This window comes from Carassius auratus, unplaced genomic scaffold (genome assembly GCF_003368295.1).
Source record: "Carassius auratus strain Wakin unplaced genomic scaffold, ASM336829v1 scaf_tig00017073, whole genome shotgun sequence".
NCBI lineage: Eukaryota > Metazoa > Chordata > Actinopteri > Cypriniformes > Cyprinidae > Carassius > Carassius auratus.
This window is the reverse complement of record NW_020524739.1, coordinates 35,712-179,890: the sequence shown is the minus strand read 5'-3', so window position 1 is coordinate 179,890 and position 144,179 is coordinate 35,712. Positions and strand designations below refer to the sequence as shown.

Sequence of the window (144,179 nt, the reverse complement as noted above, 5' to 3'; positions counted from 1 at the left end):
GTAGGGTGAGATGCTAATGAGCCTGTGAAACACGCGGCTATAGGAGTAGTGCTGTATCTTTACAGTGAGTGGCTAAGCATAGGGAGCATGAAGAATCTCCCATAAGCTTAAAAGCAAAATGAATGCCTCTCACCTTAGTGCAACCTTTCCCTCCCTCTCCTCTTCATTTTGTTATTCATATGACTCTCACTGTCAAGTTTGGCAATAATTTGGATATTATTCTTAAATACGTTCCCAGACCCATTCCGAGAGGCACCAATGGGAATAGACAAGGGAATATTTAAAGGTGATTATTATTATTTTTATTTATTTATTTATTTTCGCAGCGACGATTGATCTTGTTTAAAATGTAAAATATAGGACTTTCAGAGACCTTCGGTCTGGTCCACATATGGCAGTCTTTGTAGGGGAAGGGCTGGAGGAAAATTTGACGTTATGATAATCATTAAACGGATATACGTACTATGAGAGCATTGCGCTCAAAGGAATATTAAATTTGCTCCAAATACATGCGTTGTGGGAAGGAGAAATAAGACTCATTGGCCTCTGCTCCTCTAATCCAGAGCTGCTTCTCACATACAGCAAAGAGCTTGATAATAAGATATTTACTTGGGGTTTGTTCTCTAAAGGTCCATATGGGGCTTACAGGTCTTGAAGCAGTCAGCTTGACACTCAATATAAACAAGCTCTGGAAGATTTCAGACTGAATCAAGCGCTGGAGATTTCTAACACTGTTCACTGTGACAACATATGCTGCGTTTGATAGCTATAGCCAGAAAACAGTGAGAGGTCTGGAATAGAAATAATGTTGGGTTTGCTCCCTTGTTACACTGGTTGATGACATAGACTATATTTTCAGTCACGGGCCTGTTTTAATAGGGCATTTTTCATGTGCAGATGTGCACTGTTATTGACGGTTACATTTTGTATCGTGTTTGTTCTCATGCATTATTAATATCTTGTTAGTCATAAATATAAACAGTTTTTGTCATGGCTGGAAAACTGTCTGTCACTGATGTTAAGGAAAATCCATTATTCCATCACCCTCGAATAATTTACTACCTGTATCATTCACTTTCTTACATGGAATGCAAAAGGAGATGTTTAGCAGAATGTCCAAGCTGCTCTTTTCCATAAAATGTAAATAAAGAGTGGCCACAAATGTCAAGCCTCCTTTCCATTATCTCCAGCATTTACATTTCAGCTACTAATAGAAGTAGCACTGAACTTTCAAACTGTCCGTAAAGGTTGAAATATATATATATATATATATATATATATATATATATATATATATATATATATATATATTATTTTACTCAAAATTATATTTTTTTACATTTTGATAACATTTCCATTTTACAGAAATGTTGTTTCAAACAAGTTTTATTTAAAAAATGTTGGTAATTATCGGCTCATGCTCTTACTTTTGATTACAGTACATGACAACCGGTCTGTCGGTAGCTTACCTATATATACTATAACTTTAATGTATGTTTCAGTTTCATATGGAAATACACATTGATAATGTTTACATGCAGCCAATAACCCATTCAAAACCGGGATATTAGCAATAACCCGGTCGCGCACGGCCATGTAAACACTGGCAAAAACCCGGATATGCTCATATCCCGGTTTTTAAAAACCTTTTCTAACCCGAATATTTGGTCTTGTAAACGCGTTTCGGCATATCCCCATTAAAATGTGTGTTCTGCGCATGTTCTATTCGCAAGGAATCTTGGTCTTTTGTGTCTTTGGATACAGGAAGAAGAATCGGAAATGACGCATATTGCGTCTTACGCCCAGACGCTAACCGTGCGTCGCTGTTTACATCGGGATATTGGCGACTGATTACACATTCCATGTATACAGGAGTAACTCTCTCTGCTCACGAATGTAAACGGGTTATCCCGAATGTTTCAGAAACCCAAATAGTGACCTTAACCCGATCATAACCCGAATTTTAACAGCATGTAAACGTAGTCACTGATGTTCATCCACTTGGCAGTTTGTTTCTTTTCAACTATATTTTGTATTTTGTAACTACTGTTAGAACGTTTTGTTGTTTTCTTTGTTTTTTGTTTTTTTTAGTGGACACACTCTTCCTTCTGTAAAATGTTGATACCTCTTAGCTCTCAGGATGTAAAGGAATATCCTCCAAAGTCGAGGCTACATCACACAGACAAAGCAAGTGCCAGGCCAGCAAAATGCAAGCACATCAATCCAAGAACATTTTCAAAATATCAGATAGTGTCTGTAATACCGCTGCCATGTGCTTAGTGTTCCAGGAGTAGAAAATCCATATTGAAAGGCCAACATGGGAATCTTTTTATGAAGTGATTTGACTGCAAACAGAATTTCCACTTTAATATTTTGTTCGGCTTGATCCCTGCGGTTTTTACCTCACCCTTTTGGTGAATCACAAACCAAAAAAAGAAAGAAAAAGAAAAATGTACAGTAGTTTACAAGTCAAGTCAGTCAAGCCCAGGAACTGTTTTACATGTTTTGTTTTGTTGTTGTTGTTGTTCTTGTTAAAGTTGTTGTTGTTGTTTTTTTTGTTTGTTTGTTTTTTTTTCTGTTCTTATCCTTGGTTGCCCTTCTCAGCTTATAAAGCCTTTTACATTATTTATTTATTTATGTATTATTATTATTTTTACTGTTTATTACTCTAGTTTTATATCATTTTATTGTGAAGATAAACCCATGACCTTGTCTTTCTCTTTTCAGCTTTATGAGTTGCAGTCTCATCTCTCTGCAGTTTTTCATAAAGACTGTGTGCAATCAAAGCACAAAATTCTCAGATAGGCCTCCCCTCGTTTGTAGTATTTAAAAGCTTCTAGACAGGCCTTTCCTGACAACCGCAATTATGTTTCTGTAGAAAAGAACTCAAATTATAAGAAAAGACCTGTTCAGAGACTAGGAAGGTCCATGAATACTTGAAATGCAGCACATGGATAACTGTTATTGAGTTAATTAGTCTGGGCTTATTAGGTTCTCCCCTTCAGTCTTTCTCTCTCGGTAAAAATTACTTAAGTCCACCATGGGTATGCATCTTTTCCCTCAGTTTGAAATCAGTCTTGACAATCAATAACCATCGCTATTAATGTTAGAGAAGGCAAAGCCGAGTCAATACCTTTAAGTGTATCAAAAGTGTAAATAAACACTTGAGAGGCTCATATGTAAAAAAGTGAGAGTCGTCGTTCCTTAAATTGGCAGCGATTAAACTTAAGCATTTATGCATTCATAAAGCTTTTTAATTACACACTTTTAGCCTTAGAGTATAAACAGACATGGATTTTATGGAAATCTGCAGTAATGCAGCAAAATACCTAGTCTGTCTAGACTTAATATGATAATATGAATATATATGTCACATCCACACAAGGAGAGGAGAAGACGGGTAAGTATTTTCGTGAAGCTTTATTAACATAGGATTTCAACAGAGCTGGTAAGTGTGGTCACAGACGGTGAATCTTCAAGCACTGATCAATAGGTGAGTTCAAGCTCAAAGCTAGGCCAGACAACAAAGAGTCACTTCCCTTAATCGTTGTATCTGACACTCCACAGAGTCACAATACGGTCCACAAGGAGCAGGCAGAAGATCCACAAAGGGCGTCCATGTAATCTTGATTTCAGCCGGTGAGTGAATGAGTGAGGTGAGTATTTAAAGGTGTGGTGATTGCTGGTGCAGGTGCAGGTAATCAGTATTCAGGTGACGGTTCACGTGAGCGGTGCATGGGAGATTGAGTGGATGGTGACTGGCAATGGTGACTGGGGCTAAGGGAACGAGCTGAGGGTGTGACACTACCCCCCGCCCCACGGGTGACTCCAGGCATCCTAGAGCGGCGACGGGGACGACCACGACCTCTGGGAGCCGGGCGGTCCGGGTGTTGTCGGTGGAAATCTTCGAGGAGAGCCGGATCCAGGATGTCATTGCGTGGTACCCACGACCTCTCCTCGGGACCGAACCCCTCCCAATCTATGAGGTATTCCAAGTGGCCGTTCCGCCGCCGGGAGTCGAGGATCTCTTGGACCTGGTAGATGTTGTCTCCGAGGATTTCGGGTTGGTCTGGAGGGGGAGGCGGTTCTGGTTCTGTGGAGGAAGGAGAAACTGGATCAGTGTGACGTTTTAGCAGTGAAACGTGAAACGTGAAACGTGGGTGAGATCCGGTAGTGTGGTGGTAGGTCCAGGCGGTAGGTGACGGGATTTATCTGAGAATGGATGGTGAACGGCCCTATGTAGCGGGGACTCAGCTTTTTGCAGGGCAGTCGGAGGCGGATATCCCGAGTGGAGAGCCAAACCTTGTCTCCAGGTAGATAGACGGGATTAGGCGATCTGCGTCGGTTAGCGGTCTCTGTATGCCTCCGAACTGCCTGTTGGAGATGGACGTGAGCTGAGTCCCACACCCTCTCGCTCTCCTGGAACCAGTGATCTACCGCGGGCACTTCAGAGACTTCTCCTGACCAGGGAAACAGCGGTGGTTGATAGCCTAAAACACATTGAAAAGGGGTTAAGCCTGTAGTGGTTTGGCGAAGGGAGTTTTGGGCATACTCAGCCCACGGCAGATACTGGCTCCAGGTATCCTGGTGTTGGGAGCAGTAAGTACGGAGGTACCGTGAGATCTCTTGAATCTTCCGCTCGGTCTGGCCGTTGGTCTGAGGGTGATATCCAGAAGATAAACTGACGGATGTTCCGAGGAGTTGGAAGAACGCTCGCCAGACCCTGGAGACAAACTGAGGTCCTCTGTCCGAGACAATGTCCTCTGGAGTGCCATAATTCCGGAACACGTTGGTGAAGAGGGCTTCGGCGGTCTCGAACGCTGTGGGAAGACCCTTTAATGGGATTAGTTTGCAGAATTTAGAAAAACGATCAACAACAACTAGAATGGTAGTGTACCCCCTTGAGGGGGGAAGGTCAGTGGCGAAATCCACCCCTAGATGGGTCCAGGGTCGGCGAGGAATGGGTAGTGGTTGTAATTTACCCACGGGAAGTTGACGAGGTGTGGTGGTAACGGCGCAGACCGAGCATCCGAGGATGTACCGGGTAACGTCACGAACCATGTTAGGCCACCAGTACTTCTGCTGGATGAGCGAGAGGGTTCGCCTGCTGCCAGGGTGTCCTGAGCCAGGTGACGTGTGCGTACTTTCCAGTAGGGGGAGTCGCTGGTTGGTGGGCACGTACATTAGACCCGTGGGTACTTCCGGAGGTGCAGGCTCCTCGAGGGTGGCGGCTCGAATTTCCTCGTCGATCTGCCAGAGGATAGGCGCGAGGAAAACGGAGGGTGGTAGAATTGAATCAGGCTTGTTGGTGTCTGGATCTGGTGAGTACATACGGGACAGGGCATCTGCTTTAGTGTTCTTGTGACCGGGTTGATACGTGATCTGGAAATTAAAGCGAGCAAAGAAGAGTGACCACCGAGCCTGACGAGCATTGAGTCTTTTGGCATTCTGCAGATATTGGAGATTTTTGTGGTCGGTGACAACAGTGAATGGGAACTGAGCCCCCTCTAGCCAGTGCCGCCACTCCTCAAGGGCGAGTTTAATGGCCAACAACTCACGGTCTCCGATTCCATAATTGCATTCGGCAGGAGAGAGTTTCTTAGAGAAGTACGCACACGGATGGAGTGAGCAAGGTTCACCAGACCTTTGAGATAGCACGGCTCCAATGCCGTGATTGGCCGCATCCACCTCTACGACGAAAGGTTTGGACGGGTCGGGATGTCGAAGAATGGGCGCTGAGGTGAAGAGGTGTTTAAGATGGCGGAAGGCCTCTCGAGCTTGGGGTGTCCAGCGCAGTCGACGTTGACCTCCTTTTAGAAGGGATGTTAGAGGAGCCGAGTGCAGGCTGTAGTTCTTGATAAAGCGCCGATAGAAATTGGCAAAGCCAAGGAAACGCTGGAGTTCTTTCACCGTTGTGGGCTCCGCCCAGTTGGCCACAGCATCTACCTTGGCTGACTCCATCTGAACTCCCTCCGCAGAGATCACGTATCCGAGGAAGGAGACGGTAGTGCAGTGAAACTCACACTTCTCCGCTTTTAGGTAGAGGTGGTGGTCTCGGAGTCGTTGTAAGACGTGGCAGACATGGGTTTGATGTTCCTCTATGTTACGGGAGTAGATCAGGATATCGTCTATGTAGACAATGACGAATTGGTGGAGATAATCACGGAATATTTCGTTCATGAAACTCTGGAAGATGGATGGACTGTTAGCAAGCCCATAGGGCATAACCTGATATTCGTAGTGCCCGGCAGGGGTGATGAAGGCAGTCTTCCACTCGTCTCCCTCTCGGATACGGATCAGATTGTAGGCACTGCGGAGGTCGAGTTTGGTGAACACCTTGGCTTCCCGCAGTTCCTCCAGAGCCGCCGGAACGAGTGGTAACGGGTAGGCGAACTTGACGGTGGCGTCATTTAGCACTCGGTAGTCGATGCATGGTCGAAGTCCGCCATCCTTTTTGGGGACGAAGAAGAAACTGGATGCAGCTGGAGATGTGGATGGCCTGATGAACCCCTGATCGAGACCCTCCTGGATGTATTCCTCCATCGCCACCTGCTCAGGACGGGAGAGTGGATATATTTTCCCATGTGGTAGCTTGGCACCTGGCAGCAGGTCGATACAACAGTCCCAGGGCCGGTGTGGTGGTAATCGGGTGGCTTGTTCCTTGCTGAACACATCGGAGTAGGAGGAGTAAAGGGCAGGTCTTCCTATGGAGGTGGAGTGCAATTGAAGGTGCGGTGGCTCGGACTGTGAACTCTGGATTGGTGAACGGTGAATGTGACTCTGGCATCCCTGATCCCATGCCTGGATCTCCCCTGTGCTCCAGTTGATTTGTGGGTTATGTTGGGCCAGCCACGGCCTACCCAGGACGACGTCAACGGTAGCGCGAGGAAGTACGAGGAGGGCCAGTTGTTCCCGGTGTCCGTGGGGCAGAACGAGTTCCAGCTCGTGTGTCCTTCTAGTTATTTTGCCTCCCCCTAACGGTGATCCTTGGATGGTAGTGATACGGTAGGTGGTCTCATTCTGGGTGATGGGTATACGGTGCTTGGTTACGAAGTGAGATGAGATGAAGTTGCTTGCGGCTCCGGAATCCACCAGGACATGGATGGAAAGATTGCGTGAGTTAATTGTTATCTGAGCTTTGATATGAGGTATGTGAGATACAGATGGGGTAATGGAAACTGTACTCACCATTGGGCGAGGCGGACGGACCGGGCAGGCGTGGATCAGGTGAGTGGCCTCGCCACAGTATAAACACAGCCGCTGCTGGATGCGGCGTCTCCGTTCTGAGGCATCTAGGCGGTAGGAGTCGGTAATCATGGGTTCCTCCTGGTTTCGTTGAGGCGAGGGCGTTCTGGCTGATGGAGAGATGGTATATGAAGCCGGGGAGGCACAAGCCGAGAGGTGCTGAGCAACATTGATAGTTTTTCTGATGAATGTTTCGAGATTGAGATTATCGTCGTAAATGACCATTTGCTTTCTGATCTGGGGCTTTAAACCTTTACGGTATGCAGCTAGCAGGGCAGTTTGGTTCCAACCACTGGTGGCGGCTAATGTCCGGAAACGGAGGGTGTAGTCGTGTATTTCCGTGGCTCCCTGGCGGAGATTTAAGAGTTCATCATGGGTTGAAAGAGGAGTTAGAGCCACCCCGAACACTTCCTGGAGGTGGGTGACGAAGGCATCGAATGAGGATAGAACCGGACTCTGGGAGTTCCAAAGAGCCTCTGCCCATTGTAGTGCTCGTCCGGTGAGGAGAGAGATCACAAAGGCGACTTTGGTGGCCTCATTGGGGAATTTACTGGTATTCGCGTTGACGAATAGTGAGCACTGCAGAATAAACCCACTGCAGCCACTCGGTTCACCCGTATAGCACGCGGGACGTGCAAGGGGCGTGTTGTTGGTGGTGGAAGCACTAGTTTCGGTGGGTGGTGAAACTGACTGTAATACTTGGCGGAGGGCAGTCACCATTTCGGTGAACGGGTCCGAAGCCGCTCCCTGAGCAGCAGCGTTAACATCCATGGGAGATCTGAAGTTCTGTTTTAGGGGCTGGAATCCTGTCACATCCACACAAGGAGAGGAGAAGACGGGTAAGTATTTTCGTGAAGCTTTATTAACATAGGATTTCAACAGAGCTGGTAAGTGTGGTCACAGACGGTGAATCTTCAAGCACTGATCAATAGGTGAGTTCAAGCTCAAAGCTAGGCCAGAAAACAAAGAGTCACTTCCCTTAATCGTTGTATCTGACACTCCACAGAGTCACAATACGGTCCACAAGGAGCAGGCAGAAGATCCACAAAGGGCGTCCATGTAATCTTGATTCCAGCCGGTGAGTGAATGAGTGAGGTGAGTATTTAAAGGTGTGGTGATTGCTGGTGCAGGTGCAGGTAATCAGTATTCAGGTGACGGTTCACGTGAGCGGTGCATGGGAGATTGAGTGGATGGTGACTGGCAATGGTGACTGGGGCTAAGGGAACGAGCTGAGGGTGTGACAATATATATATATATATAATTGTTTTTATTTATTTATTTATTTTATTTGAAGAGTAAATATTAGATATTGCGATGCCTTTAATATTTAAAATGCAAAATGTCCTGCTTTTGTTAGATGATCCATCATATGGAATCTTTTAATGAAAATGACCATCTGTATTTGCACAAAAACAAAAAAAAAGGCAAATATGACACCTGCAGGTTCGCTGCAGTTGGTCATCATATTTATGGAAACACCTAGATCCATATGGTGCCCATATGCTTAAATATGATTCAGATGAAACCTGTGTGGGGTTCCCGCTGTGTTCACAAACTTATCCAGTATCATTAATCAGTGTCACCATCAGGTGTCTTGTTTGCCGGGCTAGGCCTAAGTGACAGTGATAAGTGATCTTCCTCTTGTTCCAGCATGAGTCCTAATACAGTGGGCTTTTCACATTATCAGCCACAGACAAAGACAGTGCCACCCCGAATGAATGGAAGTGTCTAGTTGTTCAACAAGTGAACAGTCCAAACCATTAACAATCTAAATGTCATGCTGAAGACGTTAACATTGAAGGCTGATGCAGATATTAGGTCCTTACTTTTCCCATCGTCCGCCCGTCAAAGCTTAAAGCTCAAACAACCTTCCGACTATCTCTTTCCACATTGTGCTGCAATGACAGAAGCCAGGTGTTTGGTGAGAACAAAAGTAGTTTTGACCTTTGGCCTGATGAGGGATTTAAGGAAGTGTGGAGGGCAGAGGGAAGAGTTATAGACTGATGGGTAGTTAAACGTAGACTCCAAATGGTTCTTCTCATGGGTGCAAAAATATTAACTTGCCCTCAGCTGCCAAATCTCTTTCTGGCTTCTCTTGCATTTTTCCTCTCTCTATCAAAGGCAGTCTTTTTCGTTTGATAATGCCTTTACTTAATGTATAACTAAAGAATAGCATCAAAAAGTTGTTTCTTCAAAAACTAGATCCTGTTTCATCTTGACCCTTCAGACTAATGCAATCAATAAGATATAATTATTAAGTTAACTCCAACAATGTAATTGAAGATCCTTTAACTCCACCTACATTCTAGGGAGCGCTTCAGAAAATTCGCTTTGAATTTGCTTGAAAGTACATGATTGAATTTTAATGCATAATTAAATCAAGCAGTAAATCAATTCATCCCCCTCTGAAAATGAGAATTCAACTCTTCCAAGCATCAGAAGCCAATTATGATGAAGTTATTATCATAGAGTCATATAATGGCACCAAATGACTGCATTGGCACCAAATCGGCGCTCTGCGCTGCAAAATTGCAGGTACAACATTGAGTTTGTGTTGCCGCACATGCTTTCCATCTATTTCACTCAAATAAAGATGGCAGTTTACCCACACAAAACCTCTGGGGGGGACTTAGACTGCTCTCTTGATGAAGAACCAGATCAAACTGGTCTAATTTCCTAAATTAATCCTCCAGAACTATTACCAGCGAGCCCAGCCTCTGCATAATGTGATGGGCAAAGGGAACATTGATTAACTTTTTTAATTATTACTCCTCTTGGGAATTTGACATACTGTACCAATACAGGGATCCACTCCATCAGGCTCTGCACTGTTTTCCATCTCCTTTTTAATTCACCCAATTTGTCGGTGCAAATGAAACACTGAAAGGTTAGAGTGTGGAGTAATTAACAGCACAGGGCCTAATGAAATCAGGAGGGGATGGCGTGTACCGTGAGGATCAATACAGGTCTCTAAGTGTGAGTTGGGCAGGAATTGTTCTGGGAAATAAGGAGCACTTAATAGTAATAAGTTGATGAAAAGGCAACAAACCTGCATGTGTTAAATGAGAATCTGTTGGAACACAGATAGAGGTGTCACTAGAAGGTGGCAACGTATCAAACTGCGATCATGTGGCGACGTGTTGAGCTATGCTTACGTTTTCTCAGCTAATCAACAGAAATGGATGCACCGTGCCTTGGGTTTTAAACCGACGAAGAATGAAATGAAACTGTCAAAGGGCGGCGTATTTATTGATCTTCTAATATGAGACTAACATGCAAAGTATTTTTGTGTTTGTCCTGGTATTGGAGGAACAGATGCTAGATGTAAATATGTGCAGCTCTCCGCGCGTTCCTGAAGCAAGAAGAAGAATTAATCACATGAATACTTCCACTTTAAACTCCTGCTGTCTCAGACATTAATGAGCAGCGCAGGATTGATCATTCCACATCTTGCGCACCATTTTCCCATAGTGGGAGCGAAATCTGCAGTGGCGATGTGCCAAAACACACTTAACAAAACTGGGCAGAGCTGACCTTTAAAAGTGTGAGGAAAACATCTTTAAACACAATGTGAAATGATAAACGGTGGCTGGAGCTAGTTATCACTATTTTTACTTCAGTGAATATTTCTCAGGGTACATTAGAGGATATGTTCTGGAAGTCGCATTTTATGGCGTAATATAATCTATCTATCTATCTATCTATCTATCTATCTATCTAGAATATTTTTAGTGAACAAAACTCTTTTTGAATATCTTAGTCAATGCAGAGTTTTACTCACAAATTAAATATTTGTATTATTTATAGTTATAGATATTGGATATTTGCGTTAAGAGCATTTAGGTTGATCGAGTCAGGCAATTATGTAGCATGTCAAAATAGCATCTGCCTGTTAGCAGTGCAATTTATGTAAATAGAAATGGCGACGAGATTGCTGGGATTGGTGAAATGCCTTGAACTTCCTCTTCAGATGGTTTCTACATAATTGCATCTGAGGGAGAAATCATCATGTGATACCGAGTGTCAACCACTTCCCCCCATTAGTCCGCATATGCCCAATTACAGTTTATGATGTTGCTATGTTTGGAGGTGGGCATATGCTTCAACTATACGTGTCTACGCGAGTGGGCGGTTGTGCACATGCTTCAGTGGAACAAGGTGCAGTGAGATATTACACATTGAAAGCTGCGCTGTATTTCACCGAATACAGGCACATAAACAAGGCTCCCTGGGCAACTGTCTGATGGCAGGTCACGTGATTCTTTCACCTCCACTTAACAGCTGAGGTGGAGGTCCAAGGCCTGCCAGACAACTCTGCGCGGCTGAGGTACTACGACAGCTTGTGCTTGACCGTCCTGTCACTGTTTTAGCACATTACATGGCACTTCCTGCCAAGGAGTCCCCAGTCATGAGAGCAGCTATTTGAAGCATTGAATACAGCAAGAGAACACCGCTCCTCAGACTCCATCGCGGGTTAGACCGAAGACAGAAAAAGACTTCATTGAGACAGAGATGAGAATAACATACATTTACATTTTTACGTGTGTTCCGAAAACTGGTTTTAGAACAGTACATTGAGTCTAAATGAAAATGTGTTGGTTTTTATTAAATTGACTGTTATAATTCCAACATATAATTATGAGTAAAAATCAGTGTTGACAAGTATAAATGGCTGCCTCGTGTTTGAGTGTAGCCTGGCAGCTCGTGATCCAATGTAGGAAAATTGTTTATGATTATTACTTGATTATTACCAATTGTCACTATTTACTTATTTGACACATATTAATGGCTTATTCTGCATGACCATATTCTAGATCCATTAACCCGACCCAATATCTTAACTTAATAACTATTAATAAATAAACTATTATAAACTATTAACTATTAATAAGCAGCATGTTTTTTTGTTTGTGTTTTGGTGAATACTGTATGTGTTCCTTAATCTAAAATGTCACCATTATCATTATTACAGTAAATAAATTACTATTGTTGTTGTTATATTTTATATAATGTATTTATGGTCTATTTTGCAGTACAATAATACTATAGATTTATTTATTTATGGTTTTAATAATAACAAGTTCTTATACAATGCAGTCATATCGAAGGAGGGAAGAAATTATTTTCTTTCTTGCAGGATGTGTCCTTGCTGATTATGCCTGAGTAATATTTACATACTGTATATTTATGTAAAATGACTAGTTCGGTAAATGATGAATAATTTTTTTGTTTATTGAATTACAAATAGTGTTTACGGAGGTACTGTTGTTGTTTATTGTTCTGAAAGAAAAGAAAAACCTTCAACAAAGTCTTTAGACCAATTTTACCCAAATAACATCATTTTTGGAGTTTATATTTGGCGAATATTTTTTGATGATTAGTGATTATATTATTATGTTATGGGATTATATATGATGATGATACTAGATTTTTCCAGCCACCTTTCTTTTCTTTTTTTTCCCCCAGATAGGATCGATATGGAAATATTGCTGTCACGGTAATAGTAGTCCTCCATCTGCGTTTGTTCAGTCCTAAGGGCAAAACGAAGAGTTCTTTGTCTTTGCTGAGGCATGAGCTTGGCTGCAAACAAGCAATATATTTTAGCTTTATTGAAGGGGTGAGCACAGCGGAGCATCATTCTTCTAGTCCTGACAGAGCAGGGTGACTGTTGAAGAAGGTTATGCTCATCGTAGGTTTCGTCCTACATTCCAGGCCACTTTGACAAGACAGATTTCTTTTATTTATTTATGATTTTTTTTTTTTTTTTTTTTTTTTGCCAAAGCATTTGGTTTTATAAAGACATAAGCTTTAAAGCAGTGCTAGGATTTGGCCTCCCTGGGGTGTGAGCTTAGTCCAGCTATAAACAGTGCAGTTCCAGCCTGGTGGTGGGTCTGAAATTCGCCCATAATAGCACCTCAACACGCCAGATCCACTGAGACAGGTTTGGGATAGAGAGCGATTGAAGGACAACACTAAACAAGTAGTCCGCTGAGGATTGTGAGCCCAAAGTGAATGTTTCCTCCTCATCCCAGACATCACAAGAGGGCTGTGACCCCAGCAAGGACATCTTAAACAACAGCACTGCGCCACAAGGCTCAAGTGCTTAAAACACCTCAAACATATGGCTTGCTAAACGAGAACACTTGCGATGTTTATTCATGTACTGCCAGAATACTAAACGAAGAAACTGGGAGCCAAAAGGATGGTGAGTTTAGATGAATGAGCATTAATTTGAGCAGCTATTGAGCAGGATCCTTAGCCGTGAATATATTATGGCTTGTGTTTAATTTGGTATAAAGCAAAAAGGAGTAGTGCAACTGGGTACAGTTATAGCAATGGAATTACAAAATGCACAATGTTCAAAATACTTATGTTTTACTCGAGCTGATATTTTCAGTGACCCGTTTGATTGCGGGAACTCAATTTAAAGGCACTGCAAATGGACTCACAATTTGCATGATTTCCAGCAGTATGGAATTCATCTCACAAAAGACAATGTGTTTTTATGTTCCAGGTAGACACATTTCAGGGTTAATGAAGTTAAAACTAAAACCACACATATTAGGTTTATTGTTACTGTAAATAAACTAAACATTATGTGAAATAATATAAAAAGCTTTATTTTTTTATTATTATTTCAGCTAGTTGACATGGCAACATTTCTCTTTCATTTTAATGTTCTAAAATAACTGTAATTAAAATGAATACAAACTATATAGTTATAATAAAACACACACACACACACACACACACACACACACACACACATATATATATATATATATATATATATATATATATATATATAAAATAAAAAACTAATACTAATTTAAAAAAATTATGTTCTAAAATGACTCAAATAAAAATGTATACTGTATACTGTATACATTTTTATACTGTATACAAACTAAAATGTAAAAAGGAAAATGACAAAAATGCACACACACAAAAAAGGTAAAACTTTAACCAAAAATTAAACGGACACAGCAAATGTAAAAATAAAACCTAATTCAAAATATTGATAAAACTTTAATAGTATCTCAGTCATTCTAAAATAATACTGTTTCACTTATTTGTTTAGAGGAAAAGGCGACTTCAAGGTTGAAATAAATTGGGATTCTGAGATGCAACACAATAAGCCCTGGTATTTTTAATCAATTATTAATTCAATATTTTAATGATCAGAAAGATGGGGATGATCAAAGGCCTGGTTCATGCTTCTCTGCCATTGCTCACTGAGACACACTCCGTCTCTTTGAAGTGCTGCGCCAACAAATGCACTTATCTCCACATTTTCCTGTCAGGCATACATGTGGAAGCCCTGATGAAACACTGGCCTGTAGATCAACTGCGGCCAGGCCAAGGTCGTTGACTCGTCCTTTTGCCATAGATTGAAATACAACAATGTATAATGTACTCCTTTAGATCTGTGCTGGATGTTCAGCTAAGAGAAATCTGATTCATTTGAAGGTTTCTACTTTCTTTGAATCATCAAGACTACTTCTGATTAGAATTCCTTTTTTCATCATTCAGAATATGTCTTCATTCTATCATGTCTATGTTCTGCATTACTGCCAGAATACAACATGCCCTTGTACATTTAGTTTTTTCCTTTAAATATGGTCCATATTTAAACATGTTTTTTTTTTTCATTAATGGGAATTATTAGGTAAACAACAGGTAGCAGAGCACATTCTAATTGTTTCTTATCCAGCATGCAATATAAATAATGCTAAATGAAGCTTATTTAGCATGACATTTAACAAACAAGACCTTCATGTTTCCACCGTCTAACCATGGGCACTTCTCTTCGACACAATAATATAATATAAACTCTTTTATATGTCAAATATCTTTCCCTTTATTACATAACATAAAATAACACTTAATTTCTACATTTATCCTCCTCAACTCATCCTTTTCAAAGCATGCTGGGAACTAAAAACCCACTCTCCAATTTTCAGACAATTTCATTAAGTTTTCATTAAGAACAGTACCTTTTTTTAAATTAATGAATGCAGAAATTTGAGTCTAATTTACACACAGTATTAAGCTGATCAACAGAACACATTAACAATGCTTGCGACTTAAAAGGTGGGGTGTAATTAAATTAACCAATTAGATCTGTTAACTTGCAACCATTCATTTAAGCTGTGGTAATATGTCCACTGAATTTCTTTTTAGAGTGTAAATATAGTTGAAGAAAACAGCATTATGTCTAGTGCATAACAACATGTTTGTGCACATCATTTTATATCAATGGTTTAGTTGACTACAATAAAAAATAAACATGACTTCAGTATCTGAATTACAACAGCACATTTCATTCAAATATATGTCTCTGGTTTCAATCTTTTGACAATTTCCGTGCGCATTACACTCTCAATTAAATCTGAATAGTACATTTTGGTCACCCAGTGCAAGGGCAAAGCTCACATTAACTCCCAGCACATGCATCTCCCGCTAAAAAGGGCTCCCTGTAGTGAAAGCATGGTTCCATTCATGGTTTTAACCTAATGAGCTAATTAATTTGTTGATTATTATTTTCAGCCTCAAGATGGATTGGCGCACGGCAGTGTTTGTCTTCTCGAACAACCGCATGATTCAAGGGCAATAAATTCACAAGCTGAGATGTCTCAATGCCTTCTGATGAATCAATTCAATCTGTGACACGAGAAGAGATGTCTGGGAGACTTTTCCGCCACCCTGACAGCCTGTCGATGACCTGTATTTATGGACGTGTGCTGTCTGCCTTTAGCCACACTAACCGAGGCTTTCTATTGTGTTTGTCAAAGTAATTGTAAAACAAATAGGATATATTTTTCCCTGGTTCGGATAAGTCAATGTGGGCAGATACTGGCCAAGAGCACAGGTTGTTAATGTTTCCAAATAACAGCTAAAGAAATGCTCTTTGAGCATGATGTATAAATTATTCTTTGGTGACAAGATATAGGGTGAAAAAGAGCTAGGTGCTGTAACTTTGTAAGATGCATTAATATATTTTCAAAAATGATAATAGTGATGGGGTAAGACTATATAGTTTATATTGATACAGTATTTTGACATTGAGAGTGCATCTGAAAAATTGCAAAAAACAGAGTGAGCTGCAGTGGGGAAACTGCATCCTCCAAACATGAGACATGCTGTATATTAAGTGCTTTAAACTACCTTAATCGTATAGTTTAACGTGGCTTGCCATGTCAAGTACTCTGACAGATGCATGTTATGATAGAGATGCTGTTTCATGTGAGTACTCTCATCAGAAAATGATAAAAAGTCTCATGCTGTCTGTGCTTTTTTTTTTAAATGTTGAAACCCAGCCGCGAAACCTTTACAGCCTTAAGAGTCATCTGCCCTGAAATAAAATGCTTTGCAAGCATAATTTAGCCATTGTGTGAAAACAAAACTGTACATTTAGCCCACTTTGTAGAAATATCGAGATATACATTGTATGTCGCCATGCAGCCTAAAAATATCAAGATATGATTTTACGATGTTGCCCAGCCATGCTGTGAAAGCATTTAGTTATTAATCTGTTTACGGGGCTAAACACCACCAAGCAAGGCTTTCTTAGCCTACTTTCCAAATCGAATGGAACCATCTATTTAAAAACAAGAATATGCTTTTTAAGACCATATTCCAAAGCTCCATATTGTTCATCTTGACACCAAAGCTGGCTGTCCCATTTCCAGTGTGTTCTTCTCTTGGAGCTAAACTCGTGTAATGGTAGTTGGCTGAATGTGAAACTTTGTAGGAGCCGTTCCACTTATAACACTGCCAGAAGATACAACATTGTGCCTGTTGAGATCTACATCTCGTTTTAAACGGGTACACCAGAGGCCTCTGTGTAAATATTTATTTGCCTTGATGAATCTTAGTTGTTTTCCACGACAGAAGCAATTACGTCGGTGGCGTCTGAAGGGGGGCTTTTCGCCGCCATGGTCCCACGCTACTCTGTAGCCACATTGTCTGAAGCCTTGAAGACCTGACAGGCCACATCAGTCAGCCTGTCCCGTACTGCTCCGTTGCAGATACCCCTGGGCCCTCTTCTCTGTGATTTGTTGATTTGTTGACACGAATACTTGCTTTCCGTTCACAAGCAGATCAAAAGATGCAACCGTCAATCTCACATCCCGTGGTCCTCGCCATTTCTTCATCACCGTTGCTCCTGCGACATCACAATCCTGCTTTTCTTTTCAATATCAAATTGCTCATTTATTATCCTTGAAACAAAGAAAACACAATCTGTGATTAAAAATTAAACGACGTTATCTCTTCCTGAGCTATTACACAGTCCCTCGGGGGAATGCTATTTTGCTGCCTTGCAGGCGTCTTTTGTTCTCATTTTGGAGGCATGTTACTATTTATTGTTAATTTTTGATGCTTCATTCGATATGCAGTTCTCCTCGTGACATGCACGAATGTCTCATCTGAGTCAGTGACTGCCTGTGAAGTCCTGATTTGAGGTTCACATAGAGCAGAGAGCGTATTCCACCACAAGCTCTGTCAACCTTCTAATGCTGTAATCATAGCTGACTGCAGACTCACTCTGCTCCACCACCCAAATCAATACGTAATCAGACACATAGAAACAGTTTCGCAGAGGTAAATACATGTGATGTGGCTCCTCAATCAAAGGGGTCTGATTTTGGGAGCTGTGTCTCAACTCCATAAATGTAGTTCAAGGTGAAAAGTCATTGTTGAACTCTGTGATGGTCTTGTAGCCTGGTTTGGACGCGGCTGTCTAAAGCACATGTAGCTTTGTTACTGGACAATAATTGGAGCAGAGGACAACTGTCCTCATTAACAGTCTTTACCTAATCCCCTTGACCCCTCTGCCAAACTGTCTAAGCTACTGAGAAACTAAAAGGAGCCTGTCGTAAACTCGAATCTACATTCACTTTTTATTTAAGCTTAGGGCAGTGAACTTGACCTACTCTCTCACAAGTTGCACTTGTAAAAAAAAAGGTTAGGGTTAGGGTTAGTTTTTCAGAAGTTTTGCATTAAGTTGTTTAAAAGTGACCATAAAGGCATATATAATGTTACAGAATCTTTAAATGTCAATTAAATGATGTTCTTTTAAAACTTTTGAATTCAACAAAATCCTGGAAAACTTTTTTCAACACTGATAATAATGAGAAATGTTTCTTGAGCAGCAAATCAGCATATTAGAATGATTTCTGAAGGACCATGTGACACTGAAGACTGGAGTAATGATGCTGAAAAATAAAGCTTTGACATCACGTGTAGCCAATTATGGTAACCCTAATCAGAATTTGTGCTCTGCATTTCACTCAACCAAATACACACACACACACGGAAGCTTTACTGCGGCGCCCGGGGAGCATTTGAGAAAGGCTGTGATTTTTGAATGCAAATATCTCAATTTTGAGAACAATTAAATTCAGTGTATTTGGCATCAAAGCTATTAGAGATTGACTGAAAGCCACAGAATGCAATTGTATTTTCAGTACATAAAAAAGTCCTACTCTTTGGAATGGCTCACACTCATTTGTCACCTCTGGTTTGCTTAAAATTTCAGGATAGTTAGAGTGCAATTATTTCAGTGCCTTGGCCATCACATGCCTAATGAACTGACAGTTGTTTTTCATTTTTTTATCAGCTCTTGTCAGAACTACAACAGATTTAACAAGCAGTCGTCTGATTCTGCTCTTTCAAAAGCCATTTATTCTGAGCAAATGTCACTTGCAAATGCCTGGTGAATCAGGGTTCTTGATACGTGGAAGGGGCTTTCGGCAGGGTTGGAGATTGTTCTTTTTTTGTTTCTGAAGTGCTTGCCCCAGCATGGATGATCTTTTCATTATCATGAAGTGCTAACCCAGGGTCAGCGTGCACAAAGTTATGATTAGAGCGATCTGTAATCTTCGGCATTTAGTTAATTATGTTGCTCTCGAGGCGGCCATCCATGTCAACTTCAAATCCCTTGAACACTGCTGCCATGTATTTTTTTAAACATTTGAGGTGTAGTCAAAACCTGCTGTCCCTGTGAGCGGCGGTACCATCAAAGCGTTGTTCTAAGTTTAGTGTCATTACTCACATTTGTCTCAGTAACTGATATCTTTATATTTTTCTTTTAAGAACATACCCGGTTTAAAACACATGTGGTTTGGTTTAGGACCCATCTAATAACCAATTTGGTTGGTTTTGTGGTTTTGTATAACTTGGGTCAAAACAAAACGGTTAAAACAACATCTCCGCAGTCTCAAAATCAAGCATATCACTGTGTTCAGGCTTTGAATGTTCAGTTTATTTGCAGGAAGCGAGTAGAAGTGAGGAGAGGCAGCTCACGTTTCTCAGCTGAGCTTGAGCGCAGACCTGGAGAGATGGCTGTTGGTGCCTTACTGGTTCATGAGCAGCAGCAAATGAGAAAATTAACCATAATGCTATTTCACGGTACTCCACTGCTGGAGATCACCCCTGCCTGGATCTGCAGAGCTGGGATGATGGGAAGCGACTGCAACAGCTTATGGGGTCACTCCATGTGACTAAAGTGCTTTAACTATGCCGTAGAAGAACCCTTTTGTATAAATGGTTCCATAAAGCTCTTTGTGGTGAAATAAGGTTTTTCAGATTATTTAAAGGTAAGAAAAAGATGGTTCTTTAAAGAACCTTTGACTGAACATTTCTTTGTGGAAGCAAAAATGGTTCTTCTATGGCATTGCTTAACCTTTTGAAGCACCTTTATTTTTAAGAGTGTATAGTTTAATATTTAAAACAGAAAGTATTTAGAGAACTAATCTATGTATGTAAATTATATTTTTTTAGATGTTTATTAATTTATAAAAATACTGTATAAACAGTTATACTGTGGTATATTTGAATAATAATAAATAACTAGTTAGATTTTAATACTATCCTTCAGAAATTATTATGATAGCCTAATTTGGTCCCCAATAAATATTGTTTGGTTCTTATCAGATGTATTTTTATCAGATTTACTTTTTTTAAATAAAAGTCTTTACTGTCATTTTGTTCAGTTTTTATTGTATGCTTGCTATATATTATATTATATTATATTATATATTAAAATAATTGATTAATTGATTGATTAATTGATTGAATTATATTATATTATATTATATTATATTATATTATATTATATTATATTATATTATATTATATTATATTATATTATATTATATTATATTATATTATATTATATTATATTATAAGCAGAAGTAAATGTTATTATTCTACTATGTCAAACCACATATTGCGTACCCAGTATGGTGATAAATCTCTGTTCCTTCTGTAATTCACAGCACCTGAGATCTCATTTGTTAAACAATGCAGAGGGAATTAGGTTTTTCACAGCTTGTTTTTATAGCTCCTATTAACCCTCTGTATAGACGTGCAGCTTTGGCTTGTAAATCCCAAACAGCAAATGTTTGTCACACAAAAGTGTGTGGTTGGTGGTTTCTGAATAACAGTATTGTTGTGACTTTGCTTGGAAGAAAGGACATGGTGGTGCACTGATCTGTGACTTCCCTCTGGAGAAGATCCGCTGATGTTCTTCTTCCTGTTAATATAAGCACCATCTACTGTAATTCTCTCACTGAGCAATCCAGCCCCATCTGCACATTGTCTGGGTCGCCACCTGCGAGGGGCTTTGGCAGGAGTTGGCTTATTACAGAACTTGGCTTATTTCTCTTTTTTTATCTCTATGCACATACTTTTGATGGTAATGTTTTATCCTGTTGGACAGGCTTTGTTTGGTCTTGGTATCTCCTCTAGCAGCTTGTGTTTGTTTTCTGGATTTCTGGCTTGGGTCTTTAAACAAGTGATAATGTTTCACAGTGCGTGCACACCTTAACCAATATGAAGACAGGAGAGATGACATGCAGACGTTTGCATATGTTAAGACAGACTTTAAAACATAAAGTATCCAAAACGTGAATCCTTTTACGCCTACCAACATGGAACTTTTCAGTTTAATAAATGGTATGTTAATATAAATAAACAAAAATAAAACACAGGATTGTAATGGTTGCTCCATAGTGTTCCAATTGTTTTTTTTTTTTTTTTTTTTGGACATTTCAGCAGTTTCAAACCAGACATCAAGGGATTCATGAAGATTTGTGCCTCTCTAAATAAGTAAAATGGTTTGTGTTTTAGGTTTGAAGAAACTTTTTTTTTTTATTATTATTCCGAAGTATTCCGAAATGTAATGCCTTAAAGTTAATATTTAAATTTTTGTGTCTTGTTCATTTGCTTTTTGCAGTCCATTGAGACTTATAATAGAGAGTGGAGCCCTGTGGCTATAAACTCTTGTAAAATGTCCTTGACAGCTGTATTTAATCAATTATGACAGTAGATTTGGAATGAGCACAGCAATTAGAAGCATTAAAAAGATATTTGTGCACATTTCTGGACAGCTGACTGTTGTCATCTTCACATCACTAAATTGCAATGAATTTCCCTTAAGGGGCATTATGATGATTTAGATCTGATCCTGATTAAGTATTCAGTAAAAAAGAGGGAAAAGGAAATAAGAGCAGCTAAACTTGCTTTTGACTTCTCATGTACAGTTTATTCAAAATTCAAGCCAGTTGTGTATGGACGAGTGAATCCAGCTAGCCACTTCTCCCAGATGAGGATACAAGACATAAATGAGACATGCTTTCATTGGCATGTTAGCGTTTTGTGATCATATGCATGATAATTCGCATTCCTAAAGCAGCAAATATACTGTTTGAAATATGCAAATCAAGCCAACTAATGTATGGTTTGCTTTAAACATGAAAAGTTCAGCTTACGCCTTATTGCGACTGCATGGCCTCTGAATTATAGATGGCGTAATTCCCCAGTGACAATCTGTTGTTCTGTCAGCTCAGATCAGAGATGAACCACTTAACATCACACTCAGAGGTCAGACGCTGCTTTCTGCAGTGGAGCTGCAAAAGCACACTGACTAACCTCATAATTAAAGCGAGAAATTAACCTCAGATAGCTGATGACAGTATAGATACAGAACTATATAACATTTCACAGCAGCTTCAGATCATCATCTCTCTCTCTGTCATTTTAAATGCTAAATAAGCTAACTGTTAACATTAATAAGCTATGTTAAAGGGGTCATATGACGTTGCTAAAAATAATATTATTTTATGTATTTGGTGTAATGCAATGTGTTTATGTGGTTTAAGGTTCCAAAAACACATTATTTATGTCCCATAATTATGGATTATAATGACTTAATGATTGCATATCACAACACGTAAACATAAAACCATGTCTGCATTTATGATCGGCGAAACAACAAGCAACAAACGCTCCTCTGCACTGCTCAGAACTCACATTTGAATCGTTATTGGCAAATTCTTTAAATATGAAAAAGTACTTACAGGCTGTGTGTCAGAAGCACCAGATTGTCCTTGCAAAGTTGCAACTACCCCACTTTATAGAAAAAGTGCTGCAAAAATGCACTGTAAACATCTGAATATCCGATGAACTTTTCTGGAACAGTGTTGTAAATATGACTTAAAGGTACAATTTGTAAGATATTTGCAGTAAAATATCCAAAAACCACTAGGCTAGTGTTATTTATTCTGTCCAGCAGATTACTAACAATATCTCTAAGGTTTTCAACTACTTGTAATGTTCCCATTCTAAACAGTGACACGGGGCAGTGCAGTTGTCTCTCAATTATGTTAGTTACCCTTTTCTGATTGCGTCTTTGCATTGACTTTGAATGTAATTTACTCGCGCAGATCGTTGAACTCGCGTTAAATCCATGATTTATATTTTCGTCTGATTGATGGTCATCAGCGGTTGGGTAGAAGATAACAAATCCCATCATTCCACACGCCTTCTTAGCGTCATCAAACCACTCGATTGTTATTGTTTTGGTAGTGCGCCCTCTAATAGCAGGTCCTACAACCTGTACCTTTAACCACTGATTCCTAGTTGTGTCCTCTTTCGAAAGACCAAACCAAGTATTTTCGCTTTCACAATGAAACACAGCATTTCCACGACATGGTGACGACACGACATTGTGACGTCAGCAGCAACAAGACTACAGTGAGACTCAAAGTTACTTCTTCTTTCTTTGCGTGAACATTTAGGCGGTGTTATGCAAATGTTCCCACACATTGACGTAGACATGGCGGTGTATTTAAATGAGGCTTTTCAGGAGGGCATGGACAAGTCTTAACTTTTAAACGAATACCTCTTTAGGTTTGAGACTTTAGTCTTTGCAACGTTAGGGATCTCATTTATGCATGAACAGCTTGTAACACTCCAAAGTGAAAATTGCCCTTGAAATTGCATCATATGACAGCATTTTTATTATTCTTTTATTCATACAGAAAGTTTGGTGTTACTGAAGTTTTTTTAGGAGTAGTTTATATTCTGTGACTACTTTCTGTTGATTTCTCAGTTTTGAAAAATGCTTCTGAGGTGGCAGAAACACCAACTATAATGAACCTTCACAACTTTGCATTCAGCATGCCAACTGTTAGGATTTAGGTTTGTCAATCCACCAATAGCCCCACAATGAAATTGTAAGCATTATGGAGATTTTGTTTTTGGAAACACATGTTCTTTATTAGCGCAAGGAATTTTATTTTCCTATTTATTTTTACAGCAATTCTTTTTCTCAAATCACAACACAACCTTTATTTGCGTATCATAGTGACAGAAGAGAAACATTCAAAAAAGGCTGGTTTAAATTCCCTAGAGCTCTTGAGCATGTGCTCATGATTAACTTTTGATTCTTCATTTCGTTTTGCAATGCTTTAAGAATATAAGGAAATATGTTCTGTGTGTTTTTAATTTCAACTGTATTTTCTTCAAGTATTAATAGAAAGCACATGGAGCAACTGATACTGATAACGCATGGATATATCTTAGGTATTTTTCTTCCCCAGTCAAATATGAATACTCATATATATGAAATACTCAAAGCAATGAAAAAACAAACACAATCACATCAGTACCATTGCTTTTTTTTCTTCTTTGCATTGAATTTGGCATTGTGAATTCAATTGCTTTGCCTTTAATTTTGGCCATAATAATGCCACTGGCTGTTCTAGGTATAAATATGAAAAAGCAAATAAACTGGTATTGGCATATTTGAGTCTAATGTGATATTAGATAAAGAAGAAGATAAAGGTGCCCTGTTTTATAAAGACTTATAAAGAATCTTCTAAACCGCCAGCAATTTAAGAGACCGCAAAAAGGTCACCTTACATACCGATTTCAGCCCTGAAGAGACAGAGGTTCTCCTCCTATGAACAAGAAAATCTACATAGTGTTCCCAGATCTGCCTGGTTAAAGCTACTTGATCCACATCCTCCTCCGCCGTCTAAATTGGGCCAGTGGGTCGAAAGCAGTGGAGCCTTGTGAAAAAGAATCACTAGTTTGCATGACTGTGGGCAGTCTCTATCAATCAGAAACACAATGCTCGGAGGGAGAAACTGAGGCTCTGATATTCTCCTGGAGGAGCAGCCGAGTAGAACCAGTGTCTCAAGTAGTGACGGAAATGATTTTATTAAAATGGATCAAATGATACTTTGCCGTTCTTGCTGGCAGTCATCTCATAACTGAAGTTTATGTTTATGTGATTTTGTTTATTCCTTGGAATGATACTCGGCAATATAATACATTTAGCACCAGCTACACCAAAAGAAAAAAGAATATTTTTATATAATATTATAAAAATACAATATAATAACCAGCTACACTCTAGAAACCTTTTTTATTATGTTTTTTACAAACACAAGTCCAAAAAAGTTGGGACACTGTACAAATTGTGAATAAAAACAGAATGCAATGATGTGGAAGTTTCAGATGTCAATATTTTATTCAGAATACAACATAGATGACATATCAAATGTTTAAACTGAGAAAATGTATCATTTTATTTATTTGCTTTCTTATTTTGAAAACTGCCTGGTCCTCCCTACTTTATTTTATTGTATTTCTTCCTAACGTTTTTTATTGTATTTTATTTAATGATTTTGAATACTCAGAATATTTAATCAAGTTATAAAAAAATATTTCAGTAGGACTATAATCAACCTGACTATATAAGTTATTCTAACAAAAGTCTTTTCTAAGATTTAGGTCAACTATAAATAGTCACTAAACCGACTTGGTGAAATATATTTTCCTGTTCTTGCTTCATTTTTATTTTCATATTTTCTGTGACTCCATTGGTAATACCAGTGATTGAAATATTACCCACTTCAACTTTAAGATAACATTTGTGTTTCCACTTTTTGCAGTGATTAAAATAAGACATTTGAAATGTTTTTCATTTTAAAATACAGCTGCAGGTCCAGAGCTGTGACTCTGGTACACAGGAACAAATATTCTAAAATGAAGTCTCCTGTTCCTTCCTGAAAGCCTGAAGCCACTGCCTTCTCAGCTTGACTGCTGTGTGTTTTTCTTTGTGTGTATTTTAGCAGACGCAACGGCGAGTGACCTTTCACCTCCCGGACGGCTCTCAGGAGAGCTGCAGTGACAGCGGGCTCGGAGAGCAGGAGCCCAATAGCGGTGCCAGCATCACCCAGCCTCTGCCCTTGGGCTTCCCTCAGGAAGAGTACTATGAACAGACCTCACCGAACAGCCGCACTGAGGGTGACGGCAACTCTGACCCCGAGTCCAGTAAGTACTGACTGCTGTCCTTTACCAGCACATTTTCAGCAGCTGAGCAGGCAAAAGGCAGAGGGATATCAACTGTGACCGCCTCCATGCTGCCTAGGCTGAAAAATTGCTTAGCAATGTTGTTATTTTACGTATACACAGGTTTTTAATTCTTCATCTATGAAAACATTCAGATGAGTGTGTTTGACCATTGCGTCACATATTTCTCACACTTTGATATATGCATTACTGTTCAAAAGTTTGGGGTTGGTAAGATTTTTGATATTTTTTTTATGCACAATGAGGCTGCATTTATTTGACTGAAAGCTAAGTAAAAACAGTAGTATTGTGAAATGTGATTTACAATTTAAAATAACTGTTTTCTATCTGAATATATGTACAGTATTGTTCAAAATAATAGCAGTACAATGTGACTAACCAGAATAATCAAGGTTTTTCGTATATTTTTTTTATTGCTACGTGGCAAACAAGTTACCAGTAGGTTCAGTAGATTGTCAGAAAACAAATGAGACCCAGCATTCATGATATGCACGCTCTTAAGGCTGTGCAATTGGGCAATTAGTTGAAAGGGGTGTGTTCAAAAAAATAGCAGTGTGGCATTCAATCACTGAGGTCATCAATTTTGTGAAGAAACAGGTGTGAATCAGGTGGCCCCTATTTAAGGATGAAGCCAACACTTGTTGAACATGCATTTGAAAGCTGAGGAAAATGGGTCGTTCAAGCCTTTGTCAGAAGAACAGCGTACTTTGATTAAAAAGTTGATTAGAGAGGGGAAAACCTATAAAGAGGTGCAAAAAATGATAGGCTGTTCAGCTAAAATGATCTCCAATGCCTTAAAATGGAGAGCAAAACCAGAGAGACGTGGAAGAAAACGGAAGACAACCATCAAAATGGATAGAAGAATAACCAGAATGGCAAAGGCTCAGCCAATGATCACCTCCAGGATGATCAAAGACAGTCTGGAGTTACCTGTAAGTACTGTGACAGTTAGAAGACGTCTGTGTGAAGCTAATCTATTTTCAAGAATCCCCCGCAAAGTCCCTCTGTTAAAAAAAAGGCATGTGCAGAAGAGGTTACAATTTGCCAAAGAACACATCAACTGGCCTAAAGAGAAATGGAGGAACATTTTGTGGACTGATGAGAGTAAAATTGTTCTTTTTGGGTCCAAGGGCCACAGGCAGTTTGTGAGACGACCCCCAAACTCTGAATTCAAGCCACAGTACACAGTGAAGACAGTGAAGCATGGAGGTGCAAGCATCATGATATGGGCATGTTTCTCCTACTATGGTGTTGGGCCTATTTATCGCATACCAGGGATCATGGATCAGTTTGCATATGTTAAAATACTTGAAGAGGTCATGTTGCCCTATGCTGAAGAGGACATGCCCTTGAAATGGTTGTTTCAACAAGACAATGACCCAAAACACACTAGTAAACGGGCAAAGTCTTGGTTCCAAACCAACAAAATTAATGTTATGGAGTGGCCAGCCCAATCTCCAGACCTTAATCCAATTGAGAACTTGTGGGGTGATATCAAAAATGCTGTTTCTGAAGCAAAACCAAGAAATGTGAATGAATTGTGGAATGTTGTTAAAGAATCATGGAGTGGAATAACAGCTGAGAGGTGCCACAAGTTGGTTGACTCCATGCCACACAGATGTCAAGCAGTTTTAAAAAACTGTGGTCATACAACTAAATATTAGATTCACAGGATTGCTAAATCCCAGAAAAAAAAAATGTTTGTACAAAATAGTTTTGAGTTTGTACAGTCAAAGGTAGACACTGCTATTTTTTTGAACACACCCCTTTCAACTAATTCAACTAATTGCCCAATTGCACAGCCTTAAGAGCGTGCATATCATGAATGCTGGGTCTTGTTTGTTTTCTGACAATCTACTGAACCTACTGGTAACTTGTTTGCCACGTAGCAATAAAAAATATACTAAAAACCTTGATTATTCTGGTTAGTCACATTGTACTGCTATTATTTTGAACAATACTGTATATATTTCCATATGTAATCTATTAATGTGGTGGCAAAGCTGTGTATTCTTCAGCCGCCATTACTCTTCAGAGTCACATGATCTTTCTTTCTTTCTTTCTTTCTTTCTTTCTTTCTTTCTTTCATTTATTTCATTTATTTCATTTATTTCATTTTTTTATTTATTGTATCAATACTGAAATCAGTAAATATTAGTTCATATTCATAATTTTTCTAAAAACCATACTTTTTTGATGAATAGTACAAAAGAACAATGTTTATTAGGAAGTATTATGTTACATTATGAATTATAATGTAAAAAAAAAAAAAAAAAAAAACTTCCTGACTCCAGACTTTTGAAATAGCGCTGGACGCAGCATCAGAAATGCAAAGTTTATTGGGTACATTGCTGCTCAGTGAACATTATGCTACCTTCTGCAATAGTGCTTTGCAGAATAAATAATGCTTGTTTAGGGGGGGTATTTATTTGCTCAAGTTGTTATTGTTTAATGAGGCGCAAGAGCTGGTTAGTATTTACTGCTGCGATACTCTATATTGCACAGCCTTTAGTATGACCGACTGGACTTTGTGAATGTAAACTTAGTAGATCTTCTTCATCATGCTGCATAAAAGCAGTTATTGTGTTTGATTCTCACCGTGACCCAGGGAGGTAAAGCCCTTGTATCTCAAACACTGTAGGATGGTCCGGTGCGTCGGGCAGATCCTGTGATCAGCACAGATCTCTTCATCTCTTTCTGGCTTACACATCAATAATATGGCTGAAATACCATAATGCTATTCATGTTGTTTATGGCAAAACAATACTGAGAGAAAAAAAAAAGCACATGAATAAAATAAATTGGCTTGTGTACACCTTCAGATATCCAGCCAAACTATGACACTCACAGTGCTGTGTAAGAATGAATGTATTTCTTCAGCTCTACTCCCGCCAAACTATTTACACACACATGGTGGTCTTTGCTCTAGATTAGCTTTTGTTGAACTGGCCTGCTCTCTCTGATAATGCAACGTGTTATCTCAAGCTGAGCCCTATCCTATAGTGTATATGCATTTAAATCCATATTTTTATTTTTTTTACATTCATATATACTGTATGTCTGATAAACTAGACAGTATTGTTTTTTCTATGCATACAAACACCTATCTCACATATATACGCATATCTCCATATAAAATGTTTTGACACCCTATTTTTACATTATATATGTATATGTGTGTATACTGTATATATATATATATATATATATATATATATATATATATATATATATTTTATAAATGATCTGATTATGTAATTATTTTTAAATGAGCAGCATTTATCTAAAACAAAAACAATGTGAATATTGGGGTGACAGAATTTCAATAATTAAGTATTAATTTACATTAAACACTGAGCTACTGAAATGAAACCCAGAAATTACAATTCTGTCATCATTCGCTCAGCCCCGTGTCATTTCAAACCTCAAGACTTTGTAATACTGAATGCTAATTAGCAGATTTGTCATTTGTGGGTAAACTCTCTCTTAAGATAAGAGATAAGAGACAGACAAAAATAGTACCACACTGCTACTAAAATAATAATAATAATAATAATAAAAGTACTTTTAGCTAGTAACTTCCCAGCTATGGTAGCAGGTTAACAAGTAGCCATTGGCTTGCACAGTATTTACCCCCATAAATATGTAAATGGCTACTCTCAACTGTTCTTATTTTGTGTTCAACAGAAAAAGAAACTCATACAGGTTTGGTGAGGATGAGTAACTGATGACATAATTTACATTTTGGGGTGAACTATCCCTCTAAGACTGAGTAGTAGTTTTGTTGTTGTTGTTGTTTTTATGTTTTAAGCTACATGTTACAGTCATATACAGGCTTAGGGCTATGTGCAGTTTAGTATATTATATTCCTGACATGCACTGGATGGTTTGTATACCACAAACTAATAATTCCATATCTGACTTTTTGGAATTTTTTGGTGTACTATTTTTTATATTCTGAGTGATCACAACAAGCTGGATAATGGGCTGATTCTGTGCATCATCCTGTAAAAAGAAACAAACAATAACACTAGTAGTGATTTGCATATGCTAAGTGATTGCTCTGTGGCTCATTAATATTCTGCGATGGATGCATCTCAGGCTTCATAAAATCAGCCTTGTAAATGGGAGCACGACGTCCGTGTCATTTGGGAACTGGGTTAATTGGCAAAGTGGGCACCTTTTTTGGCAATCCCCCCACTACCCCCTCTATCTGGAGGCTAAAATGCTCTCAGGTAATTCAGACAGCAAATGATATATGAGAAATATGAGAGGGTATTCTGAAGTCAGTCTTCTTATCGCTTTCTTTTCACTTCAACTTCATCTGTGCAAGCAAACCATTCTTTGTACACAAAATCTATCATTTATTCTATTGTCAAAGCACAAGCTGAAAAAACCTGAAAGCTTCCAAACTGACAGCCTCATGAATAAACATGAGCAATCCAACGCTGCTTAAAATGAGAAATACATCATGCACTTTCATCCCAAGATTATTTGCTGTTGTGCAAAAGCCAGATTGATAGAAATCATGTCATTTGTTCATAATCGGCAGAAGAGCAGTTCAAGATGGCATAAAGCAGAAGAGAAAAGGCTGACATCATCTCCTCAAGCGTGATGGGACCACCCAATGTGTGCTCATTGAGGACATAAGTTAACCATCTCATTCGGTCCCCATTTCCAAGCCCAAAAGTTCACTGATATAAACTGTAGCCGTGGCTGAGAGTTCAAAAAGAGAGATAGATCCCCTCTCTGTTGACAGACTCTGAGACTGTGAGAGGAGTGCATCGGAGGCGTAGGGAGCCCAAGACGGATTAGATATGGTTTTATCAATGAGCAGCAGGCAGCTGTATCTGTGGCAATCGCTTATCTTGTCGTCTCAATTTGAAAAGAGTGAGAACAAGAGAGAGAGATAGAGAGAGAGAGCAAGACGAAGGGGGATTGAGGAAAAGAACAGAGTACCGGTGGCAGACGCAGGGAAAAGGTGATGTGAAGCAAGTTTACGCACTGAAAGGTGGCATGGCAAGGTCTCGTGTGTCATTGCGATTTGAGTAATAGCAGTTGGAAAAGCAGAGGAAATGGCATTCTTGCGACAATGTATTTCTCCGCTCCTTTTTAAAAACAGCGTCTTTATTAGACCGCCCGCTTTCGAAATAAAGTTCATGTGGCATTTATGTTACAGTTATTTATGAGGCAGGAGGTTGTTCGTTTTATGGCTCCCTTTTGCTTTGCCTCCTCGGGCTTTCTTTATCAAACGGTCACCAGTATATTTGCTCATTTTTACCAAACTGTGCTGTGAGCAGCTCAAATTTGCCACAGCCTCTGGCCGATTGGCTAAAGACCCCAGTCTGCTGTTTGCCGAATTAGCATGGACGTTGTTGTATCTCTGCCACCACCCTGTGCTTCCATCCTCCCGAACAGCTGGCAGAGAGAAAAGGGAACTTCTCGTGCAATGAACATTTTTAAATCTTCGCTGTCTCTTCAGGTGGCCAACCCTTTGTACTTAACATCAAACAGTATTATGCATTAAAGTGTATGTTTGGGATCAGTGCCGCCGTGGAATCCAGGTGGTTACATATTAATGCAAACAAGCAAACAAACGTAATCTTAAATAAATTTTTTCTGGTTTTAACGAATCGTTTGGACGCAGTGTGTAAAATACAATTATATTAAGCTTTGCCTTGAAAGTGTTGAGTCTAGTGTTTGTAAGGAGGTGGGTATTGCGCACTACAAAGCTAATTTGCCATAATGGTGTGCTCCGTGATTGCATGAGTCGCATTGTTTCCTTCCAAATAAGTCAGATTAATTACATAAGGGTTATTTATAGAGCTATAATCATGCAGCATTGCAGTGTGTGTTGATTTACATCCTTAATAACCCTCGCAGACGTTGAACTGGTGGAAACCTCGTAGCAATTGCATTATGTTTTGTATGGCCACCAGGTGACTAATGGAAAAGAACAGCTAATGAAGAAGCTTGTTTTTTTTTTTTTTTTTTTGGAATATATTTTAAAATGCAATTTATTTCTGTGAAATTTTCAGCATCATTACTCCAGTCTTCAGTGTCACAGGATCCTTCAGAAATCATTCTAATATGCTGATTTGCTGCTTAAGAAATATTTATTACTATTATTATCAAAGAGTAGTGCTGCTTATTTTTTGTGGAAACGGTGATATGTTTGTTTTGTGGATTTTTGATGAATGACAGTTTTAAAAGAAACAGCATTTGAAGTCGAAACATTGTAAGATAAATTTATTTACAGTCACTTTTAAACAATAAAAAAAAATCTTATTGAATAAAGTAATCATTCCTTTTACCTCACACTTTAGAAGTTTTAAAACTTTTGGTTGTGTAAAATAATTCATTACTGATATAGCTGCATTTCCCCCCCATTGTTTTTAAACATATTTTTTAAGCGTATGCTTTCAGAAATATAACTTTTTGTTTTAGTTTTTTACCCCAAAATTCTGAATGAATTCTGATGTAATGCCACATTCATGGAATTTACTCAATATTCATCTTGAATCATATAAATGAAGTCATACATAGCTTATAAAGTGCCTTCATGAAGTCCATTTTCCTTTTGAATATGATTTTCTCATGCATCTACAGTAAAGTCTAACCAGTTTAGTCTCAGGGAGTCTCCATATTACCAGCTAATATTTTTTTATTTTTTATTTTTTTCTTGCAGTGTCATTAGTAAAGTATTAGCCATTGAGAGAGATTTCCTGGTGTGTAGCATATGGCCTCATGTGACCAGCTTATGTCTTGCCTTTCTAAAATCTAATCTGGTGTCTAAAAAATATTTTCAAATAAACCAATCCATTTTATTCAGTCTAAAAATAATAAGATTAGACTTTTAATAATTCCGATACGCTTTCAGCATAAGAGCTTCAATGTATACTTTCCCTAAGTGCTTTCATGGGTGTTTTTTGTCATTGTTTTCTCCTGCAGTGTTTAAAACTGAATCAAGCATGGACTTGGTTAAGCCTAAGAAATGAAATGCTCTCGCTCTCTTTCACTATGGCAGAGCATAGCTGTTATTGCTGTTAGTGGTTTAACAGATGCTAGCTTGGCCTTTTCAGATAATCTCAAGCGGAGCATGTAAAACAATGCTATAAACATGGCACAAAGTGATGGGACGCTGTGTAAAATGCATTTTCATTAAATCAATTCAGGCTGCCTATTATTTTCTTCAGTCATTGGTAATGAATGTGTAGCTTAATTACACTACATTTTATTTTCCATTTCCCAATCAGAATCCACCCTGGAAACCTTTTATTCAAAATTGTGACTTTATATAGGTACATGAACTTCTTACAATCAAAAATAATTGCTTAACTACCGGGAAAACAGGCTACGTGTTTGAAACTGTTCAGCATTGCTTTTGTTTCAATTTTGAAATATCATGTCAGGTTTTAGTGTAAAAAAATGACATTGTGAAATAATATCTGCTTCAGATGAAAGCGTATGAATCAGTGACTGACTGCGAGTCCCTGGTTGATGTTGAGACATCCTGAAAAGCAAGCCGTTTTAGCTGTTGTCCCTTTTCATCATAATAGCAATACTCTGACTGATTTAAGCATAATATCTCAGTCGGAGTTGTAATATGACACAACTGCATCAAAGCAATGCCTGTATTTCAACCATCATAGTAAGTCATCCCATCCCCGGCCCAGCATGCATGAAAGCTTGAGTCTAAAAGGAATAAAAACAGATGAGAAATGAAACGACTGGGCTGAAAAAGCTTTTTTTGCTTGCATGCTTGTTAAAGACCTTCCACGGGACACCAGTAATCATATTGGGATGGTCACTTGAACCAAACCGTATTTGCAAAGTTGGCTTCTCTCGAGCTAAACAAATAACTGATTTTGTGCTGCAGGGTTTTGGAACCTATTTCCAGCTGCTGCATTAAGACCGAGTTAAATTAAACCAGCGGCAGGACGAATGTACACATTTTTAGTATTCTCATGCCAGTTTTGCCCTTATTTCTTTTCTGTCTTTGCCTGTTTCATGTCTGGCCCTGGTCAGGTGGGATTTGATTGGTTTCATCTGTTTATCTGTCATAGCCAAGAGGGTTTTAGGGGAAGAATTGACTCTTTGAGCTGATATTGAGGGGAACCTGTTTAGTCTACTTCAAATGCCATTGACAGTTGTCTTGGGGAGACAATGTATTGATCTGGAAAGTCAAGTCAAAGCACTAAAATCTCCTTTGTTTCCCAGGAAGAGTTAGGAATGTGTCTTACAAGAAAGCTCCAGGACAGTGTATTAAGTGTTGTGCTGCTGGGGATTGAGCCGAAAATAAATAAATAAATGATTTATTTTTAATGTTAATTTAAAAGAATGCAGCTGTTCATTGTAAATTAATGTTTGCTCATAATGCCTGTTCATTTCTACAACTTAAAATGTTCATATGTATTAGAAAATTATGGGAAATGAGAACAATAACTTTTATATATTCATTTAGTTGGTTTTGGTTTCACACACTCATTCTGATTGGAGACTCATTTGAAGTGTTTTCTGAATGAACAAAAGTTCTGAATGAAAACTGACTGTGGAACTCTCTGACTGGGATTTCAAAGGCTCTGACAATTAAAACAGCTATTCGGCGCTTGTTAACATGTTCAGTAAGTCTCATGTCTGATTTGGAGGATGGATCAGTAGCTGTCACGTTTGATTGCATCTCTGGATAAAGTATTCTGAACTCTGTGGGGGAACTTCAAACACCCAGCTCAAAAGCACTTGCTAACAACTGGCTATCAAGGCGATGCGTCTCATTTTTCTGACAAGTAATATGATTCTGAAAATCGAAATCACCTGTTCTTGAAAAACCAAAGACGAAAGAAAAACAGATTCACAAGGTAAAAGATAATTAAATATGCATGCGCTCTCTTCAATAGGAGAAATCCACACGCTAGCAGCATCGACAGGTGCTGAAGATTTGGTAGAGATTTTTTTATGAAGGTTGGACCTGATTTTCAAAGTCAACTCTTGACACTTTGTAGTATCATTATTGTCCATTATGTTCCAAACTTCTTATAAGCGGGACAGATTTAATTTAGATTGATTTTAGACTTCTGTGTATATCTGTAAAACTCATAGAATCAGAAATGAATGAGAAAACTTTAATTTGCTCAAATTAATTTGATTTATTTTGCTGAAATATTTGTGTGTTTGCGCTTTAAAGTTACTTTTTTGAAATATGAAAAGTACTTTTTTGTTATTATTAATATTATTATTATATAAAATACTTGTTTATATTTGTCATATCATTTTAAATTCATATAATAAATAATAATACAATAAATAAAATAATTATAGCATGTTCAGCGATTTATATTTTCATAACCAAACTAAAACCAAAAGTTTCCCATCTTGGGACTGAGGAGGTCCTTGGACCGGGTGTTCATTCATCCGTGATAGTCATGACCAGTAACAGGCTGCAAAGGCACTTCTGTTCATGACACTTTGAGGCTTCATCATCTAAATGTCATTGTGATTACGTTTCTCCCAATTGGCATGATTTCAGTGGCCACTATCATATGTGGTTTCCAGAGAGATATGTACAGTATTGTTCAAAATAATAGCAGTACAATGTGACTAACCAGAATAAGCAAGGTTTTTAGTATATTTTTTATTGCTACGTGGCAAACAAGTTACCAGTAGGTTCAGTAGATTCTCAGAAAACAAATGAGACCCAGCATTCATGATATGCACGCTCTTAAGGCTGTGCAATTGGGCAATTAGTTGAAAGGGGTGTGTTCAAAAAAATAGCAGTGTCTACCTTTGACTGTACAAACTCAAAACTATTTTGTACAAACATTTTTTTTTTCTGGGATTTAGCAATCCTGTGAATCACTAAACTAATATTTAGTTGTATGACCACAGTTTTTTAAAACTGCTTGACATCTGTGTGGCATGGAGTCAACCAACTTGTGGCACGTCTCAGCTGTTATTCCACTCCATGATTCTTTAACAACATTCCACAATTCATTCACATTTCTTGGTTTTGCTTCAGAAACAGCATTTTTGATATCACCCCACAAGTTCTCAATTGGATTAAGGTCTGGAGATTGGGCTGGCCACTCCATAACATTAATTTTGTTGGTTTGGAACCAAGACTTTGCCCGTTTACTAGTGTGTTTTGGGTCATTGTCTTGTTGAAACAACCATTTCAAGGGCATGTCCTCTTCAGCGTAGGGCAACATGACCTCTTCAAGTATTTTAACATATGCAAACTGATCCATGATCCCTGGTATGCGATAAATAGGCCCAACACCATAGTAGGAGAAACATGCCCATATCATGATGCTTGCACCTCCATGCGTCACTGTCTTCACTGTGTACTGTGGCTTGAATTCAGAGTTTGGGGGTCGTCTCACAAACTGCCTGTGGCCCTTGGACCCAAAAAGAACAATTTTACTCTCATCAGTCCACAAAATGTTCCTCCATTTCTCTTTAGGCCAGTTGATGTGTTCTTTGGCAAATTGTAACCTCTTCTGCACATGCCTTTTTTTTAACAGAGGGACTTTGCGGGGGATTCTTGAAAATAGATTAGCTTCACACAGACGTCTTCTAACTGTCACAGTACTTACAGGTAACTCCAGACTGTCTTTGATCATCCTGGAGGTGATCATTGGCTGAGCCTTTGCCATTCTGGTTATTCTTCTATCCATTTTGATGGTTGTCTTCCGTTTTCTTCTACGTCTCTCTGGTTTTGCTCTCCATTTTAAGGCATTGGAGATCATTTTAGCTGAACAGCCTATCATTTTTTGCACCTCTTTATAGGTTTTCCCCTCTCTAATCAACTTTTTAATCAAAGTACGCTGTTCTTCTGAACAATGTCTTGAACGACCCATTTTCCTCAGCTTTCAAATGCATGTTCAACAAGTGTTGGCTTCATCCTTAAATAGGGGCCACCTGATTCACACCTGTTTCTTCACAAAATTGATGACCTCAGTGATTGAATGCCACACTGCTATTTTTTTGAACACACCCCTTTCAACTAATTCAACTAATTGCCCAATTGCACAGCCTTAAGAGCGTGCATATCATGAATGCTGGGTCTCATTTGTTTTCTGAGAATCTACTGAACCTACTGGTAACTTGTTTGCCACGTAGCAATAAAAAAATATACGAAAAACCTTGATTATTCTGGTTAGTCACATTGTACTGCTATTATTTTGAACAATACTGTACTGTAGAGAAGCTCATTATCAAAGCATTAAAATGCCTGTATGTTTGTCTTGGATACACATACATTTTTCATGCTCTTGATTCACTTTGTGAACAGAACCAGACTGCAGACTCCAGTTCCATCAATCAAATGCATTTTGTTAGAAGTCTATCATCCCTCAGAAACACTTGCCTCTTTGACGTCTACAGAATCCAGCGTGCTTGATTTGACATGGTGCAAGGGATAGGTACAAACAGTCAAATGCAACAAGAAAACACAGAAAGAAACTGAAAAATTGATATGTTGATGTTTTATTAAATGCCATTTGTTGCCAATAGTTTGACAAGAATTTGTTTTCTCTTATACAACAGTAAATACTAAAAACCTCGGGTTTTGAACAAGCTGTCGCATGGAGACTAAATGTGAGCTTCAGATATTGGTTGCATGTGTGATTAGATTATGTTCCACTTAATCTTAATTTGTATTCATTTAATTTATTTGTCTAGCAACATGAATAGACCGTGCAGTCTTTTTTTATTTTTCCATTTAAGGTAATTTGTTTAAACCACTCAAAATAAGAGTTTTTATTATATTATTTATATATGACATTTCAACAAAATTATGCCTGATTTCTTACCGGCATCTAATGTTAGGGCTGTTGTGTCTACACAGAGAACTGGGTCTCTAAAATATGCCACGGCGAATTGATTAAAATGCATGTCCACACCTCTTTCTCATTTTTCTTATGCAGACAGTGCCAAGGATAAAGATGGGCCTCAGATAGGATTATTGACCGAAATAAACGAGTGTCAATATTCTTTTAAAACTAAACAGACTCAGCATCTTAGGGGGTTGTATTTTTGGTGACAGTAACTTTATTAACCCGTGACATTTTTTATTTTTATTTTTTTTTTGGTGTCAGGTTAATAAACCACTGAACCCATTTAGTATTAGTGCAAATCACATATTGCATATTCATGAAACCAAACATCTGTAAATTCTTCTGTAAACTAGGGCATTCAGTCGATGAGACATCTGGGCTATTTAAGATTGATATTTTGAGAGAAAACCTTACCTATTGTTATATCAAAGCAAAATGTAGCTCACTCTATTTCCAATTTATCAACAAGAGGAGTGAAACACAGCTAATATGAGACCGATCGAATGTGAATAAGTGATCGTTTTTAGCTCCCAGTCCTTTATCTTCACACGCGTCTGTAGAATGTAATCCAGGCGTGTGTGCGTGTGCATGCAGGAACCGGATTACCTGGTGGCACCCTGTGGTCCGGTGATCAATGTGAGCTCTGATTCTTTGATAAATTGGTATTCTCAAACAAATGGATGACTTCAGAAAGAGCTCGGGGCCAGTAACACAGACAGATGGAGTGTGGGAACAAGAGAGCTTTGCTGAGTGGAAGAAAAAGGATTTCATTCGGGACACATGGAGGATGGATTAGACTTGCCCTGGCAGGAAGTGTTTGGGCTAACAAAATATGACAGGAGCTTTTGAGGGCTTGACACTGAACATGGAGGTCTGGCAGAGGCGTAGCTCGCGCACAGAAGAGCTGATGCATTCATCACATTTACCATGGTCAAGTTCACAGGTCATGATGCTGCTACCCAGCATCTGTGGGACCTCCAGGCAGCGAAGCACCAGGAGGGTCAAGCAGTTGCCTGCCACTTTGCGCCGTCTGCGTCGAGGAGAGCCACCGAAGTGCACCTCCAGCTGCTGTGCCGACCAGCCACCAGTGTCCCTGTGCCCTGATTCTTCTGCGCACCTGCTTGGTTGCATTGATTTGCGCTCATTCCAGGCAGTCCTAACTCCCAGGGGTTTCAGCTGTTCAGCATCTGTCACGCCGTGCAAAGTTTTCCATGTTGAACCAGATACTGTGTATGAATCTTTATTTACCATGTTCCTGCTCTCTAGTTAAAAAAAGACAGTCCTTGTTGGTGTTCTCTGATTAAATTTCATCATGCTACCATGGGTCCAAACACTGCGATTTAATTAAGATCTACAGTATGGAATTATGCACGTCATTTGCTGTGGGTGTAAAACACTAGCATTATATCTGAGCCATAATTTCAAACTTTACTGTAAAAAAAAAAAGAAGAAGAAGAAGAAGAAAGAAAATGAGACTTGCAAATATTAATAATAATAATTATACATTCACAACCTTTCAAGCATTATATGTTTATTTATATTATTTATGGTACATGTAAATTAATATACCAAAAATATTCTACATTTTATTTTAAAACATGCGATCATTAAGTGGATGACATTATTCAACACCAAATTTGAGTTTTCCATATTTTATTTTATTTTATTTTATTTTATTTTATTTTATTTTATTTTATTTTATTTTATTTATCATCTAGCCTTTCTAATAATAAAAAATAATAATATTGTGTGTGTGTGTGTGTGTGTGTGTGTGTGTGTGTGCGTATGCATGAAAAAAAGGAAAGAAAGATTTTTTAATTTTACTTAATAATACAGATTTTCAATATGATCATAAAAATCACAAAAAAATCATATTTTTTCTGCTTTTTAATGTAATTTATCATTCAAATTTCATTTAAAAGTTAAACCTATAGTGTTTCCATTATATATAGTAAAATGTCTACTGGTAAACAACTTCTAGTCCGATTTCCAAAGCGGGTCTGCAGCGGTTTTAACAGAGGCACGGTGTGTGTCCTTGATTGTGTAGCTGGCTTAACTAGTCGGTCACAGCGGGAGGCAGATGTTGTCTTGCGGCATGGCCGTTCTCCTCTGCCACTTTGATGTCTGATGTCACTGTGCATGCAGGTGCACTGCTCTTCTGGGTTAACTCTCTCACTCTCTCCCGGTCTCTCTCTCTCATGCCCGTGGTCAAAGCTGCAAGTGTCACACCAGGGGATATGCCCATTTTAGAGTCAGTGAGCTGTAATAATTGATGATCAGACCTGCTGTCAGTGTAAAAATGCAACTCCAAACGAGGCACGGCGTACTAATCCACACACACACACAGGAAACTGAAGCACAGAAGCACAGTTGCAAGCGAAGGTATGACGAGAGGGCCAGGCGTGAGGACAGCAGAGGCACAATTGCACCAGCTGATGAGTGTTTTGTCCTTGAAATTGTAGATTTGCATTCTAATGACGAGAGATGCTCTACTGATAATACACGCCTTGATGCGCTTCAGCTCGTAGATCTCTTTTACACCTCCACACTCTACAGTTGCAGTTAATTATGCATGTCTTTGTAGAGACACCGTGTCTCCAATGGCAACCCGCAGGTAGAACCCATAAAGCAGGCCCCGTGTTTATCCAGTGAATGCCCAAGCCCTTATTTTCAGAGAAATGTTCCTGCTCCATATTGCTGTCTCACACGGCCGTGAAGGGGGTTTCATAAGTTAATAATGAGAGAACCTGAAGGAGCAAAAAAACACAAGCCAGCTGAGATTCATATGGGTAATGCAACATCTTCCGCGGCACAGACGCCACCGAGCCGGGCTGATTTTTCAGCAAGACGCATTATGCCGAGTTATGGTTCTGCTTAGTGCTAAATCAAAACACACGTTTTTCAAACCAGCCTGTCCTGTGACTAATCGTCCTATTAAGATCTCTAGTAGGCATTTCATTATGCCAAAGGTATTTTACATTTATAATTCTTAACGAACACGGTGTACAAGGTGTATCTAATTATGCATTTTACACTCCATTTCTTAACAACATCGGTAAACACTCTTAAGCATGGGAACTGGATTGCATATTTGGATCCCGGTGTGATGGTGCACACCTGTTCTTCCCGTCTGAGAAATACTGGGTAGCGGAGCAGAGCGTCTGATTATAGCTGCCTGCGCCGAACGGTGGGAGATGCTTTTAATCATTCTCAGGAGTTTCGCGTCTCTACCTTTCTGCAGGGCTGCCTGGGTATGCGTGGTCGCTTTGTGACGAACAGCCTTTTGCTTTTTAGAATGATTATTCCCATTATTCCTCAACTTAACTGCCCATAGCCACACACTCCCTGAGTCACTTCCATCTGTTTTACCTTTCGGAGCATCTGTCATGGCTTGCAGGGACATCCACCTCTCGAGTCGGAGCGACAGGAGGACATCTGTCCCAACAGACAGCCAATCAGGATGCAGCGACCGTTCTGTTAACCCTCCACTGGGCCCCGCGCCACGCTCGCGAGCATCCGACACGCTGCATCCAAGCAAATTGCATTCCTCAGTGAAGTTAGTGTTTCTAATTCCTCACTCACAGCCAGTTGTGCCGACAGATAATTTGATAAGGGCTGTCATAATGGTGTTGGCGAATCCTGATAAATGTGTCTAATGTGGCTGTGAGTACGAGCTGGAAAAAGAATACCCAGGATTTCCTGATGAGAAGTGCGAGCCAGGAAGACAAATGGATAATGCTGGTGTTCCTCGCTTTCAAGTTACCAGAATGAGTGTTTGTCCTGTGGCACATTTAGAAGCTTCACTGTATGTTTTAATGTGGTTTATTATAAAAATCATTCACACAGATAGCTACACCAATTCACTTTCTATATTCTCCTACACAATGTCACTACATCACCTCCCCCTCTTCTGTTTGTGTACAATATAGTGGGTATTCATTAGAATGTCTTAACAGTGATGCATTTCTCTTCCAATTTACTTTTTTTTTTTTCTCACACATAAAATAGTCATGACATTTGCCCGTCAATATGCTCTTTCTTAAAGGGGTAGTTCATCCATTCTGCCATCATTTACTCACCTTCATATAGGAGCCAAGTAATGGTCATTATTTTCCGTACAGTGACAGTGATTGAGAGGTTTCAAGCTTTAAAAAGGATGCAAAATATATTTTTTAAAAGTGTCCATTTGATGGCGTGCTATATTTAATGTCATGTGATGTTGGCTGTTGTTCAACAACAATCTTCCCCTTCAGCTTACTGTTAACTTTTATTTAAAAAATGTAAAAGATTTACTTAAACAGCGATTCGTCAGATTTTTGAATGAGTCATTCAGACTGGTTTTGTGAACCGAATCAAAAGATTCATTTGAAAAGATCCAGCTTGAATGATTAATTCAGAAATGATATGCTCTTTTCACATAAACATTATAATTGGTGGGGTGGGGCTTATATTCTACCAATTTCTCATACAAAATTATCATAGGGCTAAAAAAACAAATAGGGATATAAATAAATAAAAATCACCTACTTGGTTTCACAAGTTGTCTATGGATTGATGGAGGAAAGAGGTCTAGGACGACAAGAGGGTGTCGGAAATTGCATTTTTGCATGAACTGTTCTTTGCACTTTGTGCCCTAAGTCTTTTCATGCTGAGGATGATTTCTCAGAATGGGGCAGTTTGGGAAACTGACCAAGTACTGACCTATGAATGCACAAATCCACGGGTCTTCCATTCTTCCCCATCTACTTATGGTTTAATCTGTGTCAGATTTTCCCCTTCTGTTAAAATATGCCGTCTGTGGCTGCCAGTCTCTGTGAGACTCTCTGCTTAATCCTCATGAATACATGACTTTGTGCGCATGAATAAATAAAAAGCTGCTCGGCGGGTAATTGAGGTGCCGTGCCACTAACAAACGAGGACACAATTTGTAAACGAGATACTCCCACATCTAGCTCGACGATGATTTATATCAAATTAAACCATTTACTAAAATCATGCAAGAGGGCTTGGAAACAGTCTCCTTCTAGCACTTTTTCCCCAGAAACAGCAATTGTGAATTGTCCTTCAACTGCACTGTATTGCTCTCAGTTGGTTAACCCTACATAGATAGAAATTTGATTTCTGGATCTTTTCATTTGCTTTTCCATTTACTTGTTTGTTGTATGCTTCAGTCTCATATCTTTATGTTAATGACAGACCCCTGGCTGTGCTGCAGCCCATATGGCCTAGTGAAAGTGGTGCCTCTGGTCTAATTTCACACACAATAATAAAGCTATGATTGCTATGATTTCTTCAACTGAAAACATCATTACAGTCATGTACTTCTTACTACTACCCATGCTTTTTAACAGGCATTCTGTCATAGCTCACCTACTATTCGATTTGATAGTGTATTTGTATATATTATAGCAATACAATAAACACATGTTGAGAATTGAAAAGATCATACAGGATTGGCCATCAGACAATTAGGGGCAAATTCACTTAACCATCATGGCACATTGTTTTGCCCAGTTGTGGTGTTCCCTGATTTGTGTAATTCCTTTAGTGTATATATATATATATATATATATATATCCACAAAATATGGCTTTTCTTACTGTTGCATTCTGCTTTCTAAAGGCAAGTTGATCACAGTAAATACACCAAATATTTATTTTTCTATTTAGCAAAGATGCCTTCATTTGATTAGAAAGACATTTATAATGTAAGAAACAATTTCTATTTCAAATAAATGCTGCTTTTCAACTTTCTATTCAAAAAGAAGAAGAAAAGAAAGAAGAAAATTGTATCAGTCGTTTCCACAAAAACATTAAGCAGCACAACTGATTTCATATCAGCATATAATAGAAGTGTTTTTGAAGAATGTTGCTGAACATTCTAAATAAATTATAGTTTAAAATACTTTAGAAAACAGAAAACCATTATTAGAAATTACATTATACGATATTACTGTTTTGCTGTAATTTTGTAAATGCAGCCCAAGTGAGAAAAACAAAACAAAAAATCGTACCCAAAACTTTTTGGAAACAATGGCCACAAATAGTTAATTCATAGTGAATTCCCTTTTGGGGTTAATGGTTGCATCAGAAATGTTTCATAACTAATCAGTCTAAGAAAGCATTACACTTGAAAAAATATATAACATTCGCTCTGAACGTTTTTTTAAAAACACCTCTGTTCCGTTCCATTGACTCGTAGGAAGGTCATTAAACGCAATAATGTCCTACAATTTGCCTTAGCCTTTGTTGTGTTGCACTGTGTACTAAAAAGAAGCATAATGAGAAAACAGTTGATGAGCCAGACATCCTCTCTTTTGCCTTTGGGAGACCTCAAGGCAACAAAGGAAGTGCTAACTCCAGATAAACCTAACACTGCTATGTAAAGCAGATAACAGGTTTAACCTAAAGAAAAATGCCTTATCTTTGGGAAAACACACCTGTAGTTAGCAGTGAAATGTTTAAAGTGTTGCTACAAGTAAATTTAGGGTTGAGAGTAGCAGTGGCAACGTGCCCATTGCCAGAATGCAATAAATAAATGATTTCAAGTCGAGGGAGAAGCACGCTGTGTCTCTGATGTGATTTGAAACAGTGACATCTTGTCATCGAGGTGAAATATCAGCCGGTCAGTGGGTACCTTGAATGCACAACAGAGCTACTTTGGCACGGGATTTCGTCTCGGGAAATGTTTTCCATTAAAGGCGCAAATATTCATTCGGCTTGGCGTCATTAAACAAAGAGGGAATGTGGTGTAACACGTTGGTAAAAGTGCATGGGATATCACAGGATATTTCTTGCTCACAGCTTTGTGCCCGGTGTCACCAAAATCTACACACAGCATGAAACCCTGATAACTCTGCACACTTCAGGGCTGGAGAACAATAGTGAGGCAGGGGAGACAATATGAACCTTGTCAACTCTTATGTGTTTAAATGACCAGAGGATGAAATAATCAAAGCTAAATATAAAAGCATATCACCTTGTCGCTGTCAGCCACCACTCTTCTACACATTTTGTAGTGTTCAATATCCCACAAAAGCAACTCTTGAAGAAAGCAGAATTGATTTCACAGGTCCTGTTGCATCCTCGTGCCCTTGTGCCTAGTGCTTGACCCACTTATTTTCTCATCTTTCCTGGCTGCCTCATGAGGGTTATGCTTGCCTACTGCTTTTCCCATTACAAAGTGGACGCCTGCCAAGTATCCTGTACGGCCTCTCTCTGAATGAGTTAGGTGATACCAGCTCAGTTAGTCAACATCATAAATCACCAGACAAATTGACACATGTGCCACGGGAGAACCGATCCTTGAAGGAAGCTGAAGACCACACGCAGTTACAGAACCTCACGATCATCACAGCGGCGAATAAATATTGACAAAGCATTAAGTTAAGATATAGCATCAAGCGTGGCATTTAGCCCATCTCAAGTGGATTGTGCGATGGCCGCCTCTTCTTATGCATATGGGTATTTAGGCTCCTCACTGCAGTAATGCATCACATCCGTCCGCTTCTTTTGTTTAACAATGTTCTAATTTCATATAAGCACATGATTAACGTGTCAAGATTATCCATGAGTTGCTCTAGGTCAGATTCCCTTGCTTTCTTATTCCAATAAAAATAAAACACAAAAGGTGATTCTTAATTGTCTAGAAACGGCCCATTAGAGCGATTACCTGTCTGCAAATAAATGCAGTTCTCTGGGCTCTGGAACTTCCCAAAGCTCATTTCCCATCGTGTGGAGACTCTTTGGAATGGTGTGAGATTTTGTCTGGAGCACAATAACCCACTTAAATCTGTTGTTGTTTTATAGGCATGTTACATAGTTATGGCTTAAATTGTTGTGCAATGAAGACACAAGTAACAAGACAACAGTGTTTTTAAAACTAATATGCTTTGTACATTAAAAGAAAATGCATTCAAATGCATTAAAAAGTTTGGTAAAACATACCTCTTCCTCATTCGGTTGGTTATCACTTGACAGCATTTAAGATAGAATGCTAAGTCCCTCTGAAGGCTGCAGATGAATTTGTTAAAGGACCGATGACTGGCTTAGGGCAGGAGAGATTCCTTTATATATTCCTTGATTATCTCTTCTAAGCTGTGTCCTTTCTGGACATTCAAGAGGATGGGTTTGACTGGCACAGAGGAGACATGGATTTTCATATCTCTTTTCATTGTGGAAGCAAAAGGGCCCTATAGAGGCAGTTTAGAATTGTAAATGCAAACATCTCAGAAAGTTATGCAAGTGATTGAACTGACTCGCATTGGTATGCAAATAGTAAGGCTGCCAATCAACTGAAAATTGTAATCAAATTCATTACTTCATTATTAAACTTGGTTTAATTATTCATATTAATCACAGTTAATTCCATGTAGAGGTATTTGCTGGGGAAAAGCATGAAATGAAGATTGATTCATTCATTTATTCATTGTTGGGGCAGATGAATAGTCATTGAATGAATATTAGAGAAAAAAAAATGTTTCTAATGCTTGTTAAGTAATAAAACATCAAAAAAAGTATTAGATAAAAAAAAAAAATTCTAATGCTTGTTCAGTAATAAAACATCAAAAAACATTATTGGGGCCAGTAATGTTTTATTTTTATTTTTATTTATTTTTTTATTTTTTTATTTTTTTAATCAAGGATATATTAAATTTATCAAAAGTGTTCATAAATACATTTATAATGAACAAAAATATTATATTTAAGCACTAGCACTAGCCAAGTGTTTGGAAGTTGAGCAGCAAGCTCATTGGCTGCTGATGTGTAAAGAAACCAATCAATGCCATGTGAGTTATGATGTGATTGTTACTAAGCCATCTAGCCTTTAATGACAGAACTTTGTATTTAAACAGACAGTTATTTTGCAATTGTAATAATATCTCACAATATTACTGTTTTTGCTGTATTTTTGACCAAGACATAAGTCTTCTTAAAAATAAAAAAACAAATCTTTAAAACTCTTACCAACACTGTAAATAGTGAAAGAATATAAAAGATTAAATTTAAAATCAAAAGACAGTTTACAGCAGTTACAGAGAGAGAAACCAATTTGTTGTGTATGGCTCTCACGGAGAGGTCAATGTAGGGGTGTAATAGGGCAGGAGTATGGGATAATTATTGTATGAATGTACGCCTTTCTTGAGTACTTCACAGAAAGCAAACCCATTTGCCTTCCCACAGTGATCACGATGCTTTTCATCCACACAGTATCAAAACATGTTTGAAGGCTCATATTCTGAAGAGGCCATTTGCGAAGAAGCAATATACATATAATAATAAGAAACATTCTCAAACTCTGCTCAAAGTGTGTGTAGCAATCTTAAAAGTGATGATTCTTTGTATTGCGCTTGTGAAATCCTTTCTCTGTGATCTATTCATTGCAATGGGATTTGCATTTGTATTTGAGCAGGATTCCAGTAAAGAGTATGATCGCTCGCTTTGCTGGTTAAATGTTTAAAGAAGACATGCAATTTGAGTTGGTGCCGAGCTCATCAATATGAAATTGGTGTAGATCTGAGAGGGAAAAAAAAACAGAATGAGACAGCCAGACACACCTCCCTTCCAAATCCAGCCTCAATCCATTTTCCGAATCCTCCACCTGTCAAGATTAGAAATTGTGTGAAGACAAAACTTCTTACATGGATCTTAGCTTGCCTTTGAACGTGACGTCTGTAAAGGAGAGCGACGGGAAGAAAAATAAGTGTTCATATGCTATGATGTCATGCTTCCTATTTTTATTCTACTGAGCATATGCATGTAATGAAAAGTTCAAAAATGGCAACCAATCATTTTTCGTACTCTATGTATACCCTGACGCTCAAAAAATCCATTGGTTTGAGTAGCGCAAAATAAATTAGTAAAGTCAAATTATTTAGAATATTTAATGTTATTTAGAGTATTTAAAACTTTCTTTTGCTTTTGAGTTCACAAAAGCTTTTCATTAAGCTGCGATTTCTATTTTCCAGCATAATTTTCTATGGCACTCAAAAGGGAGAGTAAATGCTAAAAATGAAAAGTTACGTAAGGTTTGTGTGTGTGTGTGCGTGCGTGCGTGCATGCGTGCATGTGTGTGTGTGTCTGCGCGCGCGCGCATGCATGTTGCCAACTTATTTGGGTTAACAGTGTAGAGATAAATCAAACTGGGCCTGCTCTGAAGGGGTTAAAATGAATAGTTTTGTATTTCGCAACTTACTTTATGAAAGTGACTTATTCCATTTGTGTGCTTTAGAAATGTGGTCTTTTGCATAGATATGAGGGTAACTGTTCAAAGAAATCCATTTCGATCACTGTCGTGTCCGGTAAAATTAGCATTCTAAGATATGAGTCTCCGCTATTAGTATGGATACATTGCATCTGCACTTATAAAAGACAATTTGTTCTGAATTGAAACTTGATATCCCTTACAGTCCCACAAAACTAGATGAAAATGCATTCATTTTTGGGATACGCAGAGCATATTGTCCTATTCCCTATGGAATTCAGCATATAAACTAGTTAGGCTACACTGTTACAATATGCATTTTTATTTATTGACGGAATACATATTACCTCAGCCATTCAGTTTAGGTGGAAATGCCTTGCTTGATAAAATACATGGTTGTGACACATCCATTTAATTTCAATTGCTTTTCATGCATTTTCCCAGGAAAACACACACTTAGTTAAGATTTGTAGACACTCCTCGTAAGAAATTTCAGTCACAGCAAATCATGGTGCGCAATTGTCCTGAGGGTTGAACCTCATGCATAATTCTTGTCAAATGCTAATGACCACCTGATAGTTAAAAGCGGTTATAAAAGAAATGGCAGAGTGAAAAAGCCATACAGTATACTGTCGTTTTATAACGGTGTTATGTGTCATTGTAGTTTTGATGCCATCAATCACCAATTAGTTATAGTTCTGCTTGAGCGCAGCAGGGTAAGCACAAATCAAATGTCAGCATCCGCTAGTAATTTCTAAAGACTGTCAAAGGCCAGCGCAGTCTCATCAAGTCCTACGGGAGATTAAAGGCATATGGCAGAGGACGGAGACGAGACATCCGTTGTGTTGACAGATTTCATCGCGAGTGACTTTCACAGACCTACAAGGCACTTGTATCGGGCCATCATGCCCTCTGTGAACAATGAGAGTGATGAATCTGCCGTTACGGGCTTTCATGATGCCACTGAGGCCAATCTATGGGAACAGCCGTTAAAATAACACACCACACGACTGGGCCTTTTTAACAAGCTCCGGGACACGAGTTCTGGAGGGGTTGTCCAAGCTGCACATTTGAGTCTAAAAACCATACATCCTGCTGCTCCTTGCTGACCTCCACCAGAGCACTGTCCCACTCCAACACAACATGATCATCAGTCCTTCTCATTTAATAAATTATATATATATTTTTTATTTTCTCTTTCCACCAATTCTTTCCCTCCAAGCATTAATAAAGATTTAAAAAGTCAAAAACAAGTCGTAAATGCAAAAGTTATTAATCAGTACATCTGTCTTGTTTTCTAAATCGCTAAGAAAACAAGACAGATGTACTGATTAATAACTTTTGCATTTACGACTTGTTTTTGACTTTTAAAATAAATATATTATAATATATAAATTATGTTTAAAGCATAAATCATACTTAATGATTTTTTGCATGATTTATGAAAGCATCAAACTAAATGATACATACAAATTAAGCATATAGTGATGCTTATACAAAAAACATAAGCATAAACCTCACTAAATGTTTCTGATTTACTTATAAAAACAAGAAAAACTCAATATGCCAATTATGTAAGAATAATAAACTTAAATTGGGATATATTCTCTAAAATCAAATCTCAATGACTTTAGTAATTTTGCATTTGCATTAATATACATTTCACAATTTATCAGTTTTTCTTCATCTTTTAAGCATAAGCCTTTTTACTTTATTATTATTATTATTATTATTATTATTATTTAAACCAAAATATCAAATGGATCTATTTATTTATTCATTTATTGTTGACTTTCTCTTTAAACAACAACAAACCATACCTGCCAATCTAGTAAAGATAATTAATACCTTAATTCATGATATACTCTCTGAAATCAAGTCTTGATATGTAAAGCAGTTTTACTTGTCGGGTAGATTAGACTGGAAAACAAACCAAAAATAATGATTAAGAAAAATATATTTTACAGTGTATATTATCTGCGGTTTCATTAATATTCACATTATAGATGTCACTGTCCAAGTCTTTGTCTTTTTTACTGAATGAGCTGGAATGGAAAGCCCAATATAATCAAGAAATGACAGAAAGCTCTGTATTCAGATACACAATGCCCGCTCAGAAATATGGTGCCGTATTGTTCATCTATTGGCATCAGCTGATGAGCTAATCTCTTCGAAGCCATTCTTCGTTCATCATTAAAACGCCACACTCTGCGGGCAGCCAAAATAAAGACTCAAAATATTAGCGATCATAGAAGCCAGTAGTAAAAAAAAAAAAAAAAAAATCTGTTAATTAAGGGTATACACTGAGGAGCTGAGCAATAACTGGAAGGACCCATGGGGCATCGACAGGTATTAAGGGTGCTGTTTTGTAAGACGGCCCACAAATTGTCTTTGAAAATAAGGAGCAGATTCTTTGCTCTTTTTGAACTTTTGTTCCTCGTCGTCTTCATCTTTTTTTTCTGCTCCTCTTTAACAAGCTCAACAGCAAAAATAATGTATGTTGTGTTAGTACAAAACATTATTTCAAGCCATCATTATAAACCGACACACAAACGGTCATTATTAATTCATCCTTGGACACCAATGTCTCGAAACAGGCTTGATGCACAGCAATTTACTGCACATCAGAGATAAGAAGTTTTCAGAGAATTGTTCGGGTAGATTGAGCATAGCTTTAAAAGCCTATCAAGAAAATTGCTGGGCTCGTTCACTGACCTTAGCTGTTCTGTACCACGACCAAGTTTTGACTGTAACTTGGCATGCGCGCTCTGATCCTTGTCTTTAATAATGTTCTCCTGCACACCTACACTTGCTGGGCTTTAGCAGACTTTCCACAAAGCCATCCTGATATGATTGATTGGAGTATAACCTGCCAAATGTGTGGCTTTGATAGCTGTGATGTCAGTGATACATTGCTACATTATCTGATTGCATCACGCAGCTGAACTGAAACAATACTTTCGATTTGGTGCTAAAGAATGCTGCGAAAGAGTGTTGATTTGGTCATTTAAAATAATGAAACTAAAAGTGCTGAATAATGCTGGCCAAGGTTTATTATTATTATTATTATTATTATTATTATTATTATTATTATTATTATTATTATTATATGGAATCCAGGTACCACCAGGAAGATGATATGTGGTCCATAGGAAAAATATATATATATTTTATTTTTAGGATTTTATTTACATTCCAAATATTAATTATTATTTTGAATGATTAAAAATACCTTCCAGATAGCATTTAAATCATTTTAAATGCCATTTTTTATTGCATTTTGTCTTTTTTCTCACGTATTATAAATGAGTTTTCAAATATGTATATATGCTTTTTATTTTATTTATTAGGTCATTTGCAAAGGGATTATCATACACTGGAGAGAAAAATATATATACTATATATATATATATATGGTGTAGAAGCAATTTTCACTTAGAAATTGCTAGTGAAATTCACAAACAATTGAAAGGCATTGGTAAGTAACACTGAATTAAATATGACATTTTAAAGTAAAAAGACTTGATGCTATTTTCTTGTAAAACCAACTCCAATAATTTGTTTTATTTACCGCTTCAAGATTTTTTTATTTTTTATTATTATGATTTAGCTTGTTTCTAGCAATCCAGCTAATGCTACTAATAAGCGTGTCAAGGTCAGTCAATGTGACCTTATTTGAAAAGACTTCTTGTTTCATGCTAAATATTAAATGAGTAATATTATCTGTCTGTAGCAGTACTTGTGTTATTTATTCTTCTTGCAAACCTTTTCAGCTTCATAATGCGGCACCTACTGTGTGACTTACATCTGTGTACAGTATGTTGAAAAAACCTAGCTCACAGTACATGGTTTAGCTCCAGCTGGCTCTCGTCTCACTGCTAGAGGCAGCTAGAAGATTATGCATGAGCATTGTTGCCCAACTTTCAAACAAATACAAGAAACCTCCCAGTACTGTATTTCTTTTCTTTGCTAATGGAGGTTAATCACCCATTTAACAAATAAAAACACACACACATCTCATTGATCTTATTCATATATTATTGAAATAATAAGTTATTATCTGAAGATTATGTTTGTAGTGTTTTCACTCCAAAAAAAAATGTTGTGTTGTGTTATAGCTCAGTGATTGCATTAGCGCTCTCTGGGTTGACTGTTGTCATTCACACAATAATTACAGTACTTGTGCGAATTCTTAATAACTAGAAATTACAGTGTACGCCTCTCAGAATCTGAGGGGGTTTCTGAGTTTAAACGCTTTGTTCGTTGTCAGCAAATTTACTAGGAATGTTGTTTTGTGTTTGGAAATAAATGCTGATGGAAGTGTGTCACTTCCTGCCAATTCATGACCTCACTGTTTGATTGGATCAAGAGCGACTGTAGAAACATGGGTTTTGTTCTTTTGTTAAGCTTACATTGTCTCCTAAAGCAGTTGCTGCTCTTCAGACTTTCAGACTTTCCAAGATGATATCACAGACTAATGGATGGAAGTATAAAGACATAAATGTAATTTCGCATCACTTCAAGCTGCCTGTCTGTGTTGTATAGACTCTTTTCCATCTTTTCTCAAGTCATGACTCTTTAATTGTCTTGTTTGGTAGAATGCATGCCGTTCTGCTCATGTCTGTTATTAATGGAGGAAGCCTGCGTTGTGACTGCCTCCACCCTCACCTTGTTTTATAAAGCCACGGGCCATTTCAAGGGTCCTGATTTCTGGGGACTGTATTTGTCTCATCCTGCATGAAAATAGAAGACGCACGGAGGCGAAGATTCAGGGGCACATGTCATGCAACAGCGAAACGATGTTCGAAAGCGTGTTAAAAGGGAACTTTTGGCTTGTTGATATATCATTATTTATTTGAGAGGGAGCCAAAATAACTATCCAACAGTGTAACAGTGACAGGGTTTGTCAGACACCTAATTATTTTAACCATGTTCCCCCAAGGTTGTGTTTCCTAAGCCCAGGGTAAATGATCGTGGTTGGCTTGACATTATGTTCATTTCATTATCAACAGTATTATGATAGTCTCACCCCATTATCCTGTCTGGGCTTTTTTGCAATTGATTCGAATGGTTATTTTACTGCACTTTTGACATATTAAGCTGTAATAGGAGGAAAACTCACAATAGAATGTCCAGTTATTTCTTTCTGTGTCACTAAAGGTCATATATTCATCCAAATATGAGTGGCCCTTTGGTAATTTTCCTAGGGTCATTTTTTTATAAAGTTTTTGAAATTGTATATATATTTTTCCCTGTTAAATGTCATTGCAAGTCTTTGACAATGCAGCATTATCCGACCTGTCAGTCTGTATTTGTAAACAACATTTAGTCTGACGTATTTTTTTTTTCTGAGTATTGAAAACGGGAACGTACCTCACCTATCAGAAACCGAGCAGAACAACACTCTGCTGCAGTCTACTGATGTATATTTAGCTGTTGTTTTAAGCGCGCTACTAAAGTAGTTTTTCGGTCGAGTTTTCTATACGTCTGTTGACCCCAAATCATTGATCATTTCTGCTCTCTTCGTTGCTTGCTTCTGTTTAGCGTGGTGTGAGATGGATGATGTTCCTATTTTCTTCACGCAGTACATAAGGGTCTTATTTTGTCACAAAAGCTTCTCGATGGCATCGTTGTATTTTGTAGCTGTGATTATTTCGGAATGAAGTTTAAAGGAAACCATTCCAGAATGAAGGATAGAGAGGCAGAGCGCAAATGCAACAGTGCAATATTATGGCGTAGAACAAAAACAAGGAAGTGATTTTCAATTTCAATCAATCAAGTGTGCTGCAGGCAAAACTGTAGTCTGAATGTTATTTAGTGCAAGTGATTTATACTTCTGCTTAGATTATTTTCCTCTGACTATGCTGTCATGTTATTACTTGACATGGCGAGATTTGCTCATCTGTTGCTGTATTACCTCCGCAGGAGATCACCACAGCACACCATTTTTATACATCTATTTGAAGTGAGTTTCAAACTATGACAAATCTCTCCCAAAATTAGGTGTGAGGTGAAGCGGGATACCTGGAGACAGTGAGTCATAGGTGAGATAAATCTCTGCCAAGAGACTATAGGGAGTGATGACTTCCTGTCTTTTTGTTTGGAGGTTAGCATCAGAAAATCTGTTCCTTGGCATTTCTTTCTTTCTTTCTTTAGTGTAAAAGCTTGTTGTATTTTCAGCAGTCTGATGGAATCCTTATTGGTATCTGTTTCACAGTAAATGTTTCTTTCCACACAAATGCCCTGCTATTTTCTGAATTGGTGCAATTAATCTTGTCCAAACATTGCAGGGTTTCTGTCATCTGACACTCTTAGCCGAGTGTGACCAATGTTAGCTTCCATTACATTTTTGAAGGTTTTAAGGATCTTTCAGGGTGTCCATTTATCATTTTGAGGAGATTCAGCTCTTTCTCTCTCTCTCTCTCTCTCTCCCTCTCTCTCTCTTTGTGGGTGATTTTGTTTAGGTTTCAAGACTAGTTTTACTGAAACCTCTGTTAAATGGAAGATTTCTGTGATTTCTGCAGATAAAATGAGTAATTATAGTAATTTACTATTCTGTTATTATTCAAGTTTAATTGCAAATTATGAGACTGCTTTTCATTTTTAACTAAAATTACAGTTTATTAACAGCTATTATAATGCACAATCAGTTACTGAACTCCTTATTGAACGATGATCTGTCTGCCGTTTAAAATTTGATTGTGAAAGACTTCACAATCTCACATTATAATGTCAAATAATGTTTTCAGCATTAAATAAAAAGAAATGTTACAGGATCAATACAAAAGAAACTTTATCGACAGCATTTGTGGCATAATATTGATAACCACAGAAATGTATTTTGGCTAAAATAAAAAATAAAAAACTTGATTACAACCTGGCAGAAACTGTTAAAATGCATATTATTTATAACCAGAACTATTGCACAGCTATATATATATATATATATATAATTATATAATTATATGTGTAAGTGCAACTAATATATATATATATATATATATATATATATATATATATATATATGTGTGTGTGTGTGTGTGTGTGTGTGTGTGTGTGTGTGTGTGTGTGTGTGTGTGTGTGTGTGTGTGTGTGTGTGTGTGTGCGTGTGTGTGAGTGTGTGTGTGTGTGTGTTTTGCATGGACACATAAAATTTATCAAAAGAATCCTGAGTTTCAACAAAATTCTTAATGTTTGCAACATTGATAATAATAAGATGCGAGCAGAATATCATCATATTATAATGATTTCTGAAGGATTATCTGAAACTGAAAACGTGTATTTATTTTATTTTATTATTATTTTTTTTTTATTAATTACACAATATTGCTATTTTCACTGTATTTCTGATCAAATAAATGCAGCCTTGCCGAGTATAAAATACTTATTTTCAAAACATTCAAAAATCTTATTCCAAATTTATCCCACACATTTGAATAGTAGTGTGTAATTTGTGCATATTCTGGTTAAACTGTGTATTAAACTTGTGCAGAATTCTTGATTTAGTTTTCTCTACAGTTTTCAGCTCAAAATAATTGTTTCAGAAACAACAAACAACAGTATGCAACAAATGATGAGCTCGATTTAGAGTGAACTCATGCTAATAATAAAATTACTATATTGTAAAAACTGTACAGCTTGCGATATAGTAACATGGTTGTTAATTGTACTGATATTTCAAGGTCACCACACCCATTGCTCTTGTGTGTGTGTGTGTGTGTGTGTGTGTGTGTGTTCATCCGAGCGTGTGCCTAAGCGTGTGTTTTGGAACTTCCAGGTTGAGGTCTGTCTTTCTCACCTTAGGAGAGGGAAAACTTCAGCAGATGGCCAGCCTTTAGGGTCCATAGCACATTGTCACCACTGAATTACAGTCCAGGGGGAGATGAGATGCCTGATAACCTCTATTCCCTGGTTCCATCTGCTGAATCCTAAGCAAGGACACTGAACTCTAGGATGCACATAGTATTTCAGAATCCTGATGAGAAATTATTCATCGACTAGAGCAGAAACCCATCGCTGGGCATGTCTTGTATATATTTCCGCTCTGTTACCTGTAATATGCTACATTATGTTTACATGTCCACTCGTATATTTCCATGCATACGAGTTGGGTTTTATAAGCCTGTGTGTTTGTGTCACAGAGCTCTGATTCCTTCTCATTGCCAGACTGCTTTATACAAAAGTACATTCTCACTGCAACAAGCACACTGATGAAGCTCACTCGTTCCCCTGAATGCTGTTTGAGAGAACAAAAGCAAAGGCTTGACTGCAGAGTGAACATTACTGCTCTCAGTCACCAAAAATGAGAATTTGTGACTCCCTGCACAAGCTTTCAATTCTCCTCACATGAATGACCCAAATACAATAGACGTAAAGCCCTTGTAATACACATTGCAAGAAGATGCAAAACAGCCTATTGTCTTTTTTTTCTCTTTCTCTCTCTTCTTCTTGCTATGTATGTACGTTTACAGTCAAAACATGAAAGCATCACAATAGAGCATCTGATTCTGATTGTTTAGCATCAAAGCTGCTCTAGTGCGTGAATGGTGAGGAAAGATGGCGTATCTAATTGCAGACACCACTCGCCTCTGTACTCGGGTATAATTTTGCACTGCCTCTGTTTGTCCTCACAGTCACTTAATCCCTTATAAAGACAATTAATTGTGTCACAGTAGTGGGTGCACTAAACACATGTCCAAATACTGAGAGGGTGTAATTATAAGGCAGCGTTTCCTACGTTTTGTGGTCCATTTTTTATTTAGAGGCACAAAGGTGTGTCTGTACGAAGATGTATGGAGATGTATTCCTTTTAATAATGAAGACATAATTTGACTTAATATGTTGGTGACGACGGAACTTGCTACCATTTGGCTAACGATGCTTTTGGGAAACGCACCCCTGCTTGGTAATTTTGTGGAAACTGCTACACTTTTTTTTTATTGGATTAAATTAAGGTACCTTTTGCAACATTAGAAATGTCTCTACTGTAATTTTTGATCAGTTTATTACTGATTAAATTATCAATGCTGAAAACGGTTCAGCTCTGTTATGTTTTGTAATATGTTTTAGAACAGCATTTGAAATATTGAAAAAAAAAAATCTGTTTTATTTGACAATTTATATGTATTCTTGCTAAATAATAGTACTTTATATATATATATATATATATATATATATATAATTATCATATTATATAAGCTGTATATATACAACAACAACAGTAACCAGTTTTGATTGATTCACATTAAGGTAACAGAAAATCATTTGAATGTTTTTGGAGGGGTGGGGGATATGGAGTCTGTTCCCCCATGTGCTGAAGACCCTAACCAGACAAAACCTCTCCTGAAATAACAGCTGTTTCCACTTACATAATGGCAGCAAGATGTCACTTCATATTCTGGCTGGCGAAGCTGTCACAAGCCATTAATCTGGGTCCGTCCATGGGCCACGCTGTCACATCCAGCACCAGAGCGTGGTGGAGCCGGCCCGCAGTGATCGCCCGAGAAACAAACAGACCTGTGTAGTGTAACCTACACAGCACTTTAAATAGATGTCTTACAACCTCACAGCTTTATGCCACCTTTTTCACCTGTCACAGGAATGGAATGGCACTCACAGACCATGTGACTGATAACCTGCTGTATTCGGGCACATCCACATAATCTATGAATTGTCACATGTTGAAATAGCACATAATTATCAGGTAATTACATTGTAAAGGGGAGCAGAGATGTGTTCTTTCACTGGCACGTATAAATTACCGTCTGTGGGGCGCACAGCATGTTTTCAGGATTTAATCTTTATTTTTATAAAGATTCTCCCCTTACACTGTAATTGAGCACAGGCTTTTGACCATATTATTTTAAAAGGTGGCTATGGAATCATATATTCAGGTTTTTTGGGGATACAAAATCCTACCCTTTCTTCATGATGTAGAGACACATAGGACATCTCTGTCTCTACATTATGAAGAAAGGGTAGGATTTTGCTCTAAGCAGTACATTTTGTAATTACTGAAGCCATTGCATCTTTTAGGGATTTCATCCGCCCTCTACTGGCAAACAAGGAGAGGACAGATACAATTCTACATTATGGAGAGAAAAAAGGGGTTGTACGAACTTAAAACACCAAGAACTCTGATATTTCTGTGTGATACGGATTACTTGTGTCAAGGCCACATACTAAAGAATGATCCATGTTTACTGTACATCTAGTCGCTGTTGTATCGATCAAAAGCTTTTGGTTTCGCCCTGAATGCAGAAAGCAGACAATGGCTTTTTCATCCTCTTTTTTCCCATTTCTCCAAAGCCCCACAGATACAAAATCTTACATTAACACAAGACCACTGGAGTCTGGCTTCTCCTCTCCAGCAATGAATGCCTCATAGAATTGGGACCCTATTACTGCATAAAGCACGCTGGCTTGTCAATGCATCTGAACCTTGCAGAGATCTAGAGTTCTTTAGAGTGTGTTGAAAGGTCATAGGAAGTGATGAAGCACTGCTGGATGCATTGGGCTGGAGCTTTTCAGATGTGTTGAGCAGCATCAATGTGTTAACAGTTTGAGGCTTTTCTTGGATGTGCAAAATGATCCCTTACACAATGTGCCAGCTGCTCCAAGTAGAGGAGACGTCTTACTGTAATAGGGGAATATTGCATTATATATCATGGATCTGAGGAATAAAATTCAGCATACAATACCCCATGCATCCAATGTGCAGGTTATTTCTTGACACTTCCTTAGCTTTGGTATAGGCAGAGATGCTTCCTTTTTGTTCCCTGCGTGTTGTAATATTTCTTTCCTACAGTAATCAAATATTAATGTAGAGAGAATCAAAAGAAGAATCGGAAGAGATACTCCTGGCCTGTGCTCGTGGATGTTAAAATAAGATTTTTAAGCATATTTTAAGAAATATTTCTTTTTGCCGTCAACTAAGGAGAGAATTCACTGAGAATGACTTACGTCCGCTGATGATGATGTTATTCGCACTGTCCGTTTGCATTGTTTCAGTGCCACAGTTACTTAAGTTCTCCATCTAGCGGTTCGGTTCTGAGTTCTGCTTAGTATGTTATGCTGGGATTGTACAATATCGCTCCTACACTACTGAATCAGCTCTTTGAAGTGTTGAAAGTGCGTCTGGATTTATGGTTGCTTATAACATCACTGTAGAACTGCAGTGATCAGTCGATCTCCACAAACATGTCTTAAATCAAATTTAGCTGTGGATGCACAATATATTGGTAATTATATCAGTCAATAATAATGGCTTCACGCTGACATTATTTATGGGTGACCTACATGTTGGTTTAATTATATAAAATAAAATGCTTACTTTTTTTTTTCTTTTTTTTTTTTACTTTTATGAACTTGGCCTAAGGCATGTATGATTTATTTATTCTAGTGCTTCATAGTAGCATTTTTTTGTTGTTAAATGATTGTGGTATAAGAACGATTGTAAATAATAAATAATAATTAATAAATAAAGTCAGAAAACTATTTCCTACTGTAAGTGAGGTTTGATGTCATTTAAAACACTTTTAAGGTGAACATTTCTTTTTCTACTCTCGCAAAATGTGGAGTGATACAGTATCTTATATCTAGCAGCGTACAGGTTATCAGCTTAAAAATATTAGTAATTACTGGTTATCGATATCAGTCAAAATGTCCACATCAGTGCATCCCTAGCTATAATACCATCACTTTGTGAATACAGCACATTTTAAATTTAGTGATTTTTGCATGGATAGTTTGTACTATTTGGTAATTTGTTAACACTTTAGATTAAGGAACACATTTTTACTATTATCTAAGAGTTTTCCCTTAATACACTTTTCATTTGCTGCTTAAGAACAGTTAGTGAGGTAGTTGTTAAATTTAGGTATGGGGTCGATTAAGGGATCTAGCATATGGTCATGCAGAAAAAAAGTGTTAAAATGTGCTTCACAAGTATTAATAAACATCCAATATGCTAGTAATATGCATGCTAATAAACAACTTTTTTTTTTTTTTTTTTTTTTAACCAAAGACAAAACATGAATAGAATAGGAACAGGAAACATGACAGATTTTCCATATTAAGTAACACTTACGCTTCCTGGGTCAACATTTAATTGCTTTTTAAAAGGTCACCCTGCAAGCCAATGGACAAATGAAGAGAATGTGTAAATGAAAATGCTGAGATGAACATGGATTCATAGTTATCGTTGTGCTCATTTCTCTAGTGTCTGACCTGGCCCACTGTGTGTTGGGAAGTGACTCCATGCAGCCGAGTCCTGCTGTGATCTGACTCAGGTGGTAATGACTTGACTAGTTCAGAGGTCAAATTCAATTAGCCTAGAGATTTTCTAACCCAGACTATATTAAGTTATTGACCTAATTAAAACTGAAGGCATAACTTGTCATAGAGTTTCTCGTGTCAGATTTCATGTAATGTAAACTCATTATGGCAATGCTTTCTCTCCAGGAGGAAAACAGCCTCTTTATGGCCTGACCTTTCGCGGTGGTCATCGACAAACCCATGATCCACTGCAGATTTCATTAGGGAGAGAAACTCATCTTCATTGATCAAACTGAGAACTGGCTAGAGGGGCTCAGCAGGGCGTGGAATAGCTACGCACTGATCAAAGAGCTGCGAGCGCGCTATCAACAGGCCTTCGCCTTTCACATGCTGCGAAGAGGAGAGAATCTGCATCCTTGTTAGGACAGAGTATCGGAGAGTAGCTATATGCACACACACACACTCGATAGATAGATAGATAGATAGATAGATAGATAGATAGATAGATAGATAGATAGATAGATAGATAGATAGATAGATAGATAGATAGATAGATAGATAGATCGATCGATCTATTCTTTCAACCAAACATTGGGTCAAATAAAGTCTAACCCAAGCTTTGAGTTAAAAATAAATAGGTTGGGTTAGTCCATATTTGACACAAAGCATATTTTTTAAAAAGTGCATGTTTTTGTGACACATCAGGACTCAACTCTGTATAATGACATGTTTAATGCATAATGACACAGGTATTACAAGGAGAGGGTGACTTTGGAGGACATAACCCATGTCCCCATTTTTCAAAACGCTTATAAATCATACAGAATTAGATTTTTTTTTTTTTTTTTTTTTGAGAAAGTAAAAATGCACAAAGTTTCCTGTGAGGGTAAGGGTTAGGTGTAGGGTTGGTGTAGGGCCATAGAATATACAGTTTGTACAGTATAAAAACCATTACGCCTATGGGATGAACCCACTTTTCACAAAAGTCAATTAGTCTAATCTCTGCCCATTTTAATTGACAGCTTAATATAAATACAGTGTGACAACATGCCTCACTTTTGTGATGCACTATTTCTACCCCACTGGACAACAGTGCACGTGTTTGATAGATTTCTTTCTTTCTTTCTTTCTTTCTTTAAGATGTGAAAACTGAAAACTGTTAATAGTGATATTCTCAGGAATTTCTTTTCTTTCTTTTTTCATTTCTGCATGCGTCATCCATGCTCAAGAGAGAAAGCCAGGACACTCATCTATTGTTCACCTAATTTTGGATTCTCATTCAAAATGGAGAAAAACATCAAAGGGAAATAGAAGAGGACATGAATTAATTAACAATTTGAAGTGAAAGTATGTACACAGACGGCTGTGGTGAATTGCTATTCATTTGGAATAAGACACTTATCACAGCTTTGCAGACAGCAAGAAACACCTCACACGAAGTTGTCTTGACACAGGCGGGCAGTAAGAAAATTCTTGAACGAAAAGAAGAATTATTCACTTCAGAAGCTTCTTTAGCTCTTCAAAAGAAACAGGCATGCTACTAAAATATTCAGTAAAGTTAATAATATCATGCATTCGTGCTTCTTCATAGCTGGTAGCCATAGTTTACTTTCTATTTATAGTTAAGACGGCTCCCGTGATTTTTCTTCCAGTGACCTTCCAATCCAAACCTGTTCTCCATCAGTACCCCGTGAGCCTTTTAGCCGGGGTTCATGGGTTCTTGGTTCGCCCAGTGCCGTTTGGCAAATTCACAGATATAGAAGCTAATTTTGTTTGTGCATTATTTGTCAGTTTTATTGTCATTAACTTTTGGCTGCGATGATTGATGATCTAACAGCTGCTCCATAAATCAGCGACGAACTACACGGTGCAGACACTTCGGCCATCACTTAAAACATCAACTGCAGCATTCGATATAAATGAAGATGAAACTCTTGTTGGAGCACTTTTTAATGACTTTACTTTACTTTGCTCTCATCTTATAAGGAGCTGACACTTGAAACATTGAAGCAATCTGCACCCATTTACAAAGTTCAATACCCCAAACACCAGCTCACTGGTGTCCCCTCACTCAATATGTTAGGCCATAGCAAAATGTATAGTATTTTTCATATAAAAAGGCAAGGGAAAAAACTGAAAAGGGCGTGCAACCACTATAAATGGTAATTGTCCTACTTTACTGTGCCTTGTATGAAACGCAGTCCAGTTTATAAATGAGACGTCTGCGAGCTCCTCTCCTGGCACGCTCCTGTTTCAGATCATGCGGCCTCTGCTTTTAACTTTAGAGGGTGCCTGTCACCATGCCTTCCTCCTTCAAACGTTTGGGTGTAGCGAGGGCTTTCTCCACTACTTGGCTATGTGATTCTCCATCATTCCCTTAATGTGGGGTTTGATGTCTGAATATATTTCACTAATGGATCATAAATAAAAATGACCCAGGTCAGCCACAAGCAAATTTAGTAAATTAGTTTGCAGCTTGGCAGAGAGATGGATAGACTGTAGTCAACCTACACAAGTCAAGCAGAACCGTGCTTCCAGATGAGCAGCTGCCTTCAACCAAATACATCACAAAAGAAGCAAAGGGTCGCTCTTAAATAAGAGAATTTCATATTCATTTGTTATCACTCTTCCTTTCATACTTCCATCCATCTACAGTGACATTTATTTCACTCTTTCTTTTTCATCTTTTTTTCTATATTTTTGTTTTATTTTTTATCACCGTCTTTTTTTGTCTATTCATCCATTCATGCTTTCTTTCTTTCTTTCTTTGTTTTTCTTCATTGCAATTGTTTATTTTTTTCCATTTCCTTTTTTTCTTCCTAATTCCTTCCTTCCTTCTTTCCTTCTTTCCTTCTTTCCTTCCTTCCTTCTTTCCTTCCTTTCTTCCTTCCTTCCTTCCTTCCCTCCTTCCTTCCTTCCTTCCTTTCTTCCTTCCTTCCTTCCTTCCTTCCTCCTTCCTTCCTTCCTTCCTTCCTTCCTTCCTTCCAAAATGTCTATAACAACAGTTCTTTATTTTTTTCTCTTTACTTGTTTTTTTTCTTTATTGCCATCCTTAAACTTTTTTGTTTGATCATTTATTTGTTTATTCATTCAATATTTTTTCCATTTCCTTCCTTCCTTCCTTCCTTCCTTCCTTCCTTCTATAATATCTGTAATGACAGTTCTTTATTTTTTCTTTCTTTTGTTTTTATTTCTTTATTGCCATCCGTAATCTTTTGTTTGACCTTTCTTTCTTTCTTTCTTTTTTTCTTTCTTTCTTTCTTTCTTTCTTTCTTTCTTTCTTTCTTTCTTTCTTTCTCATCTGTAATGACACTGCTTGGCATTTCCGCTGCTAGTTACCCAGAGTTCATTTCCTGACAGTCTGAGCTGAGGCATTTCCATAAAAAAAAATAGATAAACATAAACTGTAAGGAATATTCAATATTGCACCTCCACACAGGATCCATGTTTTGTCATCACTGTCATGTTTGTCCTTGATATTTTTAGGGTGCAAAATGTCTATTATGACTTTACACCGCTATGTTTCACATGAATTCACATTAACACATTTTCTAGAGAAATGATCATTTGTGCTTTCAGCTAGTGATTTCAGTCCATTATTCTAGTCATGAACCAGCCGTAGCAGGTTTAAGACTCTGATGATGCAGCGCAGGAAAGGGGAAATAGGCAAGAAAGAGTAAAACTGTCAAACTCAATGAATTCATCTCAGTAACATGTATACAGCGCACCATTTTCAAACCGCTACGGAGGAGAGCGCTGTGCTCTTAATGGCCAGCGTATTTGATTTTGTGATTCTAGCGTACAAAATAAAATGAATTACAATAATTTAGTGTTCGATTTGGAATATACTAGACTGTGCCGAGATGGACGTTGTGACCACAGAAAAGGCTTGTGCAAAATTAATGTCACTATCTGTTTGCAACCACATCATTTCATCTTATTGCTGAGCTGGGGAATCGAAAAATGAAAACTCTTATCTGTGAGTGTTGTATTGATTGAAGGTGGTAAGGTAAGGATTTTCAGATAGTCAATTACTACATTTAGATAGCACTCTTTTTGTCGTTTATTCTCTCTGTGTGATACAATCACTGCAGAATAGAGTAGTTACATGTTGTTATTCAGTGCTTTCATTCGGTATCTCCACATCATACCCAAACACTAAAGTAATTTAAAGTTGAAATATAAGATCTTGTTTATCGTCTTCATTATAAAAAGTGATATTAATAATTTGTTTTGACTTTTTACTTATTATCAATATAAAATAGTGAACTTGAGAGTACTAAACCAATTTTTTTGTAATTACCTGAATTTTTTACACCTGTATTTTTATATATAAAGTATTCGTTTTTGCATTTCTCAGTTGATGTATAGAGCTGTATATAGCTTGGATTTTCCTAGTTTGTTGGCCCATGAAGACTGACTGTTTTAGTGTCCATTATAGGCTATTTTTGGCTATGGCTCCAACAATGCCTGACAGCGTATTCGGCAGATGCAGGGTGAGGGGAATCATCAGAAATCAACTGACTGATGATTCACTGCCACATCTCTGCTGATGTCCAAATGAAAAGCAGAAGCTTGCTGAATAAACATTCAGCTGATTGGCACCACATTGAGTTCATGGATTCTTTGATTGCACCAGTTATATATTACCTATTTGTGGCATTATGCAAAATTTGATTCATATCTGAGCCATGCTTTGAAACATTTTATATAAAGTGCTATATAAATAAAGGTGACTTGAAGTGATTTGACATACATCAATCACAAGTACATCGAATTTTCAGTCTGTGTCTTGCAGCCGAGTCCGCCAGTACATCTCGAAGCCAAATCATGTTAACATTTTGAGAAATCATGTTAACATATTACTCTGTCCACCTTAATTTACTTCCCCAGCCTCCATGAAGGTGAACCGCCATTCCGATTAGATGCTGAGGGGTTCAACCTAAATTAAAAAGTATTTTTAAATGGTGCCTAGACCGGTCCATACCAAGCAGCAGTCTATATGCAGCGCTCCCCTGCTACTCTTAAGGTCACGAGGGGCGAAGAGTTTTAATTGAAAATGAAATTGTCTACCTGATGGGTTCAGCTAATTATGAAATATTAGAGCGGAGGGCACGGATCAGGAACGTGAGAAATTATGAAGGGATCACCTTGGAATATTACATGTGATGTGCTCTGAACCTTCATGCTGACCAATGGCAACTAATCTTCCCTTCATATCCTCTATCCTCAGACCAGAAACACAAATCCTATGAAATAATGAACGTAATCTAAAGGCCAGTTCCTCAAGCACTATTGGATAGGCCACCTCATCTTGGTTTGGTGAGGAGACATCATTATCATGCATATGGGATCGGGTTTGGGTATAGACGGAGAGGAGGCTGAATCCACCGAATGGGCTTTGATGACAAGCAGCGACGCTAAGCCTCGTCCCCGGCTTCGCAACATGATGACAAAAGCATATGACATTTGGAGTATGGAGTTTCTGTCTTTCCATGCCATCGCCGAGACACGCTAATAGGTCCTGACATTACAGCTGTAAGAGATGCCAAGCATAAAATGTGACAGACAAAGGGTTATCTGGGGAAAAGAAAATACCTAGAACCCGATGACACCCCCTTTACGGTGCCTTTAGAGTGCTCTGGCACTGCAGGACAAATGACCAGGGCTTATCTAGGGCTGGACGGAGACACAATCCAGTACGTATGGTGTTAATGTTTGATAGTGGATGCCTCAGGCAGGACAAAAAAACTCAAGGCAATAAGGTCAATAGGTTTCGGGCAGTCTATTGAACACAGCCCTGTGGCTATTTTCTATTCCTTACACTCTCTGGAAGTCTTGTCCATCTGAGCTGCCTTCATCGTGACTGGGTGTCTTTTTCCAGAATTATGGTGTGTCGGCTTCCTTTGAGTCTTGGACCCGTGTGTATATCCTGCTCTTTTGAGTTTGCTTACATATTGATCGCCACAGTGTATTTATATTTCTTATATTTCACCCTTTCAAAGCTCACGCTCTTCGGCCGGCCATGATAAAAACATTATGGTAAATGGTCGAAGGGATGTCAAAGTGCTTTAACATTTGTCCTGCGATTTAAATCATCATCACATAAACAAAGAGGATTGCTGAGAAACTGAGAAACAAAGAAACATTATGGTTTCAGTGTGTATTAGTAAACAGCAAAAACTGAGATTTCATGGATCTGATTTTTTTCTGTTGCCTCAGACCTAAACAACAAATGGAAAACATCAAACAGCATCTTTTCTGTTCTGTAAGCCTGGCAGCTTTGAGTCTGTACATGGTTTAGTTAAACATTTTGTGTTTTTTTTTTTTTTTTTTTTTTTTTAGGAAACATGATCTTTCTGTTTGCATAAAAGCCAAAAACCACATCCTTCCCTTTTTAAATGCTCATTAACTTAACTTAGTACAACGGCAAATAACCATGTGCACAGATAAATTTTATCTTTGATACTTTGTTGTAAACAATAACTGGAGGCATTTTGATTAGATATTATTAAATCCCACTTTTGACCCTATTTCATGCCTGAATGTTGTAATTAAAAATTGCATACCTCAAAATTAAAAGAAATGTTTTGACATTTTGCTCTGCTCCATAACTCCTTGTGCATCTACGTACAGTATCTAGTATAAATGTGCATAAATGTATAGTTTGTTTGCAGTATATGAATATGCTGAGACTTGATTTAAAAACTATGATTTTTTCTGAAATAAGGATTGTAATATTCTCGCTGCACATAGTATGATTACTGGTGCTGGTGACAGGCGTTTGACAGGTAGACAGTGGAGTGGAGGGGAAGAGAGTGGAGGAAAAACATGTCTTTGGAAGAAGGGCCCTGGAACTGACTACTGTATGTGCACTCTAAATATATTCTTATGAAGTTATACATACAGCGCATTCATCTCAACACATCAGCATTGTGCATTTGCAATTGAACAATGCCACGCTTTTGTAAAATATTATTATCTTTGGGGGTGCTTTACAGAAGAGCAACATTACTTTATATAATGCTTAACAGGTCATTAGAGGAAATACCTTTTAATTGTTGAAATGTCATGAAATTTGATTTATGCTCGTTAATAAATTATTCATCTTTAACTGCACAACTCAGTTTAGTTAAGCTTGATTGTTTTATTACATAAAGTGTTTGTTAATGTTTTAATATTTTACAGAACAGAGGCATTTTTTCAGTTGTACATACTCAGGAGAACGCTTCTAAGATGTGATAATAAAACTTAGAAAGTATGCATGATTGTTTTATGTATGTTTATGTATGGGGTAAGTTGTCAAAATGGTACAAATAATAATAATAAAATACAATAAAATAAAATATGAAAAGGTGTCAAAAATGTATAAGATAACATGCAAAAATGTAATTATTGAAAAATTATAAATTGCATGTGTGAATTGTTCATAAAGCCATTCTGACATATTTTTCAGATTCATGAAAATGATATTCAAAATATTAGGCAGTGCATTTTAATAGCTAATAAAATACATCATAACAAAATTAGTGAACCAATTAAATGATTTTGAAAAATGACTGAAAACAGCAATATGTTTTATCATAGATTATTATTCTGAGCACCAGTAGTATTTGCCTGCAAGAACACTTTAACTGAAAAATGTTTGTTAGGCATATGGCCAATTAGTCTCTTTTGCATTTATGCATATCACTGGAGCCGAATCTGAAAAGGGACTCCGGAAGATAAAACAACATTCCTGTCCATGCAATTCAAATAGCTATAATTCATGGGCGGGTATTATGAATTATACCAATATCTGGGATTCATTAACAAAATGTTTGTTTAGAGGAGAGTTTACATGCAAATTATTCCAAATGTACTATTTACAAAAGCACACTGACCTTTAGTTGGACCTGTGACACAATTTTATAGATCCTAAAAGATGATCAGGTCAGGAGCAGGAATGGGAGAACTTTTCTGTTTACAAGAAAGTGAGGAAAATCTTTGCAGAGAATGAGAGAGGCAGAAATGTTAACATAATAACAGCAGCTTAAGAACTTTTTCATTTTCGAAAATGTGATTTATCGAAATCATTGTACCCCCTGAGGTGTCCCAGACCATCTTTAATAAATCGCAGGCTGCTGTCACAAAGCAAGTCGCCAAGCTTTCTGTTTTTTACAACGGCGATGCCAAATAATTCACAAATCCATCAGCGCTATAAAACAGTAACTCAGAAAACACCCCCTCCGTGTTGGAAAATGTACGAAGCACCTCAAACAGACGCCCCTCACAGCACTCAGGCTATTCTTAGCTCTTTCTCAGAGAATTGGACGTGGCCCTTCCTTGAATCAGATGTCGAATAGAAAGTGCATCACTAAGAGACATATATCACAGACACAAAGAGACCCTGAAGGTTGTTTATTAAATATTCCTAGCAGCTAATTAACCAGCCCCACTTCTCTGGATTGCCATTGTTAATAATCCCATCATTTGCAGGTACATTTATTTTGCGAGACAATGGAGTGAGCGTGGCAGCTGGCCTTCTGTCCTGCCAGTAAAGGCTTGAAAGATGGCCCACCTCTGATGCCATGTACTCACTATCTGCCTGACCATAGAGGCAGTTACCAAAATATATTGCTGAGGGGAAAAGAACAAATCACTAGTGACTAACAGATATATTGCAGATCCGGAGGCATAGTTTATTCCCTCCCATCCCGAAGGAATTTATTTGATGGTATAGACTGTTGTGTGAGTTAAAAGCCCACTGGTGTTCTTGTATATGATGCTTCTGTGGCTGCGGCATGAAAGTGGTGCAAATGATACACCTGCATGAAAACAATACGTATGAATTCGCCGTCTAAACCAGTTTTGGATCTTTGATGTTATTTTCCTCATATGATATTTCCCCACAGAAAGGTTGCACTGTAGTAAACAGATCAGAAACAGCACTGACGGAATGCCCAATAGCTTAAAGCCTATCTGCAGGTGTTCCTGGCAAGCCTAAAAACATATTATGAGGACTACCAATGGTAACAGAGTTCATATCAGCCACCACGGAGAACATCCCAGCTTTACAAACTGATATGAATGACGAGTGAGTTTTGGAGGAGGCAGTGCGTGGCTCTGTCTCTGCCCTTACCTCCAAAGCTTTCCATAATCTCTCACACATATTGCTTCATCCATCTTAGTTATCTCTTCATAAGAGCACCGGCTCTGTGTACAAGGCGGATATTTTACCCCAAAGAAATTGTTTCCTTACTTTAGCATTTCAAAAAGTGTGGTCCATTGAACATTTCACTTTACTGGCAGATTTCTCCAGGTATGTTAATGTGGCCTTTTCCTTTGCTTTTTGTCCAGAGTGGAGGTCAAAACAAGTTTGGGTGAATGAACTATCTAACAAACTATTAATATGGTGTATTTGTATTAAAACACAATACAATAAACATATATAAGACAATAAAGATAATGACACAACAATAATACAATATAATAACAAGTTCAAAGGTGATTTTTTATGTGTTTTAAAGACGTTTCTTATGCTCATCAAGACTGCATTAATTTGATCAAAAATACAAAAAATACTGTAATATTGCAATAAAAAAATATGTATTCCAGTTATTCCAGAGTCACATGATCCTTCAGAAATCATAGAAATATTTTGTAAGAATATACTGTAGATGACCATTTAAACATTTAGGTGCTATATTTTTTACTTTTATTATTATTATTATTATTATTATTATTTAAAATGTTATTATATATATATATATATATATATATATATATATATATATATATATATATATATATATATATATATATATATATATATATATTATTTATTTTATTTTATTTTTTTAAGGAATGTATACTTTTATTCAGTGGGGATGTGTTAAATTGATTAAAAATGTGATATTAAAGATTTACTTTGTTAGAATTTTTTTTTTCTTTAGAGAAGTACTAATTTATCAATAGTAATTAATCACTATTGATGTATGGTTTTGTGTGTGTGTGTGTGTGTGTGTGTGTGTGTGTGTGTGTGTGTGTGTGTGTGTGTGTGTGCGTGTGTGTGTGTGTGTGTGTGTGTGTGTGTGTGTGTGTGTGTGTGTGTGTGTGTGTGTGTGTGTGTGTGTGTGTGTGTGTGTGTTTGCTTGCATGTTCATATGCATTTCTCACACCACAGGACTATTTATTTGTAGTAAAGTTGTGAAGAACAAATGTAATCAATAAGGTAAAATAATAGGTGACCAGTTACAACACCTAAAATACATCCATATATATTTTATCCTTAGATTTTGTTCTAGCGTATTATATAAGTTGTCAAAAACAACTTAAGATTATCAGTCATCATTGGGCATTTTACCATTTATATTTTGAGGTGTATTTTTCAGATTTTCAAATTGTGGCTGAATTTGTCTCTTCTCTTCACATGCTGGCCCATGTACACAATAAGTCCTCCTGGCGGGGAGGGAGCGCGCAGCATGGATCTTGTAGCACTCTCTATGTTATTATCATGATCAGTGCTGATTGCTGATTGTTATGGTGTTTGCACCACTCTTCTATTCAGCCCATGCTGTGTGTTTGGGCAGTGCTGATTGTGTTGATGCTAACACCCTCCTCCTCTTGTCTTCCTAATGGAGGAGAGGCCTGAACACAGCAGACGAGAGGAGAGGTAGGACCACACCAGACAATCAAGACCATCAGTCCATGGGAGAGGGGAAAAAAGGGAAAAAGTCAAGTAGCTAGAAGAGCAGAATGCAGCCAATCTTTTGTCCCCTCCAAAAAAAAAAAAAAAAAAAAATAAAGCTTCAATTTCCTTTACCTCTCATTCTCAGCTTAACACACATGGAGAGAGGGATGTTTGGAAAGTTGTACGGCAGCATCTTATTCTTCAAGCGTGTGAGTGGCAGTGTAGAGATTTACTTATTTTATTGTCATTTGTTTCCAGATCAGAACCCAAATGGAATCTTTTTGTCCCCTGCTTGTTTTTAATCAACACTAACAAAAGAAAAGAAAGCGTAGAGAGTTTGAACCGCCGTGTTTCGGGGGGTAACATCTTTCTGTGGTCACTTTGTCCTTGATTTTGCTCTTTTATTTGTTTTGCTGTTTTAATCTCAGCCAAGTCAATAATATTCTTTGTTGTCTGAAAATGGTGGGTCGGGAAAAAAGGTTTCCCTCTTTTGTTGAAATTACCTGCCTGTGACTTCTCTCTCCTCATGAGTCGGGGATGAAGTAATCATTAAATGTTGTTTTCTGCCCGCAATTACTTTCTGTTGCATTGGGTCAAACACAGCATGGATAGAGAGAAGAGTGAAGTGGGATGGAGAGGCAGTGTGTGAAGAAGGAAAGAGGAAGTAGACTTGAAAAAGTTTGATATATCTGGCCAATCAGCTGGGAGCTCAACTGATATACACCACCATAAAAAAAATGTGATCTTTTAAGGTTTTTGAAAGAAGTCTATAAGTATTGCCACAGCAAAGACAAAATAGCTTTCTCTGCTGTGGAGTCAAGACATTTGCAAATATGGTTAAAAGATGTATATACGACAAAACTACAGAATGAAACATTTTATTATTAGGTCTTTCGACACATACATGTTTTACCAAATACAAAGGACAGCACTGTTAGAGTTCATCCCACTATTTGAAGTTAGCAGAAGTATTTGAAAAGTTGAAATTTAAGGCAGATGTAAAAGATTAAAAGCTAAATTTAATTGCAGATCCCTTGCATGCAATCAGAGCAGTTAGTCTGCGACCCATAGACATCAGCAGACTTTCGGTCTTATGCTTTGAAATGCTGTTGCTTGTTTTGTGGAGTTTCTCTCTTTTAGACTCCTCTTCAGTTGATGAAATTAATGATCAATCGGATTTAAAAATCTGGAGATTGATTTGGGCAATCTAAGACTTTACATTTCTTTGCCCTGATAAAGTCCTTGACTGAACTGGCAGGGTGTTTGGGGTCATTGTCCTGATCCAATATGAAGTGCTTTCTAATGAGTTTGGTGGCATTTTCTTAAATATTGGTAGCCAAGATGATTTTTTACCCTTACAAATTATTTCTCTTACTGCCATCATGCATGAAGTCATCATTAAAATGAAGAGGTTCTGTTCTAGAGATACCCATGCATGCCCATGCCATGACACCACCTCCACCATGCTTTACAGATGAGGTTGTATGCTTAGGATCATTTGTAGTTGCCTTTTTTCTTCACACTTTTCCAATCACTTAGATAAAGGTTCATCTTTGTCTCATTGGTCCATCAACTCTACTGACTCACATTTCTGAAGAATCTTGGCTTTCTATCTTTGGTTCTGATCAGAGGTTTGCATCTTGTTGTGTAGCTTCTGTAATTCTGTGTCAAATTCTCCTGTGGACTGTAGATTGACAGAGCATCACCTCTTTCTGGAGGTTGTTGGTGATTTTACAGACATGTATTGTAGGGTTCATTTTCACAGCTTCTGTCATCAACTACTGTTGTTTTTCTCAGCCGATCAGGTCGTCGTTGGTTGCTGATGTCACCGGTAGTTTCCAAACTCTTGATTTCTCCATGCCCTTTGTTTTTTCCTATAGTTCTAATTGACTTCCTTTTTTCTTTTAGCCTCCAAATTGCTTGCTTTTCTTTCAGAGTCGGCTTCCTCGTCTTCATCGTGGTTTGTGTGTGTTATCGTCAAATGCAAGACTTAGAATGCAGAAGCAATGGATATAACTAATAAAACACATTCTCTGCTTTTAATATCTGAAGAATGAATGCAACAGGACACAGCTGAACACGTAGAAAGATCTGTGAGGCAACTGTTCCAATACTTCTGCTCACATCAGATAGGGAGATGAAACTCTAAAAGTGATGATCTTCTTACCTGGTAAAACATCTCTCTGTTGAATCACCCAATAATAAAATGTGACATTCTGTAGTTTTGTGTCATATTAATCTTTTAATCATATTTACAGATTACGTGACTCCACAGAAAAAAAAAAATTGTTTTAACTACTCCAATACTTGTGTGATGCAAAACAGAGTTTTCAACCTCATTACTCCAGTCTTCAGTGTCACAAGATCCTTCAGAAATCATTAGAATATGCTTATAATGCATAAGTAAAGGGACAATTCACCCAAAAATTATAATTCAAATAATTCCTAGCCTGTAAGTCGTTCCATTCATCTTCAGAACACAAATTAAGATCTTTTTTGATGAAATCCGAGAGCTTTCTGACCCTGCATAGACAGCTAAGCAACTGCCACATTCAATGTTCAGAAAGTAAGGACTTCATTACATCAGTCCATGTGACATCGTTAAAGCTGATAAAGCTACAAGAATAGTTTTTGTGTATAAAGAAAACAAAAATAAGGACTTTATTCAGCAATTTCTGGTCTTTCCTGTCAGTCTGCGCCGCCATTCACAAAAGTGCCAAATGCATGGCACTGAAAACGGCATGGTACTGTCATGAACGTGTGTCAAAGACTGAATAAAGGTGTTGTTTTTTTTCTGTTATTTTAATGACTTAAACATGGCAGTTGCATTGCTGTCTATGGAGGTTCAGAGGGTTAATTTTTGTGTGACCTATACCTTTGATATTTACTGTTCAATGACATATATTATTATTATCAATGTTGAAAACAATCATGGTTTTTTGATAGACAGAAAGATTAAAATGAGTAGAATTTATCTGAACTAGAAAACTCTTGTAAGATTTTAAAAGTCTTGAATTTTATACCTAATCTGAAAAAAAAAAAAAGAAAAGAAAAAAAGTTCTGAACCCAAACTCTTGAACGATAATGTATGGTGGCTCCAATAAGTATTTTGGACAGTTTACCCAGAAATTAAAGTTCTTTGATTGTTTTCTAAATGTGTTTGGAAAGTTTCACTGTATTGACAATGACAAATACAGTTGAAACTATGGCTGCAAGTCACACTCACAAATGCTGTAATTTCACAGATAACAAAATATCAAACTATGTGGGTTCTGCTGAAGACATTATGCTTTTTTCGAATCTAACTTCACTTTTTCCAGCCATTTTTGCCATTTGTTTTAACCAAGTTGTCCCAAGGTGATATTTAGTGGATGTATGAAGTCAGTTCCTCTCAAGTTCACACAGGTGTCCTATAGCAGAGTCACCACAGGTGTTGTTTATCACAGAAACATTCCACTAAAGTTTGACAACCATAAAGAGTAATCTAGAAACAGTAGTCTAAATACTTCTCGTTTTAGGCCTATATAAGGACATAGTGTTCTAGCTCAGGCGAAAGCACATTTTTAGAGCATAAGGGTACACTGGTAGAGTGTGACAAATAGCTTTACAGGAGAGGCTGTTTGTAAAGCCATTATATGGTGACGGTTTGTGCTTGTAGTATTATGCTAATTACCAACTTCATGCAGAAGCTCATACTCATTTAGAATAATCTTAATTTATCACTATTAGAATGAAAGTAACACATTTATGCATGTACACACCTGGAATATTTTTGCATACACATTATGTAAAATCTGCAAAAAAAAAAAAAATGCATATTATGTGCAATCATTAGTGAATGAGGCCCGCTGTGACTGCTATAAATTAAAGGCCACTTTTTTTCATGGCTGCACTGTGAAATATGCACCTAAAAATATGCACATTAAAAATGTGTTGAGGTGCTGTCAGTCAACTACATTCTTATTTTATACTTATCAGCTTGAGAAATATAGCGCATCCTCGTTATGCCACAGTGGTTACCATTTCATAAGGATTGAGACAATTAAATGTGGTTTGAAAAAGATGAAAATATTAGTTTAAAGTCAATTAAATATTTGCACAATGTTTGTTAATGATTTATAAGACTTGATTCCTTCACGACCAATCAGAAGTTATAATTATTGTGCATTGTGTAATTAAACATAATAAATCAAATTAAATAGAAAAAATGTCCTCAGTAACAAAGCCAGGTCATTGTTGTTGGGATGAATGCATCCGTATGAAAGCACTCTTACTGTGAATATCCTTGTGTTGTAAGCAGTGTCTGTTGCGCAGGTGTGAAAGATGATAAACAAGTAGCAAATTGAGAAGATACCATTCTGAACATTTGCCAGGTGAAAAGCACATGCTTCTCTTTGTAAGATGCTCTTTTTCATGAGGAGAAATCATCTGTGCCAGATTTTTATTCAAATACAGGAAACAGCACATGTGTTGCCCTCAAGGTTTTTCGTTTTGTTGTACTTTTTTTTTTTTTTACACTGCCGACTAACAGATGGTGGAATGTGTACTTTACATATTCAGGGGGCCATTATTCAAAAAAAAAAAAAAAAAACACTCCGTATTCTGCTGGACCCCAGAGCAACTCAGCTGTGCAATAGTGAATTATAACTTCCCCCTGAAGTTGTCACGCTGTTTGTCAATCGGGTCATTTAATCTCAAATAGGGCATTTTTCAACATATACTATCTATATTCCACAGCTGTTTATTTTTCTCTGATCAGTCTTCAATCAAATCAGTAATTACACTGATTAACAACTTAGTATAATATCAAACTAATTACATGATAAGATGATTAAATAATCATATTAATCACAATTAAACACACGTGTGAATAATTGTTGAGAATCCCCCTTCCCCCCTTTCCCCCACCCCACACACACCCCAAAGATAATTTGGATATTATTGTAGCAGATAAGTAAAGCAATAGGCCTAAATAAAAAGGTACTTTAAGAGTCAGTGTATTTATTATTTGTTATATTTCCACATCACTGAACATAAGATTAAAGCCTAGTTCTTGTAGTCTGTGTGTGCTATGTTTCCCCATTGAATGTATGCATGTCTCAGACTGCTGTATTTGGTCGTTGTGTCACATCTTGCTGTGTTTTCAGGGTCTTGCACTGTTAAAAGAATAGTTCTCACACACAAACAACCAAAAAAATAAATAAATAGCTGAAAATGTACTCATCCTCAATCCATTGAAGATGAAGATGAGTTTGTTTCTTCATCAGAACAGATTTGGAGAAATTTTTCATTACTTGACTTGCTCACTAATGGATCCTCTGTAGTGAATGGGTGCAAACAGCTGATAAAAACATCACAATAATCCACACAACATCTTGTGAAGTGAAAAATATATGCATTGATTTCACTTGTAAATAGTGGTTGATCTGTTGCATATTTTTCTCCTTATGCAGACGAAACAACTTTTTCACTGAAGAAAGCAGTATTATGGATAGAGGACTCGTATTTAATCCAGAAACTGCAGTTTAAAGTTAAAAAATGATTTTGGCTAGCAATTTGTTAATGAAATTAATTTGTTAAATGCATTATAACAATTTACAAAGTCATCATTAAGTTTAATTTGAAAGGTAATCTTTAGCTGCTGAAATCTTTAAAGAAGGACTGGTGAAGATGCTGAAAAGCTCCCACAAGTGTATAAAATATGTTGTATGGCTCCACAGAATGTCCTTAACATATTGCAGTGTTGCATGCCCCTGGCCTCCAGTAGTAATTTATTTTTGTGATGCATGTCACAGTTTACATCCCACTGTACATTTGTACATTTGGGACTTCATGAATATATAATAGCTAAGAGCAGCGTGAGATCATACGGATCTCCTCTGCAAAAGTAAAAGTGTAAATCACTCATAAGCAGCGATGAAATACGAGACTGGTGCTGGAGTGGAGCTGGTGATGAAATGCATCTAGCCTGCAGTATAAGTGGCCTTTCCCTGATTCATGAGAATGAAAAGTGGGTCTCTTATTTCACCTGATGGTTGTGTCCAACCCTTGAGTGAAAAATGGCATCTTTCCCCTTGTGAAACCCCCCATGGGGTTAAATAGCTCCATTATTATTAATGACCATCCATTTGCCAATCTAGATGTGGAGTCAGAGTAGGTGTGTAATAAAATGATAAAGTCCATGTAATTACAAACTCAATTATTATCTTTCAAATGTCATTTTTTTTGAAAGCATGGAATTTGCATGAAGCTCATGCCTTTTGTTTCATCTGTATTGCAGGGTCCAGAAGACTGTGGACACAATGAAAACTTGGCATGGAAAGTCTAATAAGATTTTAGAATGATAAAAAAAAAAAAATCACTCATGTAAAATTAATGAGAAATATTTTAAACAGTGTAGTATTTCTAGTTCGCTAATCAGATAAGTCAACTTGTGACACAGACCAAATCAACTCCTTCACAGAGAGTGGGATGTTCTTGCTAAAGCACACGATGCTCATTAGATCTTAGTAACTGTGATTCAGTCACAAGTGTTCTCAACGAGCGGCAACATTCCGTTCTCTCTTGTGATTTTGGTCTACATAGCTAATTTTGGCCTTCATGACAACTGTGAAGGGGGAATATTTTTTATATAACTCATCCGTTTCAATTATACTAAGCTTTAAAGTTCTGCATAATTAAGGGCGTGGCCACTTCAGTGCCAGGTGGATTGCCCCTGGTGTCACCACCGTCGAGTTGGTGGGCGTGGTTTCAGCAACTATCTCCACCCTCTTTGCCCCTTTTTCGATTATTCAGAAGTGACGCGTGGTGTCAAAAACACTTTTAAGAAATCTACAGGTGACATCACTACGTCAACGTTTTTATACAGTCTATTGTTTTCAACAATAGCTCAAAATGCTCTTTAATTAAAGACGTTTATTTAGTTAGTTTAGTTAGGTTTAGTTTTTGTTGTTGTTGTTGTTTTCGTTTTGTTTTTGTTTGTTTGGTATCCTTCAAACTCATGACATGAGTGAAACTGTTAAAACTAACCCAGGTTTTGTTACAACAATGCCTAGTTCAAAACCCTCATAAATTAAAAACATTTATTTATTTATTGTTTTATTTATTTATTTATTTTTTCATAATCAAATGGCATGAAAGATACTGTTAAAAAATACCTAGTTCAAAACATTAATAAATTAAATACATTTTAATGTATTTATTTATTTATTCATTCATTCATTCCCCAAAATGTAGATGTCATGAGTGAAAGTCATAGCCTCTGTAACGAGAGATATGAAATTTATGTTGTTCTTCATTTTTTTTATTTTTACTAATGTGTAATGGAAAAATAGAATTAAATAAAAAAAATGCCAAATAGAAGTATCTTCACTAGTGTTCTCAGACATTTGGATCTCAATGAATTTGTAAGAAACTCCAGCCCTCCTTCAGGTCTTAAGGTTGTCAGCTGATGAAACTATAATAATATCCTCATTTAGTATGGATATTCTCTCTTGTCGTGTTCTTCTCCTGTCCTCAAGGGTTCTAACTGTGCTCGGATCAAGTGCGGCAATTAAATACATGCATACATGGCTGAAACGATACTAAACTTTGATCAAATATGCCACAGTGTACCCCCTCAGTGGGTATGTTTTGGCTCAGTGAACTTCATGGAGACTCATTACTTGATCATTTGCATTTCGAAAAAAGCACAACCCTTACAACCCAACACACTAAAAGCAAAGAAACACTAAATACAGTATCACATTATATATATATATATATATATATATATATATATATATATATATATATACAGTATTGTTCAAAATAATAGCAGTACAATGTGACTAACCAGAATAATCAAGGTTTTCGTATATTTTTTTATTGCTACGTGGCAAACAAGTTACCAGTAGGTTCAGTAGATTCTCAGAAAAAAAATGAGACCCAGCATTCATGATATGCACGCTCTTAAGGCTGTGCAATTGGGCAATTAGTTGAATTAGTTGAAAGGGGTGTGTTCAAAAAAATAGCAGTGTGGCATTCAATCACTGAGGTCATCAATTTTGTGAAGAAACAGGTGTGAATCAGGTGGACCCTATTTAAGGATGAAGCCAACACTTGTTGAACATGCATTTGAAAGCTGAGGAAAATGGGTCGTTCAAGACATTGTTCAGAAGAACAGCGTACTTTGATTAAAAAGTTGATTAGAGAGGGGAAAACATATAAAGATGATAGGCTGTTCAGCTAAAATGATCTCCAATGCCTTAAAATGGAGAGCAAAACCAGAGAGACGTGGAAGAAAACGGAAGACAACCATCAAAATGGATAGAAGAATAACCAGAATGGCAAAGGCTCAGCCAATGATCACCTCCAGGATGATCAAAGACAGTCTGGAGTTACCTGTAAGTACTGTGACAGTTAAAAGACGTCTGTGTGAAGCTAATCTATTTTCAAGAATCCCCTGCAAAGTCCCTCTGTTAAAAAAAAGGCATGTGCAGAAGAGGTTACAATTTGCCAAAGAACACATCAACTGGCCTAAAGAGAAATGGAGGAACATTTTGTGGACTGATGAGAGTAAAATTGTTCTTTTTGGGTCCAAGGGCCACAGGCAGTTTGTGAGATGACCCCCAATCTCTGAATTCAAGCCACAGTACACAGTGAAGACAGTGAAGCATGGAGGTGCAAGCATCATGATATGGGCATGTTTCTCCTACTATGGTGTTGGGCCTATTTATCGCATACCAGGGATCATGGATCAGTTTGCATATGTTAAAATACTTGAAGAGGTCATGTTGCCCTATGCTGAAGAGGACATGCCCTTGAAATGGTTGTTTCAACAAGACAATGACCCAAAACACACTAGTAAACGGGCAAAGTCTTGGTTCCAAACCAACAAAATTAATGTTATGGAGTGGCCGGCCCAATCTCCAGACCTTAATCCAATTGAGAACTTGTGGGGTGATATCAAAAATGCTGTTTCTGAAGCAAAACCAAGAAATGTGAATGAATTGTGGAATGTTGTTAAAGAATCATGGAGTGGAATAACAGCTGAGAGGTGCCACAAGTTGGTTGACTCCATGCCACACAGATGTCAAGCAGTTTTAAAAAACTGTGGTCATACAACTAAATATTAGTTTAGTGATTCACAGGATTGCTAAATCCCAGAAAAAAAAATGTTTGTACAAAATAGTTTTGAGTTTGTACAGTCAAAGGTAGACACTGCTATTTTTTTGAACACACCCCTTTCAACTAATTGCCCAATTGCACAGCCTTAAGAGCGTGCATATCATGAATGCTGGGTCTTGTTTGTTTTCTGAGAATCTACTGAACCTACTGGTAACTTGTTTGCCACGTAGAAATAAACAATATACTAAAAACCTTGATTATTCTGGTTAGTCACATTGTACTGCTATTATTTTGAACAATACTGTATATATATATATATATATATATATATATATATATATATAATTACATATATGTTGTTCAATAAAATGCAACGTTGAATTATCTCATGTGACATAAAGCTCAGTGCTCCATGCAGAAATGTGCTGTTTTTCTTAAGCTCTACAGTCAACCAGATAATGTTTAGACAGGAGAAAGAGAGCGGTGAGAGATGATTTTCTATATTTATGCAATTAGTCTTCTAATTGGTTGTAATGGGTTTGTACATGCTAACATAATGACTTGAGTAATCATCTCTATGGCATCCTTGATGTAAATCCCATCAAGTTATATTCAGGTCATGCTGCTTTGCTTAACAGCCCTGTCACAAATTGTCATCCGTTCTTATTGTCAGCACGAGCACCTTTTCATCACACGTCCTGACCAGGAGCGTCCCATGCTGTCAGATAGTGTGTTTATGTAAATGTCACTGTAGCCCAGCCACATGTTGGTTCATTTTATGTGATAACTGTTGTTGTTTTTCTTTCCTCAAAAGCATTCATTGTCATATAACCTTGTATCACTGTGTAGACAGCGAGATGTCATAATGTATTTAACAAACTTTAAAACAATTCCTTTTCAGTTTTCACACTCTATTATGTTAAGAGGTTTTAAAATAATTGATATTCTTTTCTTTTGTTTTATTTTGAAAAAAACAATAAGCTCAGGTTTTGATAGGCATGTTAATTTATGTATTGTGTATTTGAAAAACCACTTTTTGGATCCCATTGTGCAAGCTTTTTCAACATGCAATATTGATACACACATGCACACAAAGATACTGGCTTATTTCGTTGTTGTTGTTTTTTTTTTTGTTTTTTTTTTTGTAGAATTTTTCGTATCGATTTTCGTAGAATCAATCTACCCCAAAATGAGCATTCAATCTGTATTTACTCTCTCTCAAGTTGTTCCAACCCTTGGGAGCATTTCCCGTATCTCCCTGTTTAACCACCATAGTACAATAAATTGTTGTGTAAATGAACTAGCAATTTACAAATGTTTCCCGAACACGGTCGCATCTCCGTCATTTGAACTTCATTGATTCAACAGTTATTAAAGTTATTAATCTCTGAGATACTGTTGTATTGACCATGGCACCTGATGGCTAATTTACTATTTTTGTTCTGTCATTTAGCTTAATGTAATGTTTGATTCTGTACAGGAAAAAACATATGTATACAAATGTGTATATAAATATAAAAATAATGTAAGATATAGATTGTACTGCATGTTAGCTTGCATATTGGACCCAAGAGCATCATTTATTTAAGTCTAAATGTCTTACTAACAAGTAACTATGATTCTAACCGCAGGTCGACAGTTGTAGTTCCAGCCACGTAAGTTTGCTGTGCAGTTTGCGAATGTTCATTTGAACTCTGGTTTCAGGAAACATTAAATCATTGAACTATTTTAGTAGTATAAGGAACTTGTGACCATGATTTGGGAAACACACCCCTGTATGAGTTTATGTTGAACAAAACAGAAAAGAAAAAAAAATGGTGGTAACCATACAGTTGGTTGCAAACATTCTTCAAAATATCTTCAAATTATCCACATTGATTTCCTTTATGAAAAAATACTAAAATACTATGTAAGCCAATAGGGACCAGCAAATGTTTGGTCAGCAACACTCTTTAAAATATCTTCTTTTGAAGAAAGGAATTCACACAGGTTTAGAACAACTGGAGGAGGAGTAAATGATGATTCACATGTGGGTGAACTATTCCGTTAGGGATTGGAACACTTTTCTTTCATTTTAGTTTGGAAAATAAAGCTCCGTTTTTGGAACAAAAGACGAGACCTTTGCGGTTTGTCATACGGGAATGAACCGATTACCAATCTCTGACGACAGTGTTAGGCAGTGTTTGCAGGGGAAGATTGAAACTATCTTCAAGCATTCACAATGCTGTAATTACAAGTGTGAATCAGCCTGGGACTTCGATCAATAACCACTGGCTATTTTGAGAAATGTTTCAATCTGCAGACAATTTGCTTTAAATGCGAGCCATTACTAGAAGCTCTATTACTCTCAGAGCAAATAGGCTTGACATTTTTAAGCCTATGTTTTGCAATAATGTAAATATCATTACCTCGCACGACATTTTATTTATTTTTTTTCTGCAGAAGGTGAAATTAAAAATACTATCTCTTAGCCCCAAACGTGCACTTTACCGACACATCTATGTATGTGCAGACCAGAGCACGTGGGGGCTGATTCTTTTTTAAAAGCTCAACGGGATAGCAGTGATTCCCCTGAATACAAAAAGCACTTAAACAGCATCAGAGTGAGCCGCTGCCTCGGGCTGACGAAAACATTCAGCTCTGTCACAAACATCAGTCAAGCAGTTCTAGTCCCTGTGGAGGAGAAACTGATACGGACTACATCTTTAGAGCTGTTTAATGTGAAATATCACATACAAAAAATAGAAGCACTCCTGGCTGTTGACATAGCGCCACTGACAGCTCATGCTGTGCCTCTGCACACTGGAAAGTAGCGTGGTTTCAAAACACCTTTTGCACATAATGTAATTGTGCACATATTCTCCCCAGCTTGTTCTGATTGGCTTCATAAACAAACACACACACACACACACACACACACATGGACCTGCTGGGCAAATGCACTAAAGGTGTCTCACGCACTTCTCAGAAAATGTATTAGGGCCTCTACATTCTATATTATGTCTACAGGCATGAATGTTTCCACCGTGGTGTGATGCGCTCAGCCCCTCAAAAGAGCAATGTCTCCGTAAGACGCCTCCAATTTCCAAAGCAGCTCTGGGGTGATTTACAGCAGCCTCCGAGAGCAACCTGGCCAGGACTCATTCTGCTTGCTCAGAGAGTGAGCTGCATCATTTTTCCTTAATGAAGTTAGTGACCCTCTGAAAGGTGACACGTTTACCGCTCCACTGATTTATGCACTGATGCTCTGAGGCAGACTATGGCAGAGTAAGACCGGGAGGATGTGGCCACATCTCTCTCGCTCTTTTCTCTCTTTCTGTTTATAGCTTTCTGTGCTTTTCTGTCTAGTTCTATTAAGACAAACTGACATGTAAAACAAGAGCATACTATAGTTCTGTTCCAAAACCTAGTAAGCTGTCTAAAGCCCTCAATATGCATTGTGTATGTGGCATAAATATCGTCTGCAAGGTGTATGTGCAGCCCAATTATTCTAACCTCATATACTTTGTATGGTCCACTTGCAGATACACCTTGATTGGTGGGAACACTGTCCAGTCCTGTTGTTTTTTTAATCAAAAAAGACATTTAATAAACTGAACAACAACAAACTACTGGAGACCACAACAAGTCATAAGTCATATATGGGAATATCCCACTTCTGACCTGCGAGTGTGTCCAGTCACATCACAGAATGCCACCATGACTCAAGAACATTTCATATGCTGCCAGTTAGGGGGAAATTAACATTCAGACCGTCCTAAAATCAGTGATTTTTCATTTGTTATTCAATGTCAATGTCAAATGTAATAGTACAGTATTCCAGACATTAGCACTAAATATCTGTCTTACTAGTAGGTATTTGAAAAAAAAATAGGTATGCATTTATTGATGAACAAACAATATTATTTTGCACATTCATACAATATATTTTCACACACATTTTCATGTTCCTCATGAACCAGCTCTCTATTGGTCGACGCCCTTCTTGCAAACTGTCAAACTGAAGTTTGGGTTGACTGGTTTTTCCCCAGATGTCCAATTTGGAGTGGCATTCTAGCATTGTTTTAAAGTTTTACAAAGTACAAAGACATATTTTTACTCCTGGAGAGAAATAGCACAGTCACTGGACAAGGATGAAACTTTCCAGTGCGCATGTCAAGGGTTTGTGTTTGCACTTGCACTTGAGTATAAGACACATGTTTAGTAGAAATCAGGGGGGGGGGGTTGTTTACATATTTGTTTGACAGCATTACTGTGGCTCAATTCATGCGGCTCCTATAACTCAAATCATAGATATCTATAAACATACATCCCTCATTCGACTGCTCCAGACACACCACCATGTCCACCATCTTGGAACGGTCAACATTTCAGAAGCTGCTTAACATTCACACTAAAACCTATGAATTTTAATGGAAAATGTCAACATTATGCAGCCTATGGTTGTGAAAACCATGAATACCTATGGTAGTGTTCTCTGACGATCAGTAACATGGTAAGGATATCTGTCGCTCAAATATTAAATCATGGTGCTAGCAATGCAAGGCCGTGGGTTTGACTCCCAAGAAATGCATGAACTGATGAAATGTATTGAATGCAAAGTCTGTCACTTTGGGTAAATGTGTTAATATTTAATCTGTATTTCTGCTATCGAGAATATTTGGATTTCCCTCTGCATGATATTAAAATACTGAACATAAAAAAGCAAAAACTAAATTGGCTCCTGGTGGTAAAAAGAATAACAAAAATAACCCAACCATTATGCAAATATGCTAAATTATTTCTAGATGTCATCTTGGAGTGGGGACCAGCATGAGCGAAGTGATGTTCATACAGGGCTCTCCTTTTCTTAGACGGTTAAGATATACATGCGCCACTGTAGGGCTCCAGCCTGCCTCCACAAGCACTGTTTTACATTCTAATTATTAGAGTTGACAGGCTTTATGACTGGGGCTCAATACTGAGGCCGTTTTTCTTGGCACATCTCGCATGTGATGTCAGAGCAAGTTTAATGAGATAAGAAAGTTGAGGTCCTGTATTTTATGTTCTCTTTTCTTTGAGCAAATCACGTTCTGTTGCTGGCAGTTACTGTAGCAAGTGTACTGCACCTAATACTGTACGTGTCGGCTTCGCTAACAAGTAGGTGAAGAAGGAAGAACTGCTACGTTTCCATTTGATTTGTCTTAATTGACTTGATTTAAGTAGGAGACATCAGCAGAAGAAAAGGTGCACCACAATGACTGCGATTAAAATAAACAACGGTTTTGGAACCATTCATTAATTCTTTAATATATAAAAAGCCAATCTCAGACACGAACAACAGAGATTTTTTTTAAACATTTAATTAAGCCACAGGGAATTCATTGCATATTGTAGGTAAACACTTAGGACTATGGGAATACCATTTAAATTAAAAGAACTGGTGTTGTTTTTGTTATTTTGAGATGAATTAAACATTTATTTCTGCCTTTTATTTCTCTCTGAAGCTGACATTTACAGGTCACCTTTTGATAGCTCCAACTTTGTATCAGCTTAGCAGTAAGAGAAAGTATGATTTATTTTGTCTTCCATGTTCACCTCTTGACTGAGCCTCCACATTTGTCATTTCATCATCCACAGCTATTGAAGTGAACCTGCAGAAAGCTCTCGCCGAGGCCTTGGAGACCTGTACCCAGGAATGTCTGATCCTGGGTCATTCTGACAGCTGCTGGATGCCGCCAGCGCTGACCCAATTCCAGACGTCCGGCGCCGCCACTCTGCCCTCCTTTGGTTTTCAACAAAGCTGGGCACGGGGGACCAAGGCAGATGGGCGTCACACCCTTGGCAGGTCAGTGCCCAAAGATGATCTGGACAAAGGGAGCTACCGGCCCCAATTCTACAACACACTTGAGAGACACTGCAGCAAAAAAGAGGATCCCATCAAGGTCATCCCTCTAGCAAGCTTTTCCGCCACGTCCAGCTCTCAGACGTCCACGAGCGGAGGTCCTTCAGCCTTCCTGCACGAGCATCAGCTGTAGAAGCGAGGGTAGGCCTCAGAGCACTGCATAATGAGAGTGATTGAAATGGAAAAGCTGACGGGTTCTGATCGTTATTAGCATGTGTCAAATGTTTCATGACACAGGATGTTTCTAAACTCAGCAGAAGGGAAAGTTAAAGCAAAGGACCGTAGCTCTCGGTATCCTCTGTGTAACTGAAACATGTACAGTAGACAACTGGTAGATATAGACCAAAGTAGCTCCTCAAGTGAAAAAAAAAATGGTGTGAAAGAATGGTGTCTTAGTGACAGATTAGTGGCAAGTGAATTAAGCTTTACTGTTGATCAAAAGTGACAATATATATATATATTTTTTTTTTTTCATTCTTTCGTGCGCCTCTTGAATGCAACTAAACAAATTACTTTTAAATGTGCGCTGGCGGAAGAAATCATTGCATATGCTTACATGCGCACTGATATTCCTATAAAATTATCTATATTAAAAAAAAGCCAGTGGTTATTTCCTTGTGCTTTGCACATGATCACAGACATGCTTGTAAACCAAACAATGCGTTAAGAACCGCATTCGGAATATTACGAGGCATGTAAGCATAGTCAATAAGGCTAAGTGTAATGTGTGAGCGCTGGGTGACTGCAGTATTTCTTTCAGCTTTGGTGAAGTGCGTCGTTTCCAGCTGAGATTCTGCCTGAGTCAGTTTTATTCTGCTAAAGAGAACGAGTTCCATGCCCCTGTATGTGCTGCTTACTCTGTCAAGACTACAGATACAGCTAAGCCTTTCTGCAAAAATTAGCCTTGCTCGGTGTTAACACATAGAAACTTTTATGTATTAGGGTACTTTTTTCTTCTTATACTTTGACGTTAGCTTTTTTTTCTCCCTGGTGAGCTTAAAGCCTTCCTCTGATGTTCGGCATGTTGGTAGTTTCCATGCATCTGACACCCTTTCTCTGCCATTATAAGAAACCCGCTTATTTTCAACATTTTCTCATTAGCAGAGGCACAGACATGACTAAAAAGACGTCCTTTGTTTTTTCGCACTACTATATCAAGTTTTTCTCTTCATATATATACAATTTATGCACCATAATAAGTGCTGTGGAACCAATTACAAGAATCTCCCAAAAGTATAATTACTTTGATCAGTAATCACCATAACTGCTATAGAAGCAGAACCCTTCTCTATAATAGCATAATTGGCTACCTTTTGAATGTGTGTGTGCGTATGCGTGTGACTGTATGGTGCGCACTTCTTTTTAAACTTGCGTAAGTGTTTGCAAGTTTTATATATAATGATGTCAATGAAACAGCCTTAAGATGTAGATGTGTATTGTACGGATGTAATGACTGCTAAGTGAAGTAGAAGTTTGCTTACAATCGTGTCATTTTTTCATCCAGTTCATTCAAACAGAGACATCAAGTAATCCCACAGATGCAGTGCAGGTTGTGAAATCAGCACAAATTTAATATGCCAACAGTTCTCCTTAGTATATACTAATGACACAGAAATATTTGGGTCAGTGATCCAAAAAATTACTTCACTATGAAATAGAGTACGTGCCAGCGACAAGAAATGTGTCACAGCGAGACGTGTTGGAGTGTGTTGCTCTTTAATGCGAGAGAACTGACAATCACTCTGGCAGCAATTTAAGATCTGTTGAACACTCTTGATTAAGAGGAATAATTGTAGCGTGGGACTCTATTAAGGGAAGGTAGCAGTGGCCTGTTTTTTAGCACGAGCTTTTGCATGTCTGCGAGCTGGGACGGTGTAAAAGTACAGAGTATAAGGATGGTGACTCAACCCTAACTCTCCTAATTTTAAAAATAGATCAGAGAGTAGATCAGAAACGCTTGAAAGAAAAGGTCTGAAACACTAACATCACCCATAGTGTCTGTATTGCTTAACACTGCTTGATAATCACTTCTTCTGTTGATTCAAAACACAATAGAAAACACCTACTTACAAAGGACAGAAAGATCATCATCAAATTTCCAAAGATTAAAAACAGTTTTAAGAGAGAGCTGTAGAGCTTCACAACACATATGAAATATATTTGCATATTTTTTTTCAGAACTGCATAGATTCAGAGGTTTTACATTCTTAAAGTCAACAGGAAATCAAACAGCCCCTGTTTACTCTCGTAATGCATGTCAGTAGGGTTTTTGTGAATGATTCATCTGTATGAATGATTCTTTAGGATCTTTATGAAATGTCTGTGACATACTTTGGTTAAAATTCCTCGGACCCACTTTATATTAAGTGGCCTTAACTACTATGTACTTACATTTTAATTAATAATTTAGTACAATGTACTTATTGTGTACATACATGTTTTACATTGTACGTATATAAAAAAAACTACATGTAATTACATCTGTATTTTAATTTCTGTAATTAACATTTATAATTACACTGTTGACCCATACTTTACACCTTAACCTACCCTTAAACTTACCCATACCTCCAACCCTCTCCCTAACCTTACCCCTATCCCACCTCAATAGCAGAAAAAGTGTTTTACAATACAATATGAACACAATAAGTACATTGTACTTATTTTTTTATGTAAGTACATAGTAGTTAAGGCCACCTAAAATAAAGTGGGACCAATTCCTCAATGGTCAAAAACAGCTCTGTACATAGCACAACATTTTGTGCATGCTACTGCTCACCCCACCTCTTTTTTTGTGTATTCGGTAGCGAATTACCATCAAAAACAAAACGAATCCACTGCATTCTCAAATACAAAACCTAACTGTTGAGAGTGACTTCTGGTGACTTCCCAATTGATAAATATAAGCCATTGTTTTCTCTTGAATATCCCGTTTCTTTTTAAGAAAAAAAAAAATGTGTTGCAAATGCTATTTCATGTTGACTTTAAAAATGTATGAAATTATGAAGATAAACATTTGCACTGTTATTTTTGAGTAGTGGAGCAACTATATTAGTGCCAAAGGTTTATCAAGAAAACAGACAAACATTGTGTGCGAATGAATAAAAATAAGGACATTTGTGATAAATAAATGCATAAAAGGTCTCAATATGCATGGATATTCTCCCCTCTAGCACTTTTGTACTTTTCTAAAAAGTTTGTTACCTGATGTATCATGTAAGCAACCTTGGTAATGAGTTGTTTCTTTCCTTTTTTGATGGTATTTGTTTTTTCTTCAGGAAAATATTATGGCAGACCGTCCCAGTAGTCAGGCATCTTCATTTGCATGTGATTCCAGTTGACCTCCGCTGGCTGAGTGTGTTCTGTAGCACTAAACCCTTGTTCTGACACCAATCAGTATTCAGTATCATCTCCTCGGTTGTGTTATAGTTAGTGTGAAGGACTAGAATCGCAACACACTTTGAGTCCCCAACACGTCTTAACAAAAACCAAATCAATTCTCATCATCACTGTATGAAAACAAAAAGAGCAAATTGTACATAGATATACTTAGCAGTAACACTGAGAAACTAATTTTAACATACTGTGTGTGTAAACAAAGGGAAAAGTGGTTTATACTTGCTGAAAATAGTTGATAAAAGACAAAAATCATGAAAAATGAGGACAATCTCTGTTGTAATGTATTCAAAACATATGCATACTGTATATTATTATATGTGTGCGCGTGCGTTTGTGTGTGTGTGTGCATGTATGTATACTGGCACAGCAGTGTCTGGATAATGTATGTACACACTATGTATCTTGTATAGAATCTGAAAGAATATAAAACTGCTGATATATTAAATCTGCTTGTAATTTAAACATCATTTGCTGTATTTCACAATTATTACTTTCTTTAGAGGTGAGCTTTCATATGTGCCAGCAGTCAAGCACTGTTGAACAATTGAAATAGCCTATATCTTGATATCATACCCCTGTAAAATGCAAAAAAAAAAAAAAAAATGAAAAGAATAAGAAACTCTCATTTACATTTGGTGTGATGTTTTTTCTTGTCTTGAATTTTTTCTTGAACCATTAAATATTGTGTATCTTTAGACACTCTGTTGTGTGTCCTATCATTTCGAAACACTTTAATCCTATTTTTCTCTTATAGACTGCAAAGCCTTGATTTAGAAAGCAGGTGGTGGAGGAGAATACTAACAAAAAAAGTGTGGTTCGGTTATGGACTGCTTTCCATTAGTGGAAGTAAGGCATGTGCATATGAAACACTATCTATTTGCAGAAAAGAAGGCAGAGGGAACTCTTGATTAAGTCCGTCTGCACAGACAATAGCAGTTATACAGCTGTTAAAGGCATTGATTCTGTAGGAGGTAAGCTTCGGAAACACACCTGAGAGATTTTAGTCAAACCGAGAAAAGGCCACCTAGGTGGACTCAAGAATAATTGGTGAGTCTGGGCATATAACCACCATTATGTGCTCTGCAAATGTGCCAGTACTGCAGCTTTGGACCAGACCCAAGACAGAGTTGGGAGCAAGAAAGGAGCCTTATAAAGCAAATGAATAAAGATTATCCAAGCAAAATGGTCTACCTACAGCACTGTAACTTCCTGAACATTTTGCTGCACTGCCTCGTTACACTGTTTTTCTGCTGGCTTTACATTTTTGATGCTTGACGAGCATATATGTGTAAATGAGTGTGAGCTTTCATATAGGGCTGAGCTCAATTACCCTTCCTTTCCCTCATTAGTCAAAAGTAAGACTGAGCATCCAGACTGCAATGCAGATAAAGTTGCAGGAACAGCATGCAAATGTTACAATTTAAAGTGATAGTTTTCTTGAAAACTTAACATTGTAATAATTGTTTCACCCTCATGTCCTTTAACTGTGTTTCCTCTGAAGAACACAAAAAAAAAAAACCAAAAGTGGAACCAAAGCCTTAAAGCGTCAAACTGGCATTTTAGTATTATTTACAAACTATTATATTTTGTTATATATATATATATATATATATATATATATATATATATATATATATATATATATATATATATATATATATATATATATATAGACCGCCAATCAGAATCAAATCTGCTTAAAAATTATTACACATTTAAAGCGCCAGATGCTAAAACTCCTGCCTACTTTTAATAAAAAAGAACACTATTGTAAGTTGGTAAAATATAGTTATTGTTATAGTTATCTTTATGGTCATTGTTCTTGGTTTGTACAGGCAGTAAGTCTTCTGATGTAACATGATCTCTTTGTATGATTGGACATATTGTAATTTAAGTCTTTATTCACTTTCACACATTGTAATTTCTCATGCTTGACAGTTTTGGGTCTCAAAAAAATATCTATCTATCTATCTATCTATCTCTCTCTCTCTCTCTCTCTCTCTCTCTCTCTCTCTCTCTCTCTCTCTATATATATATATATATATATATATATATATATATATATATATATATACAAAAATAACACTCAGACTCAGTTGTGTCAGTGCATAAGTGTAAAAGCCAGAAACTATAAAACCAGCATTTTGGAGTGTGTGAGCAGAGAGTGCATGTGTGGACACTAAGTGGCTGTGACAATGGGTTGATATGCATGGGGGAATATGAGAAAAGGTAATGGGTGAAAGGGTATGGATAAGTTCTTACAGTCACACATGCAGCAAGCGATTCCACACTTTCCCTGCATTATTTCCCATGGCCATTTTATTGGATGAATGAGACATGACTGGCTAGCATAGAGCTAATCAACCCAGTTGTGTTGTAGCAGCCCAAATGGGGGACATGAAGACTTCTGACACTTTCCTCATTGCTGTTTTATTCTTTACCTGTAGATAGAGACTTTCCTGCCACAGCCCACACTGATTGAGTTGCTAAAGCCCACCTGAGTTTCTGGTTAAGTCCCTGTGGATGTGGCGAACTGATCGCAAAAGCTAAACTAGTTTCAAGATTTGAGGTTACTATACAATGACACAGTGGCTGTCGAAAGAGGGCTTATGTCTTCAGAGAGAGTAACTCATCAAGGGCATCTAGATGGGGTCATCACATCACCGCTGAAGATCTCCGGCTCAAAGCTTTTTCCTTTTGCTCAAGTGGGTTGCTGAAGCCATTGCAGCAGCATGGCTTATGTCTCATTGCCATGTTGACCCAGCGTTTAAATCCAGCAATATTTTTTAAATCAGAAGCGAAGACAGAGCCAGTGAGAGTTTAAGCCAATGCGGTGACAAAGTAATAAAGTTACTATTGAATAACAGAGCAAGCCATTTATAATTTGTCGCTGGCGGAAGCTGCAAATGCAATACACTACGAGACGGACTGCCGAGATGCTGAAAAATGCCTCAATGTGTCAAATGGGAAACTGATTGAAGTGGCTATTTACAAGCAACTCACACCTTCTTATTGTTCATTCGTTTCCTGCTTCAAGAACACTTGTTAACTTTGCAAATATGTTTCTTTAGTGGAGACGCACTTGGTTTTCAAAGCACCATCTGCAGAGGCCACGGTTGAACATATAGAGGGTGTCAAACAGCACACTCATTTTAAATTGTAATTAAACTGGCCATCAGGTACCTTGAGGCTGTTTAGTCTACAGCAGGATACTAATTACTATAAGATGACCTTTGGAATAATATCTGGTGAATAATTCATAATTGAAGAGATAGCTTCAGAGACATCCGCTTTGAACTTTGTATGCTCACAACTATTAAAATGAATTTTCAGATCGAACCCTGTGATTCGGTCTTCAAGCTGTACAGTACGAGGGAAAGGATTTCTACACATATGGTGAGGTTCCTTTAGAGCTGGTGATAAAATAAATTATGTTTTATTGCCTTTAGTGAAGACTGACTCATGTCAGTATTACAGTTTCATCCAGAGTGGCACATACAAAAAAAAAAAAGCTTCATACAAATGTATTAAACACAAGTCAGAGCTCAATGATATTTTCAATTTCAAGATGATATAGGACCTGACTGTCTTGAATGTCAAATGATTACATTTTTACAAATGTGGTTCTGAAGCCTTTCTATAAATGATATCAGATCAGAGAAGGTTTAAAAGTAACAGTACATCATGATTGGCCTCATAACTGAATTTGCTGAGACATTATATACATTAGGTGTCATATTGAAGACAATACAGATTGTATTTATGATAATTACCCCATGCATACACATTTTTTTGCGGACAGAGTTAGTGACTACATGCAGACTGAATTATATGTTAACAGTAAAATTGTAAAATACTACTACATTATTTTGGAAATAACTGTTCTGTTGTAATATATGTTAAATTTATCCCTGTGATCAAAGCTAAATTTTCATTGCATCATTGCTCCAGTCTTTAGAGTTATAAAGATATAATCTTCCAAAAGGTTTGTGCCAGTGTTATTCACCTAGCCAAGTACAGTGTGTTTATGTTTACTGGTTTCTCTTAAAAAATAAATGGCTTGTCATGTTTGCTGTGGTAGGTTTAATGTTATGACATTTATTTTTACACCAGTGAGGTCCATTTACATGATTTCATCTATGTTCCACAAACCTACGAGCCGGCCCGGTAAATTCAGTTCCTAACTTACTGTTTATTTCATTTGTGATAATACCAGTTGTTTCTCCAAGTAAATTCAATTCACTCTTTCTCTCTCAAATGTTTTATTGATGTTGCTACACTGTAGCATTAACCTTTAGATGGTAAACACAGTGTACCTGCACCAAGTCCAACTAGACTTCTTCTGTATTTCCTGGAGAGAGAGAGAAAAAAGAAATACAGGTCAAACTAATTCAATCATTAGGCTCAGTGCACATTGGCTCTTGCCCTGATACTGTAATAGTGTTATGTTGTCCAGTCTCTTGTGCTTCACACACGGGATTCAATTTCCCCTGTCTTGCCATAGGGCAATTCTTTTTTTTTTAAGAAGTCACAGAGCGCACTGTGACCAAAAAGCAGCAAAAGCTCATCATATTCCTAGTGATTTTGTAGTACATGTGGCTTGAGATTAAAAAAATATATATTTTCTTGTATGAAAGGAACAGTATTACTATTATATTCTGCATACATTGCTGTCATGTTGTCATAATATGTGCATAAAAAATGGTGAGCAATGGTGTTCCATAAGGAATGTGTTCGGTTTATGTCATTGGTACAAAGGTGTAACTTTTGAAAAGGGCGATCCGTGGAATGTTTTGGAGCCAGCAACTATATATGGCTGTATTTGATCTTTATCACATATATTAAAGCCTTTCAAAATAGGATCTATAATCATGTATGTACACTGTTAGTTTTGTATATTACAGAAATTCAAGTTTCAGACTATTGTGTAAGTAATAAGTGATTAAGCTTTGTAACAGCAAACAGTGGCAGCAAAAAAAAAAGAGAGATTTAAAAGGGAAAAAAATCTATTTCAATTATTGATGGTGATAATGAAAACTAGGTGTTATTTCGGAATGGCAAGAAAAAATTAGTTGACATAAAACCAATGCAAGGGGCAGAAACTTTCAAATGTCTCTAATCGCTCCTTTATAGATTTCACGCTGTCAAGAAAATGAATAATTGGTTTATCTTTCCTGTTCATTACTCAAAACTCAGCTTTGAAACTTTAATCCACTCGTGATTTCACAAGTTCTGAAAGCATTGCAAACAAAGACCCTTTCTCAGATAAAAGAGGCTTTCAAAGGCAGGCTTGGTGGAACAATCAGAAATTAGCAATAGTCCCCTTTTTCCACAGGAACCGAGCTCTGGACGGGGTCAGGTGAGCTGTGTGCTATGTGAGCTGACAGGCTTGACAGAAAGTCCTCAGTATCTGCTGATTAATGAGTGACAATTGCAATGACTTATTTAAATAATGCTAATTGGCCAACGGGATAATGATCCGTACATTTCCTCTAATTAGAGACGGCACAGCTCTTTGTGACGGCGCTGATGGAAGGGTTTCTGGAGCTATCGAGCAGGAATGTGTCACCCTCCACCTGCACTGCCACTGGAAACCTTATTTAAATAGATATACCTTATACTTTTTGTTTCTTTGTTTTAACACATTGGCGAAACTGGCTTTGTGTGGTTATTTTTGCTGTAGTATCAACTCAGTAATGATCAATTGTGAATAAAGACATCATTAAAGTAATGCTGGTTGCTATATGTCATTATTGCTATGCATTTCCAAAGGCTGAACATGCAACCGCTATCATCTAGCCTTCTGGAGTCAGATAATAGCCATGCAGGTTATTATCTTTTCATAAAGTGCATTGGTAAGTGAGTTATGAATAATATATACAAGGACACTCTATATTCATGTTCATGTTCTCACAGCGTCTTAAAATTTCCAAGATACTCTAAGTACAGCTGTACATAGCAATAGCAGTAAGGGTAGAGATGGATGAAAACATCTGCAGTATCTTTTAATTCCTGACACAGATTGAGCTATATTCTGAATATAGAAATCGTCTCTTCTTTTGAGCTGATTTTCTACACACCCCTCATGAAGTGACTTGAATTTGCAGTAATTTTGAAGATTGTGGGACATGTTTGTCATGTGTGCTTTTAAATGAATTAATTTATATAACATAAACTTTTGTAACTGGATGTTTCAGATTTTGTGCCCGAATAAGATAAATAGGTTTACTTGGGTAAACAAATAAGAGACATAATATATAGGCTACATTTTTAAAAAGATCATATATACATATTACTGTTCCAAATATTTTTATCTTATTTATTCTTATTTCTATCTTTATTTTAGATCATTCAAATATGTATTGTTGTTGTTGTTATTATTATTATTATTATTATTATTATTATTATTATTATTATTATTATTATTATTATATTACTACTACTACTAATACTACTACTATTAAAATCTAATTTCTAATTTTACTTTTCTACCTCAAAATTTTCACTTGTCATGTGGATCCTTCACATTTTTCCACATTTTTACACATTTTCTACTGTCACTTATTTCTCACGTTAAAAACTCATGGTGCTACAACCAAGTCTTAAAAAGCAGCAAATTCTGTTTTAATTGCACCTGTTTGATACCTCATTTCAACTTCAGGATCCAAACTGTAATTTAAAAGGCATGGAAATTGAATTGTGAATGGTGCAGGACCCTTCTGATGTAAATGCTTGTAATGTAAATCAGAATGTACTTCCTTATAATATTATTATATTATCCTAATGCTTCCTCAATCCAAGACCACAGTGTGCTCTGTGACCTCCAAAAAGTATTTGCAAAACATTCTTAGTTAATAAGGAAAAAGGGGGGAAAAGGTAGACAGATGTGATATTACAGCTCTCTCTCTCTCTCTCTCTCTCTGTCCATGGTCCTGAAGGAGGATGACCCTCTTGTATAACCTTTGTGAAGCACATAAGTTGTCGAGCAGGCCTGTGGCTTGTTGCCATGGCACTATGTAGACGATGCTCCCTCTGAATGATGGGCTCATTGGATGCTGCTGAGAAAATAGCATCAAGCCAGAATGATTCATCTTGTAGGAGCACAGTGAAGCGCGCACACAGAACGCTCCTCACAGCGGCAAGGGCTTTCATATTGGTGAGTGGGAAAATAAAGAAAACAGCTCACAAAGACTCACTAATAATTACTTTTCTCAATGTACGCATTTGATGCTTGTTGAAGTGCGCAAACTTTCAATTCAAAATTCCACTCTGGCAAGTAAATTGAATTAGTGCTTAAGAGTAAAGAACAGCAGAAAGCCTCAGAGGAATGGAGAGGTGATATCAGAGAGGGAATAGCTGCTTTTGCTGATGTACTATAAGCGTAGACACGATTCTTCAATGTTAGATCAGTAAAGTAATAAACAGGGAGACCAGTGGCAATAAAAATTAATTCCACAATGGCAATGGGGCTGCCTCTTAATTATAATGAATGGAAAATTAGGTCTAAATTGTTCCATTAAAGTATGCATTAACTGTATCATCTGATGCACAATAGAACTTAATTCAGGGGTGTGAAAAGTTCATTACCTGTGATATTCATCATGCCAAATACCACCCTCGCTGGCTCATGGGAGGGTTATAAAAAAGATAGCTCTGGTCCCTGAGCATGGTTTAATATTCACGTCTGACTAATCATGTCTTTGCTCAGAGTCCTTTTTGGATTGTCAGTTCCTCCCTCTGAGTTCCCAAAATCTGGCTCAGAAACGCGTCCAGATGGAGTGTGAACTGTCATTTCTTGAGGAAAATCAGCAAGGGAGTCACCAGTAGGACTCATTTTTAATTGCGATACAATAGGAAACTTTATCAGAGTTGACTCTACCCAATATTGCTATTGTGCTAATGTGTTGTTGGCAAAGGGTTTTGTTAACTGTTGAATGGAGTACAATTGCCTAGACAGTTTGATAGGAATCTGAAAGTGTTGATCAAAGATGTTTTTTCTCACCCAGTGGAGTTTCTTTGTCAACCTGGCATCTCAGAAAGTCCAAGGACACAAATTCAAAAGCACAATGATTCTGGAGTCTTTGTAAATCATTTTTACAACTGAATAGTTGAACAAAACAGGCAAAATTGTGTCATATTGAAAGATCTCTTTGGAAAACAGCATTTAGAGAACAATAAGATTTTGTAAAAATATACGAATTTAATGCTTAATCTTATGCTTAACGTGCAGTTGGAGTTAGAAACAGGAAATGAATATATTATGTTAGATAGTTATCAGAGTTTTGTTGTAAATGTAAACACACTTCACCTGGCATTTGTGGTAGCCATGACTACAAACTCACATATCGACCATCAAGCTTGAAATAGCTGATCTCAAAACATTTACTGTGGAGCAACTACATTTGTTTTACTGACGGGGAAAATGGTCTCCTCTCCAATGAAACAAACTCAATGAAATCTGTAGCAGACATTTGCTTGGTCCCCCACCCAAATAACATTCAATATAAAGCCAGCAACCCATGATTACCAGCCGAGAGCTTTAGGCGCTCTCCACCATCCTGTCAGTCTATGAAATATGTGCTACAATATCTACAAATAGAGTGTAGTCCTTCAGAAAACTGCTACAGTATATCAAACTTGAGGTCCTTTGAACTTGGAATAGAGTTTTTTTATTATTGTTCCCTGGCAACACATGTGTCTTTGTGCCATCGTCTCCCAAAGATGACAATTTGGATCAGTAGGGAGAAGTGGCAATTCCAAGGAGGACAAAACAGTAGATCTAGGCAGCTTTCAGCCCTGATGCATGCAAATGCATTGAGATTTGTTGTTTAAGTTGACTTGTGAGGTGTACTTGGACAAAAGCCTTTGAAATGTCAAAGACATCCTCATAAGACACAAAGATAAGGAAGTAATGTTTCTTCACTGATCACACTGAGAACGCAGCCTTTTCATGTTCAAACTGAGATTTGGATCAAAACCTTCTTTGAAAATGGGACAGGATAATAATAATGATAATTATTATTATTCTTATTCTTTTAATTTTGGGATTAGTATTAATATTATCGTATAAGTATTAGTATTATCGTAGTAGCTGTTAACGGAAATTTTACTTTCAATTTGGAATTGGAAATACAAATAATGATATAGCTAGAAATACATTGCTTCAATGATATTTCACAGGTTGAATGTGAAAATTTGCATACTTATTTAATTATATACATTATGTTTATTATATAATAATTAAATAATTTGTATACAATTAGACATTTCTGTTGAAAAATTGTTTATTATTATTGTTGTTATGATTTGACACATTGCTTTAATTAAGAGACAGTGAATCTTTTTTTTTTTTTTTTTAAATAACTGTAGTCAACCATGAGCTGTTTTTAAATATGCTTTATAAATGAATGTGAAGTTGAAGTGAAGTTTAATAATAAATACATTCTTATAAATTTACATTATCGGAAGTGTTCATCTCAAATGTATTTTGAATATGTTAACTATACATAACATATATTACAAATGGAAAAGAGCAGATAAATAACATCACGTATTCTATGAGAGGAATCTATGAAATCTAGCAGGAAATGACTGAGGGGAAATGTAAAGAGTATAAAAAGTAAAAGACACTGCAAAAATAATGAACTGCCTTTTCCATTTCTAAATGAGTTGGTTTTCGAGTGTTGTGATATTATGTGTTTATCATTTCATCTGTGAAGAAAAGAATAGAGCTAAAAAAAAATTCCTAACATTGAAGTGTTGTTCTCTGCTTACATAAGCATTATGAGATGTCAATAAGGTGTGTAAAATAAATAAATAAATGTCATTACATATACATTGAATTTCTGGAAATTAATTGTATTGTTCTTCTGTGTTATACTGAAAGTGCCTCATTGAAATGAATCTCAGCACTAGCTGATGTCATTTATCGTGCCGTCTGCTCGTGCATTCCAGATCGCTAACACACAATCAAGATACCCAGCATGCAGTCTGGTTTTGGTGGTCCCTGAACCTTCAAGAAAGCGCAGATTGGTTCCAGCTCAGTGTACCCCCCCCCCCCCCCCCTCCATTATTTAATGTATTCCAGTCTATTACCACTGCTTGCTGTGACACCTCATTCCTTTCCACCAATATATAAGAGGTCATTCAATAACTGACACCTCCCTTCCATGCCATAGTCACTTCTCTGTTACTGTTTTGGCATGTGTCACAGCTGTGATGCACAAATTCAAAGATATATCTGCTGACAGAGATTCCCCTCATGAGAACCACAGTAAATGCATTTTTCTCAGATGCCAGACAGAACTGTTGAAGACTATTGATCGCAGTACAAACCAGCCATAAAAATCACTGGACAACAGAAAAGATGTTAAGAGTATTTAATGTCGTAGAACTTACCAATGAACAGATGATTTTATGGAAGGTGAATTAGGGTGATTGGGGCACCTAAGCTCTGATGTCTGTTTGCTTTAATCACAACCAGATTTCAACTGGGATTTCATGTGATGGATGTCAAACTACAGCGAGGGCAGTTGTCAAAGATAAAAAAAAATCTCCCAAAGGTTGTTGACAGGAGATTTTCACAAAGTTATTGTTAAGAACAAAAATCTTTCAGAAAGAAAAAAACTTTTCAAACTTTTATTTGATGTTTGTAATGTGATCATGCAGTGAAAAGTGTTTCAAAAAAAAATAAAATTATATATATATATATATATATATATATATATATATATATATATATATATATATATATAATATGAGTTAATGATTACAGATGATTTTCATTTTTGGATACGTTAACATAACCAAATTAACAAGTTAATAATAACTAACACTAATAACTTAACAACACAGTTGTTTTAGGACTGATGTTTTTATGCCATGTTTCACAATTAAAATATCAGAGTTTATTTTTCAGTATTACATTATTGATGTTTTCAGCAAAATATAGAGTTAAATTTTTTTTATGAATCAACCATAATTTTAATAGCATTGCATCCCTTTTATTTTTATATAAGATCTGATTATCAAACGCAGACCAAGTGTGAAAAAGCGAGGTAAGAAAACATCTTGACAACAGCAGCTGCATCTCATTTGTAGGACTGAAGTGATGTGACAAGACAGAAAGTTATATAAGCCACAAGTGCAAAATGTTCCTACTGCTTCTCAAAAGTTTCCCTCCAATCAACTCCTGACCATCAAAAACATCTTTCAGCTTTTCAGACCCCACAGGAACGGACTGTTGTTGCACAGTGCGCCCTTCCATCACCCTCTTCTTCATCTGCGGCGGCAGCAAACACTTACCAAGCTTTTCATTGAAATTCACAGCCTTGTAGCTGCTGATTAATTTTCCATGTGGTAATGGTGCTTCGTGTTGTTGCTTTATTTTAAGATGCAGTGCAACCTGCTCGCTGCGGATCTGGCAACACACAAGACAGCTTCCTCCAGTTGGATGGGAGGTGCAGAACTGTCATGGAGCAGGTGTTTAGGGAGTTCAGCTCTATTCCTTTGACTGTAAACAACTGTACCCTGAGACCTTACACATGCCACTTAACATTCGCGCGGTTCAGGACTCATTAGAGACCCAGCAGCATGCTTAGGGACTGTGACATCTGTAGCGTCATCTAATCTTTATGTCATCAGTGTCTCAGATCAAACGCTGCTAGTGTTAGCTTCACCATTAGGAAAGAAGGAGAGTTTGATTTAAATGTATCTTAACCCCTCCCCAAATGTTTCTCTTTTTAGACGGTGAGCTTATACACCTAAAGAGAAACCAGGTAGAAAAAATAAAGAAATAAATAAAGAACTGGGTTGTATGGAGATAAAGAGAAATTGATTGCCATGGGCAAAGTGAGCAGTGATTGCAGCACAATTTATGTGTTCATATGTCCTGCAATTGTACGTACTTAGTACTGGTGATGATTTTTTCTTTCTTTCATAAACACGAATACACAGACACAACCACAACTTTCTTCACTGGTTCTCTTGGGGAGATTCGTATAGAAGGAAACAGGACTGTCGGAAGAGCATAAGAGACACAGACACCTGAGGGAGATGGGGAAGACATGCTTGAGAGACTCCATCTCTTTACATAAACACACAATATGGACTCCTGACTCTTAAGATCTGTGCCGGTAGTTTTTGCCATTGCACAGCACTTAGATGCATTTAGGAAAGGAATTACGAACCAGAAATACGCAACAGAAATATTCTAGAGAAGGTCTACAGATTCTTCATGGTCTGAGCTACCAAGAAATTGTATTGAGGAGTCCGGGGCAACTTGTCCCACTTTTACTCCATTTTTATAAAGATAGATAGATAGAAGCTGCCAGCATACAGCTTTTCAGCAAAAACTTAAACAGTAAAACAGGTATGTTACAAAATAATTAATTTAACAGGAAACCTTTTAAATGTGGCATTCAAAGATATTACAACTTTTTTCTTTCTTATTTTTTTATATAAAATTTTAGTTCTATTTAATATTTAAGATGTCTTTTTGTCTGAGCCCAGTATACAAAAGTAATGACTGAGAAATCATATATTTATGCAAATAGTCTCAAGAATCTAAGGGCCCTATTTTAACGATCTAAAAGCAATGTGTAAAGCGCACGGCGCAGGTGCACTCAGAGCGTGTCCAAATCCACTTTTGCTATTTTAACAACGGAAAAACGGTTGGCCCGGCCGGGCACATGGTCTAAACGGGTTGTCCCTATTCTCTTAATGAGTAATGGGTGTTTTTTCAGCCGTAACGTGCAATAAACCAATCAGAGTCTCATCTTCCTTTCCCTTTAAGAGCCAGTTGTGCTCGTGCCATGATGTTTTTCCTCACTGATAGACCCCTGTAAAACGCTGCACATAATTACAAATCGTGGACAAAACGTATTGAGTTCCACACGACAGTGACAATTTCTCTGCTTTTCAAGTTCATTTGACACTCCACTCTTGTCAGTCTTGTCAGCCTTTATCTCAGCAAACATCAAAATCCCTATACAAAAAAGGAGAAAATGAGCTATTGATTTTTGCACTAACGCTTTTTTCTACTTCCCACTTTCTCCCCACAGCATTATCATTCGGGAGTCTAATTGAAGGTCAGAGTCGGTTTCCTTGTCAAAGTCTGCTTCCTGACAGTCAGCCTGGCTCACAACAAAATGGATTATCTTGGTTTAAGCATTAAGCAAAATATAAGGCAGTTTCCACTTAGTGATATTCTCTTGCCCTCTTCTCTGCGGGGGCAGTTAACAATACGTCAGACTGGCTGAGAATTCAGCTTTATTAAAAGTCATTTCTGCGCCTGTCAAGAATAATAAAACTGTTAATTTTTACTGTACTCCTGAATGTGTACCGTCCTGCTGAATGTCTGAAGGGGCCTCACTGGCAGATAATGTCACATGTCAAGAAGGATTGTTAATTATTTGTCTTAATAGCAGGAGGTGGCTTTGCTCACCCATGCATTAGTCAGTATAGAAATAAAATGTATTCACAATTGTCAGTTTAAAAGGAGAATTCACTATGACAATCAGTCTATTTTAGGTCTGAGATCTATTCTTACATTAAATCCTGCCTCGGGTTTTTGTTCGAACTCAGAACAGAGACTCTTTGTGACAAAACAACAGTCCATCCAATAAGATTATTTCATTTTAATTCAGCTAGTTGCCAAGGCAGCATTTCTCATTTGCATTTTGTTGATACTACAATAACTGAAACTAAAATATAATTTATTTATAGACATTAAAAAAAAACTAATAAAAAATAATAATAATTAAATTTAAAATGGAAAGTCTAAAAGCAAAAACTCAAATTTAAACGTTAATAAAAGCTATTATAGCATCTCAATGATACTTAACTCTAAGTAGAGCTGTCTATTAATACATTAACATAATGTTGATGACAATGTATTTGAATGATCTTAATTTGAGTGCTCTTCTAAGTAAATTCAGGTATGTGAATATTTGTGATTTATTAATCAGCATATATTTGTAATGAATAAGATTAGATTTTTAATCGATTGTACAGATCATCTTATAAGTCATAAAATAATAACAATGATTTTTCTCAAGGTTGGCTTTGAAACTATTGGCAAGAGCACGGTAAGTGATCTATTAGTATAAAAATCATAAGCTTTTTTTATGAATTTGACATTTTTGATGTGAGTGTACATTTTGACTCAATGCTGTCAGCCAAGCCACTGCCAAGAAAACACTGTTTAAGTATAAAATTGAGCGTAATGCAACTTCTGGCACCCGCACAATGAGGCTTTGCCAAACACCTTATGCAGCAGTGCTATGCTTTTCATTAAAAAAAGTACTCTTCTGAGAATGGACAGATTGCTTTATTCCCGAAGAGACTCCTGCTAAAACCAAGGCTGAAGCAATCAACGGATGCCAGCGCCCACCATGAGATAGTGTCAAACAGGTGAGACAATGTACTGCAGGTGGACTTTCTCAGAGGGAAATCTGGTGATTCAGACAAACAGATGGTTTACACCTCAGAGTACTGAAAAAAAAGAAAGATGATGAAAGAAATAATAAAGAAAAAATACCCTGGAGCTCAGATTTTCAGCTGCATCTTGAAGGCATCCACAATCTGGACATTGCCCTTTGAGCCATATTTTTTGAAATAATCTAAACAGTTTTCTCATTATAATATAAACAATGCAATACAATATTTGATAGAACATTTAAATAGTATATTCATATATTTAAGTTATGATATTGTAATGACTGAATATTGCAATACTGCAAATAACTTATATTAGCTCAATTACTTAAGTAATTTTAAAAACAGGTCATTGGTACATACAATTTATTTGTCTAATAATTATGACTTTTACATCATGGCTATGACTTACCAACACATTGTTTTTCTTATGGGGCAGAAATGGGCTTCAGTGGATTCAGGTTATTGGTAATTATGTGTTACACATTCAAGGTGTAATGTCTGAAGAATCACAAATCAAGGTGAACAACACCAGTTGTAAACAACAGCCGTTTTTACAAAGTCATTGCATATTTTTCTGACTTATTTATGGTTTACTGAGCAGGTCACTTCCCTGCTTGCTTGAACAGCTGCTGCAAGCTAACCCTTTCAAAAAAAACAACAAGGTTTTGAGGACGACACTTGACCTGCTTGCTTTAAGATCTCTCATTGCTTATGAAGCTATATGATGACCTCTTAAAATAGCCTTTGCCTGGGTCAAATGAATTATTTATTTAAGCTTTTGCATGTCTGTGACATGTAAATGATTCATACCCGAGAGCCTCCTCTCAACTTCAGCAACTTGGAGCATTTCTCTGCCCATGACAATGGCCAAAAAGTTCAGTTGTCTGTACAAAATTTCCATTATTTCCATTTTTACCCACCATCCCATATGTAAGCAGTTTAGTTCCATTTTGTTTTATACTGTAGGTAGGTTGTCAAGTCAAGTCTGCTTTATTGTCAATTCGTCCACATGTAAAGTACATGCAGAAGAAGAAAAAAACATCTTAAACCAGGCAAAACTGGTTTGGTAATCTTCAATTAAAAAAAAAATAATTAATATAAACAATCGGGGACACGTTTTAGTGGGAAGCAGCTTTCAGTATCTAACAATGTCCTATCTCTTTATTTGGGTCGATGTGATCTTTAAACATAAGCCCCGCCCCTACATCGATTTCATTGGTCAACTTAATCACAATCATATGTCAACAAAACAACGCCTCCATCGCGCTGTGATTGGCCTGTTTTACTGGTCACGTGATGAAAACAAATGCCGCCTCTCAAGTTAAAGTCTTCGTGAGCATTGCGTATTATGCTTAAATCATGGATGGGAGTAATACAGCACTCAGAAGAAATAATGGTAGGTGACTGTGGGTTAGTCTGTTTTTAGTGAAATTAAAAATTAATCTCCGTGCCAGAGACTTCATGACACCTGCGGTGTTTACCGAACGGTGTAATGATTAAAACAAGAAAAAGAGAAGTTTGCTGCACGGTTCTAAAGCGCATTCTTACAACTCAAATTATTTTAATATAAAATAATATATAGTTAATATAAAATTACTTTAATTTAAAAGCTTTAAATATTTGTTACAGTTTATATTTATATATAATCATTTATCTAAATATATCTAAATACTGTGTACACAAAGTGAAAATATTAATTTATAATGAGTAAAAAAAAAGTGAAACATGCACATGGATAATGTATACCAACTAACTGATTATTATTATTGACATTATTTTAGTAAAATATAAGGAATATACAGTTTAACACATCTTAGAAGCAGAGAACCTGTATTTCCCTTTCTTAAAAGTTGTCAGAAAGAGCTGAATTCAGTGAGACGTTTTATCAGTAAATCATTTAGCACAGACTGAGTTCTAGATTGAAATGGGACAGTACAATCTTTCACTTTCCTACCACTTTTAGGATTCCGTAGCAAACTTTTGACTCTTTAATGAACAGACTGGGTATTGTTCCTTTTCACTTTTCTCTTTGAAAATCCTTGAAGGTAAATTGCTTTACTTTTACAGGTTTGGGATTCAACTTTTTTGTTCTTCAAGGACATTCATCCTGCTGCCAAGAGCTGTCAAACAGGAGCATCTCAGTATAAAGAGGTGAGAGGACACCAATTAGAAAGCCATCTCTGGCCAGGAGAGCCAGCGGCACAGCTTGCCACAGGAAGTGGGATGCCTGACTTCCTGCATGGGGTCACAGCTGTTTATAGAGACACTGATATTTCCAACCAATACAGGAGCCGTTTAGGGCTGAAGGAGATGGAGCTCATTTGAATAGCAAAGTACCATCTCAATGTCACCAATGAATTTACATTGTCTTAAACATCTGTCGCTGGAACAAGGACTTCAGTGAAATAATACAAGCATGTGGGTGTCAAAACAGTTCATGCAGAGCAAGAAGCAGACTGTTACGAGCAGGGTGTTAAATTGTCTAAGGAGAGGCAGAAATGCAATTTCATCATTATAGATATTAGATATTTATTGTCAATGTCTCTCATGTCTATAGTGAGATTTTCATGTACACAAAAACACATTATTGCGCATGGGATCCACATAAATATTTTCCAAAGGATAAACCTTTGAATACAGTGTTTCCCCCTCACTGTACATTGACGTGCAATGGTCTAAAATAAAAACATAACTTTTGCTGAAGTTTCTGATGCCTGGCAGAAACAGATTCTCTCAAAGTCTTAACACACGACCTACACCCGCAAAAGTGCTTCTGCCATAATTTAACCAAAACAGAACTTTTATTAAATGAAATTGCTTTTGTGATAGAAGATAAAACACCTTTTCGTTCACCTAGAATCCTCATCTTGGTATCCTATCATGGCTCGGACTGGGATACTCTTACCTGGGGTGAACAACTGGAGGTATGGCAGGGATGACGAGGTGTGATTGGCTCCTGCTATGTGCAGCTGTCCATGTCCATACTTGCCCCAGCGCAATTACACTCCCTGATCCCTGGCCGCTCCGCTGCCATGCAGTCAGACCCATTAATCTCCCTGGCTGAGTGGTGTGCCATGTGTTAACAGGGAGGTCCCTACTCACTCTGCACCTGGCCAGTGCAGTCAGGGCCTTGCCAGTCATTCTGCCGTCTCCTCACGCCTATCCTCTCTCATTGATTACACCTAACAAACCGGCTGTAACAACACGGGAACGTCTTCACACATCTTCATTTGCTTCCAGCTCGAGGCAATTGACTTACCAAAAGACATTAACATTTTTAAGTCAGCAGGTATAGTCAGAGCTGTGGCCTGGGGGTTGTGCTGATCCCTGGTGCTGATGTGGGAAACGTGGGTTTGATTCTGGCTGGTAAAATTTCCTGTTCATGTCCCTTACATTAATTAGCAAAATGTTTAGCTCTAATCTAATCAGCTGAATTTTAGCAGCCTTTGGGACTCATGTGCCATATGTATACATCAATCGTATGTATACAAATAGGACACTAGATACAAGTTGCAGAGTTGGGAACGTGCTGATTACCGGTCGATATTTAAATAATATACATTTTCACAATCTGCTTCACATTAATAAAGATTATATGTAAAGATTATATATACACAATATTTTTATTTTGTTTATGCTACATCCATGTTATGTTTCTGACTTTAATACATGACATGTTGTAAATAACAACTGCCGATTTACAAGTTTCCCAGGTGCACATAAAAGCATAAGAGTGCCCAAGATTTTTACTTTTGAAGATGAAATAGTATGAAGTTATTCCTTCTGAATGTGCAGAAAATTTGATCATAGAGTCTAATACACATTTGCACGTTGCTGTTTTTCCTGTGTTTGCTGTTCAACCGTTTTCTACAACTGCTGTACCATTAATTACAATTATTATTATTATTTTAAATGTCAGCCAATTATTGTTGTACAATCTTATATAAAGCCACCTAAAAGGATACGTTTTTTGGCCTTAAGCTATTGCAATGCACACCATACCTTTCTTATGTGGTTTAGTCAAACATCTAACCGCATGCGACTATTTATTCACAATCTACAGTATATAGAAAACATAAGAAGGTCAAAAAAATTGCTTGAATTACAAAATAATTATATATGTAAATATGGCAAGGCTTAAGTAATTCTGCATTGTTTTTAGGACATGGTATATTCTGAAAGGATACTTGCCTGGGTACCTGCCCTGAAGTAATTTACCGATTGATTTGATTTGATTTACTTTAGTAAATTAGCAATCAGGCATATCCATTTGAAACAGCAGATGCCTATGCTGCAGAAAGTCTTTACTTTTTCAGTCATTACTCGTTGATTGGCTGCTAACTTGTGATTAACGCTGAAAATTCAGAGAATTAATAGAGATCCAACCTAATGTTAATTTAGGAGCACTGGTTTAATCACGGTCTGAATAACAAGGTCCCAAAGTTATGGTTTAGCAAGCCCTTTTTGTTCACTGAGATTAAGGGAGGGTCAGACAGTGCTCCATTGTTCAACTGGGAATGGAAACTCATTTGCGAAAATGAAGAATGTCTTGCCGGCATAAATCATGTTCCCTAATCCCTTCACTAATGCCACATAATGCAAATTGTCTCTTGCTAACAGATCATACAATAGAGAAGAGGAGTGAAAAAAAACGTTCACAGTATTCCTGCCGTTTCTAGTTTAATTAACGTGATCAAGACTACACGCGTTGATTTAAACAGTAACAAAACAAGTCCCTAAACGCTGGAACAAGATTTACAAAGCCAAGCTTTAAAAGTCATATTATGTGTTCCAGACTATTATATTAAACTTGAACAGTTAAATAAAGGTAAAATAAATAATGAACTAACACACTACTGAAGCTCAACCTGAACACATTTTTTAATGACTCGTTTAAATTCATTTAGTGTAATCCTTTATTGTCTTTTATTCTTTGCTTTCTGTGTTGTTATACCACTGTAATGGTTAATGTCCTCTCTGGTTGCTATTTATTGTGAAATGAAGTCTAAAAGAGTGGATTTATTCTGTTTAAAAAGGTATATCCACTGAAGCAGTGTTCGTTTAATGTACACTGGTTTTATTTGTGTCGTAAATGTCTTTTTAATTAGCCAATTTAACAAAAATGAGGTTAGGACTGTCAGGGGGCTCATTAAGTTGAGGAAGGTCTCAGAGGTGCCTCTTGTGACATGTGCATGGTTGTGATGTCATGCAGGAGGACAGGCTTTCATGAGTCGTGTTTAGTAGTGTACTCACATGGTTTGCAGAGCTTGTAATTACACGTGCTAGTATACACTTCATCCCCAGCTCTCCTGGGCACTGGACAGAAGACAGCTAGACTGATTCTAAGGCCTGCTTTCGCTGGTAAAGCAGGTGTTCTGTCCTGTTTGGACTAAGCAAACCAAGTAAACCATAGTGTTTTTAAAAGAAACACAATATCTTAACATTCTGTTTGCCACAAGATCTTAATGGTGAATAATGACCTACACATGATGTATTTTAAAGCAGTGTGTCTAAAATAATAATAATAATAATAATAATAATAATAATTATTATTATTATTTTATATATATATATATATATATATATATATATATATATATATATATAATTTATTTTAAGTCTCTTACGTTCACCAATGCTGCATCTATTTTATCAAAAATCTGCAATATTGTGAAAAACTAGATCAATTTAAAATAACACCTTTCTAATTGAATATATATTTTGAATGTAATTTATTCCTGTGATCATAGCTGAATTTTCAGCAGCCATTACCCCCAGTCTTCAGTGTCACGTCATCCTTCAGAAATCATTAATTTTACATTTCTTACCAATGCCGAAAACAGTTGTGCTGCTTAATATTTTAGTGGAAACGGTTATTTCTTTTTAGGATTATTTGAAGAACATAAAGTTTAGAAGAGCATTTATTTGAAATGGAAATCTTTTGTCATATTATAAATATCTTTACTGTCATTTCTGATCGATTTAATGCTTTGCTGAATGTTTTAGTTAAGTAAATTTAGTTTAGTAAATCTGACTGACTGAACTTTTGAACACATTTTTACATTAACTTAAAATAAGTTGAGCATTTTTTTTTTTTTTTTGAAAATTCAACTTTATAATTTTAACATAATATAAATGTAAATTATTTGAAAAAAGTTCAGTATGCTTAAAATTTTTGTTTATTAAAGAGGTCACTGGACTTAAATTTTCAAGTTGGCATAGGTGTTTTTATTTTTTTTTTACAGTGTATGTGCTGCTATTTGGTAATGTAATAATTTAATGAATAATTAATAATAATAAATTATTGTGTAATGTTTTCTATATAAATGTACATGTAATAGAGAACTAAGCACTTAAATAAAAACAATCCTACAAGCATCAACACTGTTAAAAAAAAAAATCAACTATTTGATTTTAATTGGAATAAACTTATTCTAACATGAGAAATTAGAGGAATATTATAAAAGATGAGCTGCGGCTTGTTACAACAACAACAACAAAAAGTTGTTAGAACAAACAAAAACTAATAACCGTGTGTGTGTGTGTGTGTGTGTGTAGTTTAAGCTAAAACAGCCAGACCAGTTGGAGTGGTCTGACATAAAAGCAGAATCAAAAGCACAGTGTTGTTAGCTACCCCGCTATTAGGAGAGTCCGCCAGGAATCTGAGAAAAAGTCCATCACTAAAAGCTCTTAGGAGAGATTCATTGCTGTGATGAAGTTCACCACATTGAGCACTCATTGACTCAAATCCCTCGCGTCTTGTTAAATGGCATTTCTGCTCTGAAGGGACTTGCCCCACACTCACAAGGCAGATGTTGTTGCCGAAAGCGACAGAGTCTTCAGAAGCAATGTGATCCTCCAGGACCAGACCAAAACAAACACAAAGCAGCATTTCATCTGGGGGGGGGGGGGGGGTCTCTTGTATGGATCTGCAGTGTACACAGAGAAATGTGTGGCTCATCAAATGCCCTTAAGTGATATCAGTGCAGTGCAGGTGATCAAGGATTAATTCATGGAGATCTTTTTTGTGCACAGCTGTCAGGATAATTAGAGCACAGGCACACACACAAACTCCAACGGATGCTCTCCTAAAGAGCTGTGAGGGCCATTCATTTTTTGTGAATATCAAAAACCATCAACACAAACATTAGTGAGAATTTATCAGAATAGGCACTTGCAGGTTTTAAGCACCGGAGAACATAGTTTCATGCAACAGCTTTCAAGTGTATTTTGTGAATTTTAAAACTTGCATTCATTTATCAATAGTCTCTTGAAATACTATAACTTTAAATAACGAATTACATGAGAGGGATCCAGTTATAAATGAAGGAACTTAACATTGATTTTATTTTAATAATAGAAATATCCAGACAGTATATAAGGGTGTTGAATTGGTCACACAAGACTTACCCATGTGTATGCATTGAAAGGAGAAGAACTGCCTTTATTTGATTTGTGTAAGTCTACCTTGAATGTAAAACATATTTTCTTGAGTACCTTAGATTAAATTATACAAGGAAACATTTTTACTCCGAAATTAATTAATTACATTAAAAAAATAATTCTACTGGAAAAATAATTTAATCCCATTTCAAATTGAAAGATTTTACAAAGTTGTTATTTTATTAGTATTATTATTATTACTTGTATAGCCTTTGATTCTCATTATGGCATGAAATGATAAAATAAATAAACCATAACCGTAGAGTGAAAGGAGTTTAACCCTAAGCCATTTTTGGGAAAGCAATGTACTACAAGCAATGCAAGTTACGTAATTAGGCTTCTTTTTTACTATAGTGAAGTAACTGTAAAGTAACAAAATTATTTTACGTTTACAAACTGAACTTCCTTCAGTTGCCAAAAAAAAAATATATATATATATATATATATATATAAAAATTATATAAGCAGGCTTAGCCAAGGTGACATAAAGTAACACAAAGTAACGCAATGCATTCCATTCCATAGAAAGTACCTGACATTCAGATATACATCCATGTGCATGACCAAATAATTTTAAGAAAACTGTCCTTTCAGATTTACCCCTATTTTACATTGTCCAGAGAAACAAATGTGTGAGTTTAATAAGCACCAACAGAACTTTGATATATTCGATAGCAGTTCCCATCACCCTAATGGCACAATTCCTTATGATCCTTTATGCAAAGGCTTGCTGGGGATCAAAGTAACTGAGTTTTGCCCGAGGCTATAAAATATGTATAAAAAAATAGTTTGCCTTGAACGATGTAGTAACAGGTTGAAAGTCACCCAATTTATTTGATCGATTAGTGAGACCATTCAAAGAACATTCACTATTTATATGTACTACAAATTATACTAAATAACCAGACGTGGTCATTTAAATGGGGAAAACAGCCCCACCATTATTTCAACAGATATTTATTTATTTATTTCACAGTTAAGCACACATTAAGCTTTTTGTTAACAAATTTCACATTACAGAATCTGTTTGTAAGGAGAAGACAGAAACATGGTCCATGGCAAAAACACTCTGTCAAAGTTTTCTACTGCATTAAATAAGCTTTAGATTTGTATTTCATAAAAATAACTGTATTGTCTGAGGCTGTGAAGCCAGCCAGTATCTAATCATTATTTGTCATCATTTACAGTACATCAAGAAACCCTAAGAGGTCGACAATGGCTGTCGGACAGACAGATCTATCAGACAGATCTAAGTTGTGTATTTCTATAAACAGTCTATAATTTGCCAGCATGCTTACAATTAGACAACGAAATTGAATTCTGAGCTAGTCAGCAACAAGAATGATAGGCTATATAGTAATTTGGTGTCTGCTATGGCCAGCACGATATTTCAAAAGTGGAAACTCTGTCAGGGAAAAATGCCAAGGATGAAAGTTTCAAAGTAAAGCATCAGAGGGTCAGTTACTCCATCAGGGGATCATTAGGCCTGCCGAGAGCTGCTTTTAATGCACTTCAACAGAGGCATAAAAAGTTTTATCTTAAGCTATGGTCTAACTTTTAACTTTTATTTCAGCAGTTTCATAGTGCTGTGTGATTTAGAGATATTGGCCTATATCAGTGGTGCTGTAGTCAAGAACACCTAAACTAAAAACAAGTGACAACCAAGACCAGAGTGTGCTGAAATCAAGACAAGACCAAGATTTGGAGAGGGTGAGACTAAGACAAGGCCAAGAGCAAAACCATTCCATCACTTCTGAAAGATCCACATACAGTCTGAGAAATGTCTTATATATAATCAATGCATAATAAGACACTAGAGCTGTTACCAGATGAATGAAATCACTAATAACAAAAATTCAACTTTGCACTTCATAGGTGGCACAGAGCTTGCATCTTCATAACTTCATAAATACTGAAATATTGTTGTCTTAAAGACATAATTCTGAATATAGAATTATGATGGAAAAATAAAATGATATGTTTAAATATGAAAAGAAAACTGCCAGTAGGCTAAGTGGATGATCATTTACCATTCACCATCATTCTCTCATGGTCTCTTCAATATTTTATTCAAACTGGTTTAAAACAGCTGATTCATTCAGTGATGAAACAGCGCTGTGTTGAGGAACACACACCAGTTCTGCAATGGATTTGAGGGAACTATTTCTGTTGCCGAATAGCAAACTGTGGTTATGTACAAATGTATTTGCTACAGCACCATATAGCAGCCTAATCCAGGTGTATTGCAAGACTTGCTTTGGCTTACAACTGTAAGACTTTGCACTTGTAAATGCATTTGATTTTTTTTTTTTTTTTTTTTTTTTATATATATATATATTCTTTTCAAAATAAATAAAAACATCATGATTTCCTGCTTACAAACTCAGGACATGAATTCCTCATGGACCTGGTTTGCAAAAGGCAACGTTTAATGCAACATAGTAATAATTTAAAAAAAAAACTTAATCCATTTTCTGTTCTGCAAGATGGTATTTGAGTGGAAAGGAGGAGGTCTGAGTGTAAACCTAACATTAGCATGTTAGCATCAACAGTTTAACATCACAGTATTAGCGCCAACATGCGTTAACAATACTGCATTAATTTGAATATTTAAGCTTAAACAGTACTCTGTTTTGCTGCAGTAATATTATTATTCCCATGCTAGCAGTAATAGGCTAGCATCCATATAAGGGAAATCAAACTAAACATAAGCAGTAGGCTAAGCAGAATTAACAAGTTTTTCATAACAGCCCTAGAAAAGATATAAGAATGGTATTACACAAATCATTATTCATACATATTATTTTGGTGATGTTTTACATAACAGGGTTGAGATAAGAGTCTGAATCTGCTTTGTGATTTAGCATTTCCTGTGATTCTTCTTTCCTGTTATAAAACACAGAAGAAGTAGAAAACGTTAATTTAAAGCTTTATTGCTTCTCTTTGTTCTCCCCCGCAAGACGGGATTATGCATTATTTGTCCTTCATGAGCCCATGGTTAAGAATGTGCTGGAGTTATTTTAGGTGCACTTGAGGAGGTGACAGATAAATTTAGGAGAAAAGTGTAGTACTCAGTTTAGGAAGAGAATGTAGCAGAGACACAAAAGAGTGATCAATTTTTCTTTTCTCAGGTCTGCACTTAGATTATCCTCCTCACTCAGTGTGTTACAGGACTCTGCTGAGTAGCACCATAGCTTTCTGTTTGTGAGACACAATCTTGTTTTAGCCAGCATTTTTATGGTTCTGAGTATGAGTAAAAACTTTTTGGATTTACATAAGGACAACTGAAATCTAGTTAATCTTTAATAGTTTGAAAGACTCCTGGCATGTCTAATCAGTGTTGCTATGTGTAAAAATATAGCGCAGGGTTGTGCATTAAACCTTGGTCATTTTATTTCTTAATAGTCATAATAAATGAAACTATCACCAGAGAGGAACAATTCATGTACTATAAAACAAAATGAGATCATAAAGGGTATGTAACGAAGCATCGCTGTAGTAGATTAAATGAAAATCAAGAAACCAGTAAGGCTTTAAAGCTATATCTGTCATATAATAATGGCCACGTGTTAATGCTAACATGCATCTTAATATTCCATTTCAAGGTAATAACCTTTTTTTTATAATTATTCCGCAACTTTCAGACAACCAGTGGGACACTAAGGCATTAAGACGAACATTTCACCAAGGTGGATAAGATATGCAAATAACAACAAAAGAAAATAAATAAATAAAAATTCATAAACCAAAATTAGGTCACTATATGCTTTCTAATAATTTCTAAAAAAAAAAAAAAAAAAAAAAATGTAGAAAGTTTTTCAGTAGTTTAAAGGCATTGGGAAAAAAAATATTATCAAGAAAATATTGAAAAGAGGTTGGGTCTTCATGCATTTAGATTTAGTAAAAAAAATTATAAATCTAAATAGGTGTTGTGCAGCTTATAGATGGATGGCTCTGCAGTTTATTATATCACTATTTTTATTATCCTTCTATCTTTCAACATCCCAGATCTGAACATGAAGAAAAAAAAATGTTGTTTCAACGTCATTTTCACAAAAGCAACACTTATTGTTCTAAAAATTGAACAAGTAATGAATGTGCAAGAACAAACAAACAGAAAATGAGGACTGTGTGTATGTGTGAGAACCCTTTGGGAAAGTTATAGAGTAAGATACAGGTGCGTGCTTTCATGCTGAGGTGCAGACAGAATGGTGTGATATAAAAAATGTTCATCGTTAAAATGCTTGCGCTTTGAAAACTTGCATATTTAAAGGACTTGAAAGAACCCTTTTCACAGTTAAATTATTACTTAACACTTTTGGGCTTTATAATGTGGAAAATCTTGATCCTATGGAATTAAATGCAGATATTATGAGACGTTGAGTTCAACCCTGTAAAAGTTATTGCATCATTCAGCAGTGGTGGATTCTTATATTCATAGCAGAAAATCAGCACACTCCTTATTCCTTAAGGCAAAATCTGGGCAAATATGACGTGGCAATCAGAATTGGTCCAATGAACAGGTCAAGTTCAAGAGACATTGCCTGTGCTTCTTTTATCTTTTCCTCAATGGCTACATGAACAAATTCTGCAGCCTACAATGGCATACAATCCATTGGAGATGATGAACAAATTATTAGACATATTGACATTACATTTACACCTGACTGACCTTTTAAGCAATTAAACCTCACATTGCTGTGTGTATTCATCTATTGAAAAGCAGGGAATTTCTTGAAGAAGCCAAGGCCTCAGAAAATTAGAAAGAAAGTCAACTTAGTCTTAAACATACTTTACAAGGCTGTAAGATTATTCAAGCATGGCAATCAATTTTTAAAACCAGTGTTCTTGGCCCTGTCTTCCCGTTCTGAAAGGTGTCTTGAGTTGTTAGTTACCATGGCAACATGTACTCTGACCCTATTGCAGTGGTTTTCAATCCTGGCCCTGCATGGGGACACACAGCGCTTCACATTTTATGTGTCTGTCTTAATCAACACACCTGATTCAGACGATCAGCTCATTAGGAGGGAGTTCTGTGAACTCAACTGAACATGTCAGATAGGAGAAACATACCATATCTGCAGTGCTGCCTCTTATTTGTGCTTTTCCAAGTCTCCAAGTGCAAGCTTAATATGTTCATTACAGAATACCGCATGGTACAAGGTCATTTCAAAACACCTAAAGAACTAAATTTAAAAAAAAACTTCACTGGTACATTAAACAGACTGCAAGAAGATAAATTTTTATTAAATCTAAGCTAGGAATGTTTGCCCAGAAATGAAAAAAATATTTGATGGACTGGAGTGGTGTGGATTACTTGTGAATTATTGTCACCCAATCACTGTAGAGGATCCACTGATGAGCAAGTGAAGTAATGCTTAATTTCTCCAAATCTGTTCCAAGAAACGAACTCTTCTTCATTTTCATTCCTATTTAACACACATTCCTTCAACAAACAGCATAATTGAACAGAAACATATTTTGATCGATTCTGATCTATATAACACTTTCACTGCTCCCAAATAAGGATAACAGCATTGAAAACAGCAAAATAAAGGAATAACCATGTCATGCCCCTGGACTCATTGTGTTGTGTTTTTCCTCCCCATCTGTGCTGGGTTCCCTTTTAATTAGTCATTCCTAGCACCTGTTTTTCCCAATCATCCTGGGTTTATAAGCCCTAGTCCATTCAGTTCATGTTGGTCAGAGATTATACGTCTACCCGTGTGTGTCCTATGCTCCTGTTGTGCCTGTGTATTCCCTTGAAGGTTGGATTAAAGTATTATTGTTTGTGTATCCCCGGTTTCCTTGCTCCTCGCTACACATACTGTAGTTTGACAAACCTTGATGATCTGATCTGAGTTATAATTTAGAAGGCTGAATGAAATAAATCAATCTAATTTATGACCACATTAAAAAAAGAGGTATTTCATTTCTATCAAACAGGTATGCAGTTTCCTGATGCTACTGAATGCCTTATCAATTCAACAATGTATAGCTAGTATAGCTATTCAGGGTGGCCTGGGCAGGGAAGGTATCCAAAGCACATCAACTGGTCACTGGGGTTCCTCAGGGAGCAGTTCTAGGACCCCTCCTCTTCTCCTTATATACTACACTTCTGGGTCCCATTATACAGGCACATGGCTTCTCCTACCATTGTTATTCTGATGACACACAACTCTATCTCACATTTCAACCAGATGATCCAGTGGTAGCTACACAGATCTCATGCTGCCTGGCGGAACATTTCGGCATGGATGAAAAGAACATCACCTACAGCTCAGCTTAGCAGAGACTGAGCTTCTTGTCTTCCCTGCCACTCCAACTCTAACGCATAATTTCACCATCCAGCTGGCTTCTTCTACAATTACCCCATCAACTTCGGTCAGAAATCTTGGTGTAATCTTAGATGACCAGCTGACCTTCAAAGACCACATTGCAAAGACTGCTCGATCTTGCAGGTTTGCATTGCACAGCATCAGAAAGATCAGTCCCTTTCTAACAGAGCATACTGCACAGCTTCTTGTTCAGGCTCTTGTCATTTCTAGGCTGGACAACTGCATTGCTCTTCTGGCTGGACTTCCAAGCACAATCAAAAATTATTCAGAATGCAGCAGCACCAAAATAGCCCATGTTACACCATGATTTAAGTCCTTTCAGAGGCTTAAGTTCATGTTCAAAACATTGATGCTTGCATATAGAACAGCCACAGTTTCAGCACCTGCCTACTTCCGCTCATTCTCTCGAGATTCGCTAGTGACCAACGCCTCATGGTACCTTTACAGAGGCCCAAAATCACCTTCCAGAACCTTTGCTTTCACCATTCCTGGCTGGTGGAATGATCTTCCCACCCCATCTGGAATGCTGAAACCCTGACCATTTTTAAGCAACAGCCGAATACTCATCTCTTTCAATACTACTTGACTTAATCCTAAATAAAATAAAAAACCTGTCTTTCTCTAATTTATTTCTAGCTTGTACTTATTTTAACAATGCCCAAAACTTGGTATTACGAGCTGTGTCTGTTTCAGAATAATCTCTTTAAGAATAATGTAGCAGAAATGAGTCAAATCAGACAAATCAAAGAGTCTATCAGAGCTGTGTGCATTGAAACATGAGCTGAATTCCTCAGGAAGTCATAAATCAGTTCTAGTGCCACAAGAACCAAGCAAGATAACCAACCAACCAACTTGTTCACACAACAGCTTTCAACATTAACACCAATAGAACAATTATTGACAATTTTAATTCGAAGAAGAGATTGTCAAATTTATTGTTCGTGATTGGAATGCAACGCTGGACATCACATGTAAACCCAGGAGATCAAGTTAAATACTTGCATTGACTTCCCCCCCCAGCCAGTGAAACCAGACTGAAATTCCTAAGGGGGAAGGGCTTTAAACCTTTGTCTTCACAGAAAAGTCCTTTGCCAGAGAATGGCAAAGAAACCCTTTTTATACATTATATATGGACCAGAATGAACTCAAAAAAGACTTATGAATGAATCATTCCATTGCTTAACTCCATATTCATTTACGTGTAACCCACACATTTGACTATCATGTATAATCACTTATTGTGTATGTCTTTTGATAACTATAGGATACATAGTCATGTCTAGTATTGAAATAATCGCATTTTCTTGCTTGATATTGTCCTGACAATCATTTATTTGTAAAATATATCATAATCATGTTATAGGAATCATGTCCAAAATTAGACCCTGTGAGGCAAGAACCACATGCTTGGTAAGATAAACAAATGATTTATGATACCCACCCCAAGAACATATCTGATTGGTCAAGGCAACATTTGAGGGGTGGCCAACAGGAAAGTTTAAAAACTTTGGACACGATTAAATCTTGCTTTTAGTTCTAGTCTAGATGCTGCTATTAGCCATGTCGGCTTTTAGTTCTAGCATTGCTTGTGCTATCAGTCATGCCTTGCTTTTAGTCTGCTTTTAGTCCCTAGCTGCTGCTATTAGCCATGTCGGCTTTTAGTCTGCTTTTAGTTCCAGCCTTGCTCGTGCTATCAGTCATGCCTGCTCTTAGCTTGTAGCTTTGCTACCTAGCTTTAGCTTGTAGCATCTAGCCATGCGGTTAGTCATCATGGTTCTTTGAGCGCGGTTCCAGTGTGCCTGCCTGCTGCTACTTATGCCACAATGAGAAGGAACACAACCTAGTCTCGTCAAACTTTATTTCTTTTCTTTTCCGTTTGAGAGTTTCGTGTTCTGAGTTAAGTTTTGTAACGTCGACCTCGTCTGCGCGTTTGAACTGCGACCAGCCACACAACTCCAGCTTCAGCCAACGCCCAAGCACGGGCTCCCCAAGACGTCACTTCAGCCAACTGAACTTCCAGCCAATCAGCGACACCGGGATACCCCTTTCAACGGGAGTCCCTTTCACAGCAAACGAAGGCAACGTATTCCCAGATATTTGTTGTGCTGGTGTATCTAATATAATTTTAACCCCATTGAGGAACTCAATGCGAGCGCTAATTACGTGATTGATGGTTGTTCATGTCTATGCAATTTAACGTATTGCTGTAACTTGGGATTCCATATTTCCTTTCTCTTAAACTCATCTTTCCCTAACTTTCGACCTCCCTGCAACTTGTGTGAATGTGTGTGTGCGTGCGTTTATGTGTTAGATTAGTTTATGTCTTAGATTTATCTAATAAAGCCTTATTCATATTGAAAAGAGAAGTATCTTGTGTTTTGTGCTTACAAGTTAATGTCTTAAACTGCCGATCTTGTTACTGTGCTAATTGATAGTGTTTTCACTATAGTTTGGATATTATTATCCAGCGCAGATTTGATGTTAAACGGCTCGTTCACTGAACCGCAGGCGCGTCTCCGTGAACAGCCGTGAAACAGTGATTCTGTTCAAATTCCCTTTAAAATCTTAAATGATTCCCTTTGAGCTAAATTGACCTGTTTCCCTTACAATAACCTCTTTAAGAATAATCGCTGTATTCCCCAATTGTAAGTCATTCTGGATAAAAGCATCTGCAAAATGACTGAATGTAAATGTATAGAAAAATAAGTCAGTGTCCTTTGTCTTTCTTGCCACTGAATGAGTGAGGTGACAAAACTTGCAATAACTAACAGTATTACTTCTAATCATTTGTTGGAGCTCTTCACTGATTGCTGAGTGACTCATCATTTTGAAGGAAATTGGCTGCTTGAGCATTTTTTTATTTCTAGGGAACAATGTTACCTCCATTTACAGAGAGGGACAAGAAACCTAAAAATATTATAAAAATCTATTTCATATAAACCTTATCATGACTTACATGCTTTATAAATGAGTGTTCTACAGATTGCTTTTTAAAGTCAGTGTGGTTTTTGTTACTCTAGATCTCTAGTAATGTATTTTAATGCTCCAGAATAATTATACTTGTGTCAATATAAGGCCCTCAGAGAAGAAGTCTACACATGGCAAAAGCATTGTAGGATGAGTTCAGCCAAAAATTAAAATTCTGCCACTGTTTACTCGCCCTAATTTCTTTCCAAACCTATTCCAAATGATGTTTCCCTCTGCTGCAGCTCTCAAATTCACATTTACATACATTCATATCTGTATATAACGTGGTGCGGTCAGTTGCATTAAATCAGTGAACAATAATTAATAATTTAAATTAAAAATCTAGATAAAATAGATAAAATCCATAACATTTAGGTTGTATGGACAAATTTAATTATTCTTTTTTTTTTTTTTAACTTCTCATTTTGTGTTTCATGAAACAAAGTTATATTTGCAATGGTATAATGGCATTGAAAGAACATTGAGTAAGTGATGACAGGATATTCATGTTGGAGAAAAATATTACTTTAATTGTATTGATATTAAAAATGGTTTGGAAATGCAATAAACATCAATGGGGTCTCAAGTGTTCTTTTTTGAGTGTGCTTTAAAATATCTTCTTTTGTATCCCAAATATGAAAAAAAAAAAAAAAAAACACATAAGGGTTTAGAACATGAGGGTTAATAAATGGTGACAGAACTTTTAATTTTGGGTGATCTATCCCTTTAAAGCAACGCAATGATAAAAACATTATTTAAAGATAAAAAAAATTACAAAAATAATAATGATAAATAATTCACTATAATAACAGCAGTTACACATTAATTCATTCAGCAAAATACCTCATTAACTCAACCGTCTGGTTGTTACTTGCCAAGCAACTTGATGCATAATAGTCAACTAATGTGCATGTATGTCTGCTGTTTTACTTTCTTCAAACATAGCTTATCAAGATTTTAAAGCAGAAATAAGTATTTTAGAATAATGCAATAAGCATGATGAATGAAGAAAGTTAAGGTTTATGATTAGATGACACATATTGCATCTTATCTCTTTCAGAAAAAAACACTTTCTGTTAACAAAAGCAACACCATGCTGTTCTTCAGGACCAAACACATCCTTTCAGCATGCCACTAACCTGCAAAGATGCTATTTATTATACTCCTTTTTTGTTCCTCTGTTAAAATCCGTGCTGGAAATCAATGTGGTTAAGTCTGGCAAGACTCCAGCCACCAACGTAGACCTGCAGGAGAGAGCTGTAATAATTGACACAGCATTGACAAAAAAAAGCTAATGAAAAAGCTGTGTGGTTTGTGAGTTAACCCCCCTAGCATCAAAGTGAAAAGATGGTGCTTAGTAAGAGGTTTAGAGATGACCTTATTTAATTATGTATCATCTTGTTGAAAATATACAGCGAGGAGATGCTTGAATATTTTGTAAAACTCTCTTGAAGTTGTTGAGATGGGATAAATCAGTACTTTTGATAATGTATGTGCTCTTTTTTTCATCTATTAACATTTTTTGCAAGTTTGAGATGAGTCTACAATGTTATCATATGTTTTAGTAACATTCATCTTGGACTGCCGGGCACAGCAGGATATTCAGATGTCTTTTTTTTAAATCCAGCTCTTGATTTAAGGGCTTTTTCTTGTTTGTTAAAACTATTGCCATTATTTATTTGACATCATTGTGTTTTTACATTTGCATAATTAGATAAATCTTTCACCAGTGTATAGAATATTGAAACGTTTTCTTTAGTTTCAACCGTCTAGATAAATGTTTTTGTTCCATCATACAGTAAGTAGATGTGTGCTAACTGACTTTGACACCTGTGTAGCTGTTATTGATTGTACCATGGAACTTAATGAAAGCCAAATTACTTTACAACAAAAGGCAGGATTAAAGTGATTAAAAATATACACCGTTTCTGACAGGTTAACATGCATCAAGAAATTAGCTGCCACTTCTTGACAGATGCTTTGAAAACACCCCCACCCCCCTTGAACTCTGAATTGATAAAGAGAAGCATTTCGGGTAAGGCAGTGAAGGATGTAAAGAATTTATTGACATGGGAACCTGCAGAGCTTCAGCATGACTTTATGAGATAAATAGAGGGCGTGGTGTATTTGAGTTCAATTATCATGTGTGCTGTTTTGACACGTCTGACACTTTCATGATACACATCCTCTTTTGTTTCCTAATTGAATGGCTGTTCATCATTTTCTTCAGGTTCTTCTGACTGAACATTACCATTCTGCTCTCATGTATGCTTTGGTCATCATTAATTAAGACGGCTCAGCATTGGCTTATTGTCCTCCATGGCACAGGGGATTTTGATGGGTTGTGAGAAGCTCATGGAGTCTGGCCCAAAGCCTATTTTTCCTCCAGTTCGGTCGTCCACAGTGTTTGATGCATGGCAATTTAAATCCCCTCTTCTAATTAAATGTGATCTGCACTTGAGCTAAATGACATTTTTACAGAAGGCTATCTAGTACCTTCAAGACAAGGTGACATTCCACTTTCCATTATATACAGGATTATAACAAGTTGCCGGACTCTCACAAAGTGTGGCTTGAGCGGTGGCTCTCCCTGCAAAAATCAGTAGTGGTGATGTGCGGGCAGCTTTGAGGAATCAAGGGGATTTGGGACTTAATTCACAGCTTAGCCATTACATCCCAGGTTACAGCACAATGCAAAGTCCAGCACTAAATTGTTAATAAAAAATGGCATTAGTTATTCCCTGCAGAGTTTATTTATATGTATATTTATATCTGTACATGTACTGTATACACTAGATATATTCATTGTTGTACAACAATTAGTTCCAGTCATTGGATCTGATTCTTCAAGCTGTGTTTCAGGAGTTCTAAGAAGAACGGTCCAACTGCATTTGGAATTTGTTTCATTGTGCTGTTTGCTTCAGTCAGACTATGTATTAGTGGTGGGAATTTTTCAGTATGTTATGCCAATAGGTGTTGACAAGTGACTGTCTTTGCAAGTGAGTTATTGTAATTGTTCATTCAGTCCTTTCATACAGACTTGCTGATACATTTAGGAGCAATGAGTGAGTCATTGAATCATTCCCTCAAACAATTATTTTAGAAATTACAGAGGGTATAGAAAAAAATCACCCAACTTTAAAATAATTGCATTTTGTTGCTTTGCAGTAATTACAATATTTGGCCAATATTCTTTGCAGAACTGCTCAAGTTCAGTTCAATGGTGACTGTTTGTGGACTGTAGTCTTCAAGTCATTTCGCAGATTTTCAGTGGGTTTAGTCTAGTCGCTGAACGAGGCCATGCAAGGACATTTACCTTTTTCTCCTTGAACAACTGTGTGCTCAGTTTTGATGTGTGCTTTAGGTCATTGCCATGTTGCAAGATATACAGTACCTTCTTCCCATTTACAACTTTCTGCAAAAGGGCAGCAGATTTCCCTCAAGAATTTGAGGGTATTCTGCCCCATCCTTATTTACTTACCTTGACAAGTTCTCCAGTCCCCACTTCAGAGAAAAAAAAAACCCATAAACGGATACCACCACCTCCATGCTTTACTGGAGGAATGCTGTTAGTTGGATGGTGCGCTGCATTGGATTTCTTCCTGACATGTCATTTGGTGTCGTGACCAAATAGTTAAATTTGATATTCTTATCTACATCAGAATCTTCAAGGTGCATTTTAGCAAAGTCTTGACTGCATGTGGCCTTTCTTGAAGAGTGGCTTTTTTTTCAACCCTCCCTTACAAGCCATATTTGTAGAATTTATGATATTTTTGTCACATGCACTCAATGACCACTGTTTGTCATGAGTTCCTGCATCTGCTTCAGAGTTGCTGTCGGCCTTTTGGTCCTCTTGGCTCTTTCATCCAGGAAGGGTCTCTGCTGTACCAAATAATTCCACTTCTTAATATGGACTTCACTGTGCTTCTAAGCATTGATAAAGTCTTAGATTTTTTTTCTTTTTTTGCATCCATCTCCTGACTTGTGCTTAACCACAATGACTCATGGAGTATTGCTCACTTTTCTTCTTGAGAGATCCATTTTCCTCTTTCAAGTGGGGTGTCCCTAACAACCAAATAGGAATACCGGAACTATTCTAGCAGTCAATGGATTTTCCTTGTTTTAGATGAGGAAGTATTCAATAAATTTCCACTGGAACTGCTGTTACGGAGAGCAACTATTAAGTGCAATATTTATTGGCCAAAACATGGATTAACTTTCAATAAAAGTGAAACTTCCATTTAAAATGGGGCGGGGGATAACAATGCTTGTAGAATGCTTCATCCAATCAAACTTATTGTTAGGCCGAATTTGTCTTCAAAGGGCAATGCTGTATCTGCCAGGCTGTATTATATTCACATGCTCAGTGACATATAAATAGTGCAAACAGCTGTTGTAAGCAAAGAATTTGTTAAAAGACAAAGATGGCTTGACCCTTTACTATTTTACTTGGCGATGTTACACAAAACAACGATTTGCAAATCTCCTTTCTATCACCAAAATTTAGCTTTTGCAAAAATAAACTACTTTATTCCATAGCTCATTATCCACAGGAAGAAAACAGGGTATTTTAAGCATACATAGCATATTTACATAAGTCTTTTATGCATCCTAATTGGCGTATGATATAAAGAGTGTTGCAGGAGTCTTATGTGTAATTTTCTCACATACTGTGTGACCTCTCAAAGGCCTCAGCAAGAATTATTGCTTAACATGATGGCACATTCCCAGTCACTGCAGATTTAGGGTTGGCAATACCATTAGCACATTTGCAAGCCTTTGGAACAGAGAAAAGCAGCAGTGTGCTGCCAGTGCAGTCAGCAGGGAAGATCAATGAAGGACAAGTGCGTTTAGTGGCTGGGACCGAGAGCTACATTCCCTCTTGCATTGCTTGTAACATGAAATCAACTCTGTAAGCTCCTGACATTTTTCCATATATGACACGGACATCTTCGTATTCACTCCAGCACTGTAATTCATTGGGTGAGGACCATCGGGTGTCCAAATGTTCATGATGTGATGGAAGGGTCCCCCACTGTTAAAGCTAGCTAAGTGTCGGGAGTTGATCAGAAATCATGTTTTGAGTTGTCGATTCTCCAAGACAGAATAACTCTCACATCAAACATATTTTTTTTTAACCTAACACGGCTGGGCCTAATATATATGTAATAATATGTAATAATATATATGCAGATCCAATTTTGGTGGCTTTGCTGGAATCAAATTTCCAGCTGCATCTCGCTTTGTGATAGCAGAGCTAGTTGAAGTTGTGATTAATTCAGCTTGATAAGAACAACTAATGACGGACTCATAGAGGGAAGAAGATGATTATGTTTTACATACTAACCTTGGCTGCCAGGGCCTGTCCTTTAATAACAGCATAATTCAGCGTTCACCTTGGGAACCTGCCATGGTTTTTAGTTTATGAGGTCACCTGCATAACCTCAATCATTCAAGTACAAGCTCTGTCTTTGCATCAGTAGCTCTCTCATTCCCAATTTTAAGGAAAAGCTTGTGCCACTGATGCCTGGCTGACTTCATTCATCCTTTTCTCTTTATTCTAAACTCTCTTTCTCTTCACTCTATTTGTTTCCAGATTTGTTACCAGAAGTTCCTGACTTAAAACATCTTAATACAACTGCATATGTATTAAACCAGTGATGTTGGGGTACTGAACGGATTTAGCGGCTTGTGATTTATTTAGTTCATTTAATCTGACGTAATTGGATTTGCTGGCTTCCATCCTTAAATGTTTAATTATTTAAAAGTTTAAAAAGGGATGTTTGCATGGAAATGATAGTTAATTATATAAATTAATGCAGCATTTATTGTAAATAATTTTTCATATATATACACATACACACACCAGAGCTGCATTTAATTAAACTAAAACACAGTAAAGGCAATAATACTAATAAATATTATTAGAAATTGCAAGAAACAATTGAATTCAAGGTTACATTTTGAAGTAAAAATACTGAAATAGTATTATTATTTATTTAAGTTCATTTTATTTCTTTATTTAAAAACAATCATTCTGAAGAATGTATTAGCCTGTGGTGTGTGAGGGGTAAAGTGTGTTAAAAGGCACCGCCAGCCTCCAATCAAAGCATAGGGAGAGGACGCTTTACTCTTCAGACATCACAGAGGTGCCATCTGTGAAACAGTACATAAGACTTTACGAGCGGCTGAGGAAGTGTTCCAGATAACCTCCTCAACCCCTTTATTTAGCTTTCTGCCAGATCTCTTTATGATAGTGCCTAGCTTGCATATTCCCTCGGGGAAAGGATTTTCTGTCTGTGGCACTTGTCAACATTGACATCCATACACAGATCACATAGGAGCTTTAGTTCTAATGCTGCAAGTCTGCGTGGCACAGTGACATTGCTGTATATGCATTTAGTTTTTTTAAAGTAGCAATTTTTTACCATTATCTCTGTTCCCTTTAGAATCTTAAATGTCAGACTCACAACTGATTTTCTGCTTCTTTTTATAAACCAGAACTAACAACTTTGTTAAATCAAATTCACATCCCTTTTACCTTCTTTGTTTTCCATCTACTAAGTCAAAAGACTAGTTTTTACAGACACTAATGCTTTTTTCATGTAGCTGTTTTTCAGACTGTTTGCTCCTTTTTGTTAAGGACCACTTTAATGCTAATGGGAAATAGCTCTCAGAGAAATCACTGCAAGGTCTGACATGCCTTGCCAGTTCAGCTCTCTTACCGGGACCTGTCACTGTTTCCGATGCTGTAGTAGACAGCAGAAGAGCTTTGTGAGACATTGGAAAAGCTTGGTGTGTGAAAACGTCATGCATGTCCTAGACCAGCTGTCCATGGCGAGATCTTAAAAGATACTGGCAGGAATGAGCCATTTAGATATTTTCCTTCCAAAGTCATGAGTGAAAGGCTCTTGTTTTTTTCGCATGTTGTTATTAAAGAGTTAGAGATTCACCCCTTCGATCTGTAAGATGTATTAAAGATACAACAGTAAAATGGCCAAAAATTACACATTGCACAACCATTTATGTAAGTTATGCATGCTATTTATATATGCGTATGAATGCATCTTTCATCATTTTGAAGAACCTGTCAAGTGTTCAAACAAACGATTTTGAAATACCTCAGCTTAAATTAAGAAAATAAGTGGAGATGTTGTAGATGGTATGGAAAAATTGCTGCTCTCTAAACATGCATACGGTCTGCAGGAGGCACACTATTCATTTTTCCTGTGTCACTACATTGCCACCTAGTGATGGTCACTCGCTTCCCTTTTGTCTAGAAAGATCAGAAATGATCTGAGATTTGGAAAGTTTGCTGGCAAAACATTCCCTGTGAAAGTTATTACTCAGCATATAATGCAGTGCATTTGAAAGTGGTATAGTGGAGACTTTTTATCAATATAATTCAAATAGGAAGGTGGGCTGCAATGCAATGATTGAAACTACTCAGAAATGCAGCCTGTTGAATTTTGCATTATGCTCAGTGTAATAAACACCTGAAATAGACTTGTTTTCTTTGCCAAAGTTTCACAGTAACTTGGATTGTAATACATTTTTAATCTGCGAAATGTATTACTTGACACAGTAAGTTATTACAAACTCCATTAATCTTAAAAAGTGATTATCGATGTAACAATAATGCAATGGTGACAAAGTAATACATTATGAATGATGCGCTGCATGAGAAATTCATTTGTCAGCTAGGACCACATAAAACTTATTTTATTGTCTGATGCAAAGTTGAATGAGAGAAATGTAATGACATTTGTTTGAAGTTCTTTCCTATATGTTTTCTGGCCGCATTTCAATACTGAAAACAGGTTTTAAAGGTCTAATGTGATTTCCAAAAGGCCCCTAGTGTATGAGAGTCTATTTTAATTTCTTCAGAGTCGTGGATGTATTTGTAAGACTTGCCTGGCTTAATTTAAGAAACAACCTTTTTTGTGTCCAATCAATAGTCTAGTCATCAATGGGAACTGGCTCATCCCTGCTCGCTTCTGCTTGATCAATGGTTTACATGCACAAGGGATAAGGCCTTTGTTTAAATTCCACCCCGGTAAAAAAAAAAAAAAAAGGAAAAAAAAATAGTCTAGTCCTTAGTGGGCTCCACTTGTCACTGGGCCCAAAACAATATTTCCCCATCTGTCCCCTTGATGCAGGCCCTGAACTGGGAAGCACTTGCTGCAGCAAAGTAACATGAATTTTTATGAATTATTCTGATGGAAACTAGCATAGCAGCATTAAGACATATTCATTTCTGAACCTGTCTCAGAAGAAAATGACAGTATGTTTTGATCGGAAGTGACAATAAAATTGAGTCAGGGGTCATATTTAGTTGATTTTGTGAGTTTTTCTTCTTTTGCTGACTTTTTTGCAGTCTTTTCATATGATTTTAATTGCAATGCCACAGTAGTAAGAAATCTTAGGTAAGGAATCAGATCAAGCAATTAAATGTTGCTATGGTTGCAAGACTAAGTTAATATGTACAAGACCAAGTTAGTCATAACACCAAGAAAAAAATACTAACACAAATTGGTATTGTGTCAAAATGTATGGTGTCATTACATTGTGAAATGTAAGACGAAATAAAAAGCCTGATAATACAATGCATTGTTACTGCAAATTATGATTATGCATTATCCTTATAACCTATATTGCAGAAGCAGCAACATTTCCATTGAAACTGGAGCAGCACGTGCGCCCTAAGAATTTGTATCCAAATGGATTTTAATTGCATGTTTGTCTAGAGCACTGTGTCAGAAATCACCCATTTATGTCTTAATTAGGTCAGCACAATCAAGTCTCATTTTCTACAGATCATTGCTTTCAAAAAAACATACATTTTTGCCATCATCTACCCTTGTGTGTATATATATATATATATATATATATATATATATATATATATATATATATATACACACACATACATAAACTTTTTATATTGAGTTATTATATAGGTTATACTTTATATTTAAAAAAAAAAAAAAAAAAAAAATATATATATATATATATATATATATATATATATATATATATATATATATATATATATATATATATATATATATATATATATATATATATATAATTGTATATTAGACCAGAATTTGAACCCAGGTCACCTTATTGCTATTCAAACACTGTGACACTAGACTAGTTTAATGAACTAATAAGTTGTGCAGCTGATTTTTAATTAATTGGTCATGCCTTATTTTGCAGACTCAATAACATCCACAGCACCAGACCGTACATTCCACCCACTCGTTCACATGCACCAGCATCCGGCTCACCAATACCAGTTCATCCAAACCTACAAAGATAAGACTGTTATTCAATGACCTATCTTAGCTTTGCTCTGTTGACCACTCACTCACCTGCTAAAACAAACCTGTTGTTTGGATTTCCTTGTTGCTTTCTTCAGTTTATGACATTTGCCTAGGAAAGCAAGTGAGTTAAAAAAAATATATATATATATATATATAATAATAAATAAGGGACATGATGCACCTGATACTTTGTCATTTTTGCGTTTGTGAATATTTCATGTGAACATTGCTGATGACAATTCACACTTTACAATCCAAGAAAATATTTTTCTTTATTTATTTCTTCCTTGCAGGCTGCAGCTGGTTGCACAGACTAAGCAACCTAATTGGATAACTTTATAAGCTGAAGTTCACCTGGAAATGTAAGTGTAACAGTGCTGCGACAAATTTTCTTGCACCTTTGACTACAGATGAGATGAGAAAAGACACATGCTTTAAAAAGCATTAGGAATGTGTTTTATCCCAAATAACCACCATCTCTAAACTAAAATCCATTGCACTAATTTATATATATATATATATATATAAACAAAAATATCATAATATGTGTTTTTTATTATACAGTAGGTACAAACAGTTTTAGGCATGTTAATTGTTCACAAGCACATTTTTAGCTGATTAAACAAAAAGCATCATACTGTTTGTCTGTCCTTTGTTAAAAGGAATATTTTGGATTCCATGCAACCAATCAAAAAAAAAAAAGTTAAATAAAAGCGTACAGGCTCTTACAATCAAAGTCCATTTAAAAGCAGAAATGTGAAGTGCACAAAAGTGATTATATGAATGCTTCTGTATTATTTGAGCTGTAAAACGCTTTAATTCAGCATTTTGACAGTTTTGGGGCTTATTGTGTTGCATTGCACTGCGAAATTAAATTGTATATAACTTAGTTCAAAAATGTCTTAAGTGATTTTTTTTTAGAATACTAAAAATCATTATAATATTATTGCACTGTTTAAAAAAAATCTAATTTGTATATAAAAGATTATTGGCGTACAAGAAAATACATTTTCAGAAAATACGATATAAATCAATGAGAATTTATTTTATAAGGAAATCCAACTCCAGTGTTTGTTCAGTGGGCATTCAGTTTTCAATAGTACCCCAAAACAGTGCAAATTTTAACATTTTCTTATTTCCTCTCCATTCAGTTCCATTGTACGTGCCTTGCTGTAACCCAGATGTTTGCTTTTCTTTTTCAAGAAAAGGAGGGACGAGTAGAAATAGATTTTTGTGATAATCAACATTATGCCTGAAATGCTGTCGACTGGGTTTGACTTGTACCAAACTCAGAATATTCCTTGAATATGTCCATGAAAAGTTGTGCTAATAAGCGCATCCTCTTCAATAGCACAATCCTCCGTCTGTGTGTAGAAGGTGCTCAGGCTACTGTACATCAATACCAGAACACATATCTGCTCTATTGATGTAGCAGCCAGTAAAACTGAAAGAGGGGAAACGGGGGCTGTCATTAGGGCTTAACAGAAAAGTAGCAAAATTGGAATAATTACGTTTCACTTTTATGAAGGAAATAAAGCAGTGTGAGTCAGACGCTCAGTGTGTTTGACGGAGAATAATAACACAGGTGTCAGTGAGCTTAGAGGCAGCAGCAAAAATTTAGAGCAAGGTAAACTACAGAATGCTAGCAAGACTAACACAGCATGCAAATTAATTCATAATGGTTTTTTAGTAGCACACTAGCACGGCCTGTATTATCTTTTAAGAAAACAGAAAGGTAATCATATTTTTATTAATCCCAGTGGGGTATTTGCATAAATTGCAGCTAACGTTTCCTGCTGGAATTCCAGCATTGAGGCACTTAGGCTTGCTGTTTAAATGCTAACCTAATGGGTGAAGATAAATGACCTCTACATTTTGAACTTGGCCACATCGCCTACGGCAAGAGGGGAAAGTTGTTGTTTGTCTCCAACAACAACAACTGCGTGTCCTTGTTTTTCTCCATGGCAAGCAGTTCAATTTATGGCCGGACTCATATTTTTGTGCGGTTGTTAAATCATCCTTATAAATTAAACAGCAGGTGCTAATTGAAGAAGGGGAAAATGCACCCATAATTATTAGCATCCAGCAGAGACACATGTCGGAGGACAGGCATCGGACGCTCTGCTGCCTTGACAAATAAGAGCAAGTCGAAAGTAACTGCTACCATGTATGTCAGCAAATATGGGTTGAATTTGAAAGGCATAGCATTTTATTTATCACTTTTCCTCAAATAAGTGGATTTGCTGTCTACCTTTGTATTAGCAATAGAGTAGTGCAAGTGAGCAAGGCTCAAATGACACATCAGTTTATGTATTTCCAAAGCAGAAGCTGGCCATTTTTATTGGTGTTGCAAGTTGATTGCACCTTTGCACAGATCTCTCTGTCTATTGTACTGTGTTACCAGTATAAACTGATTGAACGAACATCTGGTTTTCAAAGTGTGCCTAATGATGTCACATTCATCTAACTCTAAATGGCTTAAGTGCATGTAATTATATTTTTAATTAACCATGAATCTGTTTCTGTCAATTGCAGCAATTATGAAATATAAAGTGAGATGTGAGACGGGATGCATTCAGTCCAATTAAATAACATATCTATTTCCTCGTATCGGTTTGGGATTTTCTTTTAAGCATGACAGTGAAACATTTAATAGGTCCTCATCTGTTTTAGACACACCAGCTTCTGAGGTTTCAGAGTAGGTGGCAATTTGATTACGTCAAGACTAAATTGCCTTTTCCTTCCAATCTTGTTCAAAATGCAAAAGCAACTGTGTTACATTGAAATAAAACAGAAATCCTGCTAATTAGCATAATCTTTTAATGCATCAGTTGACACTTTTGCCACTTCTCCAAGTCTAGTATATGTTTTAACTTAAATGATGAGTTGCACGCATCAGACAGTAGTTCCGTCTCCTTGCTGCTGCTTTGATAGTCTTTTTTTGTCCGATGGATCGCTAATTCCTCATTAAAAATGATGAGCTTCTGCATCACCTTGCTTTTGAAAAGGTTACTCCTTTGCCCAGAGGAGCAGAAGGGAGTCTTTCGCCTCCACCTGACAGCTTTCGCCCAGGTTTGCTCATATTGATCAGGCACTTAAGGTTGCCTTTCCTTCATTTGAACCCAATGTGGCGTCTGCAGTGCAGCATACTAAAATGATGTATAATCAATGATTCATAGCACCAACCTGGCTTGTGCAAAGCCATCAAAATTATACAGTACCATAGGTGCTCACTTCATGCTGAAAAGACCTGGAACCATCGACAAATGGTGGATAAAATGCGATTCTTTTCTCCATGTTATCCATCTAATATTCTTACAGACACTGCTGTTCACAAGGTTTCCAATCTGAAGTCAAATTCTCTGATTATGAGTGTCTTATATGCAGATAAAATGGCTTTATTGTGAGTTTGGACACTCGGCAGAGCTACAAACATTTGTGTCAAATATAGAAGTGTCCTTGAGGATGAAGAGTCTTTTTTCACTTGTGCGGGAGAGACGCAATTTAAAAAGTTAAGATGTTGAACTAGTTTGCAACATACTCCATGCATGAGAGAGAGAGAGAGAGAGAGAGAGAGAGGGTCAGATTTAGTCGTGTAAATTGAATCAGGTCAACTGCATCATCACAAATACAATTTAGCCCATTATATATGTATTCTTTGCCATTGGACAAGGGGGTAAAATAGCAGGAAGATGTGTTGAGCATGACTCCAGACATGAGGGGAACTACTGAAGTACAAACAGATATAATTCCTCCTCTACCTCTTTAATCATTTCGCCTCATTTGAACAAAGAATCCATTAATAACGTCATGGATATTTAGAGTGTGCTTTGATAAATGAGATCCTGCCCCCTCTGTCTGGTGGGATTCCCATCCTCTTCTGAAACCCTGAATCAATACAATATCGCTGCCTGCTCTCAAAGGGACTTCACATGTACTAGAATTAATTACAAGTGGGAAATGACTTTGTTCATCAATCAAATAATTTTCCTCAACTTGTCAAAAGCAATGCTGTCGCACTATGCATGAAGCCCCCTCTGCTTTGTTAACGGCGCTATTGTTTTGACAGAGAGTGAATGGAAAGCTGCTGCCTCTTGTTCGTCTGGTTGTCATGAGCTGCTCAGCCACCCTGCGGAGGCAAAGTTCACTTGAAAACCCCAAACTGAGCAGAAACAAATGATCACATCAAGGTAGATTAAATAGCACGTGCTATGGAATAATCATTGCTGCTTTGAACGCAAGAGACGTCTGTGACAAATGCTTGAAGATCTTACAGATCAGCCTTCCCTGTATTCACTGAGAGAGCTCGGATGTAAAGGGCAACTCAGACTGCAAAGCAATGCTGCTCTGTTTCTTGGATGTGCCAATTTGATGGGCGAAATCACCAAAAAGTTGGACCATTTTTGTGTGCCATATTTTAGGGCAAAATTTCACTGCCTTAAGGGCCAGTCACACTACATTTTTCATTCCATTGACATTCATTTCTATGCATGTGAATGCTGGAGACCGGAAATGCAAGCTCATGTGAATTTCGCATTCCAAAGTTGGAACCGCCTGAAAATTGGTTTCATGTGAAGATGTGCAACCAATATGTTGGTGCGGACTCATAGATGAATTAAAAGTAAAGCTCATGTCACATACATTCTACTATATACAGTAGGGAAGTATCTCAGTGCACCACCAGCACTATCATTTTTGTTGTGTTTAATAAATATTGTGTTTTCATTCACACGCTGCTGCCAAAAATGTTCCAATTCTAATTATTTCACATGCTATACTTGAGAAAAATGCTTGATTGCAGGCACGTAATTTTGTGCATTGTTTATGGAGTTACATGATTTGCATAATTATTTTAGTGAATTTGGTTAAAACAATGCAGATAGTTTGCAAATAAACAATGCTATCAGTGGTCCTATTTCATTCTTAGTTAATAATCTACAACTGAAAGTTTCAGTAATCAGTCTCATTATATGTATTTGCTTTTCTACCAAGATCACAACATTTTTTTATGGCTTGAATGTGTCCTAACTGTATTGTATTGTTACTTTTATTCTGCAATCAAATGAAATGCTTCAGCCGCACAGCTTTGATCACTCAGTGTACTGCTTCAAAGGAGTTCTGCTTGTCGTCAGTAAAATTTTGTGTCAACAAGACTTCAGCTAACAAGAGTTTCTGATAATGGCTTTTAAAAGTATAGATCAGCTTAACACAGTGCTGTGAAGTTCACCATGGCAGTTTGTTTTTACTTTTCCAAACAATGCAAAAACAGAAATATTCACAGGTAACAGTCTTATCTCAGTTTGGTTCATCTTAACCCTTGTTTTCATTCCCGGATTAAGTTTAACAACACACATGCTTCTAAACTAGATTAGTCTAGAGACTCTACGTGATACATGGAATCATTTTCAAGACGCTGTTTAGGAAATATGTCTTGCTCTCCTCAACCATGCACTCACTGAAGCACAGTGAATAAGGCTCTTGTGGATATGTTTGATGAAATTGATACACATTATCGATTTTCCCTTCCGAGAAAATACACAATGTACAGTCTAACATGTCGGCAGGAGAAGTAAAGAGATTTAACTTTCAGCAAGCACTGCTCACACAGCCAGAACATAGTTGGCACTGTGTTTCTTAGGATGCAACCACTGTCTATTTATTTCGCCTGGAGCAAAAACTGATATTGCTGCATTTGCATATACATGCATTTGTAAAGATCCAATCAGACATCAAGGTGCAAACACAATTCCAGAATTCAAAGCTTACACAGGGCTCAGTGAAACAAATGCACATAGCCTGCGGTGCTGGGGAAGCCGATAAAGCAGCTAACTGTATCAAGCTGATAGGACTGAGTGAACATTACCTTCTTTAAAAAATAATAATAATAAAATAGATGGTTGGCATTTTTAGGAAAAACATTTTAGGTGTTTTTTCAACAGGTTTGGATACGTTTGCCCCTGTGGACTTTTAGAAAATAAACTAATTCTCACTAGTTCATTCAATGAATGGACATACATGCATCACTGGAGCGTTCAGTCATTTTATGAAATTTGATATAATGTATTTAATATCATTTTGTGGTGTAAATGGTAAAATGATTTTAAAAAGCTCTTTTGAAAAGTAGCAATAATGACTGTTTTTCAGACTGAACTTTTCATGATGAATGTGTGTTAATGTGACCTTTTTGCAACGCAAGATAAAAGCTGAAATCAAATTTAATTAAAATCATCCCCCGAAACATGCACCAACATTTCATAAAACATTTTGATTTAATGTATTTTCATCAAATACAAATTAATTACTATTGCCACCAGTTCATGTTGGCCTTATTTGAATAGCAGCTTTATTTTGGAGAAATTCTTGCTTATTTTGCTGGTGCAAAGTTAAGTTTATTATTTTATAATTATAACGTACATTGATTGCATTAGTGAAATCTACAGTAAATCTTTCACTACAATGAAAAAGACTTTATACATGAAAACTTGCAAGGTTAAACTGAAACGTGTCTTCATACAGCACATTGTGCATGGAATACTTGAAATTATCATATTATTCCATCCACATCAGTATGTCACGTTCATAATATTTTACATCCCAGAAATGTATTTTCCGCTTGCAATATAGTGGCAACATTATTACTCCCAAATAACAGACCAATGCAAGGCTCAAATATCCAGCTCAAGACATTCACATCCCACACCCGTGCCTTCAAATGGATTTTATGGTAAAATCTCTCATACTAGTTAGACTGCAGTGATTTAAAAAGTTGAAAGAGAGCAGAAGTCAGGAGCTCTGGAATATATTAAACACAGTGTGAGAAGATAGCCGAAATATTCATCGTCAGGAGACTTCAGAATGCATTACCAAAGAACAATTTCAACAAGCTCTTAGTACCTCTCATTAGACGGTGTATCAAACCAGAACAAAACTCACTTCTCCTAACTACGTGGAGGAAGTGGATTGGAAAATTAAATGGAAGAGACAGCACAGCCTTTGCCATGGTATTGTCGCCAGGCCTCGTTCACGCTCAAAAGTCCCTCAGCTGCTAAATTACATGCTCTTTAATATCACATCATTGGCTGTCTTTGAATGCCTAAGCATATCGGAAAACACATGAAAATAATTGCTCGAAGACCCATTTTCTCGAGTTCACTCAAAGATGGCCTTACTTTGGAAGATTTCAAGTTTGCATGCTGGTGTGAGTTGGTAAAGCGAAGACCTTCTTCTTGGCCATCTTCTTTTTAAACCTAGAGTTTCTTTTTTATTTTTAAGAAGGAATATTGTATTTGTATACCTTTGTATACGTCGGATATCATACAGTATAGTTCCATGTTGAAAAATGAACTAGCAATATATACAATTATTTGAAACACTAACCCAATAAGAAGCTGTAAGTCAAGACCGTTAATTAAGGATTTTATTGGATCCCATATTTTTGAAAATATCTTTGCCTATCTAATATCTTATATCTCAGCACTTCTAGGAGTAACCAAATTTCAAATACTGGCATAGACACTTCCATTCCTGTAAAATTGCCTTCTTTGCTAAGATCATGAATAAAGAAACAGCTTGTGATATATATTTACTTCTTATACCCCTTCTTATACTTCTTATTTTGGCAAATCAGTTTTACATGCTTCTGCGATAAATCTGAATATACTTGGCCATTCTGGCCTTATTTTATGACATGATCAGAATGCATGAGACAACATACCTTCTGAGGTGTTACATCTGTTACATATAGAGGATACATTTGGGAAAAATCATATGTAGCTTGGTCCTTGAATAATGAAGTCTGTGAATAACTTTGAATTGGATCACAGTATGCCTTGCATTAATAGAGCATCCATTCATTTCATTAAAATAACCTTCCCGTGACTCATCGGGAAATTTTTTTCCAAGTTCCTTTTCTCATTCCAATTTTCAAAACATGTGAAATGTTTGTCAGTAAAATCCCTAAATTGTAAACACCAGGAAAAATTTCTGTAAATAAAGATCATATTTTAATCTTGACTGAATGAGCCAATACATATAATTATCAATACATATGTATCTTATGGAAATGAAACACTTTTGCTTCCATGGGGAGAAAACATCGTCTTGTAAGCCAGGGCGTGGTTTTTACAAATTGGGCTGTCCAAATATATATGTGGAAGATCCAGAAATGATCTGCTTCTATATCTTAAGAGAGTTATTTGTTACCATATACAGTATTCATTATAAAACCTTGAATATATTTTTATTGGACTATTCAACGAAGCTTTTAAAGATATCTTCCCACATGACATTCTTTCTACCCAAACTCATTCTGCTATCTTTGGTATCTCCACCATGAAAGGAACTGTAGATTAGTCGCCCAGTAGTAACATCTGAAGGAGGAAAGACTAAATTGTTTGAACTTACATAGATGTTTTGGTTTTTTAGACTTTCTGACAGCCTTATACTGTAATTCCATATAAATAAAATAATTATAAACTCTAATTTTTCAAATAACTTAACCTATGTGAGAACCAGAATGAAAAAAAAAATTGAGGAAGTGTTACCATTGGGCTCTATCATTAATTAAAAAAGGGACAATTTTAACATTCTGCCTGACACTTTCTGCCAGGGGTAACCTAAAGTTTCTGAGTATGACCAAAAATCTGTGGAAAGTTTGTCTGCAGGCTTTCTTTTTGTGTAGCGGTGACAGTTTCTCAACTCATGGTGAATATCTTATGAGTAATATTTAATTGGGTTGGCATTGCCATGTCAACTACCCCTCCTCTTTGCTTTCTTATGCATTAGAAACAGTCCTCAAATGAGCCGAGTCTCTCATCTCTGTCTGCTATAGGGAATCAGATAAAAGCCTCTTCAGAGAAACCTGCTCCTTTGCATAAGCACTACAGCCAAATCAAACAGTCCTTTCCTTCATTGTGCTCTGACAGCAGTATGACAAAGGTACACCTTTGGTTCTTTCCAATGGGACAATAGTTGTATCGTGCACATCAAGGGAAGTTTTAAACATTTCAAGAGCCCTAAGTTGTTCTATGCATGCAAATATTCTCTTTGCATGTGTGACTTGAAAGGAAGAAGGCTCACATTCCCAAGAGATCGGTGGTTTGAGAGCACAGTTTTGCCCGTCTTTTGCATGCTAGCTTCATCCATATGCATTGTATGACATTTAAAAAATGTATTAAAGTTATTTCATTCAGTTTTTTTCCACCACTAAAGAAGTCCATCTCCTGTTGTCATCTAATGTCAAAATCCACTGACATATTTGTTTTGGAACTGTATTGGACAGATTTTGTTTGTATACAGTGCTCGATTTGTGCATATTTCTCTCCTGATTCGGATTATAATTTTTTTATTATTATTATTATTATTATTGCTGAAGGAAGCAATATTATGGATAGAGGACACATACTGTAAGAAATGTTTTGAAGTTAAAAACTTGATGGATTTTTTTTGTTACAAACATACAGCTTTCTACATAAGATGTTAACTAATGGACTGGAGTTGTGTTGTGAATTGTTGACGTTTTAATCAGCTGTTTGAACTCTCATTCTGACGGCACCCATTCACTTCAGAGGAATCATTGGTGAGCAAGTGATGTAATGCTATACCTGTCTCCAAATCTCTTCTGATGAAGAAACGCATGTCATTTAAAGCTCTCTTATGTACTCTAAGTGACAAATATTTATGTACTGTATCTTGTTTGGCTTGATCGTGATTAAATTTTAAGCACATTTTAATTTTGGGGTGAGCTATTCCTTTAATACGCTGCACAAAAAGTGTGTGCAGAATAGACAAGCTTATGTTTTTATTTTATAATTTTTTTATCTCACTTGTTATGAAAGTGTAGTACAATTTACAAAAACATTGATACAGTTTTTCTTTTGTTCATTTGAATGAATGAATGAATGAGTGAGTGAAAAAATAAATATTTATGTTGAAGGCGAAATGCTGTTAATAATTTGCATTTGATTTGAACAAATAAAAATTATTTGCAATAAAATATAACAAAAAGCAAAAATAATACATACAGTATGAAACTTTAAAATAACATAATGTGTACCATGGTTGCATAATAATTAGTCCAACAGCTTTATTTAAAATCTCTGAAAATAGATCTGTGCTTCACAGGCAAAATCCACCACCTTCAACACATCTGCTGTATCTGATCAGTCGATGTATTATTGGGCCCTTCTTTACTATGGCAACACTAAACTACTTCTACTGCGTCATTTTTGGCTCAAGTCTAGGATTTTGAAAACTTTATTCCCTAACAATTGGTCTGGAGACAAAAAAAACAATAACACAGAACAGACAAAATAACCATCCAATTCACTCAACAGCCTTTGCAATCACATATCGAAATGGAAATTGCACCCTCTTGGAAGTGCCTGGTTCATGAATTACTTTAGCATTGATTGTGTGTTTTACATGCATCCAACAACTTGCATTTTGCACAGCTGCTCGTAACATATGGAGTGCTGTAATCTACAGCCAGTGGTGTATTTTCACTACTTGAAGGTGACATTTTTTTATCCATTCTGCAAGATCTATTTATTTTGCCACTGGAAATAATGCACCCTTTTTTACTGAGGAAATCTGTATAAAATTATAGTGCCACCGTTCAAGACAGAGCATGATGTTAAGGAACAAATCAAACAGATTGCGAGTCCCTCAGCTTGAAGAAAGTAGCAAATGTGTCAAGACATGCCAAAAATAAGCAATCCACCTAAAAGAGTTGCAAAAGCAAACAAATGATTAAAGTGAAAATGCCTATTTACAGGAGCAACACTAAACCTCCTAACAGTGCACAGAATAAGCCTGATTGTCTCTCTATTAGCTAGTAAAATTAATTATTTTAGATGCACATCAGAAAAGTTGACATCCTGACAGGTCAGCCAGGACGTTGTTGTTTTTTCCATCATTTAACCAATGTAGAGATGACCTTCCTAATCAGGCCTGATAACAGACACCATTGACTTGGCCTCATCCGTGTCTCATTTGAAGCTCTCTTATGTACTCTGTGTGACACAACTATTTCTAGCTGATAGTGCATCTCGCCCCAAGTCTTTGTGATCTTAGATATCACGTTTGACTTTGCCGGCTGATCAATATTCTATGAATTTTTGAAGCTCATTTAGTCTTGGGCAGAGAGAGCAGCCAAATGTGTTGGGGCATTACTGGGCCTAAATAAATAGGACATTTCACAGTACAGAAAAGTTCTGTTTCTGTTGTGCTTTAAAACACAATGTACTGTATGCATAACAATCTCTCTATTGATTGTACATAGCCGTCATGTTGATTTTCACACTCCATAACGAAGCAGTTGTTTGTATGGAAAAAAGTTTGCAGAATGTTACTTGCTGCACGCTATTCGACAGATACATCTACTATTCCTTTTGATCAAATGACCATTATACTGCAGGCGTTCACTGTCTCCTGCTGTCATTTCATTTAGCAATACTGGAATTGTAAGACCCTCATACTGTGCTTTCTGCCAAGATATCATTAGACACTTCAGAGTAGGAGATGACTTCAGCAGTTTACAAAAATGTTTTGAAGAAATATTAAGGTGAGTAAACTCTTCATCCCTGCTTTGTAATTTGTGATATAACAGTCCTTTAGTTAGACTAATGGTGTAATAGCAACACAAAGGTGTATACATTTAACAGAAATTGTTGAAAGGATTGCACGTAGAAGCAGGTCTTATCCAGGAAAGCTGATTTTCAGTTTGAGACTTCCCACTCACAGACATACATCTGGGGAAAACCATTCAACTTCAAGTTTTCTAAAGATGTGTGATTAATAAACTGAAAATGTCTGAATATGCTGCACATAAATTGTGTACAGAATAAAAGTTGTTGTTGTGTTTGTCTGAAATGTGGAAAATTTGTGCCATTTATTTATTTATTTATTTTAGTTCACACTTTAAAAGTACATGTATTACTTTTTTCTGAAAATTCCCATTTGATTATATACTTTATACTAATAATGGCCAAATAACAACAAAATTCTGCAACTTATATCATTCCACCAGTACGTCTTTATGAGTGAGTCGAGTCATTCATTATCCAATTCATTCAAAACATTAATTCAGGAATGAAACCTGTGTCATTGAATCATTTATTCAGTATATTCGTTCAAACCACAGATTAATTTGGGAATGAAACAAACAACTCAAATGAGCGAGTCATTGAATAATTAATTAATTGATTTGTTCAGAAATACTGATTCATTCAGCAAGGAGTATGTTTATGAACAAGTCAATAACAACCAATTAGTTCAAAACAACGATTCATTTAGCGCCATAAAAGTGTGTTTCTCGTGCAGACGCAGCAATTGTTATGCTTTGATTTCATTTGAAGGAGCAAAAATAAGCAAAATAAGTGGCAATGTTGTGTCTAAAATTGCAAGATGCTCAAAATTATTAGGTATTTGTTTGCCGAATTGTTGTACAAATGCATACTCGGACTCGCAGTTGAGCACCGCTGTAATTCAGCACAAGGCTTTGGTAAAACCGCTGGTGCCATATGACATTGGATAATCATCAAGCATAGAGTTACATATTCTTGCAAAATGTATAATATATCACTGATGAAACTTTGTATGTTTGTGGGGAAGTACTTTTGTTACAAGAATTTCCCTTATGAGAATGTAACTGGACCCGATCATAAGTTTAGCCACCTGTCCAAAAGATTAATTTGAGATGGTTTGTAGTGAGCTTAATGATTAGAGGTACACTCTGCTGCAAGAAAAATAATCACATCAGCTAGTGTCATTAGCACTCCTTTCCCCAGAGGTTAGAGCGTGTGGCACTGTTTCAGACTGAAATTAATTCCCTGACCTAATCAGAACCGCATTCCATGACATGGGTTTAATTTTCTTTTCTTAAGGCTGTTATAGAATTTATAGATTAGATACAATGCGGCTTCCGTAATTATTAGTTGCAGTCATGAGATTATATTCCGCAGTAGAGTGCCTGTCTTGAGCATATAGCAAAGGATGGTTTATACATCACATACATTAGTGTTTATTTCCATCATGCAAAAAGTTTTAATATGCTTGTTTAGTATGCAGTCATTATAATAACTAAATTGTTAATTATAAAAAAAAATTATAATAATAAAAACATTAAGGAGTCTATAAACACAGGGGAACATTGAACTTGACACCATGAATTTCAAATTATAAATCAACCATAGGAAAGAATTCTCTTTAAGTCATGCACACTAATGTCGAACCAGTTGTCATTTCCAAATGAGATTATAGCATCAGTTAATAAGCAACCCATGTATTGCTTTCAAAAATGAAAACATTCTTATCTTTATCTAGCACCATCAGAGGAAGTCATTAGAACTGATGGTCTTAATTATACAGAATCAACTAGTATTATAATGCACAAACCAATAATATATGATCATATCGTAATGCAAATAATACATAAGTTACATTGTATTGTTTTTGTGCTGAAACTTTGATTATGCACCTGAGTGAGGACAGCAGTGCAAGAGAAGTTATGATGTTAAAGCATTTAAGGGTGATTATTTGTAAATTGTGGCAATTGATTTTTTTAACGGTCCTGAAAATGCATTTTATTAGCAATTTTATTATTTCTTTATTATTTCACTTTAACTGTTTTGTCCTCAGATTATTGTGACAGCACTGTGTGGATGGGCAGAATTGTCACTCTGCCAGCAGGCTCTAGCTGTCACAAACATGGATTTGACTTGTTTTAAAGGCTATAAGGGAATGACAGGCCACTGTAAAATATGCCTTCAGACATTACCCTATGTTGGTGCCAGTTCTTCAACTGTGCCACCACTTGCCACAATTTATATGAATCATTCCCACACTCCCCTTGCTGCTTGTGGCATACAGTATTTATTGTAAATCTATTCAACACAAGTGTGATTTTCAAATATTGCTGCACTCTCCTGAAGAATGATCGTAATAAGTTATACTGACCATAAACATAACTTTACAAGGCAGTGCCTGTCATAAAAGATGTAGGGTGTGTGATTATGAATTTTGCATGTTTATCGCGCTGGATGAAAATATGGCAAAAATTTATAAATCTTTTCAAAATGCCATACTACACTCTTAGAAAAAAGGGTTCATTGGGGTTCTACATAGAACCATAGGGTTCTTTACTCTCGAAAGAACCTTTTATGCTAAAAAGGTTCTATAATGACAAGAAAGACCTGTGACGGTTGGGTTTTAGGAAACACAAGGAGAGGGTAAGATCCAATAGCAAGGTATGTTTAATAGGTATGTTTACAAAAAGGGTAAATACAAACAGTCCAGGAAGACAAATAAAACCAAAGAGGGAACCGGATGAAACGGGAACTCAGAGTAATAAGAAGGTAAGAGGAAGTCTCAGGA

General features: G+C 36.9%; 1 protein-coding gene and 1 long non-coding RNA gene across 2 annotated transcripts; both read left to right on the top strand.

Moving 5' to 3' along the window:
- The first annotated feature begins 23,241 nt into the window (after positions 1-23,241).
- LOC113075491 (protocadherin-9-like) lies at positions 23,242-86,319 on the top strand. Its single transcript, XM_026248209.1, has 3 exons — positions 23,242-23,286; positions 25,674-25,875; positions 85,627-86,319. Exons 1-3 carry the CDS (start codon positions 23,242-23,244, stop codon positions 86,022-86,024), a joined length of 645 nt encoding a protein of 214 aa, XP_026103994.1. The 3' UTR covers positions 86,025-86,319.
- Positions 86,320-105,044: 18,725 nt separating this feature from the next.
- LOC113075492 (uncharacterized) lies at positions 105,045-130,168 on the top strand. The gene is made up of 3 exons (XR_003280946.1): positions 105,045-105,125; positions 105,797-105,880; positions 130,100-130,168. It is a non-coding gene; the product is annotated as an uncharacterized LOC113075492 (long non-coding RNA).
- The last annotated feature ends 14,011 nt before the right edge of the window (positions 130,169-144,179 follow it).

What these genes read in the sequence shown, in the direction of transcription:
- LOC113075491 (XM_026248209.1), top strand. Translation starts at nt 23,242, where the DNA reads ATGGTGACGACACGACATTGTGACGTCAGCAGCAACAAGACTACA. An exon ending in TCAGCAGCAACAAGACTACA is followed by an intron (nt 23,287 to 25,673) that starts GTGAGACTCAAA and finishes TGTGTATTTTAG; the next exon opens with CAGACGCAACGGCGAGTGAC. An exon ending in CAACTCTGACCCCGAGTCCA is followed by an intron (nt 25,876 to 85,626) that starts GTAAGTACTGAC and finishes CATCATCCACAG; the next exon opens with CTATTGAAGTGAACCTGCAG.